Raw genomic sequence first — 119,846 nt, forward strand, 5'->3', positions numbered from 1 at the left:
GTCAGGACCGCGGAGAGGCTGCCCTGGGTGAAAGGATGTGACGTACACGTCCAGACTGCCTGCTTCTTTTCTTTTCAATGTTTTTTTTTTTAATTGATTTCAGACTGGAAGGGAGAGAGAGATAGAAACATCAATGATGAGAATCATTGATCGGCTGCCTCCTGCACGCCCTTCAATGGGAATCGAGCCTGCAACCTGGGCATGTGCCCTGACCAGGAATTGAACCATGACCTCCTGGTTCATAGGTCGATGCTCAACCCCTGAGCTATGCAGGCCAGGCCAGATTGGCTTGTTTCCCTTCTCTCTCTTTCCTTGGCCTTCTTTTTTTTTTTTTTTTTTAACCTGGATTTTTTTTCCTGCCTCTACTAGTAAGATATGAGCTCGGTTTCAGACTAACCAGGGAAGGAGCTGCAATGGCTGGATGCCACCTCAAAGGAGGTGCAAAACCCAGGAGCGAGTGAGGTTCGGGATCCTGGTCTAAGCGAGAGGCCAGCTGTGCAGACTCAGAGTCAGAGGACCTGGGAGAGGAGTGGAAGGCCCCTGGGTGGGGGAGTCCCTGTTCTATCCAGGAGAGGCAGGAAGTGAGTCTGGCAGAAAGAACAGCCAGATTTAAGCCAAAGTAAGAGCCCCAAATGGGCATTATGAGCCCATAAAATTTAAGCAAAATGCCCCTCCTCCAGGCAGCTCCTCCCCTAAATCCTAGGACTGGGACGAGCTGAAGCCAGCTGTGGGGAGGTTACCCAGTCACAAGCCTTAGGGAAAAGACTGGCTTTCAGACTTTAGCCAAGGACATTAGAAGTTAGGGATTTATTAGATGCTTTTAACATGAACTGGGAAAACAGGATCCTCCATATCAGAATCAGGGAAAGCAATAGTTGGGTGGACAGAGACTTTCAAAGCTCTTATTGAGTCTCAACTTTAAAGTATGCGTGGGGAACAGGTCCCTGGAACCTCCCAGGCTCTCCAGCTGTGCCTTCCTGACCGCCCTGCTGTGCTGTCAGATCCCAGGGCGGCCCTGGCCGCGGCCTATGAATAGAAGCCCAGCGGGTGAGCAGAACCCAGAGCAACCGCACAGGCATCCCCACCGCGTACAGCGCAGCCGGGACACGACCTGCTGCTCCCACCCAGCTGTGTCCGTACAAATCTGCCCGCGTTGCCTGCTGCGGCTGAAACTAGTCGCTTAGATCTGGACCTCTCCGTTCTCCCCCGGGTCCTGGGGGGACGGGTGAGAAGCCGCTGGGGATCTGCCTGAATAAAAAGGAGATACCGGGAAGGGCAGGGGTCTGTTCCCTCGAACCGTGGCAGTGACAGTGACCTGGTCTCCAAGCCCGCGGGGACCGCAGTCCTAAGACGGAGGTCTGCTGCCCCCCAGCGGCCGAGCCCCCGCCCCGCCCCGCCCCGCCCCGCGGGGCCGGCAGGAGGCGCCGCAGAGACACAGGTGCCCTGCTTCCGGGCGACGCGAGCGCCCCCGGCCGCGGAAGGGTAGCGGCCTCCCAGGATTTCTAGTCAGCGCACAGCCCCGGCGCCCCGGTGACGACGCGGGCGGCGCCCAGCGCTCTGCGACCTTCCCTTGCGGCGGGTCGCGGGGCGGCGGTTGCTGGGCGACGCGGGGAGAGAGGCGCCCGCGGGAGGCTGGGGACCCTGGGATCCCGTAGCGGGCCGGCCTCTCTCGCCGGCCATGGCGGTGGCGCCCCCGGGCGGGGCGGAGGGCTCGCGCTGGACCTGGCGGCCGGTGGCCCGGGACGCGCTTCTGGCGCGTGCCTTCCACTCGTGCACCGAACTGCGGGGCCGGCTCTACCTGGTGGGGGGCCTGCTGGCTGGGGGCGCGGCCGAGCCGAGCGCCGACACGGTGGTCCTGGACCCGGCAGGGGGCCCGGCCGTGCGGGTGGGGGCGCGGGGCGGCCCGAGGCGTAGCCACCACGACGCGGCGGCGCTGGGCGGGCGCTGGCTCTGCGCCGTGGGCGGCTGGGACGGGGCGCGCCGCCTGGCCGCAGTGGCCGCCCTGGATGCCGAGCGCGGAGAGTGGGAGGCGTGGGCCGCGGCCCCCGGCAGCTGCCCTCCTGCCGGCCTCAGCAGTCACACCTGCACCCGCCTCTCGGACCGAGAGCTGCGGGTGGCAGGCCGGGAAGGAGGGACCCGCACTCAGCGTCGCTATGGAAGCATCTACACGTTAAGGCTGGACCCCGGCGCCCGCACCTATTGGTATGGCCCCCAGGCCCAATCCTGACCCTCCCTTCGTCCCGCTCTGCAAAAGCCGGGCTAGGCGGTGTCGCCAGCCGTCCATCCACACCCTCCCCTGGCAGCCTCCTCCCCAGGCCGCTAGGATGACCTAGCTCTGCCAACATTGCCCTCCGTCTCATCTGCCCCAGGCCCCCTTCTGACCCTTGGCAAAGGGGGTGGGGAAAAGGCAGGACAGCTCTTAGTTTCCGGAAACCCCACTCGGCTGGCCGACCTTGTGCGCATCCTCAGCTACAGGGAAGAAGGCTACCGCTCAGCCTCCCGCTCGGGGCACTGCGCTGCCCTGCTCCCCACTCCTGGGCCCCGCCCAGGTCACCAGCTGCTGCTCTTTGGAGGTTGCGACTCAGCTGAACCGGAAGTAGCCGGGCACTGGCGCCGTGGGGAGATCCGGGTATTACTCACGCCTTGTTTAGGGTGGGAGGCAGTTACAACTGTGACCCTCAAACCCCTCCAGACAGTCCCTTCTTTCTCCCCAAGGAGGAACCGCCTGTTGCCCCCCGTTTGACGGAACAGCTATCAAAGCTCGTGAGCAGTGGGCAGGGGTCCCGGCAGGGGCCTCGGGGCCTCCGGCATCATTCATGCTCTGTGGTCGGGCCCTTTGCTGTGCTGTTTGGTGGAGAAACTCTGACCAGAGCTAGAGACACCATCTGCAATGACCTCTACATCTACGATACCCGTGAGAGCACATTTAATGACTGGTTGAGGGGAAAGGTCGGAAGATAGAACCTGATGAGCATAGAAAGGGGTAGAGTGACGGAGGAGGGAGAAGGAAGAATTAGTTGACAAGTTAAAGGAACACAGAATATTAAATTTTGAAGAGGCCCAATAATCAAGTGAGGAGGAAAAAAAGGGCGAGCCTTTGGTAGCCCCTGGGTGACCAACTGCTACCGCCCCAATAACCGCCACCTCTGCCTCACCCCACAGGCACGGCTCCTTCCCTGTGGTTCCACTTCCCCTGTGCAGACCGAGCACTGAAACGCGTGGGCCATCGGACCTGCCTTTGGAATGACCAGCTGTACCTGGTTGGGGGTTTTGGGGAGGACGGCAGGACAGCCAGTCCGCAAGTGTGCACCCTGGACCTCTTTCTCTAAAGAACGGTGCCAAGACACACTGCCACGTCGCTTTTATTGTAAACTCTTAAAGCGTTATCACCAGAGCTACCTGCCTCATGTCAAATGCTTATTAAATTTTCATCTAACAGCCAACATTTGTCTCTGTATCTTTTGGGGTGAGGGCAGTAAGTAGACACATCTGTCCTGGCCAGTGTTCTCAGTGGTTACAGTATTGGCCCTGCACACAAAAGGGTTGATTCCCGATCTGGGGCACATACTTGGGTTACAGTTTCGGTCCCCAGCCCCCGTTGGGTCAAGTTAGGGAGGCAACCAATCGATGTCTCTACCCGCCCCCTCCCCTCCCCTTCCACTCTCTAAAAATATCAATGGGAAAAAATACCCTTAGGTGAGAATTAACAAAAAACAAAAAAGGTAGAGACATCTGTGTATGCAAGGCAAAGGATAAAGCATGGGCCCTCTGATACTGTGGGCCATTAACCTGTTGGGACCAAAAGCCACAATCACATGCTCCTCCCTGCCCCATGCACATTCCATCCCCCACAGTGGAAAGAAAGCTTCAGGCTAGAGATAAGCATTCTGACTAAAACATTTAATTAACAAAAAATATTATAACAGCAGAGAAAATAATAACAATAATGAGAAATTGGAAGTAGGAGTCAGGTAGGAAAAAATGCAAAAGCCTTGGTCCCTAGGAGACCAACACTCCGGCTGAGCTGGCCTTAGCCCCAGCTCCTTCTGAGTTTTCCTTGGCTGGCTTCTCATCCTCGCCCATGAGTCGAATATTGTGCTTTTCCCGGAATTCATTTAATTCTTTCCCCTTTGCCTGAAGCTGCTGTGTCAGTGTCTCAATGATCTTCTGTATCTAGAAGGCAAGGGACAGACATTACACAAGGATTTCCATTCCCACCCTGGTATGGGGTAGGGAGTGAAGAAGACATGACCCCTCCAACCTCACCTTTAACCAGGTGGTAAAGTAGAGCCAGACACTAAAATTATTGCTTCTCACACACGAGGTTTCATAAACGCTAGTAGACACAAGAATCCCATGGACTGCTTTTTTTTTCCCCCTAATATATTTCTATTGATTTCCGAGAGGAATGGAGAGGAAGAGAGAGAAACATCAATGATGACAGGGAATCCTTGATCGGCTGCCTCTTGCAAGCCCCCCACTGGGGACCAAGCCCGAAACCCAGGCATGTGCCCTTGACCGGAATCGAACCCAGGACCCTTCAGTCGCAGGCCGACGCTCTATCCACTGAGCCAAACCAGCCAGGGCTTATTTTTAAAATGCCACTTCATGGGCCCCAGCTCCAAAGGTTCTGAACCAGGACAGGGTCTAGGAAGCTGCATTTCAAATTAGTCCTCCAGGTGATTTGGACACAGGTATCCATGGAAACACTACTATCACCTCTTCTCCCCAAATCAGCCAGGTACAGAGGCATACAGCTTCTTGTCTGGGAGTTGGACCTAGTGTAGCACGAAGAGCAGAGGCTAAGAGGCTACTCAGACTTCCTGCCACCGATCCCCTCAATCCCTGCCCTCCTCTTCCCTACCCCTTGGTTGCCCAGAGCTCTCCTTAGAGACTAGCTCACCTGCTCCTTGTTGTTCTCCAAGGCAGGCAGCACCTCTTTGACAGTGCGCTCCACCAGCACCCCTCCAACCATGCGGAAGCACTTGCGGGTTTCATCTACCTCCTTCAGTGTATCAATCACTAGGCTGGGGCAGGACAACAGACAGGGTCTCAGAATGCAGGCCCTGCTACTGCAGCCCTCCCTACAGAAACGTGCCCCCAGCCTCCCAGCTGCCTCACCTGTGCTCATTCAACTCCATCTCCAGCTCGGCTGCCTTGGATGCTAGGCCCCGCTGTTCCTGCCGAAGGCGGTTGAAGCCAGCAATCACCTAAGGTGAGAGACATAGAAAGTTAGAGAGGAGGCAGTGGAAATGGCACAGGGTCAAGACACAACATACTATCACAGGCATTACAAAGACGCAGTGGGGGACACCTACCTTGGAAAAGGAGAGGACACACGTTTGCAGTTGCTAACTTAGGTCGGCCTAGAATTCCATTCACCCAGCACTTACTGAGTGCCTACGTGTGTGACACCTGCTGGTCCACCTTGTAGTAACAGCTGGTGAGGCATTGCAACTGTAATCTAGGGTGGGGTGCAAAGCTACTGGAACACCTACAGAGGAGCGTAGACTTGCAGGTAAAGGGGAGTCAGGAAAGGCTTTGTAATGACTAGGTCCTGCCTGGGTCTGCCCAGCACCCCTCCTATTGGGGAACTGCCTCTCCTTAACACAGTGGGGTTCTTGGGGGGGGGCGGGGCTACTAATCACAGGGCCTTGCTCCCTGACCACAGGGCAGTGACCTGTTCTGTGCTAGTTTCTCCACCGGAATTAGGTTTTGGGTAGAGATGAGCAGATACAGAAGTCAGTTAGAGCTAAGACACCTTGTTGTCCTTTGTGTGAACTAGTTATCTGACCTTTCTCATACTGATGTTTCTCTCTCTCCCCCCTCTCTAAAATCAATAAAAATATACCCTTGGGTGAGGACAAATATGTGAAATACACATTTCTTCCCTTTCTGTCTACACACACATACACAAAACCATTAAGGAGGGGAAAGACCTCTCAAAGAAATACTCCAAAAGATTAAGAATAGCAAGATCATGGGTAATTTATTATTTTGTATTTTTTCTGTGTTTTCTACATTTTCAATAGAATAATATATCCTGTGATTCCCTTACTGTTTATATTAAAAAGTCCCAAATTGCCCTGGTCGGTGTGGCTCAGTGGTTGAGCACTGACCCATGAACCAAGAGGTCACAGTTCAATTCCTGGTCAGGGCACACGCCCGGGTTGTAGGCTTGATCCCCAATATCAGATGTGCAGGGGCAGCTGATCAATGTTGTTCTCTCACCGGTGTGTTTCTATCTCTCACTCCCTCTCCCTTCCTGTCTCTGAAAGCAATAAAAAAATATATATAATTTTTTAAACTCCCCAAAAATTTGCCATGAAGAGATTCAAGTTACTTTCAGGATATCTCCTAAATTATACTTCATGATTTAATTAAACTAACAGCCTGTGCACTTCCTGTAGATCTATGCTTTCCCTCTCCCCTTTTCCTACCCTATTTCCATTGCGCCCCACCCCCCCTTTTCAAGTCTAGCCAGTCCTCAGGGTCAGCTCAAATATCTGATATGATCATGGTATAAGTGAAGAAAGTAAAGTCTGTCTGATTCTCAAGTCCCTCAACTAAAAGCCCTGCTCTTCAAGTCACTGACTTTGGGTACGTTAACCAAAGCTTCTGAAACTCGATTGCCCTTACCCATAAAGAACAACACAGCTCACTGCAAATGGCAGTGATTCACAGAGGATAGAGGAAGTGCTTGCTTCCATCTTGTTTGCAAGGGACACATGTGGCTCAAAGTTGCAGCAACGACAGAGCCTGTATTTTTCACCCAGTGTTCTCTCTGGAACACGAAGCCTAGAGAGTGTTAAGCAAGAACAGCCAAAAATTCAGCGATCACAGCCCCTCAGTTACTTCCAAGGGACTCTTTTTCCCCACCACCGTTTGCTTCTTTGTTCACGTTCTGTACAAACCTCAGATTATTTCATGGCTTTGTCTACCAGCCATGAGCTCATAATTCTCTAACCTATAGCTCCAACTCAGATTTCTTTCTGTAACTCAAGATTTATAGATCTAACCACCTACGAACGTTTCTACTGGGATGTCTCACAAGAAACTCAAACCTAAAATTCTAAAATAAACTTATTTTCTCCCCATAGACTTGTCCCAATGGCACCAGCATCCATCAAAGACAGAAACACCCTAGATTGCTCTATCCCTTTCCCTCCACACCACACCCTGTAGTCCATTCCAGAACTTAGGTCTATCTGCACCCCAAGCATGTCAGGCAGTCTCATGCTTTTGTACTTTTTTTTTTAATTGGGGCGACATTAGTCAACATGAACATACAGGTTTCATGTGTGGATTACTAATTTACAAAACCTGCATATAGGACCATGTGCCCACCACCCAAAGCCAAATCTTCTCCTGTCCCCTCATATTAGGACCCCTTTTTCCCCCCACTCCCCTCCCTCCGGCAACCACCACACTGCTGTTTGTGTTCATAAGTTTCAGTTTTACTGTATATTCCACATGAGTTAAATCATATTGTTCTTAGCTTTCTCTGTTAGACTTATTTCACTTCGCATAATGTTCTCAAGGTCCATCCATGTTGTTGTAAATGACGGTATTTCATCTTTCCTTATGGCCATGTGCCTTTGTACTTTTAAATACACTGCTCACTCTACCTAGAAAACCCTCCACTCCCTTCTTTGCTTGACTAACTTCTCTCATCTTTCAGAATTGAGCTGAAGGATTATCTCTTCTAGAAAACAAAATAACTAGTCTTTATTAAGCACACACTAGATTCCAGTCACTGTGCAAAACACTTTGCATGCATTGTCTTGCCTAATAATCAACATACAGTGAGGAGGTAGGTACCATTATGCTTTTACAGGAGGGAAAGGCCAAGAGTAGTAACTCATGGGTGGTCATAGATAGTAACTAGTATGAATATGTTTCATGCACAAACATGTCCGACTCTAGTGCACTTCCTGTGGTCTTAGCCACCCTATTATACCACAGCTTCCCCTTCCCACCTCCTCCTGCCCCAATCCCATGCTTCTCTACCTGCCATAAGAAGAGCTGTGTGGAACATTGTAAATTTTTTTTTCTTTATTGATTAAGGTATTACATATGGGTCCTTATCCCCCTCTTGCCGCCCCCCCAACCCCCCACCCCCCACCCCGTCTTATTGCTTGGTTTGTCTTTTCTCAAATGAGTCTGTGAGCTAACTTGACAACAAGGTCTATTTTATTTATGTTTCCTGCTACCCAGCAGAGTGTCTGGCACATGGTAGACCCTCAAAAAGTAGTTAGGGCCCTAGCCGGCTTGGCTCAGTGGATAGACTTAGAGCATCTGCCTGCAGACTGAAGTGTTGCAGGTTCGATTCTGGTCAAGGGCACATGCCTGGGTTGCAGGCTCGGTTCCCAGTGGGAGGCGTGCAGGAGGCAGCCGATCAATGATTCTCCCTCATCATTGATGTTTCTATCTCTCTCTCCCTCTCCCTTCCTCTCTGAAATCAATAAAAATATTTTTAAAAATATTAGGATCCTCTCTCTTCCATTCCCCCCGCTACATCTGAAATTCTCTTCCTCCCTCCTCAAACCTTACAGCACTTGATACCTCTTCTGCCTCATGTTACCATTTTGTATACCTTATGACTAGCACTCTTTGATGGCAAGGGACATTTAAAAAGTCCTCAGGCAGATACCTATGCCTGAGTAATTGTTCAACAAATAGCTGGTAAATGAATCTGTAATTAAAAGAGCTATTGTTTAGCTATGTTTTCCTTTCTCTTATGTAGATTTCTTCCCATCTCTGTTAAACACTAGCCATGGTTAGCAAACCATGGTGTCCAAGCCACAAAGGGCTTTCTGATTAATTTATAAAATGTTTCCCCATGTTAGGCACTGGGGGGAAATGCAAACTCGGATTAGGAAAGTGTTTCTGGTCTCTAAAGCAATTCAATCTAACAGTGACCCCCGAATCAAAATACTAGGGAACCCCAGAGTGATCAAGTGTGTGCGTCACGTGGCTCTGCAGTGACTGCTACTGTCAACTTAATTTCTGGGCCAGGCAGTCGCACACCACCAGCCCAGACAATCACCCGGGTTCGCTGCGAGCTCAGCCACGGCCCGTTTGGGGTGCGGAGAAGTAGGGAGTGAGGACCCGTCTCCCGTCAGACCTGGGCAAACCCCAGGCCCTGCAACTCAGAGCACCCCAGGGGCGTGGCTTTCACCTTCCAACCGCCCACTCGGCCCTCGGGGCTCCCCCGGCGGCTCCAGGACCCTCCCCTGCCCGGGGGCCGCGATGCGGGCCTGGGGGGAAGCCGGCCGCGGGCCCGCTGCTCGCGCCTTCTCTGGGCCCGCGGGCCCTCCTGCGCCCTCGGCGCTCCTCACCTGATCGGCCGACACCGCCCCCTTCCCCGTGCCGCTCCCGCTGCCTTTGCCAAGGCGACCGCTGCTCTCCGCCATCTTCGCCGCCTGCGGGGCTTCCGGCGCGCAGTGCAGCGCCGAGCGTCACTTCCGGCCGCGGGTTCCGCCCACTCGCCGTGGCGCCTCCGCCTCCAGGCCGCTCTCCAGTGTGGATCCTGCGAATGATCCTGGCGGAACCTACATGTAGGACCTGCTCCCTGCGCCGCCGGTCGCGGTGAATTCCACCTGCGGTGCTTCCATTTGCACCAGAGCTGCCACCATGGGGAGACGGGAGGACGGCTGAGTGAAGAGGGCGCGGGGTGCGGTCGGGGGTGGGACCCCCCTCAGAGTTTCCGGGTGCGGATAAAGCTGAGCAGGTGCACAGTCGAGAAGGGAGGGGGAAGCAAGGAAGTTTCTGGGAGGTGACTTTTGAGCTACGGAAGCGCTTGGCAGAGGACAGGGCCTCAGGTAACGCGAGGTTGCGGAAAGTGGAGGTTTCCTCCGTTTTCTCCCCTTAGGATCGCTCCCTGTCGCCCATAATTAAAGAGTGTTTGAAGACTTGGGGGTTTTCACCGGCAGGGCCCTCATTCAGCCTCACAGTGTGACGAGAAGGCAGAGAATCCTGGAAGTGTATTGCCTTAGGGAAGGGCTGGACCATTTCTCATCTTCCTCAGGCTCGGCATCGTGGTCAGGCCTCACCACCTCCTGCCCCTGCTGTTCCCTGGACTGCGGATACCTCGACTCTCAGTACTTTGTGCTCAGCCCAGGTAACATGTTTTGTATCCTCTGTGCCTGACACCTAGTAGATGCTCAATAAATGTTTGTGAAATGAATGGTGGTGGAACAGTGGGGTACCACCCATCCACCACCATTTGATGGGTAGGTCATGGTGCCTGTGAGACCAGAAGCAAAGGGAAGCCCAGCCTTCCTGCCTCCCCATTGGAACCCCTTCTCCTTGAACTTGGGTTTCCCCATGCTGGGAACTCTGAGTTCTGCCTGCACCATTCACAGGCCCAGGGCCATGGCTGTCTCCTCTTCCTCCTGGGAACTGCCCCTGGTGGCTGTGTGCCAGGTGACATCGACGCCAGACAAGCAGCAGAACTTTAAAGCTTGTGCTGAACTGGTTCGAGAGGCTGCCAGACTGGGTGCTTGCCTGGCCTTCCTGCCTGAGGCTTTTGACTTCATTGCCCGGGACACTGCAGAGACTCTGCGCCTGTCTGAGCCACTGGACGGGGACCTTTTGGGAGAATATGCCCAACTTGCCAGGTATCAGGAAATTGTGGGGGGGGGGTCACTGCTTTGCTGGGCATTGTCTCTGGATTGCCAGATGTGAGGGTGGAGCCTTGGAAAGAGTGCCAGAGTCCACTCCCCACAGGGAATGTGGACTCTGGCTGTCCTTGGGTGGTTTCCATGAACGTGGCCAAGACTGGGAGCAGACTCAGAAAATCTACAATTGTCATGTGCTTCTGAACAACAAGGGTGAGACTTCACAACTCTTTAGCTTGCCTCTTCCCAGGCTCTTCTACCTAAACCAAGATTCTCCAGAATTGGGTCTTCTCAACTGTTTCCTTGGCCAAGGGCTCCTCCTTGGGAGGAGGAGCTAAGGTGGGCTTCTGGACTGCCAGCACCAAATATTCCTTCTCCCTCCTACCCTAGGGTCAGTAGTGACCACTTACAGGAAGACACATCTGTGTGACGTGGAGATTCCAGGGCAGGGGCCTATGCATGAAAGTAACTCTACCATGCCTGGGCCCAGTCTCAAGTCACCTGTCAGCACACCAGCAGGCAAGGTGGGAGCTGTGAAAGGGGGGAGGGGGAGGAATATGAGGGAGGGAACAGGAATACTGAGACATAGTAGTAGATAGAAAGCCCTAAGTAGGCTAACCAGTTTGGCTCAGTGGATAGAGCGTCGGCCTGAGGACTGAAGGGTCCCAGGTTCAATTCTGGTCAAGGGCATATACCTTGTTTGCAGGCATATCCCCAGTAGGGGGTGTGCAGGAGGCAGCTGATCGATGTTTCTCTCATCGATGTTTCTGACTCTCTTTCCCTCTCCCTTCCTCTCTGTAAAAAATCAATAAAATATATATTTTTTAAAAAAAAAACCCTAAGTAGGGTAGGGGTGTGACTAGATGCTGTGACAAACAGGACACTCATTTTATCCCAGGTTGGTCTGGCTATCTGCTATGACATGCGGTTCCCTGAACTCTCTCTGGCACTGGCTCAGGCTGGAGCAGAAATACTTACGTACCCTTCGGCTTTTGGAACTGTAACAGGCCCAGCGCACTGGGAGGTAAGAGCACCTCTTCAGAACATGCAGGCTTTCCTCTAACTTCATTCTCTTCCCTCGGCCCTGCCCGTTAGATTTTCTCCCCCTTCCCACCCAGTGAGGAAATTCATTCCCCGAATTATTGCCTATCTCGTATGTTAAGGAATAGTTAACATCCTAAATCATTTCTAGCCAATTACAGAATGGTCACAATGGGTCGGCTGGCCTGCTGCTTCCCCCCCGCCAGCTGCCACACTTCTCCTCCCCAGGTGCTGCTGCGGGCCCGCGCCATTGAGACCCAGTGCTATGTAGTAGCTGCAGCCCAGTGCGGATGCCACCACGAGAAGAGAGCGAGTTATGGCCACAGCATGGTGGTGGATCCCTGGGGAACAGTGGTGGCCCGCTGCTCTGAGGGACCAGGCCTCTGCCTTGCCCGGATTGACCTCAGTTACCTGCGACAGCTGCGCCAACATCTGCCTGTGTTCCAGCACCGCAGGCCTGACCTCTATGGCAACCTGGGTCACCCACTGTCTTAGGACTTTGGACTTCTGTGAGTTGAGACCCACTGTGAGCTGGTGTTGCTGTTACTTTGAGGCAGGACCCAGGTGCACCTTCCCCTCACTTGGGGAACCTTGAATATTGAAGGATCATATGCTTAGCTTCTTGAGAAAGAAGAAACTCACCTGAGCTCAGATTTCAGTTTCAAAAATGGGGAATTTCATATACTGTTTATTTCATGAAAACTAAAATAACGCTGAGGGCTGAGCAGCACTGGCATTGAGAAAAATGTCATCGTCATAAAGCGTGTCTGGACATCTCCTTTGGGAGCTGAAAGGGGAGGTGGTGGCTGGCTGCGGTGAATTCCACCTGCGGTGCTTTCCTCCACAGATATACCCCTCCCTTTTCCTGGCCCAGCTGGACTCAGCTCCGGTTCTAAGCCTCCTGGCTCATCCAACAAGCTCCTACCCAAATAAAAGTGCAACACTCAGTGCATGTCCCAGCCCCGTGCTCCCAAGGGAGGGGTGGAGGGCAGGGAAGGACCTACAATGCCCTTTGCCCAAGCCAGAAGCAAGCAAAGGGGAAGGGCTGCAGGGCATCTTATTTCCACTCACTAGTACACATGGAAGGCAATTGTCACCGGCCCCGTGCGTGTGCACACACCACAGCTCGGAGGGCTGATGGGACTGATCTAGTCCTCTCCCCTATTTTCCCTTGAAGAGGGACAGACCCCCAGTGGGGATCGAGGGGGGGGGGGGGCCATACCACGCAGAAGTTTCAGCAATGAAATGGAAGAAACGAGGCAAAGAGGAACAGCACCAGAGGCCAGGATAGAGTTGAAAGGGCCAGTTTCTTTTTAAAAAGTCTATAATTTGGGAGAGGGTGGTGATTAATTTCCAAAATACACTTCAGAGTCTCGCCTTCCACACAACACAGCTCCCTTACTCACAGCCCTTTGGTTTTTCAGACAAAATGTAAGAGCCCCATAAAGCCAGAAGCACTGACAGCCCCTCAACGCACCCGGACGCAGTGTTCACTTCAGTCCCTCACAGACTGTCCTACAGACTTTACTTCTCCCTACACACCTGTCTCACGGCTCAGTAGTAAAGGTGGCTGCAGACACATAGGGGGTGAGTGGAAAGGGAAACGGGGAAGCCCAGGCACATGGGTGTAGGGAGGGGTGGGAAACACCACTTCCATTTTCCTTTGTCTTTTCCTTAAAAAAAAAAAAAAAAAAAGAAGGCAGGGGTGTGATTGGTTGGAAGGGGAGAGAAAAAACCCCAGGACAGTATGTACGCTCCAGAGGTGAGTGATGGGACCAGTCCCAGGAGGGAAGGTCAGGGCAAGGCCTGCAGCATCAAGTTCCTCAGGAGTTTCTGTCGGCCCAGCTCGTAGTCCTCCTCGTCCACGTTCACCAGCAGCTTGATGGCTTCGTGGCCCACAGCCTGCTTGAGGGAGTCTGTGATGAAGACGCCTTTCAGTGCCTCTAGGAGCGAGCCGTTGATGTAGTCGCGCCAGAATGCGTCGAGGTAGGTGAGCTCAGAGAACTTGATGTCACAGATGATGGAGCCCAAGTCCCGGGACTTGAGGATGGTGTTGGCCTGGTTAAAGCGCTCAAATTGGCGCTCAAGTGGGTCCTGCTTGTTGGAGAAGACATTGCCCTGCAGAGCAGTCTCATGCTGGCAGTATTCAGCCCGAACCCGCAGCCTGATGTCTGCAGGAAAGAGAAGAGAAGCAGAAGAGGTTGCCATGAGGGATGAGTTTATGAGAAAGATGAAAAGAACAGCAGAGTAGCAGAGTGGGAACATCACCTGACAGGTTCCCCCGCTCTTCTCTAGGACTACTTTTCTAGGTACCTCTATACCTCCCTGAATGCAGGAGGTTCCCTTAAATAGGCCATGCCCAGGTCACATTAGCCCACCAGTCAAGTAGCACCTTGTTTCTGGGAGATATTTTCCTGGTTAACAGGCAGTCATTTTCACACGCTGCCATGATATGGTTCCTCCTACAGTACGGAGGTCACGACCCCTCCCTCTGATCTGGTGTTAACTAAAAGAGTTGACAAGTGCTCTGCCACCAAGACAGAGGAAATCTCCCCCAGGGCCACCACTCAAACCCCACTCGGCAACAGCACCAATGGGAGCCTGGCACTGCCGAGTGTCCCTCTGGGACCCTTGAACTTCTCACCACACGTCTGCTTTTCCTTAGGATCTGGTGTCACTGACTTTCGGCGTTTTCGCTGGCTCCCAAGTGTGGCTCTCCCTCGAGCTGGCCTCTTGCTACACATCTGAGGGCCTGAAGTGGGGCAGCACACCACAGGATAGTGAGGAGGCACTGACCAGGAGAGAGGGGAGGAGACAGTAGGGTAAATGCTCAGACACTTCTCTTGGAAAGAATCATACAGACTTAGCAGGAAACGCAGTATCCACAATGTGACCTAGAAGGACACATGTGGCAACAATCACAGGACCCAGGGGACACGACAATGCCTCACCTCATTTTTTTAAAAATATATTTTTATTGATTTCAGAGAGGAAGGGAGAGGGATAGAGAGACAGAAACATCAATGAGAGAGAATCATTGATTGGCTACCTCCTGCACGCCCTCCACAGGGGGGGGCATTGAGCCCGCATTCCAGCCCTTGGTTGGAATCAAACCCAGGACCCTTCAGTCCGCAAGCCAATGCTCTATCCACTGAGCCACACCAGCCAGGGCTGCCTCACCTCATTTTTATGGGGTCATGGAGGGGGACAGGGTCCTTTCACTTAAGGTGTGACTATGAGTGGTTTCATGTTCTCTCTCTTGATAATGGACATTAGGGGAATTTAATACCCACTCACCTGTTTTAGTAGATTGGGGAGGCCTTGGTTCTGGATCACTGAGGGCTCTGGGGGTCACATAGCGAATTGATGTCTCCTCCAGATACTTGTCTACAAGGTCAGGGCACACTGTAGGGGGAGAGGGAGTCATTTGGGAAGACGTACCCCTCCCTTCTCCTGATCCAACCCTCTGACAGGCCTCATAACAGTCCTGGACACCCCCAGAGCCAGTGCCGCCTCCCGCTGGGACTCCAGCCCAATACCTAAGTCCCCAGCCCTGTGCCCCTCACCAGCCCGCCTCCTCTTGAGGGTGACGTAGGGCAGCAGGTCGTGGCGAGTAATGATGCGCAACAACTGCAGCACTTGGCGGAAGTTAGTCTCATCACAGCGGCCCTGGCGCTCAAGCGCCAATAAGAAGTCACGTCCATTTCGGATGAGGCCACGCTCATGGTCATCAATGACATCAACAAAGAGGAAGGAAAGAACGCGCACATCTCTGTGTGTCAGGTGGGTGCCCACGATGTCAAACATGCGGTGCAGGCTGTATAGCCCATGCTCCTGCTCACCACGCTCTTCCGGCCACACCTGGCTCGCCCGTCGCTTCAGCCCCGCCATGCTGGGGGCTCAGGTGCGCAGTGCTTCCCAGAATCCCTGCTTGGCAGCTGTGATCTCCACTACACTGTAAGGACACCCAAAGAACCTGTGAGCCCATCAGTGGCAAAAACTGGTCCTATTCATCCCTGCATTCCCAGCGTTAACACAATGCCTGGCACAGGGTAGTGCTTAGTGTTTATTTAAAAACTAGACGCCCAGCACACAAAAATTCGAACACTGGGGCGGGGCGGAGGGGGGTGGTCCCTCAGCCCGGCCTGCCCCCTCTCACAGTCCAGGAGCCCTCAGGGGATGTACTTCTGAAGGCTTAGGCCCGCTCCCCTCTGCGGCTGCCCGGCTGCCTTCTCTCAGCCCTCGCAGCCACCGCGGCTTTGTTGAGAAGGACATCTAAAAGGACGTTCGGCTCTCCGGTCTAATTAGCATATTGTGCTTTTATTATTATAGATAAAGCCTAGAGCTCTCCACATACAACAGATGGTGCCCTAAGTCCAAGATTCTATTGGAGAACTAGAGTCACTTCACCTAGGTGAGAATGTTGTATGCCATCTTGGTGCTACACAGCAGGAGTTGCTATTAGCTATTACCCTAATTGTTGATTCCACTCCCGCCTCCAAAATACTGCTCTTGGTTTTTTGTGCTCCCCCCTAATCAGTTCATCTCTTAAATGTAGGCAAAATTGAGCAGAAGTAGAGAATTCACTCTTTAATAAGGAAACTGTAGCAGATGAACTTAGGGACAGTAGGAAACTGAAAACCTTTAGGGTGAGAACTAGTTTCAATTCTGCCTACTACTCGGACTTGTTAAGAATCCAATGAGATAATACAACTGAAATAACTTTGTAAATCGTTGTGAAAGAGATTCAAAGAAATAAGCATCCTCGCCCCTCCAGCATAGCTCAGTGCTGGAACGTAGACCTATGAACTAGGAGGTCACAGTTCGATTCCCGGTCAGGGCACATGCCTGGGGTTGCAGGCTCAATCCCTAGTGTGGGGCATACAGGAGGCAGCTGATCCATGATTCTCTCTCATCATTGATGTATGTATCTTGCTCTCCCTATCCCTTCCTCTCTGAAATCAATATAAATACATTTTTTAAAAAAAGAAACAAGCATCCTAGACCAGACTCATCCTTCCATAAATGTATCTATAGGTTTCCTATAATCCAACCAAGCCCAGAAGCATAACTGCTTGAAAGGTTAATGAATAATATTCACCAAAATTCATGGATTTAAACCCAGAAACATCACTAAGCTCCCATGTGGAGCACCCTTGTAATTCTCCTATTCCACCTGTACCCCCTTGATGTTCAGGTGCCATTTGGATATGCTGTCTTCCAACCTGGCTGTCATTTACCACTCCCCTGTGACTGACCAATGACAGCCCTACATTCTTTCTATAATTTGGCATTTGACTCAGAAAGTTCCTCCATCATCCTGGGTAATGTCAAGGACTCAGCCAATAACCAGACTTCAGGTCAAACAACGTTCACCTCCACTCTAGTTGCTCATACTTACTGCCCCCTTCTGACCAAAACCTCCAATCACCCAATCATTATACACTCCTGTTGATGCTACTTCTAAGTATGTCTTAAATCTGCCTAACCTTTCCACTTCCACTGCCCTGGTTCAGGCCCCAATAACCTCTCACCTGGACTCCTGCAACAGCCTCTTTTATTTTAAATATATTTTTACTGATTTCAGAGAGGAATGGAGAGGGAGAGAGACAGAAATAAGAGAAAATCATTGACTGGTTGCCTCCTGCACACCCCTTACTGGAAACCTAGCCCACAACCCAGGCATGTGCTGTAGAAGCTCAACCACTGAGGCACACTGGCCAGGCCGCAGAACCCACTTTTCATTCTCTAACAATATCAGTTTGTTTATAGTTTACATACAATCATATACTTCACTTCTCTGTACCTTCCTTCCTATTCCACTCCCCCATCACCGACCTTTCTCATATGGCTAACTCCTACTCACCCTTTAAGAGTCAACTCAAAAGCCGAAACTGGTTTGGCTCAGTGGATAGAGCGTCGGCCTGCGGACTGCAGGGTCCCAGGTTCGATTCCAGTCAAGGGCATGTACCTGGGTTGCGGGCACATCCCCAGTAGGGGGCGTGCAGGAGGCAGCTGATCAATGTCTCTCTCTCTCATCGATGTTTCTAACTTTCTATCCCTCTCTCTTCCTCTCTGTAAAAAATCAATAAAATATATTATAAAAAAAAAAAAAGTCGCCAAAACCGGTTTGGCTCAGTGGATAGAGCATCAGCCTGTGGACTGAAAGGTCCCAGGTTCGATTCCGGTCAAGGGCACGTAACTTGGTTGCGGGCACATCCCCAGTAGGGGGTGTGCAAGAGGCAGCTGATCGATGTTTCTCTCTCATCGATGTTTCTAACTCTCTATCCCTCTTCCTTCCTCTCTGTAAAAAATCAATAAAATATATATATTAAAAAAAAAAAAAAAAAAGTCAACTCAAAAGAAAAGAAAAAAAAAGAGTCAGCTCAGATGCCATCTTTAAATTTAGTCCCTACACCTTATGCTGGGATAAGTAGTCCTCTTCTGTGCTCCCTGGAACACTGACTATTCCTGTAAGCCATTTATCAAAGTGTACTAAGATTATCTGTGCACTTATTATCCCACTAGAGACCCAGTACATGAAATTCATGAATGGGTAGGGTCCCTAGGCCTAGCCAGCAATCAAGGCCAATCTGTGGGGCGACTGGCGGGGCAATTGGCGGGGGGGGGGGGGGGGGGGGGCCGGGGCGGCCTGGCACCCACCTTGACTGGCCTGGGGCCTGTGGGCAGCACCTGCGTTGTCTGCCCCCTGGTGGTCAGTGCGCATCATAGCGACTGGTTGTTTCCTCCAATCAGTCGATTTGCATATTAGGCTTTTATTATATAGGATTAGATCTTCAGCAACTCATGTAGAGGGACTAAGTTATATTCATCTTTATATCCCCAATGCCTAGCAATGGATAGAGTCTGACACACAGTCTAAACTTAATCTCCAAGAGATTATCACAAGCAATACCCATTAAGAAATGAACTCAAAAAGAAAAAAAAGGAAACGAACTCAAATAAGTCCAAGAGTGAGAGGACCTCACTAAAAATAGATACATGCAACTCAGTTACCATGCCCGTACTCTAGCTAGCTATAGCCTCCCTACACTGCAGAACTACCCAATCCACAGCACTCTGCAAGATAGGTGGGTCTGTCGATTCCATACAGCGAGAAACTGAGTCTAGGTTAAGAAACAGAGTAAGTCCTAGCTGGTGTGGCTCAGTGGATAAAGCGTTGGCCTGCAGACTGAAGGGTCCCAGGTTCGATTCCAGTCAAAGGCACATGCCTGAGTTGTGGGCTCAATCCCCAGTAGGGGGCATGCAGGAGGCAGCCGATCAATGATTCTTTTTCATCATTGATGTTTCTCTCTTCCTCTCCAAAATAAATAAAAAATTTTAAGATATATCTATAATAATAAAAGCATAATATGCTAATTAGACCAGATGTCCCTCCAGATGACCTTCCAGACAAAGCCGGGGCTGCGAGGGAAGCCCAGGTCCTGGGTGCCTGCCGGCAGCCAGAGGGAAGCCCAGGTCCCCGGTGCCAGAAGGAAGCCGGTGCCGGCAGCTGGGGGGAGGAAAGCCTACTCTTGCACGAATTTCGTGCATCAGGCCTCTAGTATTTAAAAAAAAAAAAAAAGAATAAAATAAACTACTTCAGAACAGCCAAACTGATGGGATCTCAGAAGACTAAAGAGCAAGTAGAACCTGGCCATCTCTGCCTCAGTAATTCTAAACTAGAAGCACAGAGACTCACCCACTTAAGAAAAGGGAAGTCCATGCTGAAATCACTTACCCCAAACCATGGGTTCTGATATGTGGACAGGAAACATAGCCCATATCTACTTAGGAGATAACCCACCTGAAGCATGGGAAACAGCTGGGAAAATAGCTATTCAACTACAGACTACATTTCCATGTCTCTTCCTCTCGTTTCACCTGATGCAGTCTCTAGGTACAGGAGGAGACAGGATGAAAATACCTTCTTGCTTATACCAGGCAACATGGAAAAACCAAGCCTCCTCAAAGCCCCTACAACTTCTTGTTCTCTATCCCACCTGGTCTCTTTGGCCACCTGCTGATTATGATGATCCCAGAAAAGCAGATGGACAGGTTTCACATTCAACCAATCAAAAGGCCAGGTTGCTCCAGAGCTCCCTAACTCAAAGTGTCCTGACTTAAACCTTTGGAAATGAAGAAATATTGTCCTACATAACAGGCTACTGGAATATTAGGCAGGATATAGGAAAGCACTGTGGTTCTAATTATTCATCAATGGATATAATTCTATAATAGGCCTCAATGATCTGAGGGTTAACTCCTTACATTTGAGGGGAAAAACAGCCACTTTTCAGTTCTATATTCCAAGATCATTTAAGGACCTTAAAATTATCAGAGTTTCAAGGTCAGTGGTTCTAAATCAGGGGCGATTTTGCCCCCGTGGGGGCATTCAGAAATATTTGGAGACATTTTAGATTGTCATATGGTGGAATAAGGGAGGGTGTTACTGGCAAGCAGTGAATAGAGGTCATGGATGCTGTTAAGCAACTACAATGCACAGGAGAGTCCCCCATTACAAAGAATTATCTGGCCCAAAATGTCAACAGTGCTGAGAATGAGATCCTACTCTACATGGAGCGTGATAAAGGGTCTGAAAGAATAGGGACAGCAGGTCACTTTCCACCCTAGATCTGGAGAAGAAAGCCACTGGTCCCTCTGACCCAAACCCATTAAACAGTATTCCAGAAGAAAAGAAAGGCCAGGCAGGCAGACTCATTTAATTCCTAAGTCCAACTGGCACTCAAGAGTTCTATCTCACTCCAACCTCGATCTCTACCACCTGCTGTTGCCATTCAGGTGAACAGCAGGTGGGAGGGCTATACTCCCTCTGCCCCATCGGAGAGGTCTCATTTTGACCTAGTTCAATCCAGACCTCTGTGAAGATAAGAGAAATTCCATCCTGTGCAAGACAGACACAAAAGACCCCGCACTTAACCCCCATAGCCATCCTTAAAGTCCTAAAAGGCTGCTGATCAGACTCATTTAATGAAGCAAAATAGAGAAGAGGCCTAAGTTTCCCATGGTCATGTTCTTGGGAGAAATGTCAGGAGGCTGGGTAATAGGCAGCTCTCCCCACTTACTGATCGTCTAGGATGGTGAGTTCCCTCACTCAGCAATCCAACAGGAGTTCCAAGAATCTACCTAACTTCAGCATTAAAAGATCATGGCCAACTTCCTCTTAATCCAAAACACACTCAGCCTTCTGTGGCAATGAAGCAAGGGAACTCAGCTTAAGTTACAGAGAACCTAGATGAAGGTACCGGAGTAGTGAGGAGAAGGTACCCCTTCTGAACAGAAGGTGAGCAAGAACTCCTGAGCCTTGGTGTCTGAAATAACGCTAGATACCACATTTGAGATCCTAACATATGAGTTCCCCCCTACAGTTTCCCCAAAGAAATACTTGGTTCTTAATACTTGAATTGCTGCATTTCTTAGAGTTGTAGTTTGTTCTCTTTAGGGAGGTCCAAGCCAGCCAAGGACCAACTGGATTTCCTCTTGATTGGTTGTTCCCTATGAGGTTTCTACTTCCAAGCAAAGTCAAGCCTCATCCCAACAAAGGATGATAACTGTATTTTCACAAAACTGAAGGTATGTGACTCTCTCAGAAGCCCTCAGGAAGCAACGTTATGTGGAAGAACTAAAAAAGTGATGTCCTGCACAACTAGAAGGAAGAGTAAGCATGGAAGCAACCTTCCGAAGGGCACCATTGAGTAGACATGGTACTTAGTGCACTGTTCCACGTGATTAAAAAAAAGTTTCTCTCAGAGCTAACCAGAAGACTAGATAAAAACAAAGCTGGGGACTTGCCCCAACACACCTAATTTCTCCTTTCTCTCCTATTTATATCCATTACCAAAACAGACCATATGCACTCAGTGTGGTAGGTGAGAACTCATTTTACCTGCCCTCTACCCCACCACCGAGCTCAAGCCGATGCAGTTCTCATGCCATCTCCATTCCCTTCCAACGTCTGAACGCAATAAAAAAGTCCAGGCTTACCTCTGCCGGAGACTTCGTTTCCCAGGGGTCTCCCTAGCAGAAGGTCAAAGCCAGCAACAAAACAAAAACAAATATGGGGGAGAGTCAATTTTCAAGCTTTATTTTGAAACCTCAAAGACTCAAGGCGTTAGTTATAAAAATACATAGACAAGCCTACAGCCATTTCGGTGGAAATGACCCCCTTCAAGCTAAATAAGAAAACTCACCCAACAAAGTCACCAAGCTTCACTAACTCTCCACCAGCCAATTCACATACAAAAATAACTCCAAACATTTCCAGACTCAATGGCTTATGGCAAGAAAGGTCCCAAATTCAACAACTTGAAGGAAAGCCAATTATCCTTTGACACATTCTCACCTGAATCCCCAAATCCCACGAGGCTCACCTAATTTTGATACAATATTAACGTTAACTTACATCTTTAGAGAGAACTGGGGAAAGTGCTACAGCCAAAGAAGGCACTCTGCATCGGTCACTTCACTTACCCGACCAGCACGACCTCCCAGCCGCTCCCGCACACAGCGAAGTACCCACTGGGGCAGCATCCACTCAGGCGCCTACATCTCACCAGGGACATTTTCTCTCTAAATACTGACCCTCCCTCCTGGCGCCCAAACAGCAAAAGGAAGGTCTGGAAGCCAAGGCAGTCACTGAAGAAGCCTGGTTTCCAGCCGCCATCCTGGGTTCCGTTCCCTTTCTCAGACTCCCAGAGCCTGCAGCTCAGCACACGGGCTGCACCGCGCACGCCGGCTCCCTCTCCTCGCACCGCTAACAGAGCTCCTGACGCCACCGCTCCCGCGACACCAGCTTCCCCATCTTCCCTTCTGGTCAGAACCAGGAAAAACGGAGAAAGTAAGCCAGGGAAACTTTGAGACAAAACCCTGCTGAACCCTCAGCCAACTCCAATTCTCCCAACCACCTGAGCACCCGCAGGCTCCCCACTGTATCCCAAGCTCCAGGCCTGGCAACCAGAACTGCCCGCAACTGGTGCTGCCCAACTCCGCCGCCTCCTTTCCACACGGAGGTAACCCCAACCTTCGTTACCACGCAGCCCCGCTGCCCGGTCTCCAGCCCGCTCCCCTCCTTCCCAAACTTTCTTCATTACCTCGGCACACCGACAGGCTCTCCACTCCCCAAACCTCCATTCTCGCCTATTCACCCAAATTCGGCCTTAGGCCCTTCCCCCTCCCACCTCCCATTTAACACTTTCAAACCCTCCCCAGAACGTCCTAAGTCTGATCCTCCCTTTCCCACGTCTCACAGCACCCCTCACAGGAATCCCGCCCTCCTTCCGACCACACGCCGCAGACCTTCCTTCGCCCCCCGCCCGGCCTCCCTCCGCCCCCACCCCGCGGCCGGCGGGACCGCACCCCGCTCCGCCCGGCCCCCCGCCCCGCGGACGCCTCGCCCCCGCCCCGCCGGCCCCCCGCACGCCCCTCGGCCGCACCCCTCCCCCACCTGGCCGCGGCGTCCCCTCCCTCCCGGCCCCGGGCCGGACGTCGCCACCGCCTCCCTCACTTTCCTTCCCCCAGCCCTTCGCGGCCCCGCCCGGCCCCGCCCGGCCAGCTCGAGCCCCCTCCCCATTCCGGCCGCCCGGCCGCCTCACCCCAGGCTCAGGCTCGGCGCCGCCATGTTGGATCCATCCGCGCCGCTCCCCGCGCCGTCTCCCGGCGCCGCATCCGGGCTCCTGCCGCCGCCGCGGGCGTGGGACCGGGGGAGGGGAGCGGAGCAGCAAGGCGGGCGGGGCTGGGGAGAGGCTGCGTCCGGAGCGGCGCCTCCGGAACCTGGCCGGCTGCGGGCCGGCTCGCGGCGGCGTCAGGCCCGCGGTTGGGCGCGAGCTGAGTGGCCATGCCAGGTGAGGGCAGCCTGGCGCGGCCTCCGCGGGCGGCGCGGCTTCACGGCGCGGGGCGCGGGGCGGGCGGCCATCTTGCTATGGGGCAGCCGGGCCGCGGCGGTTCCTGAGCGACGCGGCCTCAGGGCTGCCGCGGGGAGGAGAGGGGGCCGCGCTCCTGCGTGGGGGGCGCCCCGAAGGGGTCGGCTCAAAGACCCGCTGAAAGACTGGCTGGCTGGCGGCCATGACGCATTAAGGCGGAATAGGAGGGCGGTTGTCGCTAGCGGGGGAAGGGTCACGACCTGGACTTGACCTTTGCTCTGAGCTTCCTGTTAACCCGGACGTTGGGGGAACCTGGGCCCGCTGCACCGGGCGCTGCTCAGATGCGCTTCCGGATTTCTTTCTGAACATTTATCTTTTTGAGCACCTGCTCCCGAAGGAAGTGTCGCCCGAGCTGAGTCCTGAATTGTTGGGAAGTAGGAGGTGACCTGGTGGGCCTGGTGTGGTCTGTGAGATTGGGGGCCCGACTACAAAGGCCTTGAAAATTGGTTGATTTTATCCTCAGAGCACGGGATAGGCTTTGAAGAGTGCGAGCAGAGGTGTAAACAGTTACATTGGGGACAAACAGTGCAATGGGGACAATGGGTTGCGGGGACATTTGCAAGCTGTTGTCTGTCCTGGAGAAGGGAGCATGCGGATGGGAAAAAAGAGATGGGAAATGGCTCTGCGGCAGAGGGAGGACTGCAAGATATTGTCCAATGTTCTGGCTTGGGCATTTAGGGAATAATGATGCCATTTGTTGTTTTGGAGGAGAGAAGGAATTTTAGGTACCTGTGAGATATCTATTAGACAATGGGATATGAGATTATGTGGGCCTGGAACCCAGCAGAAAGATTGGATGGGTGTGTGCGTGAATCAAGATGGTTGCTGAAGCCATGGAAGCCAATAAGAGGGCTTAGAGAGGAATACCTGCACGTCAGGGATGAGATAAGGAAGCCGAAAAGAGCATCCTGAGAATGGGCAAGGACAAGAAAGAAGGAAACCAGGACTGAAGTATCAAGGAAGCTGGTCAAAGGGTTAAACATAAAATCAGGTAAGATGCCACTAAAATATGTCCACTAGATTTTGCAACAAGGAAGGCCTTTAGTAATTTTGGAGAAATCTGTTTCAGAGACAAGGTGGGTTAGAAACCAGATAGAAGTGAATTGAGTGAATGGGAAGCCACAAGGTACAGGGTGGGACAAAAGTAGGTTTACAGTGTCTATAGAAAAATCTGTATATACTAGTGGACGGGAGGATGGATTCCTGCACATTGAAAGGAAATCAGGAACTTGTGCCCATGTGCCCGGGGAGCTTCCGCATCCCCGTGAGCCGCCAGGAAGTCAGGTGAGGAGTCTCCTCCCTGGAGCTTCCTGAAAAAAATATTTCCAAATGTCTCTTCTGCAGCTAGGGTTCTGCCTTGCTGCTGGGAGGTCCCCAGTAGACACCTTGGGCTGTGCTGGAAGCTTTCCACTGCTTGGAGAAACTCCTAGGTGAACAATAGAAAGTTGGGAATCTTGGAAGGCTGGGGTGCTCTCTTGCCCCCCCACCACCACTCTTCAGATTCATCTCTCTGACTTTTACCCCAATAGTCAGTCGCCACCTTGTGGCCACTTTTATATTGCTGCCTTCCTCTGTAGCTCATCGCAATTGGTAAGGGATGAAATTTGATCTCCTTGCCTGAGGCAGAGTTCCAGGAGCCCAGCAGCTATATCAGGCTCATCCTAGTTACTACCCTGTTTTCCCGAAAATAAGACAGTGTCTTATATTAATTTTTGCCCCCAAAGACACGCTAGGTCTTATTTTCAGGGGATGTCTTATTTTTCCATGAAGAATACAGTACACATTTATTGTTAAATGAAAATAAAGGAAATTTATTACCTGTATACGGTACGGTAGTACGGTAGTTGTCAACACAAACCAGACAAACTGTGAATCCTACAGTATCAAGAATTTACTCATTTATTCAATGACAATCATGTCATCATCTCCTGGAACATCATCATAACAATCCAATTCCTGAATTTCCTGGTGAATTTCTTGTGACTCCATTTCTTTCAGAATCAGTGGACCAAATCTCTCATGTTTAGCAACAGCACTGTCTTTAAATGAGTACTTCTTGTCAAGGTAGCCTGCTCGCAGTGCATTTGCAATGCAACTGTCAGTGATTTTCTCCCATGCGTTCTTCACCCAAGTCACAACTTCTTGCAGTTTAGGTTTCACAAAGTTTCCACGCTGATTTCTCCATTCTATTTTCAATGTAGTCATTAATTTCCATGCGCAAATTGTCTTTGAATGGCTTGTTTATTGCAATATCAAGAGTCTGGAGATAGGCCATCATTCCTGCGGGAATCATTATCTGATCTATTTTTCTTTTGTGAAGAAATGTCTTCATGTCTTTAGCACGGTGAGTGCTGGCTGCATCCCAGACTAGCAGACCTCTTTGGCTCCCTCGCATAACAAGCGGCAGCATTAAATCGACCCACTTCCTTATAACTGCTTGTGTGGCCCAGGCTTTTTCAGTTTCAGGAATAAAAATGCCCAAAACACGTTCAATCTTCTTCTTGCCCTTAGAAATGATTAAAGGTGGGATTTTAGTGCCATCCAGACGAATTGCCAAAATACAGGAAACACGTGCACTTTCATAAGCAGTGGAGGGAATGTACGCTAAGGAGGCAACCCACTGTTCAATTGTTGTTTGAGATGATTGGCCCATAAACACTGCAGTTTCTTTTTTTTTTTTTTTAATATATTTTATTGATATTTTACAGAGAGGAAGGGAGAGGGATAGAGAGCTAGAAACATCGATCAGCTGCCTCCTGCACACCCCCACGGGGAATGTGCCCACAACCAAGGTACATGCCCTTGACCGGAATCGAACCCGGGACCCTTCAGTCTGCAGGCCAACGGTCTATCCACTGAGCCAAACCGGTTTCGGCTAAGCACTGCAGTTTCATCCATAGCAATCATGTTGGAAAGATTGTATTTGGAGAAGTCAGCATCATCAATAAAGGACTTGAATGCAAGTGCTCGCTTAATAACTTGAGTATCTTCCAACCTAAACAATGTTGTAGATCTTCTTAAAGACAGTTCACTTCGCTGAAGGAAATTATCCAGCCAGTGTTGTGATGCTTTGAAGTCTTCGGGGGCTATGTCAAACAGTGGTGCCATTGCAAGGGCAAATTCTTGAATCTGAGCCCTATTCACAACCAAAGCCTTTGCTCTCCTGTCAACAACCCATTCACAGATCAGGTCTTCCAACTCGGAAAATGATGGTTGCCGACCTGATCCACACTTGTGCTTTTTAGCATTTCCCTTGTCCACTTGTTCAATGAGGTTACCATACTCTGCTCACCATTTTCGGACCAATCGGATACTCAGCATCTTCTCTTTGCAGAAAGCAGTAAGATTTTGGCCCCAAGAGTCTTCCACGATTCCTTTCTTGTACTCCACGGAGTAGCTTTTTCTTTTTGCGCTCATTTCTAGGGGTAAAAAAAAAAGGAATTGGGGTATCAAGGTGGGGGGAGGGGGATCACTCAAAATGACACGGGGGAATCAAAATGGCACAGTAGAATCAGAGGGGGGATTACAATTTTAGTCACCCCTTTTGATCCTCCTGTGTCATTTTGATTGCCCCCTCTGATCCTCCTGTGTCATTTTAAGTGATCCCCCTCCCCCCACCCCTGTGCCACTGAACACCTTCACCAGACACTCCCCCTACCCCTTTATCAGACATTTACCCCCTGGGGACTGTCACTGGGTTTGCTGGGGCCTGGATCTGGGCTGGAGCAGGGTCTGCCACTGACTGAGAACCTTCAGTCATCATGAAGGTGGCCGCGAGCATCAGGTAGTGTCACCAGAGACAGACCAGCACTCACCACCTTCGCCGCGTCCCGTCCGCTCTAATCCTCCTGTTCTACATGCATCTGCGAAAGTCTCCTCCTCTCTCCCGCCCCGCGCTCACCGCTCACTCCGACCTCCGCTCCGCCTCCACACAGCAGTGACGTCAGGACTCCCCGTAACTTCACTGGTTGCTAGACGCCAGTCGGGGCAGCCCTAGCGACCAGTTTACGATAAATTAATTTTCATTCTGAGACAGAGCCTGGCGGCCTTATTTTCGGGGATGTCTTATATTTCACTCAGAAGGAAACCTGTAAGTAGGTCTTATTTTCAGAGGATGTTTTATTTTTGGGGAAACACGGGCATGAGTGTTAACACTGCATCTGTTCCCCGGAGAGCGTCCCTGTAGGCTAATGGGGATGTGCCTCGTGGCAAGTTCTGGCTGAGCTGTGGGCATCCTCGGCACCAGGTACCAGCACCGCAGGGGGAACGTGGGAGCCTGGATGCTGGCCAGGCCTGGGAACAGCACGATGGGCCCGGCCACTGACACACATAGGAGACCTGCTCATAGGATTGGGATTTCCTCACTTTTTCTGGGACTCTCTCCAGAAGTGGGGACCGGTCCAGCTTGGAAATGGCAGCTGGGGGTGGTAGGAAGGAAGGAGGGAGAAGCCAATCACATCCTGGGTAAGGCGAGTTCTTAGTATTTCAGTTCCGCATCCAAAGGAACACGGCAATAGCTAAGGGGTGGAAGGTGGCCCTGATGTCCAAGGGAGAGTTCCAGGGGGCTGGCGTTGGTATAAAGGTCATCCCGGTCATGTGCGAATGTTCCATGCTGCTTTCGTTCGCGGTAGATTGTATCTGCAGGGTCTAGGGGGGTGATTTTTCCACGCAACTCCCGGCCCAAGTGTGGGGCTGCCTGAATTGAAAAGGTCAGGCCAGCACCTGCTGGTGCCCCTCCATCCACTGGAGCTGACCAGCTCTCTGCAAGGTCCAGGAGCGGGTATTCAGTGCCAGGACGCCGACCTTTGCAGAAGATGGGGTCGGGGCTGGGTAGTAGGTGGAAGTTGGGAAGGGCTCAACCGTGGACACGTGGGTGTCGATCACTGGGCTGGACTTCACCGGTGCTCGCTCTCCAGATGGGGGCTGGCCCAAGCAGTATGTGTGTGAAACGCCTCTGTGGGTTTTTCCCCTAGCCCGCATATGGAGACTCAGAGGGCAATAGGTAAGGGGTGCAGTGCAACCACAGGGTCCAAAGGGAGAGTTCCAGGAGCCTCGGTGGCTGATCCATGGTCATTCCGGCTACACCCCCACCACCTGGTGTAGGGATTGCAGTCTGTTTGCTGGAGATTGCGCCTGTTGGAGGTGGGAGAAGCTCGAGTGCTACAGCTGCATTCGCCATCAGTGAGCCCAGCTTCTAGCTGAGTGGCGCTCCCACTATGGGAGCACAATGACCAGCAGGAGGCAGCACCTGCATTGAACATCTGCCCCCTGATGGTCAGTGCATATCATAGCGACTGGTTGTTCTGCCATAACGGTCGCTGAGCTTTTATATCTAGAATAATAACAGCGTAATATGCAAATTGACCGAATGGCTAAACAGCAGAACGACCTTCCAGATGACCATGCTATGACACCCACTGGCACGAGGCCAGCCAAGGTGGGTGCGATGCAATTGGTCGGGGGCCCAGCCATCGCCCCGTGATCGCCCTGCAAGGGAGGCCCAATGCCACTGACCATCAGGCTGTGGCAGGTGGGTAGGACCTCCCTCTGTGGGCATGATCTATCGCATGATCGCCCTGCAGAGGGAGGCCCAGGCCACTGGCTGGCGGGGCAATCAATCAATCAGGTTCTCCATGATTGCCCCAAAGAGGGAGGCCCAGGCCACCAATCCAAGGATGTGCCCTTGACCAGAATCTAACCCGGGACCCTTCAGCCCGCAGGCCAACACTATCCACTGAACCAAACTGACTAGCGCAAAAATTGAATATATTTTTTAAATCTTGAGAGTTTTAATAACCACTCATAACTAAGTAAAGACACTGGGAGTTAGCTAAAACGTAAGGGTACAAAGAGATTGGAATTGAAAGAATGGAAAAAGATATATTATGTAAACATAAGCCAAATGAAAATTATATCACACGAAGGTGCAAAGCATTACTATAAATAAAGAGCACTTTTATATCAAAAAGTTCAATTTGCCATTGAGTTAAATTTGTATGCATAACAAAAATACAAGAAAAAATAGACAAATTCATCATTTTCATGGGAGGTTTAACACACTTTTATTCCATGACAGAGCATACATCTCAGAACCAGTAGATCCTGCCCCCCACCAAAAAATCAGTAAAGATATAAAAAAAATAAGTAACATGAGCAGCAAATTGGATTCAGCAAGCATATATACTCCACTATACTCAACTACTGCAAACTAGAAATTATTTTCAAGCACACTTGGAACATTTTTTAAATTGGCCATATTGAGCTATAAAGCAAGTTTCAACAAATTTCAAAAGACTGAAATTATACAGTGTATTTCTTGCCCTCATTGCAGTTAATCTACAAATCAGTAACAAAAGGTAACTCAAAAGTCTTTATATTTTTTATTGATATTTTACAGAGAGGAAGGGAGAGGGATAGAGAGCTAGAAACATGGATGAGAGAGAAACATCGATCAGCTGCTTCCTGCACACCTCCCACCGGGGATGTGCCCGCAACCAAGGTACATGCCCTTGACCGGAATCGAACCCGGGACCCTTCAGTCCGCAGGCCGACGCTCTATCCACTGAGCCAAACCGGTTTTGGCAAAAGTCTTTATATTTAGAGTTTATGAAATACGCTTCTAAATAACCCTCCCTCAAAGAAATCACAATGGATTTTAAAAATAATTAGAACTAAAAAAAAAGAACCTCAAAAAAAATAATTAGAACTGAATGATACTAAAAATATTACGTACTGAAACTTATGGGGAAATGTATAGTTTTTTGTGTGTGTTTTTCAAATGACAAGGACAGTTGATTAAAAATGGTGACAGAGTAAGTGGGTGCTGCACGGACATGCTCCCAGGAACAAACTGGTGTTACAACTAAAATACAGGAAAAACGTCCTGAATAACCCAACGGAAAACTCAGGAGAGACCCTGACACCCGAGGACCAAAAGTGGGGACCTCATAGAGACTGGTAGGAGTGGCAGAGGTGCAAAAGGGCTGGCCAGGCTCCAACAGAAGTCCTGGAGAGAGATCTCAACTAAGGGGGTTGCCACAGAGAACTCCAGGATCTAATCCCCAAGATAGGCCCCCCAGCAGAGAGCACCAAAAACAAGAGGGTACTCAACATAACATCTGGCTACGAAAACCAGCAGGGTGCTGTCTGCCAGAGAGTAACAGCTAAAAATGCAGGCACTCTCTTAAAGGGCCAATGCACGAAATTCCCTGTGGAACCACCCACCTTGTGCTCTGGCAGAGGGAGGGTGAAGTGGACTGGAGCTGTGAGAGCAGGAGCCAGTACTGGGGACTCGAGGGATAGAGCTCAGCAGGCAGACACCCTAAGTTTCCTGGGCTAAGTCATTCCCTCATGCAGTGGAGGACATCTTTCCCAGATAGACATTTGCCTTGCCTGGTGGGCGGGGGGGAAGACAGTTGACACACCCTATTGGAAAACACCTTACCCTGAGGCCACTTAAGAGATTAAAAATAACAGCCTCCAGGCAGAAGCAACTGCCCAATATTGTTGAAAAAAACTATTAACACCTGAGGAAAATTGCCTGGGGTGGGGCGGGGGTAGCCATTCAAGTTGGAATTTTATCAGCCTGTAAGCAGAGGTGGACTCTGGAGGCTTTGAGTCTTTGCCTGATCTAATTAGAAACAGCATTTGATACTGTCCTGCACTAGAGATTGAGAGATGTAGAGGATCTACCTAATGCACAGTCACAAACCCAAACACAAAGCCAAAATGAGACAACCCCCAAATAAAAGAAAGAGAATTTTCCAGGTGCCCTAACCGGTTTGGCTCAGTGAATAGAACATCCCCCTGCAGACTAACGGGTCATGGTCATGTACCTTGGTTGCCGACATATCCCCAGTGGGGGAAGTGCAGGAGGCAGCTGATGTTTCTCTCTCATTGATGTTTCTAACTCTCCCTCTCTGTAAAAAAATCAATAAAATATATATTTTTAAAAAGTTTCCCATTCTTGGGGGGCTTTTATTAAAAAAAAAAAGGAATTCTCCAGAATAAGACATAAATGAAGCAGAGATTAGAAATTTATCTGAAATAGAGTTCAGAGTAATGATGGTAAAGATGCTCAACAGCATGGAAAAAGATACAGTAACTATGAAAAAGAACAGTCTGAGATAAAGAATGACATAACACATTGGAAGGAATACAAAGAAGATTAGGGGGGAGATGAGGATTGAATCAGTGAATTAGAAGACAGGGATGAAAATCTCAATCAGAAAACTAATTTAATAACAGGAGGACAGCCCTGACCTGTTTGGCTCAGTGGATAGGGTGTCAGCCTGCTGCCTGAAGGGTCCCAGGTTCGATTCCGGTCAAGGGCATGTACTTGGGTTGCAGGCACATCCCCAGTGGGAGTTGTGCATGCAGGAGGCAGCTGATTGATGTTTCTCATCAATGTTTCTATCTATCCTCCCTCTCTGTAAAAAAATCAATAATATATGTATATATATATATATACATACACACACACACACAAAACAGGAGGACAGCTTAAGGGAGCTGTGGGACAACTTGAAACGTAACAATATTAGAATAGCAAGTGTCCCAGAAGAGGCTGAAAGGGAGACCGGCATAGAGAAGATATTTGAAGAAATAATGGCAGAGCCGAAACCGGTTTGGCTCAGTGGATAGAGCGTCGGCCTGCGGACTGAAGGGTCCCGGGTTCGATTCCGGTCAAGGGCATGTACCTTGGCTGTGGGCACATCCCCAGTGGGGGGTGTGCAGGAGGCAGCTGATCGATGTTTCTCTCTCATCGATGTTTCTAGCTTTCTATCCCTCTCCCTTCCTCTCTGTAAAAATATCAATAAAATATATTTAAAAAAATAATGGCAGAAAACTTCCCTAATCTGGTAAAGAAAAAAGTCACAAGTTAGTGGTAAGAACCCAAATAAGTCCATGCTCAGACACATCATAATTAAAAGGGGAAAAATTGAAGAGAGAATCTTAAAGGCAGCAAGAGAAAAAAAAAAACGGTTACCTGTCGGGCCTGACCAGCAGACCCTGAGTGGTTGATTAACGATTACTCTGACATGTTTCTGTGAAAGAGTGGGTTAAGGGACTGCATGGTTAAAAGAACCAGACAGCCCTGTTTGCCTGCCTCTTAGGCTTTTAGTGTAACAACAGCTTGAACTAAAATTAACTATTAGATAGTATCAGCAGGGTAAGTATCCTTGAGAAAACACATGCATCTGTATTGTCCTTTAAGCAAGGTAACCTAAAGTCTAAACATAAAAGATTTCCAGTAAAACACCTGGGGGCTCAGACTTCTTTGCAAAAGTCAAGGCAGGATCTGCCGCCTTCAGCAAGGTCCCCCTAGAGGCCTTCAAACTTTCAGAGATTCCTCCTTACAGATTTTCCAAGTAAGTCCTGTGCTTCCCCGCAGTTACAAAGGAGCTCCCATAAGGCTGACACCTGATTTCTCATCAGAAACTCTACAGGCCAGAAGGGAATGGCCTGAAGTACTCAAGGTAATGGGAAGCAAGGATCTGAGACCAAGATTACTATATCCAGCAAGGCTGTCATTTGAAATAGATGGTCAAACAAAGAGCTTACCAGACCAAAAAAAAAAAATTCTAAGGAGTATATCACCACCAAGTAAGCATTACAAGAAATGCTAAAGGGATTCCTGTAATGAGAAGAAGAAATAGAGAGAAACCTAGGTATACAGAATTAAAATGGCAATAAATAACTTGCCAATCAGTGATAACCATAAATGTAAATGGACTAAATGCTCCAATCAACATGTGTGGGTAGCTGAATGGATACAAAAACATGACCCAACTATATATGCTATCTGCAAGAGACCTACCTCAAAACAAACAGACAAGATGAGAGTGAAGAGGTGGAAAAAATTTTTTCTTGCAAATGGAAAAGAAAAAAAAAGCTGGAGTAGCAATACTCATCCTATCTAATAAAAGAGTAATATGCAAATTAACCCTCACTCCGCTACACCCACAAACCATGCCCACCAGCCACGCCCACCAGCCAATCAGAGTGAATATGCAAATAAACCCAACCAAGATGGCTATGGCCACAGAGAGCAGGAGGGAGGCTTGGGTTTCCCTGGCAATGGATGAAGCCAAGCTTTCCACCTGCCCTTGCTGGCCTAGGCCTCCACTCCAGGCTACAAAGTTTCAATGATAGAAGATACATAAACCCAAACAAAAATGGCCCCAGCCACGGAGCTGGAAAGAGCAGGAGGCTAGGGTTGCCCCTGGTGATGGAGGAAGCCAAGCTTTCCGCACACCCTTGCCGGCCCAGGCCTCACTTAAGGCTACAAAGTTTCAATTATAGAAGATACATAAATCCCAATAGAAATGGCTGCCGCCACGGAGCAAGCAGAAGGCTTGGCTCTGCTCCAGGCTACAAAGTTTCAATTGTAGAAGATAAATATAACCCAGATACCAGGGCCTCTGATTGGGTTGCCAGGGGGCGTGGCCGGCCTGCAAACCACCACAGGCCCCTCGCCCAGGCCGCCCCACACCCCAAGGGAACCCCCACCCTGATCTGGGACACTCTTCAGGGCAAACCAGCTGGCCCCCCACCTGTGCACCAGGCCTCTATCCTATCTAATAAAAGAGTAATATGCAGATTGACCATCACTCCAACACACAAGATGGCTGCCCCCATGTGGTCAAAGATCCTGCCCCCATGTGGACACAAGATGGCCAGCAAGGGAGGGTAGTTGGGAGGGACCAGGCCTTAAAGGGAGGGCAGTTGTGGGCAATCATGGCAGCAGGGGAGGGCAGTTGGGAGGAACCAGGCCTGCAGGGGAGAGCAGTTAGGGGTGACCAGGCCTGCACGGGAGGGCAGTTAGGGGTGACCAGGCCTGCACGGGAGGGCAGTTAGGGGTGACCAGGCCTGAGGGGAGGGCAGTTAGGGGAAAACAGGCTGGCAGGGGAGCAGTTGGGCATCAAGCAGGCTGTCAGGGGAGTGGTTAGGGGGTGATCAGGCTGGCAGGCAGAAGCGGCTATGGGCAATCAGGAAGGCAGGCAGGCGAGCAGTTGGGAGCCAGCAGTCCTGGATTATGAGAAGGATGTCCGACTGCCCATTTAGGCCCGATCCTGGTGGGATTGGGCCTAAACGGGCAGTCAGACATCCCTCGAGGGGTCCCAGATTGGAGAGGGTGCAGGCTGGACTGAGGGACACACACACCCGTGCATGAATTTTGTGCACCGGGCCTCTAGTTTCTGATAAAATAGACTTTAAAATGAAGGCCATCACAAGACACAACAAAGATCACTACATTAAAAAAAAAAAGTCACTACATAATACCAAAGGGAAACATATAGGCACCCAATATAGGAGCACCTATTTAAATACACTGAGTGGCCAGATTATTATGATCTCTGAATGCATAGTAATCTGACCACTCTATACTCCTATCTAATAAAAGAGTGATAGGCAAATTGACCGTACCTCCGCTACACCCACCAGCCAATCGAGCGAGTATGCAAATTAACCCAGCCAAGATGGCTGTGGCCACAGAGCGAGCAGTAGGCTTGGGTTTCCCCGGCAATGGAGGAAGCCAAGCTTCCTGCACACCCTGGCCGGCCATGGACTCCACTCAAGGCTACAAAGTTTCAAATTATAGAAGATAAATAAATCCCAGCTAAAATGGTGGCAACCACGGAGCTGGAGAGAGCAGGAGGCTTGGGTTTCCCTGGTGATGGAGGAAGCCAAGCTTTCCGCCCACCCTGGCCTGCCTTGGCCTCCGCTCAAGGGTACAAAGTTTCAATTATAGAAGATAAATGTCATAAAGCGACCATTGCCCCCACTAGCAGAGAGGTGTGGCAAGGAACCCGGAAGGCTGGTTAACCTTGGAAGCTCTGAAAGGTCAGAGCCACCCACTCACTATCTAGTTGAGACAGTGGTAGCTGAAGCAACTTCCACCTGTCAGTCTTATGTAAATACTTGCTGATTGGCTATTACTGGAATTGCCTGCCTCTATGGGTGGATCCCCAACCTTAATAAAAGGGGTAGCAAGGCCTGAGCGGGGTGTAGTCCTCCCCCTAATGGTGGGCTCCCGCCTGACCCCCAATATCGCCAAATTAATACTTTTCTCTTTCATTTGTGTGCAGACTCCTCCAGAACCCCAACCCTGAACCTGAACCCTGAACCACGTAGGACGTGAAAGGGGTTCCCGCAATTGGCAACCTGACCTGGGGCTACTTGAACCCTGGAAGTACCAACATCAATGGCAGACATCTAGAGGGGATGATATTTTCGCCTAGAGCGAAGGAAGGAAAAACACCGAGAAAAGGTGTGGAAAAGATCACCAAAAAAGGTGAGGGAAATTCACTGCACGCAAAGCCCAGGACCAGCTGCAGAGTCGCAATCTGTAAGCAGGGTGGGAACGTCTTTTTCAGCCAGGCTAATGGGGAAGAATTAGGTTATAAAATAATGTGGTTTCTTGTTCAAATTAAAATCTTAGTTTGTATTTGGAATCTAAAATCTGTAATAAGAAATGAAACTCCACTGCTGAAACCGCCTCTGGTGCGGAGAAATTCAAAGGTGGCGGAGAGGGCAGGGCTATCTGCTCTCCCGAAATGAGATTACTCAATGCTTTGTTTAAAAATTATAGAAGAACTCGAAGGGAAATGCAAATCTTGGCCAAATTGGGTGTTAGTTATTACTTTGGAAAGGGAAAAAAGAAAGAAAAAATTTAAGATCTGTCTTTATCTATTAAGCATGAAAAGAAACGCAGCCAGATCTGTTACTGATGCTTCCCCCAGAGCAAGCAAGATCGGGGGAAGGGAGACAATCCAATATGGAAGGCCACTCTCCCAGTATGCTAATTTAAAGTTTCCTTTCCTGCCATGAAAAAGTTTTAAAAATTTAGAAATGTGTCTGGAATTTCTGTACTTGTGGGGAGAGAAGCCCAGCTTAAAAACAAATGCGCGCATGGTCCAATTTAGGTAGGGTTTTAAGCTGGAATCTCTCTACAAGGGCTGCAGAAAGGAAAAACCCAAAAATGGCTTTTTTCCTAAGAAAAATGGTGAAGTTGACCCAGGGAAAGAAATTCAAGCTAGTTCCAGCTGTAGCAAGATTGGCATTTCCATAATAAAGACTAGTTTTCAAAATGCTAATGAACCTCCGTCAAAGATAACTTTTAAGGCCTTCAAGAAAATAAGTAAATTTTTCTCTGTTATAGAATTTATCCAAAGTAAATGCTTTAAAATAACTAGAATTGACTCTAGAGTCTCAAAGAAATTGTTGAAAGATAGATAAATAATGTATTAATTATAAAAATCTAAATAGCCCAGGTAAAGGTTGGCTACGTCCTTTGTTAATGGAGTAAGAAGGCTGGTCGCCCTTCCCCAAAAAAGTCAAGCGGCTAAACCAAAAAACCTGTTTTGCTAGCCTAAAAGTCCCCCCCCCCCAAGCGGCAAACTCTTAAAGAACCTTTGAAATCAGTTTCCTGCCAGCAGCCCTCTTTAAAGAATATTAATTTGCATTTGAATGGCTACAGGTTTGCTTCCCCCAGCAGAACAAGCAGACAGGTAGACCAGTTTTCTGCCAGGAGCCATCTTTGAAAAATGTGGTAATTTACATTCGAAAAGACCAAACCTGGTTTTCCAGAGACACTGGCAAATAAAAAGTAAAGTTTAAATTTGCCTCATGAGAAAAACCTAGAGGACAGAATTGAAGCTATTAATTGATTATGTCTTGTATTTTTCTTAGAAATGTAAAGTGTTATTAATCTAGGAAATGCTAAATATATTTGACCTGCCAGCTTTAAAAGTTCAAAGTGCAAATTAAACTGGGAAAAAATGTGGTTGTGGTAATTAAATGCCTAAAGTATAAAAACTTATTTTTGAGAAAATAAAATGTTGTGTTTTCTCTAATAATTAGGAATTCAAAATATGTTGTTTAGCCCTAACCAGTTTTGCTCAGTGAGTAGAGCGTCGGCCTGCAGACTGAAGGGTCCCAGGTTCGATTCCGGTCAAAGGCATGTACCTTGGTTGCAGGCACATCCCCAGTGAGGGGTGTGCAGGAGGCAGCTGATCGATGTTTCTCTCATCGGAATGTTTCTAACTCTCTATCCCTCTCCCTTCCTCTCTGTAAAAAATGAATAAAATATATTTTTTAAAAAAAAGAAATTGACAGCCAGTTTGAAATTGAATTGCCATGATCTATCCTTACATACATGATATTATTCTACAATGTCATTATAATTTTTCCCAGATTTGTGTTACCCCCATTACCTATAACAGTACCTCGCACCCTTGGGAATCAATAAAAAAATCATCTTCTTGGAGCTTGGAGACAAAGGTAATACAACTCTTCTTTTTTTTTTTTTTTAAATATATTTTATTGATTTTTTTACAGAGAGGAAGGGAGAGGGATAGAGAGCTAGAAACATCGATGAGAGAGTAACATCCATCAGCTGCCTCCTGCACACCCCCCACTGAGGATGTGCCCGCAACCAAGGTACATGCCCTTGACCGGAATCGAACCCTGGACCCTTCAGTCCGCAGGCCGACTCTCTATCCACTGAGCCAAACCGGTTTCGGCGGTAACACAACTCTTGATATTTTAGAAATACAACAGCATATTGTACAATTATCCCAAACAAACTTACAAACTAATTCATTGAATGTATGGCAGCAATTTAAAAAGGACATGAAAGGATTTAATCCCTTCCACTGTGTAGAGGGCCCCCTGGGAAGGCACATGAGCATTCTATCTTGGCCCCTCTTGCCCTTTTGGCCAAGAGGGACCCTCTTCTCACAATCCAATTGCCCACAGCTGTTGCCTGAGCTTTCTGTTCATGCTGAGGTTGAAGTCTCATGGTGATTGGTACCATGGATCTGTCTCTGGCCCAATGGTGTGAGCTGGGCCCTCCCTGGAGAAGAAACCTGGGTTCCCCAAGATATGTGATCAGTGCTGGGGTCCCGCCAGCAAGCGAGGGGATCCCGAGGCAGGTGCTGGGCGTGGAGGCCACGGGGGCATAGGTCACCAAGGAGACAGAACTGAACCTCTTGCAGGGGCGGCGCTACCCCTCCCTCATTCGCACACCTCACATCACCCTGCTTGGCCCCGGAGGATGGCTGGTTAGCCAGAGACGGGTAAGATTCCTCAGGGAAGGAACAACCTAAGACAGGCACAGTTGCAGAGGGGCCATCAGGAGAGAAATTGGGGGTCAACAGAGGTGGGGCACAGACCCTCACACCCCCCAACTTTGTAGGGGCCTGAACCCTCACCCCTTCTGAGGGAGGTCTCCTGCCCCCATGGCTGCCTCGCTTCCCACGCCCAGCTCAGATCTGGACCCAGGTAACAGAGACTTGGCCGACAGCAGCTGCCTTGTATCTAAATCCAGCCTAGCACCAGGAATGCTCAGGGCCTATTCAAGAATGCAAATAATCTTTTCCACTAATATTTACAGGGTAAACTAAGATTGTTGTTAGAATATTAAAAAAATTTTTAGAATATTAAATTTGACAGTAAAATAGTAATCAAGTTTTCAGATTAATTTAAATTGCCTAATTGAAATAAGTGAATATTCAAGAAAAATTAATTGTACTGGACAAAAAACTGTTCCTAAAGTATTAACTAAAATTTCTATTGGTAGTTCATCTCATGGTAAAATTGCTTAACATGCAATGAATTTAAAGCAGTCATATTTTTGTTCAAAAAATTAAAATTTAGCCGAAACCGGTTTGGCTCAGTGGATAGAGCGTCGGCCTGCGGACTGAAGGGTCCCGGGTTCGATTCCGGTCAAGGGCATGTACCTTGGTTGCGGGCACGTCCCCAGTGGGGGGTGTGCAGGAGGCAGCTGATCGATGTTTCTCTCTCATCGATGTTTCTAGCTCTCTATCCCTCTCCCTTCCTCTCTGTAAAAAATCAATAAAATATATTTTTAAAAAAAATTAAAATTTAAAGTTATCAAGACCGCATTATAAAATTTCCAAAAGCCTCCATTAATCAAAAAAAAAGGGGTGGATAGTGGAAAAATATCATGTAAGGAAAAATATCCTGTAAGTAAATTACATCTAGAAAATTTTACTTTAGAAAATTAATTTTCATTTGTAATACTAACAGCACGACACCCATGAAAAACACACATGGTGTCAAAATAAGCCAAAGGAAAATTGTTTGGGCAAAAATAAAAAGGATCCCAAGTGAAATTTATAGAAAAGATTCCTTTATTAACTTTTGGTCGAGAATATGTTTGTATATTTTCAGAAAACAACTCCAAGACCATGTGGATTCCTGCAACAGAGAGGAATTGACAGGACTGCTCCAGCCATGAAGATAAGAGGAGAAACAGTCCAGAGATGGAAGACGCTGACGATGCCTTGCCATACTAGCAGTCAGCAGCTGTGCATCACTGCAGGTTGCCCACGACCAAACCAGAGAGGGTTGGACCTGCATTGCCACCATTTGTCCACCATCCAGATATCATTGCTGACATGTACACATAAGGAACTGTTTGACATTGAAACTGGGACTCAAAACTGTTGGACATTGAAATTGGGAATCAAAGAACTGTTGGCCCAGAAAGAAACTCACTACAGACTGATTCATTTGTCTCTCAGCATAATCATTATTGCTTGTCTCATTTTTGTTCTTATATGTTTATTTCTAGTCTGCAGATGCAAGATTTTTTTAAAGAAAAGAAATGGGGGAGATATCGGAAACAGACCATTTCTCCCACTAGCAGAGAGGTGTGGACAAGGAACACAGAAGGCTGGTTAACCTTGGAAGCTCTGAAAAGTCAGAGCCACCCACTCACTAGTTGAGACAGTGGTAGCTGAAGCAACTTCCACCTGTCAATCTTATGTAAATACTTGCTGATTGGCTATTACTGGAATTGCCTGCCTCTATGGGTGGATCCCAAACCTTAATAAAAGGGGTAGCAAGGCCGGAGCAGGGCGTAGTCCTCCCCCTAGAGGTGGACTCCTGCCTGGCCCCCAATATCGCCAAATTAATACTTTTCTATTCTCTTTCATTTGTGTGCAGCCTCCTCCAGAACCTGAACCCTGAACCATGCAGGACGTGAAAGGGGTTCCCGCAGATAAATAAATCCCAACAAAAATGGATGTGGCCACTGAGCAAGCAGGAGTCTTGGGTTTCCCTGGCGATGGAGGAAGCCAAGCTTTCCTCCTGTTCTGGCCTGCCTTGGCCTCTGCTCAAGGCTACAAAGTTTCAATTATAGAAGATAAATAAATCCCAGATACCAGGGCCTCTGCTTGGTTAGCCGGGGGACATGGCCGGCCTGCAAACCACCACAGGCCCCTCGCCTAGGCCACCCCACGCCCCAAGGGAACTCCCACCCTGATCCGGGACACCCTTCAGGGCAAACCAGCCGGTCCCCACCGGTGCACCAGGCCTCTATCCTATCTAATAAAAGGGTAACATGCAAATTGACCATCACTCCAACCCAAGATGGCTGCCCCCATGTGGGCACAAGATGGCCGCCACAAGATGGCCAGCAGAGGAGGGACCAGGTCTGCAAGGAAGGGTAGTTATGGGCAATCAAGCCTGCAGGGGAGGGCAGTTAGGGGTGACCAGGCTGGCAGAGGAGGGAAGTTGGGGGCGACCGGGCCTGCAGGGAAGGGCAGTTGGGGGGACCCAGGCCCACAGGGGAGGCAGTTAGCCATCAATCAGGCTGACAGGGGAGTGGTTAGGAGGTGATCAGGCTGGATAGGGCAATCAGGAAGGCAGGCAGGTGAGCAGTTGGGAGCCAGCAGTCCTGGATTGTGAGAGGGATGTCCGACTACCCGTTTAGGCCCGATCCTACTGAGATCAGGCCTAAACAGGCAGTCGGACATCCCTCGAGGGGTCCCAGATTGGAGAGGGTGCAGACTGGGCTGAGGGACACACAACCCCCCCACGTGCATGAATTTGTGTATGGGTGGGATCCAGCCAGCCTGCTGGTCAAACTCCTGGTCGAGGGGACAATTTGCATATTAGCCTTTTATTATATAGGATATACACTGAGTGGCCAGATTATTATGTGTTCAGAGATCATAATAATCTGGCCACTAAGTGTATATAAAAAAACCTCTAGAGGACTTTAAGGGAGAGATTGACAACAATACAGTCAGAGAAAGGGACTTTAACACCCCACTGACTTCACTGGATAGATCTTCCAGACAAAAACTTAACAAGGAAACAGACTCAAAGACACACTGGATCAGATGGATTTGATTGACATTTATAGAACATTTCACCCCAACACAGTAGAATATACATTCTTCTCAAGGGCACTTGGATCATTCACAAAGATAGACCACATGTTAGGACACAAAACAAGGCTCTATAAGTTCAAGATTGAAGTCATATCGAGCATCTTCTCAGATCACAGTGGGATGAATTAGAAATCAACTACAGTAAAAACTCCCCAAAACATTCAAACACATGGAGGCTAAATAGCATGTTATTAAACAATGAATGGGTTACCAATGAGATCAAGAAAGGAATCAAAAAGTTTCTAGAAACAAATGAAGATGAACACACAAAAACCCCAAATCTTTGGGACACAGCAAAAGCAGTCCTGAGAGGGAAGTTCATAGCACTACTGGCATACCTCAAAAAACAAGGGATATGAGCAATAAACTATTTAACCTACAATGTAAAGAACTAGAAAGAGAACAACAAGAAAAGCCCAGAGTAAGTAGAAGGAAGGTAATATTAGAGCAGAAATAAGTAACATAGAGACTTAAAAAAAAAAATCAATGAAACCAAGAGCAGATCCTTTGAAAGGATAACAAAATTGATAAACCATTAGCCAGACTCATCAAGAAACAAGAGAGAGGAACCAAATAAAATGAGAAATGAAAGTGGAGGAGTAACCACTGACACCACAGAAATACAAAGGATTGTAAGAAAATATCGTGAACAACTATATGCCAATAAACTGGACAATAGACAAATTCCTAGAAAAATACAATCTCCCAAAACTGAATCAGGAAGAATCAGAAAACCTGAATATGCCAATAACAACTGATGAAATAGAAGCAGTAATCAAAAATCTCTCAACAAACAAAAACCCAGGTCTGGAAGGGTTCACAGGGGAGTTTTACCAAACATTCAAAGAACTAACACCTATATTCCTCAAACTATTTCAGAAAATCCAAGAAGAAGGAACACTTCCAAACTTTTTATGAGGCCATCATTATCCTAATTCTAAAACCAGATAAAGACACTATCAAAAAAAAAAAAAAAATTACAGGCCCTTATCCCTGATGAGCATACCTAGATGCTAATATCCTCAACGAAATATTACCAAATTGCATTCGCAATATATTAAAAAGATCATACACCATGATCAAGCGGGATTTATTCCAGGGATGCAAGGCTGGTACAATATTTGCAAATCAATAAACATATATCACATAAACAAACTGAAAGACAAAAATCACATGGTCATATCAATAGACATAGAAAAAACATTTGACAGCCGAAACCGGTTTGGCTCAGTGGATAGAGCATCGGCCTGCGGACTGAAGGGTCCCGGGTTCGATTCCGGTCAAGGGCATGTACCTTGGTTGTGGGCACATCCCCAGTGGGAGGTGTGCAGGAGGCAGCTGATCGATGTTTCTCTCTCATCGATGTTTCTAACTCTCTATCCTTCTCCCTTCCTCTCTGTAAAATGTCAATAAAATATATTTAAAAAAAAAAAAAGAAGAAGAAAAAACATTTGACAAAATCCAACACCCATTTTTGATAAAAAAAAAAACAACTCTCAGCAAAGTGAGAATAGAGGAGGCATATCTCAACATGATAAAGGCCATATATAACAAACCTACAGCCAACATCATACTAAATGGGAAAAACTAAAACCATTTCCCTTGACAACAGGAAAAAGACAGGGATGCCCACTTTCACCACTCCTCTTTGGAATAGTACTGGAAGTGCTAGCCATAGAGATCAGACAAGAGGAAGAAATAAAAGGCATCCAAATTGGACAAGAAAAAGTAAAACTGTCAGTATTTGCAGATGACATGATACTGTACATAGAAACCCCAAAGACTCCATCAGAAAACCACTAGACTTAATAAATGAATTCAGCAATGTAGCAGGATACAAAGTTAACACTCAGAAATCTATGGTTCTTTTATACACCAATAATGAACTCACAGAAAGAGAAACTAAAAATAAAACAGTCCCATTTACCATTGAAACAAAGAAATTAAGATACCTAGGAATACACTTAAGGAGATAAAAGACTTGTATTCAGAAAACTGTAAGATGTTGAAAAAAGAGATAGAGGAAGACATAAACAAATGTAAGAATATACTGTGTTCATGGATTGCTAGAATCAACATCATTAAAATGTCCATACTTCCCAAAGCAATCTATTTATTCAATGTAATCCCCATTAAGATACCAATGGAATATTTCACAGACATAGAACAAACTCTCCAAAAATTCATATGGAATAAATAAAAGACCCTGATAGCTGCAGCAATCCTGAGAAAGAACAATGTTGGAGGGATCACAATACCAGATATCAAGCTATATTACAAATCCACTGTTTTCAAAACTGCCTGGCACAAGAACAGACATATAGATCAATGGAAGAGAACAGAGAACCTAGAAATCTACCCAAGCCACTATGCTCAATTAATAGGAGACAAAGGAGGCAAGAGCATACAATGGAGTCAAGGCAGGCTCTTCAATAAATGGTGTTGGGAACATTGGACGAATACATGGAAAAAAATGAAACTAGATCATCAACTTACACCATACACAAAAATAAACTCAAAACATATAAAGGACTTAAACATAAGATTGGAAACCATAAAAATCTTAGAAAAATCCATAGGCAGCAAAATATCAGACATATGTCGTAGAAATATCTCCACCGGTACAGCTCCTAAGAAGAAAACAAACAAATGGGATTACATCAGAATAAAAAGCTTCTTCACAACAAAAGAAACCATCAACGTCCTGGCAGGTTTGGCTCAGTGGATGGAGCATCAGCCTGTGGACTGAGGGGTCCCAAGTTCAATTCTGGCCAGGGGCACATATTCAGGTTGCAGGCTTGATCCCCAGTGGGGGTGTGCAGGAGGCAGCCAGTTAATGATTCTCTCTCATCATTGATGTTTCTGTCTCTCCCTCTCCCTTCCTCTCTGAAATATATATATTGATATTGATATTGATATATATATTGATATATATATATATTGATATATATTGATATTATTGAATATATATATATCAACAAGAAGAAAGCCCACTGCATGGGAGAACATATTTGCCAATGTTATCACTGATAAGGGTTTAATCTCCAACATTTACAGGGAACTCATACAACTTAACAAAAGGAAGATAAAAAATCCAATGAAAAAATGGGCAAAGGACCTAAATAGACACTTTTCAAAAGAGGACATACAGAAGGCCAAGAGACATATGAAAACATGCTCAAAGTCACTAATCATCCAAGAGACACAAATCAAAATGACATCAACAAATCAAGAAGTGCAGAGGATGCAGAGAAAAAGGAACCCCCTGCACTGCTGGTAGGAATGCAGACTGTGCAACCACTCTGGAGAACTGTATGGAGTTTCCCAAAAAAATTAAAAATGGAACTCCCATTTGACCCAGTAATCCCACTTCTAGGAATATATCCTAAGGAATCAGAAACACCAATCAGAAAGGATATATGCACCCCTATGTTCATAGCAGCACAATTTACAATAGCGAAGATTTGGAAGCAGCCTAAGTGCCCATCAGCAGATAAGTGGATTAAAAAACAGTAGTACAGCCCTGACTGGTTTGGCTCAGTGGATAGAGCGTCGGCCTGCGGACTGAAGGGTCCCAGGTTCGATTCCGGTCAAGGGCATGTACCTTGGTTGCGGGCGCATCCCCCGTGGGAGGTGTGCAGGAGGCAGCTGATCGATGTTTCTCATCGATGTTTCTAGCTCTCTATCCCTCTCCCTTCCTCTCTGTAAAATATCAATAAAATATATTAAAAAAAAAAAAACAACAACGGTGGTACACCTATGCAATGAAATACTATGCTGCTGTAAAAAAGAAGGAACTCTTACCATTTGCAATAGCATGGATGGACCTGGAGAGCATGATGCTAAGCAAAGTAAGCCAGTTGGAGAAAGATAAATATCACTTGATCTCACTCATTTGTGGAATATAATGAATACCTAACAGAAACTCAGACTCAGAGGAAAAGAATATTTTAGAATATAATAGGTAATACTGTTATTTGCAGATTTTTAATATTTCCTACAACTTTTGTGATATACTGTTAGTACAGTTTCAGTAATATTCTATTTTAAATCTTTTTTCTTGAAATATTAATGTTTATTGCATGTAAGTGGCTAATTATTTTGTATCTGCAATCTGGTAATAGATTTATTTCCTATATTTTAAAAAATCTAATAAAATGAAAAAATATATATATATATATAAAAAATTATAAGGAACGTTTAGCCCAGCATGCATGGCCCAGTGGTTGAGCGTTGACCTATGAACCAGGAGGTCATGGTTTTATTCCTGGTCAGGGCACATACCCAGTTTGTTTTCAGGCTTGATTCCCAGTATAGGTGTTCAGGAGGTAGCTGATCAATGATTCATAACTGATGTTTCTCTCTTTCTCCCTTTCCCTTCCTCTCTGAAATCAGTAAACATATATATATATGTGTGTGTATTTATATATATATAAATACACATACATATATATATCCTATCTAATAAAAGAGTAATATGCAAATAGACCATACCTCCGCTACACCCACAAGCCACGCCCACCAGCCAATCAGGAGTGAGTATGCAAAGTAACCCAACCAAGATGGTTGCGGCCATGGAGAGAGCAGGAGGCTTGGATTTTCCCAGCAATAGAGGAAGCCAAGCTTTCTGCTTGCCCTGGCTGGCCCAGGCCTCCACTCAAGGCTACAAAGTTTCAATTATAGAAGATAAAGAAATCCCAACAAAAATGGTGGCAGCCACAGAGCTGGAGAGAGCAGGAGGCTTGAGTTGCCCCCGGCGATGGAGGAAGCCAAGTTCCTGCAGCCCTGGCCTGCCTTGGCCTCCACTCAAGGCTACAAAGTTTCAATTATAGAAGATAAATAAATCCCAACAAAAATGGCTGTGGCCATGGAGCAAGCAGGAGGCTGGGCTCCGCTCAAGGCTACAAAGTTTCAATTATAGAAGATAAATAAATCCCAGCGACCAGGGCCTCCGCTTGGGTCACCGGGGGGCGTGGCCGACCTGCAAACCACCACAGGCCCCTCGCCCAGGTCACCCCATGCCCCAACGGAACCCCCACCCTGATCTGGGACACCCTTCAGGGCAAACCAGCCGGCCCCCACCCATGCACCAGGCCTCTATCCTAGCTAATAAAAGAGTAATATGTAAATTGACCATCACTCCAACACACAAGATGGCTGCCCCCATGTGGTCAAAGATGGCTGCCCCCATGTGGACACAAGATAGCCGCCACAAGATGGCCAGCAGGGGAGGGCAGTTGGGAGGGATCAGGCCTGCAAGGGAGGGCAGTTAGGGGTGACCAGGCCGGCAGAGGAGGGAAGTTGTGAGTGACTGGGCCAGCAGGGAAGGGCAGTTGGGGGGGACCCAGGCCTGCAGGGGAGGGCAGTTAGTGGGGACCAGGCTTCAGGGGAGGGCAGTTAGGGGCAAACAGGCTGGCAGGGGAGTGGTTAGGGGGTGATCAGGCTGGAAGGCAGAAGCAGTTAGGGGCAATTAGGAAGGCAGGCAGGTGAGCAGTTGGGAGCCAGCTACGCCCCCCAGTGACTCAAGCGGAGGCCCTGATAGCTGTGATTTATTTATCTTCTATAATTGAAACTTTGTAGCCTTGAGCAGAGCCCAGCCTCTTGCTTGTTCCATGGCCACAGCCATTTTTGTTGGGATTTATTTATCTTCTATAATTGAAACTTTGTAGCCTTGAGTGGAGGCCTAGGCCAGCCAGGGCAGGCGGAAAGCTTGGCTTCCTCCATCACTGGGGGCAACTCAAGCCTCCTGCTCTCTCCAGCTCCGTGGCTGCCACTATTTTTGCTGGGATTTATTTATCTTCTATAATTGAAACTTCGTAGCCTTGAGTAGAGGCCTGGACCCACCAGGGTGTGCAGAAAGCTTGGCTTCCTCCATTGCCAGGGAAACCCAAGCCTCCTGCTCCCTGCGTGGCCGCAGCCATCTTGGTTGGGTTAAATTCCATACTTGCTCCTGTTTGGCTGGTGTGTGTGGCTTGTGGGTGTAGCAGAGTGATGATTAATTTGCATATTACTCTTTTATTAGATAGGATTGTACTGGAGTTTTCAGCCATTAGAAATTAATATATAACATAAAGTATGGAGGCATGGAACAGATTGACATGATTTGATGTGGGGGTGAGGGGATGAGGAGAGATAAACCAAAGAACTTATAGACTTATATGCATAGCCCATGGACAGGGACATAGAGTGGTGAAAATATGGGGGGGGGGGAGATGGTTGGGGCTGGGTGGAGGGGGGAAAAAGGAGCATTGGGACACATCTGTAATACTGTCAACAATAAAAAATATATATCTTAAAAAGAAATTAATAGCCCTAGTTGGTTTGGCTCAGTGGATAGAGCAGTCAACCTGCGGACTGAAGGGTCCTGGGTTTGGTTACAGCCAAGGGCACATGCCTGGGTTGTGGGCGTGGTCCCCAGGAGGGAGTGTGCAGGAGGCAGCGGAACAATGATCCTCTCTCATCATTGATGTTTCTCTCTTCCCTCTCCCTTCCTCTCTGAAATCAATTAAAGTATATATTTTAAAAATTAACATATAGTATGCTTATCACATTTGTCGATTGACTACAGAATTTGATGATGAATAGAATCTGATCCCAGCCCTTTGGGTGTTGCTTAGTGGTTGAGCTTAGACTCAATCATTGATCAGCTGCCTCCTGTACATACCCTACTGGGGATCTGTTCCAGGTCACATATCCCTAGTAGGGGATGTACAGGAGGCAGCCGATCAATGATCCTCATCATTTATGTTTCTCTCTCCCCCTCTCCCTTCCTCTCTCTGAAACCAATAAAAAATATATCTTAAAAAATAAAAAAATAATGATTCCAAATTATTGCTACAAGCTGGAACAATTAACGGAGTAAACAGTAAATTAAAGCCAAAATTAATGAGTTTAGGTTTAAAACCAACTGGAAGATTCAAAATTCTGCAAAAGGATTACTGGATACCTACTGTGTGCCTCGCACTAGAGATAGAGACATGATTCTTTCTTAGATGGGACAATTCCAGACCTCCCCCCCCCCAAAAAAAAATGTCTATGCTAGACTAAACACGTCTTCCTGTTACCTCTCAACTCCTTAGCACTTACTCTAATTCCCTAGTCCAGTTGTGTTGATTCTTTGGGCAGAGACCACATACCATACTTTGCGTCTCTAAGGTTTGCAATAATTACCAGGAGTTCAGTACCCTCCTCTTGGATGACCTCTTTGGCCCTGCATCCTCAGGCCGATCACTTGGAAGCTAAGGAAGCTATTGGACGCGAAAACTCGTGAAGCGGGAGTGTTAGGAAGAAAGCGCGCGGGACTGAGCCTCGAACGGACTGAAATTCCCACAACTCTCCAAGCTCGGGGAGGTGCCCGGAAGCGTTTCTGAGATTGCTTCTCTGAGCATGAGCGGAAGTCAGGCTTTGAGCAGTCTGAAGGGTTGGGGGTGTTTTTTAACTGATTGGCTCCATATTCAGCACAGAACAATCCGTTTCCATCTGTTCTTCCCGTAGTACTCTCCAGCTACTAGAAAATAAAGATCGCATTCAAGGAAGCGTTGAGGCCGCCCGATTCCCCATCTTCCCGTAGTAAAGATGGCGACGCCCTGAAAGTAAACGACAGGTCAAACCACTTCCGCGTTTCTCCTGCACCCTTGTTCAAGATGGCGGACGAGGCCACCCGGCGTGTCGTGTCTGAGATCCCAGTGCTGAAGACTAACGCCGGACCTCGAGATCGGGAGTTGTGGGTACAGCGCCTCAAGGAGGAATATCAGTCTCTTATCCGGGTGAGTTGTGCTACTGCGGCCGCCTGCGTCGCCAAAGCGCTGTGGTAATCCTGTGTGCTCAGGAATAGGCTCCGTGTGGAAGCCATTTCCGGTCCTAAAGTTGAACCCCCAAATTCATAGAAACTGGAGAAATGCGGGGTTAGGCGGGGGGCGGGGAATGGGGGAGCAGGCAGAAGAGCCTCGCGTTGGGAGCCACTGCCGGGCCAGACTTCCTGGCTGAAAGCGGCGCTTCCTGCGGGGATGCACCCCGGAAGGTGACGTGTCGCTCGGGCTCCAGGGGCTTGCTCTCCTTGTTGTGAGGAGCGGGCCAAGTCGCCGCGATCCTTCTGCCCCGCTTCACTGCTGAGAGAGGAGCACACGTTAGGGCCGAAGAGTCAGAGTGGCCGTTGCAGAACCGCGGAGCTGAGCTCGGCGTCAGCATCCAGCCTGCTGCAGCTCACCCCTCTTCTCTGAGAAGAAAGCTTGAGTGGCCAGTGGTCTGTTTCCTGCCGCGGGCTGTTAGTCACTAAAAGCCATTGTACACCTGTACCTGGGAGGGGGCTCCAAAGCCGAGGAAGGCGGGCCGTGCTGAGGTAGGCGGACACGGGTTATTAAGACACATTAGCCCTGGCCGGTTGGGCTCAGTGGATAGAGCGTCGGCCTGCGGACTGAAGGGTCCAGGTTCCACTCCGGTCAAGGGCACTTGCCCGGGTTGGGGCTGATCCCCAGTGGGGGGCGTGCAGGAGGCAGCCAATCAGTGATTCTCTCTCATCATTGATGTTTCTCTCCCTTCCTCTCTGAGATCAATAAAGACACATTAAGTGGAGAAAGGGAGAGGGAGGCCGAGAAACTGCTAGAATGTTCTGAAGCAGGTGAGGTAGCTAATCCAATGTGGGTCTGGTCAGGGCAAGCTCCCTGGAAGAGGCGGTGCTTGAACTGAGACTTAACGGGTAAACATAAGTCAGCCGGATACAACGCGGGGGTGGGAGGAGGACATTCATGGCAAAAGGGGCAGAAGAAACAGGCATAGACGCTAGAAACGCCGTGATGTGTATGAAGAAACACAACTAGTTCAGAGTTGCTGCAGCATCAAATGTGTAGCAAGGAGTGGTGGGCAAGGCTTGAGAGATAGGTCCGAGCACTCGGTTTTTATCTTGGAGGCATTGGGATTCCTTTAAAAGATTTTCACTAAAGAATATTCTGGCCGAAACCGGTGTGGCTCAGTGGATAGAGCGTCGGCCTGCGGATTGAAGGGTCCAGGGTTCGATTCCGGTCAAGGGCATGTACCTTGGTTGCGGGCACATCCCCAGTGGGAGGTATGCAGGAGGCAGCTGATTGATGTTTCTCTCTCATCGATGTTTCTAGCTCTCTATCCCTCTCCCTTCCTCTCTGTAAAATATCAATAAAATATATTTAAGAAAAAAAAAAGAATATTCTGGTCAGATTTGAGTTTAGATCAATCACCGTAGCAATAGAGATGAAAATGGAATTGACAGGAATAAGATTGAAGGTAGGAGACAAGTTAGGAGTCTGTGATTAATCCAGGCAAAAGAAAGTCTAAACTCTGCAGTTGGTTATAGTGAGAATAGAGAGGAGAGGTAGATTTGAAGAACATTCTGAAGGTAAAACCAGCAGGACATATGAAGGGTTTCTGAACTAGAGTGAAGGAGAGGAAGAGTCAAGAATTATTCCAGCCCAGCCGGTGCGGCTCAGTGGGTGAGCATGGACCTATGAACCAGGAGGTCATGGTTCCATTCCTGGTCAGGGCATATGCCCAGGTTTCAGGCTTGATCCCCAGTGGGGGGCATGCAGAAGGCAGCTAATTGATGATTCTCTCTCATGATTGATGTTTCTATCTCTCTCTCTCCCTCTCCCTTCTCTGAAATCAATAAAAAATATATATATATATTTTTAAAAAAGGACAATTCCATGTTTCTAGCCTAAGTGACAGTGAATGCTGATGTGGGGAGACAGGTCAGAAGGAACAAAAGCAAAAGCTGAGCTTGAGGTACCTGGGAAACAAAGGTAGAAATATATAGTTGGATACTGGAGTCTGAAGCTGGAGAAAACATCTGGATTAAAGATAAAGATTTGGAAGTCCATCAGCATGTGGGTGCTAATCAAAACCAGGACCATGTAATGTCCTCCAGGGAGGGAATACCTCATTACACGAGTTGTGGGCTGAGGCCAGAAACTGTCAGAAGTGAGAAGAGAACTCAGGTGGTGTCATCAAATCTTTTGTGCTAAAGTGAATGGATCCCCAGCATTCTCTGCTCTGGGCAATAGCTAGTCCCCAGCTCACCAGTGTGACTTTGTCTTTGTTTTTGCTTATGTCAGGAAAATTGGGCAAATGTACTAAGAAAGAAAGTAGTCACATAATTTTCTTTTGAGGGAAGGGGGACTGCCCTTGGCCTCAACTTCCGCCTCAAAGACCTAATTCTCTGCTTTTAGTATGTGGAGAACAACAAGAATGCAGACACTGATTGGTTCCGACTGGAGTCCAACAAGGAAGGGACTCGGTAGGCAGACCCTCTTGGGGGGTATTGGGGTGGGAATCTTACATGGTTTTAGCATTTTAGTATCTCAAAGCTCACTGCCAGGCCATCCCTGCTTCATATTGGCTGTGCCCACTCCCACAGCTCCATAGTTTCCCAATTCCTATCCCATGAGTCTCCCAGGCTAGTCACCTAAGCCAAGAAGATGTCACTTGAGTATGAGAAGAATGGTCAAATTGGACTGAGGTTTGGTCTTTGTTATAGGTGGTTTGGAAAATGCTGGTACATCCATGATCTCCTCAAATATGAGTTTGACATCGAGTTTGAAGTGAGTATGATGGTGTGGGAAATACAGAGGTTAACAAGCTAACATTTCTTGAAAGGACGAAAGGAAATTTCCAATGGGAGGGAAAAACTGAGATTTGAAGCAAGCATAGGTTAGTTACTCATCTCCAAGTCCAGAATTCTGGTTTGCACGTGCTGCTTGGGGAGTTTGCCAAACATTTCAGTTCAACTGAGAAATGTATGTCAGGTTACATTAGTTCCTTTATATCCTGATTCTCTTTTATAATTCCCCCAGATTCCTATCACATATCCTACTACTGCTCCAGAAATTGCAGTCCCTGAATTGGATGGAAAAACTGCCAAGATGTACAGGTAGGACTGAATAGGAGATGGGAAAGGGTCAAAAACGGGCTTAGGGAAGAACTTGGGGAGGCAGGAATTTTCCCAGAGCCTGCTGGCCTAGAGGGGCTCTAGGCCTCCCTCTACCAAGCCTGCACACTGCACTTAGCTGACCTTGTTCTCAATTTGGATCACTAGTAGCCTTGTGCTCGCAAGAGGCTGCTATGTTTCATGGTAAACCTTGCATGTCAACTCCTTCTTCCCTCTTATCCCTCTCATAGGGGTGGCAAAATATGTCTGACTGATCACTTTAAGCCTTTGTGGGCCAGGAACGTGCCCAAGTTTGGACTAGCTCATCTTATGGCTTTGGGGGTAAGTTTGGGTTATTTGCTTCTCCCTCCCTCTCCCGTCCCCTCTCTTTCTCTCTCCAAAAAATCAATAGAAATATAAAAAGGCCCTAACCGGTTTGGCTCAGTGGATAGAGCGTCGGCCTGCGACAGAAGGGTCCCGGGTTCGATTCCGGTCAAGGGCATGTACCTTGGTTGCGGGCACATCCCCAGTGGGGGGTGTGCAGGAGGCAGCTGATCGATGTTTCTCTCTCATCGATGTTCCTAACTCTCTATCCCTCTCCCTTCCTCTCTGTGAAAAAGCAATAAAATATATTTAAAAAAAAAAGAAATATAAAAAGGAAAAATAACTGAGAATAAACAAGAAATAACAATATTTTCCCTTGGGTGTGCTCCCCTAGAATCTCTCTAGGAAGGAGCTTATGATAGAACAAGATGCATTTGCCTCAGTGGTAGTAACCTCACAGGTCTTCCTTGTATTACAGCTGGGTCCTTGGCTGGCAGTGGAAATCCCCGATCTGATTCAGAAAGGCGTTATTCAGCATAAGGAGAAGTGCATCTGAAGGATCAATCCACTGAGGCTGGACAGGGGACCTTTGAGAGGCTCAGTTCCTTTTTCCTGTGTGTCCCTTACTTATCCAATGCTTCCCTCACACTCTTTCACCCACAACTGTTATTAAGTAGCTGCAGCAGGCATTGCTGAAAAAAACAACAAACAGTATTGCTATGAATGTCTAAGGCTGCACAGGGAGGGGAAAGCCTGGGGCTTTGGAAAACCAAAAGGCCACTTATGTCCCCTCCCCAGGTGGAGCAATGTGAGGTTCTGGAGGGACAGCAGGTGACAGAAAGTGGGTACATGGTCTTTTGGTTTCCGGAGATAACTCATCAATAAAAGCTGCTTCCTCTGGTGGCCTGTTGTTCTCATTGGTGGCTGCTCACAGCGGCCAGCCTTCCCCGCCCTGCAGAGATCTTCCCATCCCTGCAGCTGAACCCACCCCTGCACCTCTCTGGGAAGCATCTGTGCTGCAAACCTGGGGGCCACGCTCCAGTTGTCAAATCCACATGCCTGTGGGCCACAGAATGAGGTGAGGGGACCCTATACTTCAGGGACATGGATCGCAGTAACGGGGTAAAGACAATTCTGGGCAAGGCTGGGAACTGGCTCCTAAAGTTGGCTGCGTTGCCATGGTGTCGGGGGGCGGGGTCGCGCAAGCGCTGAGGAAGCAGGCGCTGGGTCCGAGTGCGGCTGCGCAGGCGCCGTGAGCAACGCCGAAGCCGGTGGCGGCGGGACCAACAAAGATGGCGGCGGCCCCGGCGACGGGAGCGACCTGGGCGGCAGCTGCGCCTGAAGTTGCAGCTGGGCCTGCGGGGGTGCTGCACAGGGGTCGGGGGGGGCAGCCCTGAGCTGGGGCCTGGCCCCGGCTGGGTTCCCCCGCCGCACCCCGGGGGACAGGTACGGGCCGCGGCGTTACGGCCGGTGTGGGGGGGATGCCCCAGACATGGGAGGACGCCCTCCACCACAGCAGAGGCGCAGGGGACGGGCGGGCCTGGGAGAACGTGGCTGCAGGGACCGCGTCCGGGGGCCGTGGGGAATACAGCGCCGGGCTCCGGAGCCAATCAGCGGCCTCGGCCTTTCTGCCCTCAAGGGGGGCGGACCCGTGAAGCCCTTGCCGCCGGGCGAGCGGGGCGACCCGGGGTCAGGGAGGTCCGCCCGCCCGCCTTCCGTCACGACCCCTGAGCCTAACACCACGTTGGAGCTCGAGAGTGGGGGAGGGAGGGCGTCGCAAGTCACCCATTTAGCTGGGAGGAGCAGGGGTTGAAGATGGGATGCTGTTTTCCGGGCTGTTGTCCTTGCATCCACCCCCATTGACCAGAGCGCCCAAGGGGCTCGGTACCTCCCGCTTGACTTCCCAGGTGTGAGGCTTGTCACGACCGTATAGATGATCCACACACAGAGAGAGGGCTGTCATAGGCCTCTCAGGAAAGCTGTTTTCTGCAGGAAGGTGGTGAAAAATGGAGTCAAAGCCATGGGCTGCTATCACCCATTCATTTATACTCAATGAATACAGCCACACTCACTTCTCCAGCGTCTCCCATCTCGAACAGTTCGGTTCTCAACCAAGTTGTCACAGAAAAAAGTCTCGGTTGTCGACCAAAAACTTCAGTTTTGGACCTGACAACCCTTTCATACTGATACCTCTACCTGACAAAAAGCATCTCTCAGGCAGCAAAGTAAAGAATGCTTTTGTGATTAGCACATTTTTAAAACAGAAAGTGCTAATGTTGCTAAGAGTGTGAAAGTGCTCATAAAATAACAATCACAGGCAATTGAATAGGTAGAAAAATTTGTATAAAAGAAAAGCAGTTAGCCAGTGGTAGCACTTTAGAGGCAGTGATATATGAAAAATTTGTTTAAGGCTAATAGAGGGTGTTTCGATAAATTTAAGAAAAGAAGTGCTTATTTGTAGATTAGACATGTACTGTATATACTAGTAAGAAAGGTTAAAACAGAATCATTTGGGGGTCTGGAACAGATTAATTCAATTTACATTCTTTCTGATGGGAACAAATGATTCGGTTTTCTAACAAATCCCTTCGCCAACAGCTTTCCAGAGGAATTAAGTTCAAGAACTGAGGTTCCAGTATGCTACGTATTTACTTTGTGTCAAACCTTGTGCTAGGCACTGAGATACAATGACTGATAGGACAGCTGGGTTCCTGCCCTCAGCGCACCTAGAAGCTCGCATGGTAGCTTAGGTTCCCCATCCGTCCATATTCATATGCTGACCCTCTCTTCTCCCAGGTCCTGCCTGTGGTGACCACAATGCCCCAGGCCTCTGAGCACCGCCTGGGCCGGACCCAAGAGCCACCTGTCAATGTCCAGCCCCGAGTGGGATCCAAACTACCATTTGCCCCCCGGGCTCGCAGTAAGGAGCGTCGAAACCCAGTCCCTGGGCCGAACCCCATGTTACGGCCTCTGCCTCCCCGGCCAGGTCCACCTGAGGAACGGCTCAAGAAACTGGAGCTGGGACGGACACGGACCTCAGGCCCTCGTCCCAGAGGTCCCCTTCGGGCAGATCATGGAGTTCCCCTTCCTGGCTCACCACCCCCAGCTGTGGCTCTGCCTCTCCCAACCAGGACCAACCTAGCCCGGTCCAAGTCTGTGAGCAGTGGGGACTTGCGTCCAATGGGGATTGCCTTGGGAGGGCATCGAGGCGCTGGAGAGCTAGGGGCTGCATTGAGCCGCTTGGCGCTCCGGCCTGAGCCACCCACTTTGAGACGCAGCACCTCTCTCCGCCGCCTCGGGGGCTTTCCTGGGCCCCCCACCTTGCTCAGCATACGGACAGAGCCCCCTACTTCCCATGGCACTTTCCGCGTGATATCTGCCCGGCCCTCCAAGCCTTTCTGCTCCGATGACAAGATGGTGAGGACTGGTCAGCACATGTGGCCTTCCATGTTCCTCCAGCTTTCTTGCCGTCATAGTCATATGGCTTTCCTTCCCCCAGCCCCAGTTCCTTTCTTAGCCCCAGTGCAGCATTTGGACTCTGATCTCCCTTCCTTATCCTTTCGGGGTTGTCTGTCACTCCCCCACATGGTGCACAACTTCAGTCCCCAGGGATTTAACCCAGCCATTTGGAATTCTCCTTTGGGTCCCCCAGGCCCTTACTCTCCCTTACCTTCTCTCCTAGGACACTGCCTAGGCCTAATTAATCTCTGGAGGTGAGGAGGGGCGGGCTCAGAAAATCTGAGCTAGTGTGGTCGCCCATTTCTTGAGCAAGTGAGCTAGGCTGATTGCATTTGGAGCCATCAGGAGAGGGTGCAGGAAGGGCCACGGGGGCAGGAGGGGACCTTGGACACAACAAGGTGGGGGTGGGGAGCAACTGGGCAGCCATGCCAGTGCTTGGGCAGTTGCCCTGGGAGCTGCTTTGCCGGCTAGCTGGGCAGACGAACAGTGGAGAACAAGTGGGACCGGCATGGCTGAGTCTGGTGCACTCAGCTGTGATGGGCTCACTGCTCATGGCCAGTGAGGTAGGGAGACCCTAGTCCCCAGTGAGGGAAAGAGGGTAGAGTTTGGGGTGAAGTATGGGGGGGTGGGTAAAGCAATGGGCAGCATGCTGTTGAAAGGTTAAAGGGTCACATGGGCTATATGGGAACCTGCTGACTGCACTCTGACCTTCCAGGCTCATCACACACTGCTTCTGGGCTCTGGTCATGTTGGCCTTCGAAATCTGGGGAACACGGTGAGAGCCATTCTCCTGCCCTTCCTAATAGGAATGGGGAGCAGTGCTGGGCGGGAACTTGCTGGCTGGGGGAGGGGCGCTGCAGCTCTCTAGGCTCCCTGGGCCTGGTCTGGAGAGATAATGGCAGTGTCTCTGCTGCTCCCTAGTGCTTCCTGAACGCCGTGCTGCAGTGTTTGAGCAGCACTCGGCCTCTCCGGGACTTCTGCCTGCGAAGGGACTTCCGGCAAGAGGTGCCTGGAGGGGGCCGAGCCCAAGAGCTCACTGAAGGTGGGGCAGCAACTCCTGTCCCCCCTGCCTTTCAGATCCTCTTCTCCCCAACCCCTTGCAGGTCCAACTGCCAATGCCGCCCCAGCCTCCAGTCTGGCAGTTGTATCTTTTCCTGGTACCCCTGTGTAAAGGCTGTTCCGCCTCTGAGCCTCCTGCTTGTCTCTTCCAGGACTAACCTGTGTCTCCCTTCCCCACTTGCCCCCAATAGCCTTTGCAGATGTGATTGGGGCCCTGTGGCACCCTGACTCTTGTGAAGCGGTAAATCCTACTCGATTCCGAGCTGTCTTCCAGAAATACGTGCCCTCCTTCTCTGGATACAGGTGGGAGAGCTGGAGGGTCTGGGATTTCTCTCTGGCCATGTCTGGGGATAGGACCAAGCAGGGGTCCTGGCAGCATTATTCTGAGCCTTGAGGTGTTCTTAATCCAGGAAGTGGGGACCAGTGTCTGGCAGGGGACAGTGTCTGTGGACTAGGGGATCAGTTGCCCATACTCTTTGGCTGTAGCCAGCAGGATGCCCAGGAGTTCCTGAAGCTCCTCATGGAGCGGCTACACCTTGAAATCAACCGACGAGGCCGCCGGGCCCCCCCAATCCTGGCCAGTAGTCCAGCCCCCTCTCCACCCCACTGTGGAGGGACTCTGCTAGAAGAACCTGACTTAAGGTAGGATTGCTCCCACGCCCTTTTCTCCCCAGCAGTTTGCCACAGCATTTTTCCTTCCCAGAGCAGCTAGTCAGGCTGAGGTGTAGGGCCCAGGACAATGCATGGCCTAGAAACGGGTTGAGGAGCAGTGCAGGGCGGGAGCTGGAGCAGATGGAGGCAGGGGCAGTGCTGGGATGTCCCCAGGTTGAAGGAGGAGGGAGAGTTAATTTACAACAAGGCGCTGAAGGGCCTGAAGCCGGTGGAGGAAGACAGCATGTTCTTCCTTGTCTACATCCCTTTCCTCTCATCTTGGCTTTCCCCGGAAAGTCCTCTGAAGCCTTACTCCTCCTCTTCCTTGAAATTTAGAGGAGCGGAGGTCTGGGTGGGGTACAGGGCTCTGGATCATTTCAGTGGTGTCTGGGTGCCCACTTTTCCTGCTCTCAGGGGTGCTTCCCATCTCCCTTCTGTGGTAGTGACAATGACCGGGCCAACCTAATGTGGAAGCGTTACCTGGAGCGAGAGGACAGCAAGATCGTGGGTATGGAACAGGGCACAGCAACAGGGAAATAAATCGGCGAGGGCGTGGGGGACCTGGGGGCTGGGAGTGAATGCCTGGGAGAAAGGAAATGATACTATCTAGGAATGTGGGAACAAGCTGGGTGATAAAAATATGGGAAAGGTGTGAGGGGCTTGTTAGGAGTGTTGGTGATGGGAAGGAAGGTCAGGCAAAGGGATGGGAAGAGAGGAATCCTAGCAAGCATCTTGGCCTCTCACAATGACTTTCTCCTGCCCTCTGCTTTTGTCTAGACCTGTTTGTGGGCCAGTTGAAAAGTTGTCTCAAGTGCCAGGCCTGTGGGTATCGCTCCACGACCTTCGAGGTTTTTTGTGACCTGTCCCTGCCCATCCCTAAGGTGGGATTCCAGAGGATTCCAGGGGGATGGGACATGGGTTTGGAGACCCAACCCTAGCTGCCCCCAGAGTGTGGGGGGGAACCCTTTGATTCTGTGGAGGAGACATGAAGCCTGGTTTGATTAAGAAGAGTTGGAGCCCTAACCAGTTTGGCTCAGTGCATAGAGCATTGGCCTAGGGACTACAGGGTCCCAGGTTCGATCTGGTCAAGGGCATGTACCTTGGTTGCAGGCACATCCCCAGTTGGGGCTGTGCAGGAGGCAGCTGATTGATGTTTCTAACTCTCTATCCCTCTCCCTTCCTCTCTGTAAAAAATCAATAAAATATATTAAAAAAAAAAAAAAGAAGAAGAAGAAGAGTTGGAAAAGGAAATGCAGAACATGCTGACCCTTCATTCCCCTTTCCCTCCAGAAAGGATTTGCTGGGGGCAAAGTGTCTCTGCGGGACTGCTTCAACCTTTTCACCAAGGAAGAAGAGCTAGAGTCGGAAAATGCCCCAGTATGTGGGGTTCAAACGGGATGTAGTAACATTGGGGACTCTGGGGGGGGGCTCCATATGGGATAAAGGGGTTGCATGATGCCTTACTATGGGGAATAATATGTGTATGTCTGGGTTTCTGTTGGTCTCAGGTAAGTCCTAGTACTCTTGGGGCAAAGGGGGCCCAGAGGATACAGAATTAATGGGGAGCAATAAATTGTATGTGGCCAGGGTGTCGGAAAAGCCATTCGAGGTGAGGAGCACAATAATCTAACATTATTTGATATTTATTCAGGTGTGTGACCGATGTCAGCAGAAAACCCGAAGTACCAAAAAGTTGACAGTACAAAGATTCCCCCGAATCCTCGTACTCCGTATCCTAATCTTCAAGTTCTATCTCTTCCATCCATTCTTTTTCTCATTCCCCATGTTTGCAGAGGCTGGATACTTGGCAATTGAATTTCCTTAGGAAAACACCTTGCCTGCCATGCTCCCGGTATTCCTTGGGGGAGGGGAGTGGACAGCATTCAAGACCTCAGTCCCCTCGGAGCCCCCCCCCCACCCCCTCTCACTGCTCCTTAACCAGAGCTTAGATCTGAATCGGTTTTCCGCCTCCCGAGGCTCCATCAAGAAAAGCTCCGTGGGTGTGGACTTCCCGCTGCAGCGCCTGAGCCTGGGGGACTTTGCCAGCGACCAAGCCGGTGAGTCTGGTGGGAAGGCCCTGGGAACGCCAGAAGGGGAGGCGGGCGCGGGCCAGGGACGAGCGGCTCCCACGGCCTCTGCCTCCGCAGGAAGCCCCGTCTATCAGCTGTACGCCCTGTGCAACCACTCGGGCAGCGTCCACTACGGCCACTACACGGCCCTGTGCCGCTGCCAGACGGGCTGGCACGTCTACAACGACTCTCGGTGAGACAGCCTCCTGGTCACCTCCTGGCTGGTTCCCTCCCCAGGCTGAGGGTGACCCTGTGGCCAGAAGGACGTGCGGGAATGAGCACGCCCTCCCGCCTCCCTTCCCCCAGGGTCTCCCCGGTCAGTGAGAACCAGGTGGCGTCCAGCGAGGGCTACGTGCTCTTCTACCAGCTGACGCAGGAGCCGCCCCGCTGCCTGTGAAGCCCTGTCACCCCGAAGCCCAGGCTCCCCCTTTACCTCACAGACGTCTATTTTTGTGTCTTTTTTCATTGGGGAGGCGGAGGGTGACTGTAGCTCCTTTTTTTTTTTATTAAAAAGTACCCTTCCACCTGGAGGTCCCCTTGTGTCCCAGCCCCATGTACAGAGCTCCCCAGGCCCCGCCCGTGTACAGCCCCGGACTACAATCTCACTTTTTGTGAATAAATTTATTAAGATAAACGGATGTCCTTGTTTGTACTTATGCGGGGCAGGGGTGGGGTGGGAGGCTGAATTGGATCTTCCTGGGCGCTGGGGCGAAAGGCGGGAAGGCAAACCTGAGACTTGTACCGGCGAAGGGGCAGCCCCTTGAGCCCCAGCCCCCCGGACCCGGGGTGACAAACGCTGGGTGCGTTGCCCGGGGCCCTCGCTCCCGCAGGCCCGGCTGCTGCTACCGTCAGGAGCTGTTTACCGAGCTGCGTCCCCCGGACCGGCCCCCGCGCCCTCAGCCACTTCCCGCAGCGCAGGTGCGCGGGGCCGCCCTCCAGGCACTCCTGTGCGGGACATTGCGCTCCCTCCAGCCGCACCGCACAGGGAAACGGGCCGCCGTCCCTCTGCCGGCGCTGCCCATCGGGGTTTTCATTGGCGAGCGTCACCGGCCTCCGGGGGGCCACCAATGGGAAGCGGGCTGCTGCGCAGGCGCGACCTCCAGAGCGCTGGGACGGGGAAGAGGCCGTGGGGGCGGGGCGGGGGCGCTAGGGGGGGGCCGTGCCTGGGAGGGCCGTGCCTGGGAGGGCCGTGCCGGGTGCGACCCCCGCCGCGCGCGCAGATAGCTCGGGTGTGGCCCGTATCTGCCCTTGGAGCGCGGGCGGGAAGCCTGCGGACCTGCACATACCGGCTCCTCCCTCACTTTCTCTCGTCCGTCTCGTGGGTGAGTCCTGTGCTCCAAACGGGGGCCTCGCGCTTCCACCACCGCGTCCGCGGGCTCTGCCTCAGTTTCCCGCAAGGCAGTGGCCGGGGCGGAGGGCTCGGGTCCGACGCTGCAGAGAGGGAGCCGGTCAGCCCTCCGTGCCGCCCTTCACCCCAGGCTCCCGATGGGCCGGACCGTGGTCGTGCTGGGCGGAGGCATCAGCGGCTTGGCCGCCAGTTACCACCTGAGTCGGATCCCCAGGGCCCCCAAGGTGAGCGCCCCGCGCGGAGGGAGCCTCCTTATCCTCTGGTCCCGTGTCCAGCCGAGGGTGTGCGCCGCCCCCCGTCGAGCCCCTTCCCCCGGCGTCGGAGGCCCCGGGCCACAGTCCCACCCCCGCCCGCTCCAGGTGGTGCTGGTGGAGGGCAGCGAGCGCCTGGGAGGCTGGATCCGCTCCGTGCGAGGGCCCGGCGGCGCTGTCTTCGAACTCGGGCCCCGAGGAATTCGGCCCGCGGGGGCGCGGGGAGCCCGGACTCTGCTCCTGGTGAGGCTGTGGGGTGTCCGGAGAGGAGGGGTCCTCGAGAGGGTGGGGGGGGGATGCGTATTTGGTGGTCGGTTCTTCCTTTCTCCTCCTCCCGGGGACGTTTGGGGAGCAGGTGTCTGAGCTTGGCTTGGACTCAGAAGTGTTACCTGTCCGAGGAGACCACCCGGCTGCCCGCAACAGGTTCCTGTACGTGGGCGGTGCCCTGCATGCGCTGCCCGCCGGCCTCAGGTGACTACCGGCCCCGCAGTACATCCTGCCGCGCGCCCGCCCGCCCGCCCGCCCGCCCGCCCGCCGCGCGCCCCTGCCCGTCCCAGCGCCCGGCTGCCCGCCTCCCTAGCGAAGCGGCCGAGTGGATGGACCCCAAGCGCCCCCTCACCTCACTGTGCCTTCTCCGTGCAGGGGGCTGCTCCGCCCTTCGCCTCCCTTCTCCAAGCCTCTGCTTTGGGCTGGGCTGAGGGACCTGACCGCCCCGCAGGGCAGAGACCCTGACGAGACTGTGCACAGCTTTGCCGAGCGCCGCCTTGGACCGGAGGTGACGCTGCCCTGGAGGCTTCCCCACTCCCCCCCCCCGCCCCCCCCCCCGCTCTTCTATGTCCCTGGGGAGTGTCTCTTTGTCATTTCATACCCAGAAGTCTCCAAAACTCAACTTTGGAGGGCGGGTGCCTCCAGGACCCACTCCCCCTTCTGATGGTGGGCTGCTTCGGAGGCCAAACCCGGCTGCCCCCTCACCTGTCCCGACGAGCAGGGCAGTGAAAACCAGGGCGCCGACCCCTTGGCCTCTCAGTCCCGTCTCACCCGCAGGTGGCGGCTCTGGCCGCGGACAGTCTCTGCCGCGGAGTGTTCGCAGGCAGCAGCCGGGAGCTCAGCGTGCGGTCCTGCTTTCCCAGCCTCTTTCAAGCCGAGCAAGCACATCGCTCCGTGTTACTGGGACTGCTGCTGGGGATAGGTGAGGGGCGAGGCTCGCGTGGCTGGAGGCCGGGAGGGCTATCATGCTGCTTCTCTACTTCCTCTCCTTGGCAGGGCAGAGCTCACAGCCAGACTCGGCACTCATTCGCCAGGCCCGAGCTGAACGCTGGAGCCAGTGGTCACTCCGAGGAGGGCTGGAGATGTTGCCCCAGGCACTTACCACCCACCTGACCAGGAGGGGGGTCACTGTTCTCAGAGGCCACCCAGTCTGTGGGCTCAGCCTCCAGGCAGGACGCTGGAAGGTAGGAGTGCCCCGTGGAGTGCAATGAACCTGTGTGTTAGTTTCCATCTTTGCCTAAATGTTCTGTTGTGTTTCTTAAACTTACTTTCATTTATTGATTTTTGAGGAGGGGAGAGAAATATCGATTAGTTGTTCCTCTTATTTATGCATTCGTTGGTTGATTCTTGTATGTGCTGTGACCCAGGATGGAGCCCACAACTTGACATACGGGGACGATGCTCGAACCAAAAGAGCTACCTGCCAGGGCGTGCCTAAGTGTTTTAGCCAAGCCCGGGCTGGCAGACTGGAGTTGCTTGTTTCCTGCCCTAGAAGCTGTTTAAATGTGGGCCTTCCTCCAAGACCCTTGATCCAAGTCTGTGGGTAGAAACAGTGCTATCAGTGGCTGAGAGCCCAGCTCCACTGAACAGCTCAGCGTGGACACACTGGCTGTCTGGCCCCCTTCCTGGAGTAAGGGGGTGATTTCTGTGCTAACTACCAGGCTCTCCTGCCACGTGTGTGCCCAGGAAGCTGAGGCAAAATTCCCATGACCTGTTTCAAATGTGCTCCTACTCAGGTGTCGCTGGGGGGCAGCTGCCTGGAGGCCGACCATGTTATTAGTGCTCTTCCAGCTTCAGGTAATGGGTAGCCATCTCCCTTCCCCACCCAGGGTGAGGCAGGCTGTGGTTTCTGGGCCAGTAGGACCATACCATGTGCCGAATTGCGCATGCTGTGGAAGGCTAATCCCAAGAAGGGTGGGTGGAATTGTGGGGGAAAGGCCTCCTGAGCAGCCTCTGCCGGCTCCCCCAGTGCTCAGCAAGCTGCTCCCCGCCGAGGCCGCACCTCTGGCGCGCATCCTGGGCACCATCGGTGCCGTGTCTGTGGCCGTGGTGAACCTGCAGTACCAAGGAGCCCAGCTGCCAGTCCAGGTGTGACACAGGAAGGGGAGGCAAGGGCCCCAATGGAGTCCTTCCCCTGACCATCTCCTTTTCTTAGGGATTTGGACATCTGGTGCCATCCTCAGAAGATCCATGCGTCCTGGGAATTGTGTATGACTCGGTTGCTTTTCCTGAGCAGGACGGGAGCCCCCCTGGCCTCAGAGTGACTGTGAGGAGGCAGCTTTGCTTAGTTGGGGTTTCCAAAGGGCTCCTGTGTGCCCACTGTAGGTCAGGGCCATCTTCTCTCCCTAGGTGATGCTGGGAGGTTCCTGGTTACAGGCGCTGGAAGCCAAGGGCTGTGCCTTTTCTCAGGAGATGTTCCAACAGCAGGCACAGGAAGCAGCTGCCACACAGTTAGGACTGAAAGAGCCACCGAGTCACTGTTTGGTCCATCTACACAAGGTGAGCTGGACAGGTGCCCTCAGCTCCCACTGTAGGCATCAAAGGCAGGACCTGGTATTTTTGTCAATGTCCATCAAGGCTTGTGACATCAGAAATAAATTTTTATCTCCTCCTTTCCACAGCACTGCATCCCCCAGTATACACTCGGCCACTGGAGAAAACTGGGTGAGTTGGGGACCAGCTGGGCTGAGGAGAGCCAGGAGCTCCAGCCCGCTGATGCTCCTTGTCCTCTGCAGAGTCAGCTGCCCACTTCCTGGCTGTTCACAGGCTGCCCCTGACCCTGGCCGGAGCCTCCTATGAGGGAGTGGCTGTCAATGACTGTATAGAGAGTGGGCGCCAGGCAGCAGCCCGGGCCCTGGGCTTAGAACTTGACAGATGATCACACCTCACGTTGCTGCCCCTGCCGGCTGGGACTCTCACCATGAAAATAAAAGTTGTGGGAGATTGGCTCAGTCTGGCTGTCCTATCATGGGCATGGGGAAGAAGGAGGTGCAGAGACAGGCAAAGAGTGCCTGAGGTGCAGAAAGCAGGAGCAAAGGCGAGACTGAGTCCTTTATTAGAAAATATATCAAAATCCAGTCCCCTGAGCCAGAGCCAGAAGAGGGGGCTGCTCCAGCCCTGGCAGAAAGTGTCCAGGGATGGGCTCACTTCACCTTTCACATCCTGGGGACCATAAATAGAATAAATATTCACAGAGGTCCCGGGAGAAGCTAGGTCACTCTTCTCTCCATGGGAAAGGAAGGGACTTGGGGTCCAGCCCTGCTCCCACTGCAGGGGCAGCGCTCCCAGGAGTCACCACATACAATCATGACATCAGAGATTCACAGTCATAATCCTGGCAGGTGCCCCTAGAAAGAGGGCCCCCAGGTCTAGAGGAGCCCAACTCCAGTCCAGCAGTGAGAGGCCCCGGCCCCAGCACAGCGTAAGTGGCTCCCCCAGTCCCTCTAAGAGCAGTGGGGAGCTGAGGGAGGGAGAACAGAACCCCTCTGGATCAGTTTCATGACTAAAGGTAGGCAGGAAGGAGGCGTCAGTGTGGACCACGTGGGGCTGTGTGGTTGGCAGTAGGCAGAGGGCCCAGCCTGGCTGGCGGCCTGCGCTGCAGCATCTCTTGGCGGAATGCCTGGGAGGAGCCAGGTGGGTAACGGGGGCCAGAGGGAATCCGGGGACCCCGGGGGTCAGTTCCAATGTCTGCTGTGACATTGGTATAGAGAGGGCCCAACTCTCGAGCCAGCAATCGGTATGTCAGTGAGTTCATCCCATCTTGTGTCCAGGAATTCTGGGTACGGATCAGGAGGTCAAATCTGAGGGTTAGAGGTTAGAGACTAAGACCAGGAAGGAACAGCCAGGAATCGAGGGGCCTGTAGGGGTTTTCTGACTGGAATACAGAACCGGAGGGTCCAGTCCCACTGCCCAGCAACCCTCTCTGCCTACCTGTGCGGGTTTTCCTCGTTGCCCTTGTCTCCTCGGTGCTTCACCATCTTATAGTGCCCCACAGATGTGGGGGGGCGAGAGATCTTCATGCCGGCCAGCCGCACCCTGTGGGAAAAGTGAGGGATCTTGGTGGGAACGGCTGGGAATGCACAAGGAGAGCCGAGGCCAGCCAGGAAGGGAACACTACTGTAGTCAGGCAGAGAAGTGGACTGCTTCTCGTTAGTGCCAGACCGGCAGGGAGAGAGTCAAACGGGAAGAGGAAGTGGCTGAAGAGAACATAGAAGCTGAGGCACCAAGCCCTGAGGGCCTTGCACCAGGTGCCCTGGGCCTTTCAGCAACTGGCCGCTCGGTTTGCACCTCCCCCCTTGCTCCCTCATGGTCCCAGGAGCTGCTCCATCTGGAAGGGCACGCTGAGGAGCCTTTATGTCTAAAGTGCAGGACAAGTCGGGAGTTGCAGGTCAAGCTCAGCAATTCTTCCTTAGAAGACAGGTTGAGCTGCTCGGCCTCCTTTGCCCTGCCCCCTCTAGCATGCAGGGTGGACCCAGGACCTGAACAGAAACCAGCCCCCACCTCTAACATACAGAAGTGGAGGTGGCCTGGGAAGCGTACATTTAGAAACTGCTGGGCGCTTCACACTTAACAAGAATTCAGAGATGCCATTCAGGACTCAAGGGAGAGGAGGCAATGGATCCGGTATATCAAAGGCCAAATACTCAAACCACAGATAGGAAATTGGGTCAGCTGAGTCTGAAAGTCAAATGTTCCACATGCTGAACATGAGCTGGCCTCATGCCAATGGCAGAGGCTTTGAAAAAAAGTGATTCTTGGTCCTATGAGTGCCTCCTCCACCGGCCACATAGGAAGTGGTCTGGATGCAACTCTAGCAGAGTACTAAGCTGTCTATAGGCCCCTTTCCGCTCTGGGGTCCCAGAGTACTGTAGCCTATTGATCTAGGAGGCTGAGGGTGACAGTGGGGTAAGGGAGGGCAGAAGACAGAGGCATGGCACAGTGCAGGTCCTGTGTGCGAAGGTTCGAGCTAAAGGGCTACAACCAGGGGTGGCCTCAGGACGGGGATTCAGGCTGGGGAAAGGGAGGGAGTGGGGTCAGGATGTCTGACCTGGTAGCAATGTCATCATCCTCACCACCCCAGCCCCAGTATTCATTAGGGAAGCCGTTCATCTTCAGGTACTGGTCGGGAGTGAGCGCTGAGACCCCTCCAAAGTATTGGGGGTATGGGAGGCTGGGGAGAGAAAAATCCTTGGGTTCCACAGGTCTTCTGGTATACATCCCTACCCAAAATCCCCTCAGTTCGCCTGCTTCCCAGCATCCTTTAATGCCTTCTACCTGTATCCAAACTTGTTCATGGCGACAGCCACATGCCGGGGCCCCCGGGGGTCGCACACGTACAGATTGTGGTCGTTCTCTGGCAGGAGGTCCACGTCGTGCAGGAAGAGGCAGTCCCACTCTTCGTCACGCAGGGCCTCTCGGACCCCCACGTTCAACAGCTTTGCCCGGTTAAAAGTTCCATTTCCAGCCTGAAAGAGAGCGGGGGAGGGCCTGACTGTCGGCATGGAGAGGGGCTGAAGCATAAAAGTAAAAAGAGGGCCCTAGCTGGTTTGGATGGAGTGTCGGCCTGCGGACTGAAGGGTCCCGGTTCGATTCCGGTCAAGGGCACATGCCTGGGTTGTAGGCTCCTTCCCCAGTAGGGGGCATGGAGGAGGCAGCTGGTCAATGATTCTCATTATTGAGGTTTCTCTCTTTCCCTCTCCCTTTCTGAAATCAATAAAAATATATATCTTTTTAAAAGTAAAAAGAGAGAAATCAAAGTGGGACGGGGGGGGGCAAAGAGAATAAGAGAATGAAGAGAAAGATGATCTAAAAGTTTCACTCAACAAAAAATATTTTGAGCAACAATGTGTGCCTGATACTTACATGCTGCTGTTTAGCATTAAATCCTGACAACCAGCAACTATGTGAATAGGTGTCTTATCAGTCACCCCTCGTTGCCTCATTGTAGGAGGTTAAGTATCTTGCTTAGGGTCACATATGGAACAAATGGCAGAACTAAAATTTTAGCCCAAATCTGTCCAATTCCAAATTGGCACAATTCAAAATTTAACAAAGGAAAAATCCTGGAAGTGTGTAGGACCAGGAATACCCTGCATCGAACAAGGAGAAGTATGGGACTGACCATGATGCAGCAGAGCCAGGGATTTCCCCACATTCAACAGCCAAACCCTCTTAAAGTTCTTCAGGGACCTCATATGAGAATGAAGTGGCACTGACTCGAGGCTTCCTTTCCAGAAAGGTCCGAGTGGGAGGGTACCTGGTGGATGACATAGATGCCGTAAGCAAGCTGCTGGCGCTGCAGGAAGGGGTGCAGGTGGTAGAGCAGCAGGCGCAGGTGGTGCTCCCGGCCCCGGTGTGGCACAATGACGGCTGTCCGGGAGCGGGGTTCACACCCTGCAGGGCGGTACCGGCCCCCCGCTTCCACCCGGGGGTTCCTCTCCACAATCTCTGCCAGCGATGGCACTGGGCTAAAGGACACAGACACAGGACCCACTGTTGGAGGAAATGACAAGTCACGGGTTAGAGGATCAGAGGGGCAAAGGACCGCCAGAGATCAGGACCACCTCTGCCCCTGGCACTCCTGGTCTGTGGCTCCGCAACCCCCAAGGACTCAGAACTCTCACAAGCCTTGAGCTCCCCATCACTGGGACAGCTTCGCCAAGCCTGGAAGGAGCAGGCTCCTGACCTAGCCTACCTTCTTATTTTAGGTTTCATAACTCCTTTACAGGGTTGGAAGCTACCGTTAGGGGATGGAGAGAACAGATGGACTTCCAACTAACGACCTATATCAGGACTCATCCACAAAGGAAGCACTTCCTAACCGGAGGCAGGAAGAAGCCTGTACGAGGGCAGGCGATAGAAAGCTCTGACTCAACCCCAGAGCCCAATCCAAATTCAAATCCACTCCATCTCAACCTCAGCCCACTTTCCAATGACATCAGCCTCCTGTTCTAAGTCCCATTCTTGTCCCCCAAACCCTCTTGGCCTTCCCTTCACCTTCACCTTCCTTCTGCACTCACCTAAGAAAGGAGACCGTTCTGGACAGTACGGCAGACCTTGAGGAGCCAGAGGGCCACCCGGGGCAACTGCAGGGGCCCCTGACAGGTGGCTGAGGTTACTGTAGACATCGTGGGGATGAGAATAGTCAAATGTGGGCCCCTGCTCTCGGCCAAATAGGGCACTGAGGCTTCGGAAGCCCCCCAGTGACAGGTACATCATGACGGCCAGCTGGGAGCCCACTAGCAGGGCCAGCGTGCAGGGCCGCTCCAGCAGCCGCCGCAACATCCTGGGCTGAGGTCTGTGAGGAGAGAGGAGAGCTCTGGGCAGGCAGGGGCAGCACAGCAGCGGAGAGCATCGTGTAGGGATGGCGGTGGGGTGAAGAGGGAAAACACAGAGGAGCTGGTCACGCGAGGGAGCACACGGGTGTGCAGTCCTCAAGGGGAAGAGACAGGCTGTTGCCACCAGCAGCCCCACCACCTTTCCCAGCCCAGGTCTCACTCTCCTCCAACCCTCCCACTCCGCTCCTGCACTGCTCTCAGTCCTCACCCTCAAGTCCGTTGCAGAGGAGTCTCTGGAGAACCTCCCTTCCAGTTTAGAGGAAGAGAGACTCACCTAGGTTCAAGCTGTCTTCTTCCAGATCATGGGGGCCCTGGGGGTCCCGGGGGAGCAGAGATGTGATGCATTATCTAAAACTGGAAATGTCGCAGAGGGCAGCAGGCCAACGGAGCTCCTGGGCCCAGCTGGAGCAAAAGGGGGCAAGGATTAACTGGCCGCCCACGGAGAGGCGCAGAGGGCCGGAAGCGGGTTTCCAGCAGGGGAAGTGAGGGAAGATGCTGGCTTCTCCCACTGGAGACCCTGGAGTGTCAACTCCATGCTCACCCATCCCCCACCCCAACAGGACCAACCTGTTCGGGGAGTAGGGACAGGGCCGCTAATGGAGACAGTATGTCCGCCTGGGAGTGAAGCAGCCGGGACAGGACTGTGGAGTGGTCTCAAGAGAACAGGGCGGAACAGGAAACGGGCTACTTTCCACTCTTCACGTGCCTGGGAACTAGGTCCGCAGGTGCAGGGAGCGTGACCACCTGGGAGCTGCAAGCACACGCCCCAGGCGCGGGGGGGGGGGGGAGGGGGCGGCGTCCCTGTCGCCTTTCCTCGGCTCCGGCGGGCGGGGAGAGGAAACGCAGGGCAGCACCGGTCGGGCACTTGGACTAGCTTCCCTGGAGGGTGTGGTTACCACCCTGTGCTTCCAGCGCGTCACGACCCAGTGCCTTTGGGGCACCCCTCCCACCCCGAACTCCTGCATGCGCCCTACCTTACTGGTGCGCCCACCCGGCCCGGTCCACACTCCGCCCGGGACCAGCTCCACTCGAGTTTGTCTGCAGCCTTTGCTCCAAACTTCTCATCCTCGGATCGCCCGCACGTTTATGGGGGCCTCTCATCCCTCCATCCGTGGCCCGTACCTGCTCTGTGGCTTCCCTTGGTCACCGCCGGCCTGACAGCCGGGAAGGCGCCTCTGCCGCCATCTTGGATGCTGGCGGGGGCAGGGCCGCGCTCGGGGGCGGGGCCGCGCTCGGGGGGCGGGGCCCCCAGTGGGGCCGCGGGGCGGGCGGGATGCGGGTTGACTGCGCCGCGCGGAATTCCGTTCCGCATCCCTTAGCCTTGGAAACTGACAGCCAGGCCGGCCTTTCCTGGCGCAGGCCTGTGACCGACCCAGAGGCCGAGCCCTGCGGGGTGTCTCAGTGGCGCCCCTGCTCCCTGGTGCCACTTAGTAGCAACAGTGATCCTCGCTCGGGGGACAGTGTTGCTGGTGCTCCGGCGCACTTTGTATCCGCCAGGTATCCCACGGGCCTCGGAATAGAAACTGTTGTTATAAAAGAAGGAAGCAGTGTGGACGGAGGGCTGTGAAATGGTCTCCCGGACGTTAGAGTGAAAGGGTCGCTCCGTTGATAAGCAGTATGTTTAGTGACCTCCACTGCCCGCTTGGCACCTCGTTGCTCAGGAGCAGAGGTTCACGCTGAGGACCTGCCTCGCACGGCTCACGTCGGAGCAGCGGCGGCTCCCTCCCGCTGGAGAGCGCAGGAGGGCTTCCCCGGCGAAGTGATGGCGAATGGGAACCGGAAGGACTTGTCCACAGCACATCCATCTGCTTTTAAGTCTGTTTCTGTGGAACTATTTTACAACTCTGTGCGCAACTGATCGACAGGCAAATTCTGCCCTCTCTGCTGGAGGTTCAAATAACCCAGGACTCCCCACATTGTAGAAAAACGCAGTTTTTGCCTCCATTTTCATATTCATTTCTGTATACCTGACCTGTAAATGTGTCTGCTCTTTAGATTTCCTTTTGAATCAGTTGTAACATCTTCCTATTCCTCAATGAGTTAAATAAAACCTTTAACACATGTTCATTTTTATATGTGTACTGACAAGAACGTGCCCAAACTTTAGGCTTGGGTCCCCCACTTGTCTGAACCGTCTTTTCAAATAGGCCTCATTCGCGGGCGTCTAGCCACTTTCCAAGAATCCTGCCAACATTGATATCTGGTCAGCCTGGCCTGCCTTTAGCAAAAATCTTATGTCTGTTTAGCAAGACTCTCCCTACCCTCAATGTAATTTTCTACTCGCTGATCCTCTGGTTCTGCTCATTGAGTATACATACCCACTTGTCCATACTATACTCAGAATTGAGCCCAATCTCTCTCAGATTGCAATAATCCTGAACAAAGTCTCCTTTCGTGTCAGAATAATTTTTTCTTTAACCGTGTGTGAGTCAGAATTTTACCTTTTTCTGAAAAGTATCTTCTAACAGATGAATAGTCTTCTGGGCAGAGGAAACCATAAGGGCAAAAGCCTGGAAATGGGGGAGAAATTAAGGAATTGGGGAAATTAAAAATGGATCAGTAAAGCTGGACTATAGAGTGAAGAGAATAGTGAGATACGGGACTGGCTGGTAAATAGATACTAGATAACGAAAGACTTCATAAACCACGTTACAGGAGTTGGGTTTATGCTGAGGGCAGGAGGAAGGCATTAAAGTGCTGGGACCGGCAGCCCAAAGGTCAGAGCTTTAGGAAGCTTGCTCGGCTGGAGCATTAATTGGAAGCAGAAACCCCACTTAGGAGGTTCCTGTAGAAAACTAAGTGAGATGAAGCGTATGCAACGTAAGGTGTTATTAGTGAGACCAGAGGGAAGAGGTGCTAAATTACTAGTCAGGTAGACTGAGGCATGAGGAAATGACTCTACTCTCGTTCTAACTAGCCTGTGTCTGAATTTCCAGTCCTGCAAAAATGCCTGTTTATACATCAAACCTGCAGGTAACCCTCTGGTTATCCCCTGAAGGACTAAAGAAAGAATGCTCATGTTTGCTTATCCGAGCTACCTGACCCTATCGTTCCAAACACTGGTCATGCAGAGGACGGCCATCCGGAGTAGTGCAGAGGCTGAGCCTGGGGCTGATTCTTCTCAAGAGTGTACTTTTCACTATAAGAACTCTGAACTTTTCTCTCTACTTTGCAAACTCTAATACTATACCCTTAGATAAGTCTTTGTCATTTATTTCTAGCCAAAGCCTTCTGTTTTATTTGGGGGGGTTGTTTGTTTTTAAATCTGAAATAGGTCTTGGAGATACAGGACCACCTTTTCTTAACTTTGCTTTATGTTTTTGTTTTTTTTATATATTTTATTGATTTTTTACAGAGAGGAAGAGATAGGGATAGAGAGTTAGAAACATCAATGAGAGAGAAACATCGATCAGCCGCCTCCTGCACACCTCCTATTGGGGATGTGCCCGCAACCAAGGTACATGCCCTTGACCGGAATCGAACCTGGTAACTTTCAGTCCGCAGGCCGACGCTCTGTCCATTGAGCCAAACCAGTTAGGGCAACTTTATGTTTTTTTAATATATTTTTATTCATTTCAGAGAGGAGAGAAGGAGAGAGAGAAAAACATCAGTGATGAGAGAGAATCATTGATTGGCTGCCTCCTGCACACACCCTACTGGCGATCGAGCCCACAACCCAGGCATGTGCCCTTGACTGGAATCAAACCTGGGACCGTTCAGTCCACAGGCCTATGCTTTGTCCACCTGAGCCACACCAGCAAGGGCAAAGCCCTGGTTCTAAGGAGCCCCCTGTGTCGTGGAAAGGATGATGTAGATCATTGCTCCTCCGTGGTGCTCTGTTCCTATAAAACTGCCTGTCACCTTCGGTCCTCCCTCTCTACCTGCCACCTGCCAACAACTGCCCTACATCCTGTTTCCAAGAACTTGCATCTCCACTCCATTTCACCCTGGCCACACCCAGGTTTTGCTCCATTTTTGAAAATTTATATTCTAATATTCTGGTTTCCACCACAACCTCCTGCCTTTCTATATTCTGAATAAATCCCAGGCCCCCAGTGACCCCTCATGACAGACGCCAACGCAGTAGAAGAAACCCAGCCTTGTAGTAACAAACTAATTCAAAATAAGGGGGGGAGGGGTGTGATGGCATGTGCCAGGGGATAGGGGAGGCCGGGGGAAGGTCAATGGGGAAAAAAAGGAGACATATGTACTACTATTTGTAATACTTTAAACAATAAAATTAAATTTAAAAAAAGAAAATGAATAACAATCCTAAAATAAGTTAAATCTCTATTCCGTTTCTCAAGGAAAATCAGTGGCGGGGGGATGGAGCAGGAGCACGTGTGGATGTACACTTCAAAGTCTAAAACTCTGTCTCCCCATCAACATCTCCCGCTCAGATGGGACCTGCTCAGCGCCTTTAGTTCACCTCCAGCTTTGCGCCTGCTCTCATGTCATGCTGGTTTTGTGTGACAAAGAAAAACTAGGAGCTGAGCCAGTGGAACTGCTTTCTTCCTCCAGCTCCCCTCCTCTCCAGTAGCCCAGTGCCAGCATCACTCCGGAAGTGGAGGCGACACCTCAGCAGGAGCTCTGTGTCCCCTCTGTGTGTGTGTCCGGGGAGGAGGGAGCTCTATCAGGCACTCACCACACAGGTCACCTAACTCCGCTCCCCGACTGTGAACTCAGGACAGGGACCAGGTCTTCCCCTGAATAGAACCCAGACCTTTGGACACACATTCTACAAAATAGCCATCTTGCTAGTAGTTCCGACCTGAGGGCTGGTATAATTGTTGTTCCTTATGCTAATACAGGAGTGGGCGGGGCCAAGGAAGAAGAGATTGGAGGGGAAGGGAATCCCAAGGTAGGACACTTCCTGGAAGCCAAACACAGGGCCAGGCATTCACATCATATATTCTTAAGTCTGACCTCTCCATATGCAGGCAACAGACCCATTTCACAGTGAAGAAACAGGCTCACCGAGATGGGGCAATTTAAGATCACATCAAAGCTTGCATTCAGTCTGACTCCAAAAACCTGTACCCTTTCCAGATGCTGTGACAGTGTGATTTGACTTCACTCTGTAACCCAATGGCTTATTTGTTGAACAAATAAATGGGATAAACAGTCCATTCTAATTAGGAAATTATGTCAATAAATATATTTTTCTCAGACCCACTTTCAGGCCAAAATTCTCATATTTCCTGCTTCTCAAAGCTTATTTTCATCTATGTTATCAAGAGAATGTGCTAGTGTATCTGTATGTAGTTGGACATGTGTGTGTCATGTGTGTTGTATTTTACAGGGTTTGTAGGGCCTGTTGCTGGCCATCCAGGCTGCGGGAGACCAGAAATCTACCTCCCGCCCTGCCTTTCCCTCCAAAGGCTGCATCCTAGGCCTTCCCCATGGAAGGCCCTGTCTGGGGAAGTTGTTCACAAGGTGGGCCTCCTCCCTCCCCTTTCTGAGGTTTTGAGAACTGGTGACTTCCCTTGCTGTCAGCTGGCAAGGCTTTGGGCAGTGACTAGCTTCCCCCAGCAACAGTCAATGGGAGACGGATTTGATTGGTTCAGAAGCATCCTCTTAACCAATAAAGTGTCAATACGTTGAATTCTACTTTCTTTCCCCCTCAAGCCCTGGACAATGAGATGCTGGTTTTGTCACTTACTGTTGATCTTGTGTTTTAGAAAACAAAATACTGTGATACTATATGGAGATTGAGAAATGGGGCTGAGATGGGGTGGGTGTGGAATGAGTAGCCCGTCCCACAGCACCCCCAGAAACTGACTCCCCATTCCCCACAGAGGTAGTGGTTGGACAAATGCCCAAACTCCTCTCTTCGAACCACAGAAGCAGAGACTCTCAGGGGCAGAAAGAGCGTCAGGAACGGGCCCAGTTATTGCTTCAACCTCAAGCACAGGACGCACTCGCCTCCCATACGTGCTTGTCTGAACTCACGTGGACTTCTCCCCGCACAGGCCCTCCCTGCTCAGCAGCCCCCGTCTTCCTCTCCAGCCATCCTGTCTCTTTTCCCTCTAAAACCCCATGCTTGTCTCACCGCCTCTGGGCCTCCTGCTCTCCCTGTTGGCCTCCAGCTCGGCCCAGGAAGGCAATGTGGGGAGCCTGGGGAGATAAGCTTGCTTGGCTCTTGTAGGCAGGCAAGCACTCCCCACCCCTAGCAAGACGGAGCTGGACCCTGACTTCAGGGCACGAGGCTGAGTCCATAGCCTGGGTCTGGGAAGGGAGGTGGGGGTGAGCCCTCCAGGAGGGTCAGGCCTTCCTGGGAATGAGGGCCAGCTGCCCATTGCGTCTCCTCTCTCCTCCCACCAATCACAGAAGTAGCCAGGGCTCAGGCCCTTTCTGGGAAAAACTTCTTTGTGCCAGTCAGAGCCCTACTTCCTGGTAAAGTCACACAGGACGGTCATTTCCAAAGTGAATGGCCCTGCGTGGGAAGGGCCGTCAGGGTTCCCGGTGCTCAGGGCCGGGCCTGACTCACCCCCCCACCGCCCAGCAAGCTGGCTCCTCTGCACGCTCCTCACCATCCAGCTCTGTGCCGGCTCCTGGCTCCTCCTCATGGAGCTTAATCCACAGCCTCCTGGAAGCAGAGAGCTCCGCAGTCATGACTCAGGTCCTGGGGGTCTGGACTGGTGGTCTAGCCTCGCTAACTAGATGGAACAGCTGAGGTCCTGCTGGCCTTGGCCCACTGCAGGGAAGGGGCGCCAAGCACCACAGTGGGATCCTGTGTACTGGAAGGAAGAGGGGGGCGTGCCCTGTTCCCATGGCTGCTGAGGACACAGGGGACACGGAGGTGGCCGAAAGCACAGGCACTGAGGCACAGCCTGGAACACACCGGGTCAGCCCTGCCCCGCCCTGGGGAGCGCAGCACACACAGCCACCCCCCAACACCCGCCACAGCCTGCCAGAGCCAGCTCCCCAGCTGCTATGGGCTTACCTCTGCCACCCCCACCTCAGGGACTCCTCCCACCTCCACACGAGTCCCTTCCCCCTCGCTAGCAGTGCCGCAACTGCCAGGCAAGATTCCAAATTCTTGCAGGGTCCACCCTCACCCTTTCCCAACCTGTTCCTGCACAACACACTGGAGCGCAAGTCGCCTGCTCAGAAGCACCCTCTGCCCTTGGAGGGAGTGTTGCCTCAGGCCCCTCCCCTGCCTTCCACCAAACCGCACTCCATTCTTATTAAATTCCATGCTGGCCTGATGTCTTCAAAGAGGCTGGGCTTACACTGGTTGATTCTGTGGAACCGTCACTCAACAGTCATAACTGTAACCTCTCGCCTGGGTATAGCCTTCACTATTCTGAAAAACTGTCACACTGGTTCCCAGAACACCCGTGGGAACTGTATAACGAGCTCCCTCGCACACATGAGCAACCTGAGGCTCAGCATCGGGAGTTCCCCGACTCTAATAAGATGAACCTGCGCTCAAAGTCAGACTCCCCCAACTCCTGCTCCAGAGCACTTTCTGCCCCCAACGAGCCCCACTGCTGAGGGCTTGTTTTGTCCAAGTCGCTGTTCTTGGGATCTTTGCACCTTCACGTAGCTACTTATTGTGCTGGGAGCCAAGTGTTTATTTTCTCCTGTGATGGGGACCTGCAGAGACCGGGGCAGAGCGCTCAGAATCAGGACGGGGTTCCCCCGAGCAGAGGCTCTGAGCTGGGCAGGGCGGGCTCCTCTGGGCTGGGTGGCTTGTTGCCACCTTCAAGTGCGTGGCAGGCCCCTGGGCGGGGACAGGCAGGTGAGTCGCAGTGGAGCTGCGTCCCCGGGCAGAGGCCGGTTGTTTATTCGTGTCACTCCCACCCCCACCACAGCCCTCCGGGAGGGGTTATGACTGGCAATTGGGGAAACATGTTCAGCGATGTGGAGCCAGGGTGCAGCCTGCATCTGTCTGACTCCAAAGGGGGCACATAAATAACAGAATTCAATTTACATGTAAAAACATGACAACCCCTGATTCCCTGAGGACCTGCCTGCCCCCGCGTCTTCCTTTCCCAGAAAATAGCTCTCGGGAGAGGAGGGCAGGGCAGGCTGCACCTCATGCACAGACACACGCACATCTTCACACACACACACACACACACACACACACACACACACAATGTGCACGCGCGCCATTGGGCTCATCACCCCACCCCGGATTTCCTGGCCAGAGTGAGGCCATGAGGGGCAGAGGGGCAGTTTCCACAGAGCCCCTTCCTTGGTGCTAAATAAAAGTGAATAAATACTAAATAAATACAACAGGCACCCTGCCTCCCGTCCTGGGACCAGCAGGGCGGAGGGGCAGTGTAGACTGGGACTGTCTCCCAGCCCTCGCACCCAGGTGCCTGCCTCCAGGGCAGGAGCAGGCAGGGCCGGCCTGCGCATCCTTGTTGGGGGGCGCGCCCTCCTCACTGTGTCCAGCACGAGGCTCCTTCCAAGCCCCTCCTCCCAGCTCAGTCTGGCGGCGCCAGGGCGCCGGGAGGTGAGGCTATTTCTTGCCGGTCCAGGGGCGCCGCCGCAGCACCTCCAGGATCTGAGCCTTTCGGTGCAGCCAGTCCTGGGGAGCAGACTGCGGTGGAGGGGCCGGCAGGGGCACGAAGAAACTGTACCGGACGCGGGCATTGTGGGGGTCGCCGGCCACCAGGACCTGCAGCGTTAAAGGCTGGGCCAGGGGCCCGTGGCCGGCCAGCGTCTCGGCGGCTGCTGTGGCCCCGCTGTAGCGCAGGCTGACGGCCCCTGCCAGCACCACGTCGGTGGAGGAGGGCGTCAGTGTGTATTCACCATTGAGGGCATAGGAGCCATTGGGGAGTCTCAGGGCCAGGTAGAGGCTCCGCACACCTGGGGCCTCCTGCTGCCGCACCAGGATGTGGGTGGCCCCCGCTGGTATAGTGACCACGCTGTTGTAGCCGTACCTGTGTGGAAGGAGCAAAGGTGAGCTCAGCATCTTCCTGAACCCCTCAGCCTTCTGAGCTGTGTGTGTGTGTGTGCATCTCTGTGTGTGCCTGACATGTGTGTGTATGTATACAGGTGTGAGAGCACATGTGTTGACACTTGCATCTATGTGCATGTACATGTGCATACGCAGTACATGTGTACGTACATGCAAGTGTGATGTGTGTGTATCTGTATTAGTGTGTTTGTGTACATGTGTGTGCATGTATTCAGTATGGGTGTACATGAGTGTATGTGTGTGTGTAGAGGGCTGTCTTCCTAGACATATGTGAGGTGTCCAGCCTGGATCTCAGTACCTGCGAACATGTCTCCACCCTCTGACCTCTGGACTTTCCACTGGCTGTCCCCTCACTGAGCTGAGGTGCCCTTTGAAGTCTGACCTCCTTGGTGCCTGTTCAGTTCCTACTGTCCCTCCAGGAGGGAGGCCGCCCCCTGGGGAGCCTGTTGAACAGGTGGGACACTGCGACCTGCTTGCTTATCCGTCTCCTTCACTAGACTCTCAGAGAAGAGAGTGCTGAGCTCACCTCTTATCCCCAGGCCCAGAGGAGTGTCCAGGAAAGTGGAAGGAGGAAATAAATAGTGGATGAACCTGAACTTTCTGAAGGATCCAGACTGCTTGCTGCAGCCAGAACCGTCCCCGCCGCACATCATGCATTTGTCAAATTTCTTTTTGGAGCCAATGACGCGGTCACAGCCGGCATGGATGCAGCGGCCTTGAACACAGACCGAGGTGCTATCTGGGGAACAGGGGGTCCCGTCTACCACCTGAGGAGAAAAGGAGGAATGCAAAGGGTCCCTCCCACGTCCAGGGGCGCTGGTAACCAAAAGAGACCCACATCCCGTGAGGGAAGGGCTGTGGCTGGAGTGGGGAGGGGCCCAGAATGACCGCCTCAGAGCACCTCTCTGAACCAGGTTCTGCGCTAAGTGCTTATGAACATATCTATTGGAGGGTTCTGGGCTGGAACACTGAGGCTCAAGATTAGGAACTTGGCCAAAGGCTACGTGCTGGCAGCCGGAGAGAACCGCGGTGGGAAATGCATGACTAGGTCCCAACACCAAGCCCTAAACCTTGAGGGCACCGTCCCAGACAGCCGCTAGAGGGCAGCCAACCTGTAGGAATTCTCCTGACGCAGGGCAGAGAGCACTCTGGGGGCGTTTTCCTTCCCCCCTCAGCCTCCAGCCCCTGCCCTAACACAGAGCCAGTGCAGGCGCCACTGTCTCCTGCCGGCCTGGCCGCCTAAGAGCTGACGGAGCGCCACTGGGCTTTGGCGGAGGAGCCCATGGGAAGGGTCAGAGCCTTGCCGCGAAGGCCACATCCTCGCCTTCTTCCTACCCGGAGCAAGGGAAGGGGGCGGGCAGGCTGCACTGCCTATGGGCCCGCTGTCCTGTCCGGAGCGGGGTTTGTTTTCCAAATACCATGAGCAGACAGGCCCCAGGGGACCCGGCTGCTGGCCTGGCCGCGGGACAGCAGGGGGGACTGCGCCTTCAGAAAGCAGAGGGACGGTCGGAGTGCGGGCACAGACAGGCCCGGCGTCCCGGCTCACCCGCGGCGCCAGCACATAGTAGTAGCCCAGGGCCTGGGCCTGGCAGGTGAGTTTGCACTGGTCCCGGGCAGCCACACCCGCGTAGCGAGGGACCCAGTCCATGGGCGCCGGGAAGCTCTTGAAGAGGTCGGGGCGATGGTTGTAGGCAGCACACTGCTCTTCACGGAAGGTCAGTGCTGTAAGGGCGACAGGCACAGTCAGGGCCTTGCCCCTCACCCCCCACCAGCCCTGCCCCTGGCCCCTCAGATCCCCCAGCTGGCACCTCTCTGCCCCAGGAGAGGGCAGGTCCTGAAGGGTAAACATTGCCCCCCCCTGCAGGGACATCAGCACTTCCTTGGTTCCCGAAGTGCTCCCCACCCCCACCTGGTCCTTCCGGGTCCTCACCTGAGCCCGCGGGGCAGTCCTGGGTGCTGCAGGAGCGGAAGCGGGTGCGGCGGCCCTCACAGTACTTGCCACCGTTCCGGGGGACGGGGTGCGTGCAGTCCCGGGAGGAGAACTGGACGCCGCCCCCACAGCTCCGAGAGCAGCCGCCCCAGGACCCCCAAGGACCCCAGCCACCGGCCTGTGGGACCTGCAGCCGCACAGAAGGGAAGGGTGGTGACCATGCTCCCTCCTGGGCACCAGGCCACCCTTGCCCAGGCCTCTGCCCCCTGCCTGCTGTCGCACCTTGAAGTCCTGGAGTTGGTCCACATGGAGGCAGCGGCCACCCATACAGGCCTGTGTGGGCCCACACGGGGTGCCGTCGGCCCAGGGCGAATGCTTGGTCTGGCACATGGCATGACCATTGAGATGGCCAGAGCACCAGAGGGCAGCACAGGGCGGTGGCAGCTGTGGACAGTGGTGTGAGTCAGGCCCGAAGGTCAGCTGGCACTGGCGGTCAGCGTCATAGTCTTTGCCAGGGAAAGTCACAGGCAGGTGCAGGGGAGCCTCCGGCTTGTCTAAGAGACAGTGCCCTGGGAGGGCAGGACCGCGGGCTCAGGCCCTCGAGATCGCCACCGAGGGCTTGGGCTCTGGGCCCCACATCCCAGACCTGCACGAAGCGTTAAGTAGCTGGCTGCTTACTGCGAGGGGAGCACCGGCTCACTGCTTGTCCAACCACCTCATTCCATCCCTGCCAACACCTACGAGCACTTGCCATCACCAGGCCTGTCTCACAGGTCAGCACAGAGGCCACATAACTTTCAGCACACATCCCACATCTAAAGAACAGACGCGGGACACCGCCCGCCACTCTGCCTCCCTCCCTGACCAGCCACAGAGCCGCTGAGTCTGCATCCCACCAACAGTCCTGCCACGGCGCTCACCCTGCTGGGCTGGCACAGCTCAGTGACAGGCAGCCGCCTTCACGCAGCCCGCCCCACGCCGTCTGATTCTGTTGAAGATGCCCGCCCCTGGCAGCCCTGCCAGCCCCGCCCCGTGCTGCAGGGGGAGCCACTCAGCCCACACGGAAGGAGGCAGAAGGGGAACAGCGCGAGGCCTGCCTACCATAGCCGTTGTCTAGGAAGTCCGTGATGAAGCGGGCGCTGCAGGGGGACCAGGGCTCCTCAGGATCCACGTGAGCCATCACAGGAGCCATGACATGGCGGGAGGTGCTCCCAGGCCCGTTCAGGCCGATGCATGGCTTTGAGTTGTCATGGAGCATGTTGAAGACGTGGCCTGTGAGAGCAGAGGCCTGCTGGGACCAGGGGTTCCCTCCATGGCAGCCTCACCAAGTTGGCTGCAGCTGTGGATGGTCCTGCCTGGTCCCACCCCCCTCTGATGCTCTGAGGGCTTCTCAGTATGTAGCCCCCCCAGAGCTCTGCTTCCCCTTCCCCCCAAAATGTGCTCAGGGTCCTTCCTTACCTACTTTCCCTTGTAGCCAACATTCCCAACCCTGTCCCACCATTCCATCCCCAGCTCTCCTGAATAATACCTCTTTCAATACTGTGCTATCCCCGCCCCACACATGCACACACTCACTCACACCCCCACACATACCTGTCTTATGCCACATCCATACACATATTCACATATACACACAGTAATAGTAGGTTTCCACATACACTACCCACTCACACACATGCATACATATACATACTCTCACACACATACATACACACTCTCACATACATGCACATACACACATACACGTGCATACACTCACACATGCATATGTGCATGCACACACTCACATGTGCATGCACACATGCATACATACACGTGCATATACACATACTCACATGAATACACACACACACACAGTTACAGTGGCTTCCACACGCTAGCTCAATTAATAGAAAACCTAAGTGTCTGTCTACACCCAGAGAGAGAAGGAGGATGGCCCTGGACCTAGGCCCGGAGGGAGGAAGAAACACCTTGACCCCATCTGCACCCTGTGAGCTCATTGTCCCCGCGCCTCACCCCTGCCGCCTCTCTCACCCATCCCAGACACCACAGCCCCCCACCCCGTACCCAGTACCCAGTTCGTGAGCAGCAGTGAAGGCCGACTGGAGCCCGTCATCCTCCACAATAGCACAGCTCCGAGCCGGGTCACACACAGTGCCCACGTCGGCCATGCCCAGGGTGTCACAGGTGGAGACCCCACACAGGTCCTGTGGAGGGGTCGCAGAAGATGCATGAGGACTCAGCACCGGGGTCCCCTGAGCTGCCACCCGGACTAAGGGGCTCAGGCAGGTGCCGTTCACAGGGTGCTGACTGGCCTACCTGACGGGTAAACAGAATGGCTGTGTCAAAGTGATCCGGGTCCGAGTCCTCTGGGGTGTTAAGCCCTCGCTGCCAAGCACAGAAGTGGTGCAGGGTCTGGGCGGCACTGGGCTCCACCGGGGGCCCTTCCCGGCCCGGCCCCAGCACCACCAGCCGTGTCACCACCAGGCTGACGGGGTTGCGGATGCTTGGGTGCTTGAAGGCCTTGGCTGCAGCGGCCATGACCGTGAGCAGGTAGCGCTTCAGCCCTGCGCCGTGAAATGCTGCCATCGTGTCGTCCGCCACCACCAGGGTCTCCACAAATCTACTCAGGGAAGCAAAGCGCTGGGAGAGAGAGAAGAGGAGGGCCTGGAATAGCCGCCCAGCCACAGGCCAGACCGCTTTCCCTCCAGCGCTTCCTGGTCTGGAACTGGGCAGAGCAGGCTGGGTCCCACACACCACACCACCAGGTTCCTCCTCCAGCCCCAAATCCCAGAGCTTTGGTGCTAACTCTGAGAAATCAGCTGTCGGTTAGGAGATGGAGAGGAGGGGTGCCGGGCCCCGGGGCTGCCTGGTCCCCAGTGGTGAAAAGCAGCTGGGACTGCTTCTGGGAGGGGCTTTGGGGGGCCCCCAGGCCTGACTGTGGCCAGGCCTGCAGTGCTGAGCTGCAACGTGTCTGCCCTGAGTGGTTAGAGGAACAATTCAGTCAGCAGCCAGGGCTGGGGCCAGATCTCAGCGTGGCGAGTGTGGAGGGAGCGTCTGGTCTGGATTAAAGCTGGAGAGAGAAGGAGGAGGGAGGAAGGGGAGCCTAGAGTGGGAGGGAGGGAAGGAGGGAGCCTGCAGCCTTGCAGTCAGGCCAGTGTGGGAAGGGGCCTGGCCAGGACGCGGTGGGAGTGCCTCTCCTCCGTCCACTCCTGCCCGTTTGCAGTTTGCCAGGACAGTTTGGAAGGCAGTATCAGAGCCAGAAGCCAATCCCTCGGGCCTCAACTCTCACTCCTTTAGCGTGTGTGTGTGTGTGTGTGTGTGTGTGTGTGTGTGCGCGCGGTGGTGGGGGGTGGATTTGGGGCACAGGAAACAGTCAAGGCCAAGAGACTGAGGAGAGACTTCACCTGGGCCCGAGCAGCAGGACACCAGGCCGGCTGGGTGGGGAGAGGAGGGCCACTCCCAGCACAGAGCCTCCCACTCACCTCTTGGGACCCTGCTGGGAGGAGGGTGAGGCAGGGAGCAGCCAGCACCTGCCGAGAAGGCTCATGGGAAGAGAGGGAAGCAGCAGAATGACCAGAAGTGGACGTGGACGGGGCGCAGGGACATGGGTCAGTGGGGCAGGTAAGGCGGGAGGGGCTGCAGGGTGCTCTAGGGGGGCCTACCTTGGCTCTTCGGGGGCTGGGCTTGGGGTTCCTGGGAGGTGCCTTGACGCTGCACATGGGGCCCTGGCTGCTGGCAGGGCTCTTCCGGCGTAGGACATGAGCCTCAGGCCCCCCAGCAGAATTAGGGACCCCTCCTTCCAGGGGCTGGATGTGGAGTTCGGTCCCCCGATACTGCAGCACCCCTAACAGAGCTCCCTCGTCCCAGTGCAGAGATGCCACCGACTCAGGATCTCCATTGATGGTGCCGGTGAGGTACGTGCCCGGCTCCGCCCCACCCAGCAGCTCGGGCGCCAGGCCTAGGTACTGCACCGTCAGCCCCTCCACCCGCACGCCCGGGTCTTGCTCCAGCTCTAACAGCAGCATCTCCCCAAAGGCGGGCAAGCGGTACCACAGCCTGGCAGGGGTGCCCAAGCCAGGCAGGGCGCTGCCGTTGAGCTTCTCTGGAAACACGATCTCCTCCTCCTGGGGGAGGGGGCTCGCCAGCCTGGCTGAGGGCAGGAGGGAGGCCAGCAGCAGCAGGAGCAGGGTGGGGAGCCGACGGGATGGGGCTCCCCACAGCCAGCAGCCTGCCCAGCCCCTCCTGGAGTGCGGGTCCATCGGGGACATGGTGGGTGCTGAAGCTGGGAGGACTGACGCCGGCGGCCCGTGCCCTTCACGCCCCAGCCTGTGGAAAGAAGCTCCTAGCGGCAGCCTTGGCTTGGACTAGCGCCAGGGTCAGAGGCAGCGTTTCAGGGGGCTGGGGACCTTCCGGCGAGATGGAGAAAACGTGGCCCTTGGCTTGAGAAAGGTGCCTCGTGGCCAGCTCCTGCAAACCCTCCTCTCCTGGGTCCTGCCTCTCCCGGCCTCTGGCTGCCCCAGACCCTGCTTCCCGCGTGCCTCGGTCTGTCTCCCGAGTCTCTGTCCTGTGGGTCTCCCTGAGGTTCCTAGCAGACTCTCCCCGCCAGCTCTTTTAAGTATCCCCAGTCTCTGTGATTGGCTGAGCTGTAAGCCATTCAGCCAGCAGCTCTGATGGTGGGACTCAGATGGTGTCTCATTCTTTCCCAAAAACCCTAGTTTTTGTTTTCCTTTAAAGAAAAATGGGACTTGCCCAGGGGAGGGGGATCCCTAGCAGCCGGATGGGGGATGGGTCACAGGCCCTGGGCCAGCTGATGACATCGTCTTTCCCCAAACCCAACAGCCAGCTCTCAGCTGTCTCTTCCCTATTTGGTGGACAGAGCCCCAAGAGGCTGGAAGTCAGGGGAAGGCCTGGCTGACGCACAGCAAGGGCCTAGGTCCCAGGAGGGTTCTGCTCCCTTTTCTCAGGGCTCCCCCAGCTGCCCTCTGCCCCTAGATCCGGTTTCCAGGGCTGAGCAGCCTGAGGGAACTGCCCAGAAAGAGGGTGGGGAACAGGGAAGGAAGCATCAAGGGGAGAGCAGAGAGCAGGTGGCCTGACATTGTCAGGACAGGACCAAGCGGCTGGAGTACAGAAGGCAGGGAGATGGGCCGCTGACTGCCCAAAGGTAGGGCGAGTCTGCTTAGAATGGCACCTGGACGGGGAGAGGGCAAGGCAGCAAGGTTACCACTTTTCCTTTTACAGAAGGGGGGCCCAGGATGGCACCTTCTCTTTTCTGACGTCCCTTCTCTCCTCCAGGCTCTCCCTTCCGGAGTTACCACTTCCCACCCCCTGCAAGGCTGGGAACAGCCATTCCGCCTCCAGTCCCCTCAGGTTCCCCTCCCCACTTCCTGACTCCCCCTTCCCTGGCCTGGCTCCCAGTAGCTTTCCCCAGGCTTCTGGCCTCACCCCTACCCACTCCCAACTGCCCTCAACTCCCCCAGCCCCCAGGCAGCCACCCAGCATGGGAGACCGGCCCTCTCAGGACACAGGCAGTGGTGCCGGCCCATCTGCGGGAACCTTCGCCCGGCTCCCTCTCCTGGCCCCACCTTGTCGAGCACCCAATGGGTCCTGGAACATCCAGTCATCTTTTATTTTATTTATTTATTTGTTCATCCTCACTGAGGATATTTTTTCCATTGGTTTTTTATTTTATTTATTTTTAATATATTTTTATTGATTTCAGAGAGGAAGGAAGAGGGAGAGAGAGAAACATCCATGGTGAGAGAGAATCATGGATCAAGCCCACAACCCGGGCGTGTCCGGAGTCGAACCTGGGACCTTTCAGTTTGCAGGCCAATGCTCTATCCACTGAGCCAAACCGGCTAGGGTTCCATTGATTTTTTAGAGAGAGTGGGAGGGAGGGGGCGAGACAGAAACATCGATGTGAGACATCCATTGTTGACTCCCACACAGAATCAAACCAGGACCCTTCAGTCCATTGAGCCAAACCCGGTAGGGCTTTTATTTTATTTTTAAAATATTTTTTACTGATTTTCTACAGAGAGGAAGGGAGAGGGAGAGAGAGCCAGAAACATCAATGAGAGAGAAGCATCAATCAGCTGCCTCCTGCACACCTCCTACTGGGGATGTGCCCGCAACCAAGGTACATGCCCTTGACCGGAATCGAACCTGGGACCCTTGAGTCAGCAGGTGGATGGTCTATCCACTGAGCCACACCGGTCAGGGATAGAGCTTTTATTTTTATTTTTTTTAATATATTTTATTGATTTTTTTACAGAGAGGAAGGGAGAGAGATAGAGAGTTAGAAACATCGATGAAAGAGAAACATCGATCAGCTGCCTTCTGCACACCTCCCACTGGGGATGTGCCCGCAACCAAGATACATGCCCTTGACTGGAATCGAACCTGGGACCCTTCAGTCCGCAGGCTGACACTCTATCCACTGAGCCAAACCAGTTTCGGCAGGGCTTTTATTTTTTAAAGTTAAAAAATATATATTTCTATTGATTTCAGAGACGAAGGGAGAAAGAGAGATAGAAACATCGATGATGAGAATCATCTGTGGGATCAGGTGCCTCCTGCATGCCCCCCACTGGGGTTTGAGCCTGCAACCCACGGGCCTGGCAACATGCCGTCATCTTTTATTTCTTGTTCCTGTGGGACGGGGCGAGTGGAGGCAGCTGAGTTACAGGGTCACCCACAGGAGCCCAGGCTTGAGGCGGGGAGAGGTCCGCGGGCAGGTCTCGGTAGGGGCCCCAAGGCAGGGGGAAGGGTTCAGACGCAGGGCTCACCCCTTGCTGCGGCCCTCGTTTCCCCAGGATTTCCCCAGGAAGCAGGGTGCAGTCCCGTCCCTTCCCTTCCCCAGAGAAGGGCCACCTCCCCCACTTGTCCATTCCCTCTCTGCCTCGTCACCTCCTGTCCCCCACACATCCTCGCCCTCCCTTCCTGTTCAGGTGGCGAATACCTGCCCTGGTGCCATTGCTTCCGTTTGGTCCACCCCGGACCCACCCCAGGCCCCGACCCTAAGCGGAGGGAGCTGGGGCTGGGGAGTCCAAGGCTGGGAGAGGGCCGGGGCCGGACGCGCCATCACCAGAGGACCGCACTGCCCTTGCCACCCCCATTCTGAGACGAGGACAAAGGGGGTGACTAAGCGGTGAGACAAAGGGCCTTAGAGTCTCCGCAGCAGTGTGGGGGCGCAGCAGGAGAGGCACAAAAGATGCAGTGTCCTTGGGGCCCCGCAGCCCTCACCGTCCCAGCTCAAGTCGTCCCCCGCAGCCTGTCCGCGCTCTCCTCCCGGGACGGAGCAGGGCACATCAATGCACCCTCAGCACTCGCGGTCCCAACCGGGAGGGAAGGCGGGGGGCAGGCCTCCGCCTGGCCGTGGGGCTGTCGGCCCGGCCAGGATCCCGGCGGTTCCTGCGGTCAGGAAGATGCCCCACCCTCGCTCGGTTCCCATCAGACCCCTCCCTGGCGGGAAGCCGGCCCCCATTCTCCGCGGCTGAGTTTCCGGTCCTTGCCCTCCTCCGGTGGCTGTGACCAGGGCCCCGGGGGCCTTGTGTAGCCTGCGCTCAGGCTCAGGGGGCCCCGTACTCGGGCCGGCGGCCCCGCCCCGCTCAGGGGTCGCTTTTCTGTGGCTCCGCCAGGACGGAGCCTCGTGTCCGCAAGACCCGAGGGGGCAACAATGACGCAGGTGGAGGCGGGTGAGAGGCGTCCCTAGGCGCCCGCTAGGTCTGCCACTCTGGGGGCCGTCCCTCCATCACCGCGGGGCTCCCCGCCGGGGGCCTGGTGTCGGGATCGCCCGCCCCGCGGGCCACTTCTCTCTGAGCTACTGCGACAATGGACGCGGGCTGGCTTTCGGGTGGGACCACCCCAGGCGGGAGACGCGAGGCCCCAGGGCTCCCGCCCAGAAAGGCCGACAGTAACGGAGGGAACAGCCTCCTCAGTCCCCATTTAAGCCTCCGCGAGGCTGAGGCGCGGACCCGGAAGTCGTCAAGTTCGGGTGGGCGACCCCGCCAGCTTCCAAGATGGCGGTCGCATTGTGCCGAAGGGCGCACGGCCCTCCCGAGGTGCGCAGGAGGGACTTCCGGGGGTGCGCAGGCGGGACATCCGCCCGGCCTCCTCCGCCGTGTGCAGCGGCGACATGGCGGCGCTGAGGGCTGTGCGCGGCCTCGGGGGCGCTGCGGCCCAGCTGCTGCGGCCCGGCGCTGGGGGCCGGCTGCCAGGGCAGCCCAGCAGGTGAGACCCGGGCATCCACCCGACGCGCTATCCCCGTGACTGGGAACTCCACGGCCACTGGGGCCCCCTAGGAAAGGGTGACCTGGACCGTGACCCCCAGCCCAGGCCCGCTGTCTCGGACCCCAGGGGCCGCGGCGCCCGCCCTGGCCGAGGAAAGGAGTCTCGAGCTCGTTCGGCCAGCGGTGAAATGAGGTGGAGGGAGACCCTGCCCCTCGACGTTGACATAGTGCCCCCTTCCCCTTATCTCTGCTGCCTCTCCTGAACCCCGTCACGGGTGGAATGCCAGCGGTGACACGTGGGAAAAGAGTAAAGGAGGAGCACAAATGGCGACCCCGGGTTGGCCGGGTGCATCGCTCTGCTCACACCTGAGCCGAGCCAAGGAGGCAGCAGGCGCCCTCTGTCTCCCCAGCTGACCTTGAATGACGCGGACGGGAGGAGCTGGGATGCCAGGCTTCGTGCGCAGGGTGGGGGATGAAGTGGTTCTGGAATAAGCTGTTAGGGGGATAGGACGGCTAGGGGTCCCGCTGATTCTGCCAAAGCTGCGGTAGCCCGTGTCAGGCACTTGGCATTGAAGGATCCAGGCCTCCTTCCGGGGTCTGCCCCCCGAGGGTGGATGGGAACAGGAACCAAGCACTGTTCAGCCTGTGCCTTGAACTCCATAGAGGTGCCCGGCAGTGGCAGCCAGATGTGGAGTGGGCAGAGCAGTTTGGGGGAGCGGTCATGTACCCCACCAAGGAAACAGCCCACTGGAAACCTCCACCTTGGAATGGTGAGTGCCAGGGCCCCTGCCCACCTGACTTATACTGCTGAGCGCTGTTTTAGGAGGCGTAGCCCTCACCCTTCGGCTTCTTTCTCCATGCAAGTCAACAAACAGTAACAGTGCTGGTAGCAGGTGTTTGTCAAGTAGAGAAGGAACAGAAGAACATTCCAGGAGAAAAGAAATAGTAGGTCCCTACCAAGGATTTTTGTAAAGATGACATTAAATTTATTTATATGTGTGTGTGTATATATATATATATATATATATATATACACACATATATATGTGTGTGTATATATATATATATACACACACATACACACACACATATATATATATATATATATATATATATATATATATATATATATATATATAAATCGATTTCGGAGAGGAAGGGAGAGGGTAAGAGAGAAACATCAATGATGAGAGACAATCATTGATCGGCTGCCTCCTTCATGCCCCACACTGGGGATCGAGCCTGCAACCTGGGCAAGTGTCCTTACCAGGAATTGAACCGGGACCTCCTGGTTCATGGGTCAACACTCAACCGCTGAGCCATGTGGCGGACTCTACCAAATTTATATCTTTAGCTTCAACTTTTCCAAGAGGTTCATTATGTTTCCATCTCCCTGGCTGGACACAAAGGAAACCTTCCTGAATACAAACATTTTTTCCTCGCCGAAACCGGTTTGGCTCAGTGGCTAGAGCGTCGGCCTGCGGACTGAAAGGTCCCAGGTTCGATTCCGGTCAGGGGCATGTACCTTGGTTGCGGGCACAACCCCAGTGGGAGGTGTGCGGGAGGCAGCTGATCGATGTTTCTCTCTCATCGATGTTTCTGACTCTCTGTCCCTCTCCCTTCCTCTCTGTAAAAAATCAATAAAATATATTAAAAAAAAATTTAAAAAACAAAACAAAACATTTTTTCCTCCATCAAAACCAGTCTTTCCACTTTGACTTTTTGATTCAGATCAGTGGCACTGCCTTTTTCCTAATCTCTCAGAATTGACACTTTTTAGTCACCTTGGCTCAGTCTTCTCTTGCCTTCCGTCTGTGCCCAGTAAGTCACCAAGCCCTACAGCTCTTTCCTCATGTGCATCAGGGCACATCACCCCTTTGTGTCCAGATGTATTTTGTGTCAGACCTTGGTTGTTTCAGGAGTCTCTTCACTGGGCTCCTGCCCTGATCTGCTATCCTAATCCAGTGTCATTGCCTTCATTGTCCCCAAAGATCCATTTACCATGTCAATCATTCGCATGCTCAAAAACCTTTAAAGGCACTTCTAGTTACTTTTTCTTTTTAAAAAAATATATTTTATTGATTTCACAGAGGAAGGGAAAAAGAGAGAGAGAAACATCAATGATGAGAGAGAATCATCGATCAGCTGCCTCCTGCACGCCCCGTACTGGGATTGAGCCCACAACCCAGGCACATGCCCTTGACCAGAATCGAATCTGGGACCCTTCAGTCCACAAGTTGATGCTCTATCCACTGAGCCAAACCAGCTAGGGCTCCAGTTCGATTCCAGTCAAGGGCACATGCCCGGGTTGTGGGCTTGATACCCAGTGGGGGGCTTGCAGGAGGCAGCCAATCAAAGATTCTCTGTCATCGATGTTCCCATCTCTCCCTCCTCCTCTCTGAAATCAATAAAAATATATTTTTAAAAAATAGTAGCACTGCCTGCCAATACTGATCTGCCTTGGGGCAGGTAAGAGTTCCAGAAACACTTTACGCTAAGATTTGACCCGTGTGGATTCACACCCGGAAGATCTCTTCTCTCTGCCTCTGAATCATTTGAACTTAAGAGCCAGCTCAGGTCTTCACAGTGCTTTTCCCTCCCTTTAAATACTTAATGGCTGAGCCACTGAATTGGTAACTTGTCAGTTTGGCCTGTTTTACTAGTTTCTCACAGGTACTTATTTCCCAAATTAAATTGTAACTTTTTTTTTTTTTTAATATATTTTATTGATTTTTTTACAGAGAGGAAGGGAGAGGGATAGAGAGTGAGAAACATTGATGGGAGAGAAACATCGATCAGCTGCCTCCTGCGCACCTCCCACTGGGGATGTGCCTGCAACCAAGGTACATGCCCTTGACCGGAATCGAACCTGGGACCCTTCAGTCCGCAGGCCGATGCTCTATCCACTGAGCCAAACCAGTTAGGGCTGTAACTTTTTTTTTTTAAGTACTTTTAAAAATTGATTTCAGAGAGGAAGGGAGAGGGAGAGAGAGATAGAAATGTCAGTGATGAGAGAGAACCATTGATCAGCTGCCTCCTGCACACCTCCAACTGGGGATTGAGCCCACAACCTGGGCATGTGCCCTTGACCGGAATCAAACCCAGGACCCTTCAGTCCACAGGCTGACACTATTCATTGAGCCACAAGAGCTAGGGCTTAATTGTAACATTCTTGAGAGTCAGTCCTGGCTGGTGTGGCTCAGTTGGTTGGGTGTTGTCCTGTGCACCGAAAGTTGCCAGGTTGATTCCTGGTCAGGGCACATGCCTGCGTTGTGGGCTCGATCCCCGACAGGGGCATGCAGGAGGCAGCCGATCCATGATTCTCTCTCATCATTGATGTTTCTCTCTCCCATTTCCTGGTGGGCCATCATGAGAAGCATTTGGAGAGCAGTGCATCCTAGTGGTTAAGAGTGTGGACCTTGAAATAAACAAAAAAAAAAAAAAAAGAAAAAGAGTGTGGACCTTGGAGCTGAACAGGCTGAGTCTAGTACAGGCTCTGTGAAGTCATTTATCCTTTCTGGCCTCAGTTTTGCCAGTAAAATGGGGATAACAAAAGTACCTGGTACTCATAGGAGAATTAATTAAGTAAAATGGTTAGAGTAGTGCAGGGCATATAATAAGGGCCATATAGGTGTTAGCCATTATTATTATTATTATTATTTATTATTACAAGGGTAATCTGGGTGATGTGGGGAGTGGTTTTGTCATCCCTCTCAAAAAGCTTTTCCCACTCAGTGGTCCTCCTGGAGATGAGGAAACCAGCAGTGTGGAGGGCAGGGAAAGGGTAACCCCTGCTGCCTCCTGTGGGCTCCCAAGGGAGTTGCCATTTGGCTCTGAACTCTTTCCCCCTTCTCAGATGTGGACCCTCCAAAGGACACAATGGTGTCAAACCTGACCCTGAACTTTGGGCCCCAGCACCCAGCAGCCCATGGTGTGCTACGCCTAGTGATGGAGCTGAGTGGGGAGATGGTGCGGAAGTGTGACCCTCACATCGGGCTGCTGCACCGAGGCACCGAGAAGCTCATTGAACACAAGACTTACTTGCAGGTGTGGGCACACAGAGGCCTGTGCACGGGACCTGGGGCATTGCCAGCTGGCTGTCCCCAAAACTCCAGGGGTGGAGGGTTGTGAGGGACTAGCCTGTGGAGGTTGTGAGGACAGTGTTGGTTGGGAGGAGGAAGGGTTGTGGCAGGGGACGCAGGACTTGAACCACCTGGACTTGGTTTACCCAGTAGGAATGCTTTGTAGCTAGAGCTGCACTCACAGCTTTTCTCGGGCTGGCTTTGGGCTGCCCCGTGTCCTTCCTGTAGTGCCTCAGCTTCCCTGCTCTTCTATTGCACTCAGTGTCAAAGCCAGGCTTCCTGGGGCAGGGACAGAGGAGAGAGACCCAGCTCCCAGGATTAACAGCTGAAGATTGTATCTTCCAGCTGTGTGCTTGCTTTCGAAATACTCAGTGAGTCAGAGTGACCAGGAGGGAGTCAGTGACAGAGTTTGACATTTTTAAGAGAACTATGTGACCCAGGTGTGAGGGTCAGAGTTAAAGGAACCGGATCTGGGGTAGGAACCTGAAAGTTTTTTTCACTGTCACGAAGAAAGGTCTTGATGAGAGGGTGATGGGTTCGGATGAAGAGCCAGCCAGCCAGATTGCACTTTCCCCTGGAGATTTCAGGCAGTGGTGGCTTCTGGTCCCAGAGTCCGTGGTGTTAACCCTGAGCACTGCCCCACGTCACAGTGACATCAGTACAAGAACTGGCTGTCCCAAAGAGGAGTGTCTCAGCTCCGCCCCTTCCTGGAAACTAAGCTGGGACTTAGAGTCTGGTGTTCTGGGAAGGAGTCCTTCCTACCAGAAACAATTCCCACCTTCCTTCTGTCCAAACTCCGGGGATGGGGACTCCTAAGACTGATGACCTAGAGGACGGTTGGCAGTGGGGTGCTGGGCCCCGGTCATCCTGCGTCAGACCTGTGCTCAGTCGTGTGTGGGAGCTGGAAATGGTTCCTGGTCAGAGTGTTTTCACTGAGGAGACTGGCAAACACGATTCAGGGTCCCCTGCCCAGCACACTGTTGGGATTAGGTATCCTTGAGGGCTCCTGGCCCTGAGGGGGGACCTGGTTCCTCCCTCTTTCCAGGCCCTTCCATACTTTGACCGGCTGGACTATGTGTCCATGATGTGCAATGAGCAGGCTTACTCGCTAGCTGTGGAGAAATTGCTGAACATCCAGCCTCCTCCTCGGGCACAGTGGATCCGAGGTACGCCCAGCCCTCTCCCGGGCCCAGCTTAGTGTGCAGACCCCGGGCTCTGCCAGGCCTGCTGTCAGCCTGGACCTTTGGCCCCTTTCTTGTCCTCCCCTTTCTGCAGTGCTGTTTGGGGAAATCACACGGCTGTTGAACCACATCATGGCTGTGACCACACATGCCTTGGACATTGGGGCCATGACCCCTTTCTTCTGGATGTTTGAAGAAAGGGAGAAGGTAGGAGAAGGAAGGAAGAATAGGAATGGGGAAGGAGATGAGGAAGTGGAGAAGGTATGAAGGTGTAACGAGAGAGGACGCAGGGGGAACACTTAGGGGAGGAGGTTTACTTAACCTGGGTTATATTCTTTTAGGGGCCAGTTATATTCTTCAGGGATTCTGTTGTGAGGGGCAGGGGAGTGCACCACCATGTGGTCAGACTTAGGGGTCCAGGATTTTGTCCCCAATTCCCTGTGTCCCATCCAGATGTTTGAGTTCTACGAGCGAGTGTCGGGGGCTCGGATGCATGCTGCTTACATCCGCCCAGGAGGGGTGCACCAGGTGAGCAGCCCCCAGCTTCCGTCCATGCTTGAGTCCTTTGTGACCACTGGAGGGCAGCACTGGCTGATGGAAAAGCCACCGTGTGGCCCTGGCCGGAGGCTCTGCTGTGCTCACTGTCACTCTCCATCTGGCTTCTAGGACCTACCCCTTGGGCTTATGGATGACATTTATCAGTTTTCTAAAAACTTCTCTCTTCGGATTGATGAGGTGGAGGAGGTGAGATAGGAGTCAGTGGGGGGAAATCCCTCTTTTCTCCTCAAGCAGGATTTGTGGGGTTTTGGTCCCCAGTGCTAAAAGACACAGAGGTGTTGGACATTTGAAAGGTGTTTTCTTGGCCAACAGATGCTGACCAACAATAGGATCTGGCGAAATCGGACAGTTGACATTGGGGTTGTAACTGCCGAAGACGCACTGAACTACGGCTTTAGGTAAAAGACCAGGCTTCTCCCCTGGGGGTGGGGGTTCTGGACTGAGAACACGGCTTCCTGGACCTTCCTGGTTACACTCTGAATTTGTGTGCTGCCCAGAGCAGGGGGTGTGGCGGGGGCAGGAAGATTAAGGGAGGGAGGGTGCCTTTCTTGGTGTGTGGAGAGCAGCCCTTGTTGCTGTCTGGTCTCTGCAGTGGGGTGATGCTGCGGGGCTCAGGCATCCAGTGGGACCTGCGGAAGACCCAGCCCTATGACGTTTATGACCAGGTGGACTTTGATGTTCCAATTGGCTCCCGAGGGGACTGCTATGACAGGTGAGGCCCAGGTCCTCCTTTAGCTCACGGTCCAGCTGGTGTCCCTTAACTTTCCCCTCAGCTACTTTCCTGTGTGTGTGAGTGCTTTTCAAAGCACTTTCATGTGACACCTTGTTTTACCCTGACGGTGTCCTTCTGCCTTCGAACTAGTGTGGCTGCATTTGATCGCTGAGGAAGTGGAGGCATGAAGGTCAGAGAAGAGCCCAGGATTATTCCGCTAGAGTTGAGACTTAGACTCCCGACCCAGGTTCTTCCCACCAGATCCTCAGCTTTGAATCTCGTTCCTGTGTACTGACCCTGAATGAGATTTCCTGTTGCTTTTTGAGTCTGTCTGACTCTCACCCATTCTGTACTCCAGAAAGTGTTTAAGATGGTGATCAAAGAGGGAAATGTTACTGGACAGGGTCTGAGAACATTAGGAGAAGACTTGGGGACAGGCCCAGTACCAGAATCGAAGACTGCAGGCTTGCTGTGGTGGCCAGGCCACGCCCAGGTGCTCGGCGAGGAGGAATGAGGGAATCGCAGCGCTTTTCAGGTCGGAGCCTGTGCTCCGGGCTCTCTCGTCTCCCTCAGGTACCTGTGCCGGGTGGAGGAGATGCGCCAGTCCCTTCGAATCATCTCTCAGTGTCTGAACAAGATGCCTCCTGGGGAGATCAAGGTTGATGATGCCAAAGTGTCTCCGCCCAAGCGAGCCGAGATGAAGGTAGCTGCAGGGCGAGGAGGGGAGGTCCCGCAGGGCAAGTGAGAGGATCCTGGCATTCAGTCCATTTGCGGAGAACTCACTCGATGAGAGTCTCCAGCTCCTGGGGCCTCCTCTTCCTCTGTCTTCTCTGCTCACTTCTAAGTCTCCCTGAGGGGAGAGACTGTTTCCTGTGCCGGAGTGGCGAGGAGACTGTGGATCTGAGTTATTGATGCTCCCCTTTCCCTCCAGACGTCTATGGAGTCCCTGATCCATCACTTTAAGTTGTACACTGAGGGCTACCAGGTTCCTCCGGGGGCCACATACACGGCCATTGAGGCTCCTAAGGTGAGAGGAGGGGAAGGAGTGGGCGGCTGGAGACATGTTGGTGAGGGTGTGGGTGACAAGAGGGTCAAATGGCGAGGAGCAGCTACTTCCTGCTGATGGCAGCCGTCTCCTTCCTCCTTGGGCAGGGAGAGTTTGGGGTGTACCTGGTGTCTGATGGCAGCAGCCGCCCTTATCGATGCAAGATCAAGGCTCCTGGCTTTGCCCACCTGGTAAGAACCAGTCCCGATGACTCTTGACTCCACTATGCTTGCCTTTGGTTGAGATGCCTGTGCACTTCCCTCCGTCTGCCCTGGTAGCCTTGCTAGCGCTGTCGCTCTCCCCATCTGCAGGCTGGTTTGGACAAGATGTCTAAGGGACACATGCTGGCGGACGTCGTTGCCATCATAGGTACGAGGCTGTTGTGTAGACAGAGGCACTGGGCCCCTATGTGGGGACAGAATCTGGACACTTCCTGTTCCGCAGAGACTCAGGGTGTGGACTCAGATCCTCAGTCTCAGGCACAGAGAGCTCTGGATCCTGGGTGACAGTACTTTGTCCTCCCCGGCCTCCTAGGCACCCAGGATATTGTGTTTGGCGAAGTCGACCGGTGAGCAGGACAGCAGCACTTCATCTCCCTGCCTCTCGACTTCTGTGCGGAGCCTGTCGTCGTTGGAAACGGGCTGTGTGTGTACACGGCATGCGCTGTCAGGCTTTCTGTGTGTGTTCTAGAAAAGAAAGAGTAATAAATTAGCCGCCTCTGGTCCCTATGCCAAAGCTTCTGGTATGTCTTAGTATCGCACTGTCTTTCATTTTCATGGGAAACTTGGGTGTTTGTTAACCTTGTACTTCTCTGTTAGATTCCGTCTTAGCAGTTTTTCCTGTTCCTCTCCGCCCCTTCTCTGACTCTTGTCCTTTCCACTTCTCCATTCCCCGTTTCCTCTTTTCCCTCAGCGCCCCCCCCGCCCAGACTTTGGTGCCCACACAGACCAGTACCGCTCAAAGCAGGGCCAGGGGTCTTCCCGGCGGAAGGGAAAAGGCTCGCATGGGTCCTTGGGAGCCAGGTGGCCGTGCTCACAGGCGTGTGTCTGAGCAGGGCTGTGGGAAGGGGAGTCTTTCCCAGCATGGGAGTCCCCTCCTGTGGAGGCCGAGCCCCAGTCACTGGACGCCTGAGGCGGAAGGGCCCACACTGCTCTGCTCCCTTAGTTGGCCCTTCCGGGAGCCGCCTGGTTTCTAGCGCAGGAAGGGGAAGGGGCCAGAGCTGGGGGAGGCGTGGCAGGAAGGGGGGAACTCTGTGGTCAGGGAGCTGCTCACCAGCACAGCTGCGCCGGCCCTCAGCTCGTGCCGCCCCTCCGCCCGCCCAAGATGATTCCCGCGGCGCTCCTGCTCGTACTCCTTTCGGTTGAACAATCAGGTGAGGGACAGTGAACTAGACTCCCAGGTGGGAGTCAAGGGCATGTGGGGGGGTGAGGCAGGGACCCTGGGGGTGGGGGACAGCAGTGGGCAGCTGGGCACAGGGACTCCGGCTGGGTCTGTGTGGTTCCATCTGGGCACAAAAGTCAGTTTCCTCCTTCCTTGTCCCCATCTGAGGATTGATAGGCACCCCAGGCTCCAGCTGGCAGGGAGGGGAGTGTGTGACATAAAAAGCTGGTCTGGGAAAAGCTGCGTTTCCTGTGGGTGCCTTTGGTCTTGTCCAGGAGGAGCTGACCTCCAGCTGGTTAAGTACTATCTGTCGAGTGCCTGTGGGGAGCAGAGCCTGACCTTGTGCGAGGGAGTGAGGCCAGGCTAGCCACACAGCTGTGCTTGCTGCTTCCATGTCATGGCAAACATGCACCTCCCATCAGCCATTGCGCGGAGGGTGGGCAGTGTGAGCATCTAGAGACCTGAGCACCCTCGGGGAAACCGAGGCAGGATGGGAAAGGCAGCAGTCAGCTTATGAACTCTCACCTCTTGCTCCCAGGGCTGTCTTGTGTGAATGTTACAAGATGGATGGTTGTGGCTGCAGTTTGGCGGGGACAGGATTAGTGGAACTGGAGGGAATTGGGGGAAATTGAAAGATGGAAGGAAGGTTGCACCAACCCAGCTATGAAGGTGGAAGGGTCCGAGAGCAGCCGTGCGCTGGGAGCCCCGCTGAGGCCTGGGGAGAGCACGCGCGAGGGCAGGAAGCTCGGCTTTGCTTCCAGTGTCACTGACTGCCCTGAGGGAGCTGCTTCGCTTGCTTGAGCCTTGGTTTCGTCATCGGTAAGATGGCGACGTTTCCCAAACAGGCAGCTTTGAGATTTATCAACATGGAGTGTGAGAGACCTTCGTCGCAGAATAAAAAGTCACAGGCCCGGGAGCCATGTGACAGAGGCCAGGGTGATGGGCAGATAGGAGCTCAGACCCTATTTTACTTCTTTAAGTGCACAAACTTCCTCTCCGTGGCCCAGGGTGTGAGGAACAGGGTAGGGTCCCACAGACACCGCGTCCCCGAGACGGAATCTCAGCTGGGGGCCTTCCTGGAGGACTGTGCCGGGGTGTGGGCACCCCTGAGGCCGGGGAAGCAGGTGCCTTGTTTTACATGCCCCAGTGTCTGGTGGGCAGAGCGCCATGTGGCAGAGGCTAGATGACCAATAACAGAGTAATGGCCCTCCCGCCCTTCCCCAGCTCACATCCTTCCTGTCCAGCTCTCAGCCACAGGTCACAGGACTGAGCAGCCGCTCCTGTGGTTTCTTCGCTGACATTTGTCACTGCCTGCCCCTCGCCCTGCCCTCCGGGCTGAGGTTTTGGCTTTGCCTTGTGCACTTAGATGAGTCCCTTGAGGGCCATGAAGTGCTCAGCCGAGCCTGAGGAACCCCAGTGCTCACAGGAAAGGCCGGGGCTGAGGGAAGTCCTCGGGGCTTAGTGCACTGAGTTCCAGCCTCTCTCCGAGGCTGAGGAGAGGAATCCAGAGAAAGAGCAAGCTTCCCTGGAGAGCACCCTCAGGCCTGGCCTCCCTCCCAGAGTCCTCCCTTCCCTGATGTCTTCGCCCCATGGCCACCCTCTCTCCCCTCAGAGGCCCTGGGAGAGCCTCAGATCTGCTACATCCTGGATGCAATCCTGTTTCTGTACGGGATCATCCTAACCCTGCTCTACTGTCGTCTCAAGGTGAGGCTGGGCAGGTGGGTGGGGTCGAAAACGGGGACAGTGGTGGCAGCATGGCTTTAAGGAGAAACCCACCAAGTTTGGAGGGAAGGGGGATGGGCCACTAACATTGCTCTTGCTAACGACCTTCCTCTACTCCAGATCCAGGTGCGAAAGGCAGCTGTAGCCTATCAGGTATGGATGCCCCTCCCTACACCCAGGTGTCAACAGTTTTGCGGACTCAGCCCTCTGGGCTATAGCCTTGGGGCCTGCAGCCCTGGGAGGTGCTGACCTGCATATTCAGAGACCCCTTCCCACCTCACCCTACCCGCCCTGCCACCCAGCCAAGTCACAGGTGACAAGTCCCACCCCTTGCTGATATGTCCCTGGGTGTGGAAGAAGATGCTGGGGGGCCCTGGAGGATGTGTGGGTCTCTGAAAAGTTGCTCCTTTGCCTCCACAGAAGTCAGATGGCATTTACACGGTGAGTGAGCTGGCCCCGCCCACCCCCAATGCCAGGAAGTCCGCAGGAGAGGGTGGATTATGAGTGACCTTTGGAACAGCAGGATCTGTGGGGGTGAGTGGGAGCCATGGAGGGACGCAAGCTCCTGACTGTCCTCTGACCTTCACTTCCAGGGCCTGAGCCCCCGGAACCAGGAGACTTATGAGACCCTGAAGCATCAGAAACCGACAGAGTAACTTGCAGGACAGATGCCCTTGGTCACGTCCTCCTGCTCCCAGTTCCTGCCCAGCCCCATGGCTGACACCACATATGCCTCCCGCCATTAATGCCCAAGACCTCCCATGTAAAGACGTTATGCCCCCATGAATGGACCCATTGGTTCCTCTTCCCTGCCCAAGGCCTGTGCTCAGATCCTGCTCATTAATATGCTTATGCTAGTCTCCTCCGACCGCCCCCTCCTTCCCTGCACCCAGCTCCCCCACTGCCCCCCCTCCCTACTCCCAGTTCCCACCGGGCGATGGGAAGGGAACAGCACCAATAAAGCCGCCACAGATTGGGCTCCACTCCTTGTTTCCTTCCTTGTACACTGAGCCTCTGCAGGGCTCTGGCCGGGTACTGAAGTTGCCATTGGGAGGAAGAGAGTCCCACGCCTGACCTCACAGCTCAGTGTCAAACGCCAGGCTATTTTGCTCAATTGAAGGGCAAATGCTACTGTGAGGGGACAAATGAGACGCCTGGCCCCAGGCCTCTAGTTTGGAGCAGGAGCAGGTACTTGCATGTTGGGATTCTGGGCACATTCAGAGACATTCGAACCTAAGAAGAGACTTCTGGACTGTGGGAAAGCCTGGCTGCCCAGCCTCAAAGAGCGACCAATTCAATCACAGTGGGCGTCAGAGTCTCTAGGTCAGCTCACCGTGCCCGTGGCCGGCTGGCCCAAAAGCCCAGCATCAGGAGGGACGATGTGAGGAAGGCTCATGTGATGCCCTAAGGCAGTGGTCGGCAAACTCATTAGTCAACAGCACAACGATTGACATTTCTTCTGAGAGCCAAATTTTTTAAACTTAAACTTCTTCTAACGCCACTTCTTCAAAATAGACTCGCCCAGGCTGTGGTATTTTGTGGAAGAGCCACACTCAAGGGGCCAAAGAGTCGCATGTGGCTCACGAGCCGCAGTTTGCCGACCACGGCCCTAAGGAAAGGTTGCATGGGGACAGTGAGTTTTCAGCGGGTTCTGGGGCAAAAGGGCCCTTAGCGGAACAGGGAGGGATTGGATGTGGGCAAGACAAAGGGGACAAGTTGGGTCCTGAAGGGAGGGGAGCTCCTTGAGTGCATGGGTGGGCGGTGAAGGAACCCCTCCTCAGCGCCTGTCCTGTTTCCAGCATGAGGCGGGATTCCTGGGAAGCCTTCTGCATGTGCCCTGACCCCAGGGATCAAATCTGCAACCCAGGTACATGCCCTTGACTGAGAATTGAACCGGTGACCCTTTAGTGCGTGGGCCGATGCTCTAACCACTGAGAACACTGATCAGGGGTTCTTTCTTAGAGAGAGAAAGAGAGAGAGAGAGAAACATTGATCGGTTGCCCCTGGGTATGTGCCCTAAGAATCACACCCTCCACCTTCTAGCATATGGGATGATGCTCCAACCAACAGAGCCCACCGGCCAGGGCTGGAAGTCTTTGCATCCCATCTGCTGCGGCCCGTCCTGCCTCAGACCCAGCAGCCTCTCAGATGGGACTCTGGCCTGTGCCCAGGCCACCCAGGCTGGGCAGTTCTTTACTCTCACAGTGACTCACACTTGTCAACGCATTTTCCCAACTCCTGTACCATTTGCTCTGCTCACTAACCCTGTGAGTATTCAGGCTCTTCGTAGTTTAACCTGTCAAGTTAAACTAGGTTGTCCTACAAGGGACAGACTGAGGTCTGTCCCTGTACACTTTAGCACATGAGAAACCCACAGGTACTGGGAAAGAAGGGGAGGAAGATGGTCATGAGGGCTGAGGCTCATCAATATGCAGAAGAAATTGGAGCCTCATCTGAAGGCAATTTCAGATGAGACATGAGAAGTGTGTCAGGGAGGGAAGCAACTGTTTTAGAGGTAAAGCGGGAATAAGTTTCTGGCAATGCCTCCACTTCCCTCCGCCTTGCACAGCCACCCAGTCCACTTTCTGTTCTGCTTGATTTAATCCAGGCATCATGGCTTTCAGCATCTCTAGTCCCACATGTCCACCCAGCGGGAGCCTGCCAGGCCTGAACTGGTGTGGTGTCTGCCGGTTCCAGGCTCTCCAGTGGCAGCGGGGCCAGGGCTGACAGCACCAGGTAAGAATGGGGAGGGTGTGGAAAGGTGTCCCCAGATAGGGGTCCAGGTGAGAGCAGTTTGGGGAGAGTGAGCCACACCTTTTACTGTAGGCCGGGGCGTGGGAGAAAGCAGTGTTCCCTGGCTCGGAAGGGAAGAGAGGGCCTTGGGTGACATCTGTGGGTTCACGTTTTGGAAGCTTTCTTCTCTTCATAGGATGATGGAGAGGAGCTTCTGAGGGAGTCCTCGTTTCCTGTGATCTGCCCAAGGCCAAGAATCCAGCCTGAGTCTCATGCCTTTCTCAGCCCTGCATCCATGCAAAGGTTCTTTTTTATTTTTAACATATTTTTATTGATTTCAGAGAGGAAGGGAGGGGAGAGAGAGATAGAAACATTAATGATGAGAGAGAATCATGGATCAGCTGCCTCCTGCACGCCCCACACTGGGGATCGAGCCCACAATCCGGGCACGTGCCCTTGACCAGGAATCGTACCTGGGACCTTTCTGTCCGCAGGCCGACGCTCTATCCACTGAGCCAAACCAGCCAGGGCCATGCAGAGGCTCTTCATCTCCTCGGAGCCGTTCCGGGCCTGGAGGGGACTCCGTGGTGCCCACTCTGCCATTTCCCACACTTGTCTCCGGGACCCTTTCTCCACCCTTCACACCCAAGCAGCCTCCTCCTCCCGTCCTCAGAAAGCTCACCATGGACTCCTTCACTATTTACTGCAGAAGCAAGCGGTGGGGAGGGAGGGGGCTGGAGGCTGGCCAGACGTGTCCTAGGGGCCAGCTTGGGGTGGCTGGGTGTCCAGCAGTGATTGGAATACCACGAAGTAATTGAGGAAGCTCATCAGATCATTTCCAGCCTTCTTGACCAGCGGGTCAGCTGCTCACGTGTCTTCTCCAAGTAAATCCTGGATATATGAGGGTTAGAGGTCAGTGTAAGGAACCAAGGCACTGGCAGGGGCCTTGGTGGTATGGGAGGTGGGACCCAAGTCCCCCAGCTCAGTGCCTGGTCCATGCTGGCACGGCACAGGGCACAGCTCTAGGAGGAGAGGCAAGCCCTGGAGGAACACACCTGGAGACAGAAATCCACAACCCAGCTGCTGTGGCCCATCTGTCCACAAGGCCCATGGGCCTGGAGGGATGAGGCAACTGTTCTCTCCGTTTCGAAGCTCAATTTCCCCAATCTCCACCCTGAGCTCCGTCTCCTGTGGGCCCTGAATCCGCCCTTGCTGAGACGTACTTGGCCTGGGCCTGGACTTCTGGGCCCTTGACCTGCTCCACCAGGTCCTTGCCATAGTCGGTCACGGTTTGCAGGTGCAGAGAGAACAGGCTCTGCAGGCTCGTCTCCTCCGCCTGCCTCCGGACCAAGGCTCCTGGGCACACAGAAACACCCGCCCTTTTCAGCTGGTCCCCAATACTGAGTCCTGGCCTCCGGCGATGCCACTGCCAGTGCCCAGCCCAAACAGGCCTCCCACTCCAGGCCTTTGATGGGTTTTCTGGCTTTAGAGGGGGGATGGTCTTCGTTTTGAGCCCTGGAGTTGCCAGATCTGGGCACAGAACTGACAGACGGGCAGCCAGGACCCTTACTGCCTTCTCCTTGGGACTCCCCTCCACTCCCCACCCACCTTCGAGGCCAGAGATGGTGAGGAGCAGCACCGTCACTAAAAGCAGCTTCATGGTGGTGACGTGGGGAGGTGGCCTGGAACAGATGGAGGTGGGGCGGCACTGAAGCTGGGCGGCTTCAGCCCCTTCCCAGGGACCCTTCCTAGGTGCCCACTCCAACCGGGTCCCTTCTCTCCCCACAGTTAAAACTTGGTCCTCCTTGGATGCTCCCCACTGGCCAGCACCTCTGTCCTTGTGCCTGCGCCTGGCCTGGCTGGGGAGGCAGGGGCTACGTATCTGCTTGCTTCCCCACACCCGTCAGGTGACAAGGACTGTGGAGGGACATTGGGGTGGACCATGTTGGAATAAACAAGTTGGAGAGATGGGGGAGGAGAGGACAAGTGCATGGGGACGCCTGGTGCAGGCCTTCGTGGCGGCAAGGGGGTGTCCTTTAGGCCTACTGGAGGTTCACTCTGCTGGGGTCTGGGGTAGCAGTCCCTAGCTCTGAGTGCTGCAGGAAGTAAGAGTGCTTATGTTTCTCTGGAAGCTCTGACATATCAATCAACCCTCAGCTCTCAATAACTCTGTCCCATTAGGAGTAGATTTTGTCTCCCCAACTCTACCCCCCCCCCCCTTCACTGCAACTTGCAAGAGGTTTTGGGGAACAGAAGAAAGGAGAAAGGAGTTGAAATTAGGGGTAGGGATGAGGGTCAGAGGGCAGGTGATTCACTCTGGTCCCTTCCTCAGTTAATGTGTGATGAGACAGGGTTGAAAACATGTTGACCAATTATCACACCCTACTCCCAAAGTCAGAAAGCAGCCTCTGTCCTCCACCCCGTTGGAAGGCTCTGGTAGGAAAAGAGGGTCATGTTAAAGGGTAGAAGTTGAAGGTCCCTGGTCATTGGGCCACCTTATCAGGTCGAGGTGGTAGCCAGCAGAAGTGAGTCAGCAGGGGCCACAGCACCCCTCTGCCCAAATAGGGAGGGAGAGAGGGAGGGAGGGAGGGAGGTCCATTCCCCAGGCATCTGGGTGAAGTCAGCGGAATAGATATCAGAAGCATTTGCATCTTTCTCCTTGTTGCCGTCAAAGTGTAGCAGGACATTCCCGAGAGATGGGGGTGGAGATGCGAGGACCAGCGACGGCTCCCCCCTTATTTCCCTGTGGAGCCCCCAGTGCTGGAAGGCACTCCACTGACTCCCGCCTGGCCCTGGAGTGGAGCGCATTTGGGGGCGGGGCCCATATTCCGGGATTTTATTTGCCAGCTCTGCCTGGGGAATCAGGGAAGGAAGGATTGATTAATTACAGGGGCAGCTGTTTCAGGGGCCGGTTCTGCTAGAATTGAGGCTGCAGCCCCTGCTCCTCCACACCCCAAGCGCTCACACGCGGTCCCATTCCGAGAGGACCAGCAGAACTCTGAGAGGGAGTGCAGGAGCGCGTTCTAGGACGGCCGTGCTGACGAGCAGCTCGCATTTGCAGAGCGTCGTGGAGGCCTACGAGGAGGAGCCCAGGCGATCCTGGGGTGGGGGTGCCGAGGGGCGATTGAACCCGGGTTGAAAATGAGTCTTCCCCGTCGTTTCCTCTGCCCTCCTCTCCAAGGCAGGTCTCCACGCTGTATGATGGAGGGAGCTTCGACGGCCCAGGCTCCGAGATGCTCCCTCCAGAGTCCCGTGCGCTCCCACGTCGACCTTGGAGAAGCCGCGGACCAAGCCAATCATCTCCGAGTCAGTCTCGGGAGCTGCCCGCAAGCCCCGCCTCCGCAGCTCCAAGGCTGGAGCTCTCTGGACGCGGCGCCTGCCACTCCTCGGCCTCCTCCTCTCCCATTGGCCCCTGGGAGATCAAGGCCGCTTATTTTTAATAGATTGGGCGGGGCCCAGTCAAGGGAGGGTCGGGTCTTTAAAAGCTTTCTTTTGCCCGGTTCCAAGATGGTGCTCATGACCACGCTGAGACAGCAGCGTGAAGCCGCAGTCCTGCCATCACTCAAGATGGCTGCCCCCATCAAGATGACCGGGGTGTGCCGGGGGGGAAGGGGCAGCACGAAGGTCTGAGGCGGTAAGGCGACCGATACGTGGCGAACCTCGCCTTGCGGCCTCGGGATGGAGAGTAGAAAGACTAGGAAGCGGGGGGAGGCCGGTGAGGGGTTAGGGTTAGAGATGGGGGAAGGGACGGATGACAGGTGGGGCTGTGGGACCAAAGGTGGGACGGGACTGTGCCTGCGATTCAGTGCCCACACCGGTGCCCTCGCCCCCGCTCTTCTTGTTCCAGGCCTAGCGTCGGACCATGTGGAAGTTTCGGGGGCTGGGGAGCCGGATGATGGGGGGTGGGGCCCGTGGGGGGTAGAGGGAGGAATAGCATCCTTTCCAGGCTCACCCCGGCCCCTCCCTGTCCTCTGGACTGAAATGGGGAACACGTTGGGCCTGGCTCCGATGGGGGCTTTGCCCCGCCGCAGCCCCCGTCGAGAGGAACCTCTGCCCAACCCCGGGAGCTTCGATGAGCTGCACCGCCTGTGCAAAGGTGAGCGCTTGAACTCGGGTGGAAGGGGCCGAGGGGGGCTGTCTTGCATGCTGGCGTGCAGAGATGGGAGCAGGAAAGGGAGATCACGCCGGGCTTCCGGCCTCAGGGAGGACCAGGTGCCGCAATGGAGTGGAGCGTTTTGTTGCAGAACCGGAAAGGAGGTCAGTTCCTCCAAAGCGCTTGCTGTGACACGCACGGGGACTGCTTCTTGGGGTCGGGGCTCCTCTCTGTGCTTACTCCTTCCTTCCCTCCCTCCCCACCTTCAGATGTATTCCCAGGACAGATGGAGGGAGTGAAGCTCGTTGTCAACAAGGTTCTGAGCAGCCATTTCCAGGTGCTCCCACTTCTCTGGCCCCTCCTCACTGCGCCTCCTGCCCGGCCCCACCCTCTCCTTCCTCTGCTCCCTGCCCCGCCACGCTGCGGGAAGAGGGGGGAGGAGCCGGGCTCTAACTCCCTTGCTTGTGGGACTTGTTGCTTTTAGTCAGGTGACCCTCAGTATGTGCTGGATAGTTGGGATTCTTAAAAGGCCTGGATGGGGACGGGATGAAGGGTGAGATGGGGACTGATGCAGCAGGAATGCTCTCCTCCACTGGCTTCTCTTCCCGCAGGTGGCTCACACTGTCCACCTGAGTGCTCTGGGCCTGCCTGGCTATCACCTGCACGCGGCCTATGCAGGGGACTGGCAACTCAGCCCCACCGAGGTGAGGGCTCCACACGCCGGGCCATCTCTCTAAGAGCCCGCCAGTAGGAGGAGGAAATGTGTGTGTTACGGGGAGGGCACCTCTTGTTCCTTCGGGTTTCTTCTGAATGGGAGAGAGGAGGGACGCTGTGTGATTGAGTGGGAGTTTTTCTTTGTGACTCCACTAGGGGGCGCTGGGTGCTGTTAAAGCCCATCGTATTTGGGTTTCGGCTGAATGGAACCCTAGCCCAGCTTAGTCTGACTGTCTAGCTCTTCAACAGGTTTTCCCCACTGTGGTAGGTGATTGGGACAGCAGTGGCAGCCTCAACGCCCAGGTCCTGCTCCTCTTGGCAGAACGGCTCCGAGCCAAGGCTGTCTTCCAGGTGACCCATGGTTCCTGCCTCCATCCGAGGGTTTCTTTCCTCCATGAATGTCCTGCTCCGCGGCCCCAGGGGGAGGAGCAGAGGCGACCGTGATGGCAGAGAGGGAGGGAGATCTTACTTCTCGCGCTCCATCCCAGACGCAGCAGTCCAAGTTCCTGACCTGGCAGTTTGACAGCGAGTACCGGGGAGATGACTACACAGCGACTCTGACCCTAGGAAATCCTGACTTGATTGGGGAGTCCGGTGAGAACTGGGACAGGGTTCTTTTTATTTTGGCTGCCCACCTGCCGATGTTGGCGGTCCTCTTCATCATCTGCACAGCTCAGGGCTTAGAGAAGAACCCTATGGGCAGGCTGGGTGGGGTCCCTGCGGGGGAGGGCAGGCCGGCCTGTTGTCTCTAGGCCTGACTCTTGTCTCCCACTCCCAGTGATCGTGGTCGCTCACTTCCTGCAGAGCCTCACACATCGGCTGGTGTTGGGAGGAGAGTTAGTGTATCACCGGCGGCCAGGCGAAGAGGGGGCCATCTTGACGCTAGCGGGGAAGTACTCCGGTATGCTGCGAGGGCGTGATGGAGGGGAATGCTGGACTTGGCTGGGTTTCCTGGCCTGTGTCCACGGCAGTAATGCTCCTGTCCTCCGCCTTTGCTTTTCACAGCTGTACACTGGGTCGCTACATTGAATGTGGGATCAGGTGGGGCCCATGCAAGTTATTACCACAGGGCAAATGAGCAGGTGAGATGACTGACCCCGCCACCACCCGCATGTCACTCGTGCCCTTGTGCCCACCCTGGGCCTCCACAGGCCCTGCGGACTGGCTGTCTTCCGCCTGCGCTTCCCATACATTTCACGCGTGCCTCCTGCTGCCGGCCCATCAGGACCCTGCAGTCTCTACAGAGACAGACCCTCTCCCATCCTCAGGTTCAGGTTGGCGTGGAGTTTGAGGCAAACACCAGGCTACAAGACACCACCTTCTCCTTTGGTTACCACCTGACTCTGCCCCAGGCCAACATGGTGTTTAAAGGTGAGGATGATTGAGACCACACTCGGAGGTGTTGTGGGATGGGGGGCTGGTAGGGGGCGGGGACGCTCCCCCTTACTTCTGCCAACTCCTTTCTGCAAGCCCGGGTACCTAACCTGGCCCGCATCTCCTGCTGCAGGCGTGGTGGACAGTAACTGGTGTGTGGGCGCCGTGCTGGAGAAGAAGATGCCTCCGCTGCCCGTCACCCTCGCCCTGGGGGCCTTCCTCAACCACTGGCGCAACAGGTTCCACTGTGGCTTCAGCGTCACTGTGGGCTGAGGCGTCCGAGCCCCCACAGCAGCTGCAGCCTCTGAGTTAGGTACCCAAGGCCAGAGACTGGGCCTTCTCTGGAGCCCACCTGGCTGGGTGACCTCTGGGTCCCAGGAGCAGAGAGGGGCCGGGGCCGTGCCCTCACTGATGAGACGATGGTTTGAGGACCGCCCCTGCCCCCGCACATGCCGTCTGTCCCGCTGTGGCTCTGGCTAAGGGAGAAGGGGCAGGGCCTGTCTGGCTGAGTTGCCTCCTCGTGCTCCCCTTCTTCATTTCCCTGTGGACTGGATTAAAGCTCCTCACCTCTTCCTCTTCAGAGCAGGAATGTCTGCACGGGATTGCGCCGTCCGTTTGCCACCCCAGAGCCTCAGGCTGGGAAAGAACCGTGACCTCAGAAAGTGGGGCCACCCATTCCCAGAGGAGCTCCTCCTCCCTGTTTCCCGTGCTTCCAGAGAACAACTCCCACGTCACACCGCTGCGCCCCGACTGCACGAGGGGCAGCTAGTGCTGCAGGCTCTCACGGAAACCGTGGCGCCCTTTCCTCTGGGCCCAGCGCCGGCACTCTCCAGGCCAGTGTGTCAGGCCAGGCGGTGCTGGCCGCGGCAGACCCCGCACCAGAGGCATCCCGCAGCGCAGCCCACAGGTGCTGGCTTTGTTCGTGCGCGTTGTTAATGCTCCGGATCAGCCCGGAGCCCAGCAGCTTCGCATACAGAAGCCTTTGGAGGAGGAGGGCATGGGGCCTCGGGGAAAGGAGGGTAATGTGGCAGCTGAGCGTCCGAGGCCCCGAGCCCCAAACTGCCCACAGTGAGGCTTGCTGTGCACAGCAGAGACAGTGCCCTGGGGTAAAAGACCTTGCCAAGGTCCCAGGGTCCCCGGCGCCTCTGCCATTTCCCTTGAACCCCAAGCTCTGAGGGCCCTGAGTGAAGAAAGCCCCAGAATTGGCTAGAACTTGAACTGTGAGGAATCTGAGGGTCTGGCCTTCTCAGCAGTTCTAGAAGGTGGGTGTGTTCTGTGGTCAGGAGCATCCCAGGTCGGCTGGTGGAGTGAGCAGAACAGAAGGGGAGACACCTCAGAGCTGGGGACGGACTGTAGAGCCAGGGCTTTGCCAGGAAGCTGCATGTGAGCAAAACTTCTAGGGGAATGAAAATGGAAGGATGGGCCGGTGAGGAGGAGGGGAGAGGCCCAGGAAAGAGGGAGCACCACTCCCGACAGGCACTTTTGTCTGAGAAGTTGGGCAGGCAAAATGTGGATGGCACCAGTCTCAGGAATGCTGGTGCAGAGCCCGTGAGCAGCCGCTTTGCGTCTCCTGAACCAAAAAGCTGGGAAGAGTGATCCGAGAGCGGCAGGAGCCATGTGGGCACTACACTAGGGAGAGGGCGGGAGTGAGGCCCACGGGTGGGTCCCCAAGGAGGCCCGTGAGAAGCTCCCGCTGAGCCAGTTCCCTTCCTCCTTCCCTGGTGCAGCTGCCAAGTCCATCCCTGTGCCAGCCGGGCCCTGGCCGCTGGCCTGTGATGTAGCTCTGCAGAGCCCACTGTCTCCTGCAGTTGGTCAGTCTCCCTCTGGGAACCCTGGGCCGGTCTGTAAGAGGGAGCAGGAAGAATGAGGGGGCTGTATAGTGTCCAGGGGCCCCAGGTTGGGGGAGATGCATTCTGCAGATTGGAGGACCAACAGGCCCGGGAGGGACAGATTGGAGGAGCTGGGAGTTTGGCATAGGTGTTGGGAGGAAGCTTCTGGGTTTTGGGGGAGGCTCACCAGGCAGAAGGGGGCCAGGCAGCCGTGAGCACACTCAGGTTCCTGGAGCTGCGGCCGCCACAGTGCCCTATGGAAGTGAAAGCAGCTCTAAAAACTTTCTGGAACCCCACTGCGGGGGAGACCAGCATTCGGAGCCTTCGGTCCCCTGGCCTCGGCCATGCCACGAGGACGAAGACACGTGCCCTGTGCTGTCCTACAAGCAGGAGGTCCGTCTTCTCGGGTAGCAGAGGCCACAGAGGAATGTGTTTGGAGATGACAGATCTCGAAGCTCCCCCTGAGGAGGGAGGCCTGGCCCTCCACGGGCTGGGCCTGTGGGGAGTGGGACATGGGGCACTTCAGACTGGAGTCTGAACTGCGGAAGGAGCTCCCGCTTTTGACAGGCACAAACCAGGGGTGGGAATTCCAGACGTGGCGCTCGTGAAGGCCGGCGGTCAGTTTGCCAGTGGATTGTTGTGCTGTTCTCTTTGTTTTGTCGGTGGTGGTGCGGAGGGTCATTGACGGCAGTGCTTTCTTCCTGAGCGGCGGGGAGGCCACACTGGAGAGGGCAGGGCCTGGTGGCCTTGACGACTGGCTGTGCTGTGAACGTGTTGATGTCTGCAAGGTGCGTGTGCAGAGGCAGCGCAGGGAGTGGGTGGGCGTGCGCTGGGGGTGGGCAAACAGGGGAGCTGGAGGCTGCAGAGGTCAGAGCTGAGGGAGGCCCAGGGCCCAGCGCTCTCCTTCGGTCCCTCCAGCCTTAAAAGGTTCCAGGCTGAGGAGCCGGCCTCTTCGGGGGTCCTGGAGAAGTCCTGGCCTCTGAATTGGTACGCGGCACGCTGCCCCGCCCTCAGGCTGTCCTCCTTGGTTACCCTTTTGGTCACATTCCAGCCCAAGTCCTGTGAGTGCTCACCCTGAACCGCACAAATTGGTCTAACAGGTGGCAGGAGTGGGTCCCCAGGTGTGCCTGGATTAGCTTTTTCCTCTCCTTACTGTGCTCGGGTGCTTTCTGTGCCGGCGCTGGACCTGCTTTGCTCGCCGCAATGCCAGCCTGCAGACAGGATCACTGTGCCTGGCAAGAGATGCAACCAAGCTCTCGACATCAGCAGAGAGCACCTCCCTGCCGGCCGTGGTCTGGGGCCCGGCCACCCTGCACAGCAAAGGATGCGCGGGAGGGAGTCCAGAGGCCTGCTTGGCCTTGGCTGGAGTCCCGGAGGCTGAGGATGGTGGGTGTCCTATCCACCTTCTCCAGCCTGTGGGCACTGGCAGAGAGCAAGGCGCTGTGGTGGAGACAGGCTAGGCTTGGCTCCTAAGGGAAAGTTGAAGAGGGAGGGCTCTTGACACCTGAAGCATCGCCTTATGTCTGTACGGCATTATGATCTCAAAGGCTCTGCGGTCGCACCTGATGGGATGAAACAACCCTACGGGTAGACACAGGGTTTGTCACCCACAGGTGTTGTACCCATACTTTTCAGAAACGTAGACAGGCGGAGATTCAAGGTCACAGAATAGTTAAGTGATGTAGATTGAATTCAAATCAAGATTGTTTGACTTCTACAGTTCCCACTGCTCACATGGGAAAATAGTGCAACGCCATGGGAACCAAGAGTTTGGAAATCAGACAGGCAAGTCTGCATACTGCCTCCACAGCTTCTCAGCTGAGTGACCTTGGGCATGCTGACGGTGTGAGCCCCGTTACATTACGTGGGAGCGTAGCCTCATAGCGTGGACACAGAAAGGCATCGTGTGATTAACTCAACAATTACCAGCCACCCGCTGTGTGGCAGGCACTACACCGGGGAGAGAAGAGAAAGCAAGCCGAGGGCATCCCGTGAGCTTCTGGGGGAGGGATGGTCAGGCAAGCGCAGAGGTCCGAGGGGTGCCAGCGTGTCTGAGGGCGGCTCCCCCGCTGTGTGGCTGGGATGCATTGAGAAAGGGGGACAGCCATGAGGGTGGCCTGGGGAGCAAGGCCGTGAGGTCATGGACTGGAGGGAGGTGAGCAGGACAGTGACGTCATCTGCCTGGTCTTCAGTAGCTCTGCCTGCTGTAGCGAATGCTCCGCGGGAACAAGGAGCAGCAGAGCGAAGTCGGTGGGTTCCTGCGATGGGAGGGGCCAGCTCACTGTCCTTCCTGCCAGCATCCAGGCACTTGCGCAACCTGCAGGCCGGGCAGTGGTGCCTCTGGGCCTGTTGACCTTTTACAGGTCCCAGCAAAAAGGCAGGTGAGACCAGTGCCCACTCTTCATCTGTGAGAGACAGGTGACAGTGAATGGGTGGTTATGTGAGGAGCCGAGATGACACAGGTTACTCCACGCTGTGCCCACAGGTCTGTGAGGGAGGCTTGGGCACAGCACACCTCTCACATCTGCACGGAGGTACAGGGTCACCCTGGAAGCCTGGTGTTTTACAGGAGTGAGCACCATTAAGTGCTTTTGACTGAGGGGTTATATCCCTGGGACAAACGTTGCCCTTCCTCCGTGATGATGCCGCCTGTGGCGTGGAGCTCGGTGCCATGGAGCCAGCTGGCCACGGAGCGAGTGGCCGCACGGCTCGGCGCAGTTGGGGTTGTTTCTATTGGGAGGAGGCTCTTCCCTGAAGTAACCCTGCTGGCCTCGCAAGTCAGGGCAGGGTAACCGTTCTGCGGCCATCTCCCCCGGCCGTGACTCCTGGTGTTGCGGTGGCTGTCACAGTCCCCGATGTGGGGTGGCAGCTCTGGGCCGCCCTTGGCTCTTCCCCTTTCTGCAGAGCGTTTCCAGACGCCTCTGGGCCCAGCCCCTGCGGTGCCTGATTGTGTTGTTCGTTTCTGGCCCCAGAAGATGGCCTGCCTGCTCCTCGCAGGCAGCATGTTGCTTGCAGGCTACAGGATCCGGGCGGGGTACACCTCCCCAAACCCCCACCTCTTTCCCCTTGATCCCTGGAGCTGTCCAGGTCAGGGGTCATGTCCTCAGGGCCTTCTGTAGTGTGTGGCCTCCGGTTCTCAGAGACTTTGGACCTGGGCAAAGGCCTGGGGGTGGTTTTCCCAGCATGCCCGTGGCTCTGGTTGCTGGCACGTGGGGAGGGACCCTGGCAGGCGGGGACCTCGGGAGTCACTGGAAGCTGCTCCTAAACAGACCGAGGAGGTTTCCCGCCGCAGAGCTTCCCCGGCAGCAGCCTGTCTGTGGGTCCTGGGAACACCGCAGAGAGGTAGAGCAGAGAGCAAGCTTTTCTCCCGTAGAGCAGAGCGTTGTGGGCCAGCACCGTGCTCGCGAGGCCCCAGGAAGCTCCTAGGCTGCGGTCTAGTTCACCTGCTCAGAGCTAGAGGCCCTGCTTCCTAAGCAGGGAGGCCGCTCAGACCTGGAGGGGGCGGCATTAGCTCGGGACTCTTGTGCCGCAGCAGGCGTTGTGGGCGGAGAGCTTGCCCCGCTCTTGCCCCAGAAGGCTCTGGGCTCAGCTTGGTGCTCTGGTGTTGCTGCCTTGAAATTCTTAGTGATTCTTAGAAGGAGCTCTGCAGTTTTGTTTTTATGGGCCCGCAAACTATCTGGTCCTGTGTAATCAATAAGCTTAAGACTCAGAGGCAGGAGTCTTCACTGGGGTCCTGTGTTTCATTGACACTGAAGAATATTTTTGCAAGTGTAAGAAGTGTATACTCTCCCAACATCTATGAACAGACACAGTTATTTATTCATATATATTTAATTGATTTTAGAAAGGGAGGATGGGGAAAGAGAGAGAGAGAGAAACATTGATGTGAGAGAGATACAGTTGCCTCTCATACACGCCCTGACCTGGATCAAACCCACAATGTAGGTATGTGCCCTGACCGGTAATCAAACCCATAACCTTCTGGTGCATCGATTGATATTCCAACCAACTGAGCCACACCAGCCGGGGCTAGAAAAAGGGATTTCAGACACTGTTTGGGTGTCTGGGCATGGACACTATGTGGGGTATGTCTGCGTTAGGTAAGTCTGATCCTGTGCACACTGGATAGAGTCCAAGTCCCGGTATTTGAGTGTAAAGGCCAAGGCCCTGTCCCTGCCCCGGCACCGGCTATCTGTACCGACAGTTCCTCCCACTAGAAACAAGCTCTGTGCCTGCTGCTCTTCAGTTAAGAGTCACATTATAAGTAATGCTGCTCTGCAGGCGAGTTAAAAGCAGTGCAGGCTAGAGTCATAGCACAGAGAGAGGGAGAGACCGAGGGTGAAGGGGCCTTGCCTAGGCCCTGAGAATGAGCCCTTCCTCTGAAGTACAACATCCAATGAGCCACGCATAACTCACTGTGTTTGCAATAGGCAAGTGCAGGCGCTCCGATCTGGTCCTGGAAGAGGTGAGTGTATTTATGCAGATGCGTTTGTTGGTATCTTTGCTTGAGTGTGATTCTATTCGAATTCACGCTAATGCACTCAGTCAACAAATACTCGCTGAGAACCTGCTGTGTGAGACTTTCATCATTGATGATTCTCTCTCTCCCTCTCACTTCCTCTCTGAAATCAATAAATATTTTTTTAAAAAATAAAGATGCGTAGGGGCTCCTGCCCGTGTGCTTTTCCAGCGCGGAGTGGCCGATTACCTTGTGCGGGCACGATGGAGCTCGAGGCCATGAGCAGACACCCAGCCCAGTGGCCATCGGCACGCTCTTCACCGTTTGTGAGATTGCCTCCACCACGTACACTCGTGACATCTACAAAAGGCTTCTTTTTTTTCATTTTTTAAACAACTTTATTGAGATTTTATTGATACACAAAAAACTGCCTGTATTGAATGTGTACAGTGTGCATGATGGTGCGGGGGCAGGGGCAGTCTCATGGGCAGGCTGGGCCAGCCTCCTCACTCCTCACATTCCGCTGATAGGAACGCAGACGTGCGATGCCCTTTGCAGAGGGGGACTGGGAGACCCTCCATCACAAAGCAGGGCGCCAGCACATCTTGTATCACTCATTTCCACACCAGACAGCGGTCTCACACTTCAGAGGCCTTGAGAGACACATCAGAGCCAGGGCACGGGCACTGCTGGCAGTCTGAGCGGAGCTCCCTCCTTTCCCCCCGGGGGAGGCCAGGGAGGAGGCAGGGCCATGAGGTCCTAAAGGAAGCCCTAGTCCTGGGCCCCAGAGAGTTTCCAGAACTGTGACCACAGACCCAGGGCCGGATCAGGAAACCCCATCTCAGGGTCAGGTGCTCCGGCAGCCCCTCTGCTGCACATGGCACCTGTGTCTCTGCTCCTCTCCAGGAGGCACCCCACGGCCCCGCAGGCCTGGTCTCCACCAGCTCCATGTCCTGGGTCTGGTCCTCCCTGTCACGCTGCCAGGCCAGGGTGATGTCCGCAGGCTAGAAGCCCAGACCCCAGCACCTCAAGGTGACCTCCCGGTGGGGGGGGGGGTGGTGGTGGTGGTGGTGGTGGTGGTGTCACGAGTGTGGGGGAGGGGGATCTGCGCGGTGCAGCGTCTCCTTCCCCTTCTCCAGGTACCTGCGAAGCCACTCCACTTACTCCCTCTCCGGGTATGCCAGGTTGCGCTGCGGTCCAGGAGCGCAGGCCCTCGTTCAGGGGGTGCAGTCGGCCCATCGTGGGCGAACTGCTCAGAACCGCGGAGGAGGCGCCCGGCTGGTCCCAGTTCGCAGCCAGCAGGCCCCTGGGAGGTGTGGGGCCCGGACCCGCTCTGCTTGTAGCCAGGGCCGTCTGCGTCTGCGGGCTCACCGGGAAGTCTGGGCATGGCCCCTGCGATCTCGGTGCGCTTCCCAAATCTGCGCCCTCCTGCTGCGTGCACGCGCCGCGGCTCACCCTCTGAGTGGCTGTCCAACCGCCCGCAGGAACGGGATGTGGAGGCCTCCCCGCGGCCGGCGCGCCGGGACTCGCGCTGTGGAAATATCCCGGGGAGTGCGGGCCTGCCCAGGGTCGGTCAGGACCAGGGCCCCCCAGAGCAGCAGGAGGGGGTTCAGGGTCCCATGACCCAGATCCGGAGGGCCCGGGGAGAATGAGGTCCACTAGTTGGTGAGCTACAAAGAGCTTCTCTCTCCTGCTGCTCTGAGCTGGCGTCTGTGTGTGAGCTCCCAAGGGTTCCAGCCAGGCAGCGGCACGAACCTGCTGCTGGAGGTTAATTTTCGTCCTGTTGCTGGAATGTCCCGCCTGCTGCTCACGATAAAGGCAGGTGTGTGACCGTCAAAAAAAGAAAAGAAAAAAGAGTGAGATGCTCTCGGTCCTCATGGAGTTTAAACATGCTGGGGGGCGGGGGGAGGCAGAGCTTTAAGTAGATATAAAGAAATATAGGGGGGGGGGGCTAGTTGGTTTGGCTCAGTGGATAGAGCCTCCGCCTGCGGATTGAAGAGTCCTGGGTTCCATTCCGGTCAAGGGCACATGGCCGGGTTGCGGGCTCGATCCCCAGCAGGGGGGCGTGCAAGAGGCAGCCAATCAATGATTCTCTCTCATCATTGATGTTTCTGTCTCTCCCTCTCCCTTCCTCTCTGAGATCAATAAATATATTAGGAAAAAAAAAGAAATATGGGGAGGGGGGGGTCAATGATGCCCCGTGAACAGAGGGGCAAGGGGTCCCGAGGAGGAGGCAGGGAGGACGGCTTAGAGCAGTGACAGCTCAGCTGATGTTTATAAGGAAAAGGAGGACGTGGCCAGCTCAGGCAGAGGGTACCATCTGAGAAGTTCAAGAAGCCAGATACAGAAACGTGGACATGGCAGCGCCACAGACAGCCTCCTGCAGGGGTAACGTTTCTGGCAGGGAGCGGCGGGGGAAGTCTGGGGAGATGGGGCTGCGGCTGAGATGTAGACAGGCCTGCTTTCTGTCCCTCACCTCCACCCCCACCCTGTCATTCCCATCTCTGGACCTGCGTGTGCCCACTGCCTCTAGCTGAGTTCAGGCCCTCACCACACCTACTTATTTCTACAGTAGCCTATGCACGTTCTCCCCAACCAGCTCTCTCTCCTCCAACCCATCCTCCATGCTGTCGCTATTTCTAAATTGCAAATTTAATTGTGTTTTCACTACTTAAAATTCTTCATTTGCTTCCCATCACCTTCAGGATAAGATCTAATCGCTTTAGCACATCACTAAGTCTGTGTGACCTGGCCTCCTCTGGGCCAGCCCCCTCCCTGCCTGACCTAACCCGCCATACGCTGCTCCAACGTGCTTACACCTTTACCTCCCTTGAGTGCACTGTGCTCACTCATCTCCAAGCACCTGCCCTGTTACTCCCTCTGCTTGGAATCGCACCTGGCCCCTCCTCTGGTCCTCCTGATCCTCTTTTTTAAAAATATATATATATATATTTTATTGATTTCAGAGAGGAAGAGAGGACAGAGAGACAGAAACATCAATGATGAGAGAGAACCACTGATGGGATCGATCCCACAACCCAGGCATGTGCCCTAACTGGGAATCAGCTGTGACCTCCTGGTCCTGAGCCACTGCCCCAGGCCCTCCTGGTCCTGCACAGAGCATCACCTCTGGGAGCCTGGGGGCGAAAGCCAGCCTCTGCATGCAGCTGGTCCCAGCACCACCACACTGCCCAGCAATGCCAGTCCACTGGGAATGGTCGAAGGCTTTTATTTTGGATCATAGTCTTGCGTACTCCTGCCACATAGAACAAGTGTTTATGGAATTTATGAATTAAACCAGAGGCCGGGTGCACGAAAATTCGTGTACTGGGCGGGGGTGGGGGTGGGAGTGGGGGTTCCCTCAGGCCGGCCTGCGCCCTCTTGCAGTCTGGGACCCCTCGGGGGATGTCCAACTGACTCGGGGAGCGGGCCTAAGCCATTAGTCGGACATCCTTAGTGCTGCCGTGGAGGTGGGAGAGGCTACGCTGGCCAGCATGAGCCTGCTTCTGGCTGAGCAGCACTCCCCCTGTGGAAGCGCACTGACCACCAGGGGGCAGCTCCTGCACTGAGCGTCTGCCCCCCCCCACCCCTTCAGTGCCCGTCATAGCGACTGGTGGTTCCGCATTAGGGTCAGTTTGCATATTACCCTTTTATTATATAGGAGGATGGGTTATGATATGAATTAAGGTCTGATCCCAAAGTCATACTCTTTCCATGTGGCATGCTGCTAGTATCTGTGCTGCATGTATTCATTCGGCAAACGTTTGACAGGTGTCTGCTTGTGTCTTCAGGCTCCAGCGGTGAGGGCTCCCCCTCTCATCTGGATACAGTGTTCCTCCCTGTGGCTTTCCTTCCTGGCTGGTGGGCCTTGCTGTCCTGACTCTCTGAGCAGATACTCATCCGTCTTCTGGTCTGATTCTGATTCTTTCTGTCTTCTGAACCGTTGCTACCGGCCTTGTTTGCATTTGACATGTGGTGACCTCACTCAGGTGTCCACTGAGCCAAATTTCCAGTCTGAGACTGCCCTGTCCTATTTGGCCCGCCAGGTTCTGGCACAAACACTTGTTTGAAGTGTTCCAGCTACACCAGCCCCTTTCCTTTGCACCTTGTGATCTGGTTTCAATCTTCTCTCTGAATTCACCAGTGCTCCCGGGGCCTGTTGAATTCATTGGGCTTCCTCTTGGGTTTCTCCCACTCCAATTCTTTCTCACTAGCCTCCATGATGTTACGCATTCCTGGTTCTCCACCTTTATTTCTAACAGCTCTTTTCTCTTTTCCTTTTATTGGATTCCCCTTTTTTTCTAAGCCTATGGGTTACGAAAAATTATAGGCTTTTCTCTAAGGCTCAGTTTCAACCTCCCTACCTGTCTTCTATATTCCTAACAGTTCACCCATTCTCAAGGCTCTAGTAAAATGTAGACATAGCCAACATTTTACCATCACGGTTTACAGCCCACCTTTACATTCCTAGTTTCAGTTCTCTTCCTCAGTCTAGTACGTGAGTGTCTCCAAAATCTACAACCCCAGTTCCAGGTATCTTGCTATTCTTAGGAGTTTCTCCTGATGCCTGTTCAGGTTAAATCTCATTCTGTTCCTTTTTCTGGATGCCCAGGCACATCCTAGCCTTTCCCTGCAGCACATGGGACAGCACTGCTCTGTGCATTCACATGGGACAGCACTGCTCTGTGCATTCACATGGGACAGCACTGCTCTGTGCATTCACATGGGACAGCACTGCTCTGTGCATTCACATGGGACAGCACTGCATGGTGCATTCACATGGGACAGCACTGCTCTGTGCATTCACATGGGACAGGACTGCTCTGTGCATTCACATGGGACAGCAGTGCACGGTGCATTCACATGGGACAGCACTGCTCTGTGCATTCACATGGGACAGCAGTGCATGGTGCATTCACATGGGACAGCACTGCTCTGTGCATTCACATGGGACAGCAGTGCACGGTGCATTCACATGGGACAGCACTGCTCTGTGCATTCACATGGGACAGGACTGCTCTGTGCATTCACATGGGACAGCAGTGCACGGTGCATTCACATGGGACAGCACTGCTCTGTGCATTCACATGGGACAGCAGTGCATGGTGCATTCACATGGGACAGCACTGCTCTGTGCATTCACATGGGACAGCAGTGCATGGTGCATTCACATGGGACAGCACTGCTCTGTGCATTCACATGGGACAGCACTGCTCTGTGCATTCACATGGGACAGCACTGCTCTGTGCATTCACATGGGACAGCACTGCTCTGTGCATTCACATGGGACAGCACTGCTCTGTGCATTCACATGGGACAGCACTGCTCTGTGCATTCACATGGGACAGCACTGCTCTGTGCATTCACATGGGACAGCACTGCTCTGTGCATT

General features: G+C 53.3%; 14 protein-coding genes across 53 annotated transcripts; 8 read left to right on the plus strand and 6 right to left on the minus strand.

Annotated features, from left to right (window-relative positions):
* The first annotated feature begins 1,445 nt into the window (after positions 1-1,445).
* On the plus strand, positions 1,446-3,437 carry KLHDC9 (kelch domain containing 9). Its single transcript, XM_080648486.1, has 4 exons — positions 1,446-2,202; positions 2,470-2,629; positions 2,716-2,914; positions 3,163-3,437. The coding sequence occupies exons 1-4, from the start codon at positions 1,679-1,681 to the stop codon at positions 3,327-3,329; spliced, it is 1,050 nt and encodes a 349-aa protein (XP_080504612.1). The 5' UTR covers positions 1,446-1,678; the 3' UTR covers positions 3,330-3,437.
* A 442-nt stretch (positions 3,438-3,879) lies between these two features.
* PFDN2 (prefoldin subunit 2) lies at positions 3,880-9,489 on the minus strand. Its single transcript, XM_080648510.1, has 4 exons — positions 9,342-9,489; positions 5,122-5,210; positions 4,904-5,027; positions 3,880-4,173 (listed from the first exon to the last, which is right to left on the minus strand). Exons 1-4 carry the CDS (start codon positions 9,414-9,416, stop codon positions 4,000-4,002), a joined length of 462 nt encoding a protein of 153 aa, XP_080504636.1. The 5' UTR covers positions 9,417-9,489; the 3' UTR covers positions 3,880-3,999.
* Positions 9,480-12,613, plus strand: NIT1 (nitrilase 1). Of its 12 annotated transcripts, none has more exons than XM_080648491.1 (7): positions 9,480-9,560; positions 10,031-10,123; positions 10,368-10,622; positions 10,732-10,835; positions 11,013-11,146; positions 11,521-11,646; positions 11,892-12,612. In XM_080648491.1, coding segments are annotated over exons 1-7 (981 nt in total). In that variant the 5' UTR covers positions 9,480-9,558; the 3' UTR covers positions 12,159-12,612. The 12 variants fall into 12 exon arrangements, with proteins under 12 accessions (XP_080504617.1, XP_080504624.1, XP_080504613.1 ...); XM_080648498.1 differs by having other exon boundaries at positions 9,487-9,676; positions 9,936-10,123; XM_080648487.1 differs by having other exon boundaries at positions 9,493-9,591.
* On the minus strand, positions 12,320-23,705 carry DEDD (death effector domain containing). Of its 7 annotated transcripts, none has more exons than XM_080648499.1 (6): positions 23,276-23,696; positions 21,669-21,701; positions 15,230-15,618; positions 14,961-15,068; positions 14,308-14,454; positions 12,320-13,834 (listed from the first exon to the last, which is right to left on the minus strand). In XM_080648499.1, exons 3-6 carry the CDS (start codon positions 15,552-15,554, stop codon positions 13,458-13,460), a joined length of 957 nt encoding a protein of 318 aa, XP_080504625.1. In that variant the 5' UTR covers positions 15,555-15,618; positions 21,669-21,701; positions 23,276-23,696; the 3' UTR covers positions 12,320-13,457. The 7 variants fall into 7 exon arrangements, with proteins under 7 accessions (XP_080504625.1, XP_080504626.1, XP_080504627.1 ...); XM_080648501.1 differs by lacking the exon at positions 23,276-23,696 and adding an exon at positions 23,128-23,215 and having other exon boundaries at positions 12,321-13,834; XM_080648502.1 differs by lacking the exon at positions 23,276-23,696 and adding an exon at positions 22,775-22,842 and having other exon boundaries at positions 12,321-13,834.
* Positions 23,382-53,931, plus strand: UFC1 (ubiquitin-fold modifier conjugating enzyme 1). Of its 4 annotated transcripts, XM_080648507.1 has the most exons (9): positions 23,382-23,524; positions 32,997-33,081; positions 35,695-35,900; positions 49,306-49,577; positions 52,008-52,075; positions 52,316-52,379; positions 52,632-52,708; positions 52,957-53,047; positions 53,508-53,931. In XM_080648507.1, the coding sequence occupies exons 4-9, from the start codon at positions 49,455-49,457 to the stop codon at positions 53,583-53,585; spliced, it is 501 nt and encodes a 166-aa protein (XP_080504633.1). In that variant the 5' UTR covers positions 23,382-23,524; positions 32,997-33,081; positions 35,695-35,900; positions 49,306-49,454; the 3' UTR covers positions 53,586-53,931. The 4 variants fall into 4 exon arrangements, with proteins under 4 accessions (XP_080504633.1, XP_080504632.1, XP_080504634.1 ...); XM_080648506.1 differs by lacking the exon at positions 32,997-33,081; XM_080648508.1 differs by lacking the exons at positions 32,997-33,081; positions 52,008-52,075; positions 52,316-52,379.
* A 335-nt stretch (positions 53,932-54,266) lies between these two features.
* On the plus strand, positions 54,267-60,904 carry USP21 (ubiquitin specific peptidase 21). 2 transcript variants are annotated; one of them, XM_080648511.1, is made up of 13 exons: positions 54,267-54,475; positions 55,826-56,446; positions 57,204-57,263; positions 57,410-57,530; positions 57,739-57,850; positions 58,034-58,189; positions 58,642-58,706; positions 58,976-59,079; positions 59,489-59,575; positions 59,850-59,928; positions 60,148-60,255; positions 60,346-60,460; positions 60,574-60,904. In XM_080648511.1, exons 2-13 carry the CDS (start codon positions 55,847-55,849, stop codon positions 60,662-60,664), a joined length of 1,698 nt encoding a protein of 565 aa, XP_080504637.1. In that variant the 5' UTR covers positions 54,267-54,475; positions 55,826-55,846; the 3' UTR covers positions 60,665-60,904. The 2 variants fall into 2 exon arrangements, with proteins under 2 accessions (XP_080504637.1, XP_080504638.1); XM_080648512.1 differs by lacking the exon at positions 60,346-60,460.
* A 430-nt stretch (positions 60,905-61,334) lies between these two features.
* Positions 61,335-65,079, plus strand: PPOX (protoporphyrinogen oxidase; the record flags this gene model as incomplete). 2 transcript variants are annotated; one of them, XM_080648514.1, is made up of 13 exons in its annotated part: positions 61,335-61,589; positions 61,746-61,839; positions 61,975-62,109; positions 62,268-62,337; positions 62,509-62,641; positions 62,911-63,055; positions 63,130-63,317; positions 63,870-63,930; positions 64,103-64,221; positions 64,289-64,399; positions 64,483-64,632; positions 64,755-64,797; positions 64,869-65,079. In XM_080648514.1, the coding sequence occupies 13 exons, from the start codon at positions 61,335-61,337 to the stop codon at positions 65,009-65,011; spliced, it is 1,647 nt and encodes a 548-aa protein (XP_080504640.1). In that variant the 3' UTR covers positions 65,012-65,079. The 2 variants fall into 2 exon arrangements, with proteins under 2 accessions (XP_080504640.1, XP_080504639.1); XM_080648513.1 differs by having other exon boundaries at positions 61,408-61,589; positions 62,222-62,337.
* Positions 65,080-65,171: 92 nt separating this feature from the next.
* Positions 65,172-70,680, minus strand: B4GALT3 (beta-1,4-galactosyltransferase 3). Of its 15 annotated transcripts, none has more exons than XM_080648519.1 (9): positions 70,593-70,676; positions 70,038-70,183; positions 69,745-69,872; positions 69,153-69,430; positions 68,390-68,625; positions 67,408-67,598; positions 67,181-67,303; positions 66,064-66,168; positions 65,172-65,933 (listed from the first exon to the last, which is right to left on the minus strand). In XM_080648519.1, the coding sequence occupies exons 4-9, from the start codon at positions 69,415-69,417 to the stop codon at positions 65,660-65,662; spliced, it is 1,194 nt and encodes a 397-aa protein (XP_080504645.1). In that variant the 5' UTR covers positions 69,418-69,430; positions 69,745-69,872; positions 70,038-70,183; positions 70,593-70,676; the 3' UTR covers positions 65,172-65,659. The 15 variants fall into 15 exon arrangements, with proteins under 15 accessions (XP_080504645.1, XP_080504658.1, XP_080504654.1 ...); XM_080648532.1 differs by having other exon boundaries at positions 70,038-70,123; positions 70,445-70,674; XM_080648528.1 differs by having other exon boundaries at positions 69,153-69,451; positions 70,445-70,666.
* Positions 70,681-77,033: 6,353 nt separating this feature from the next.
* ADAMTS4 (ADAM metallopeptidase with thrombospondin type 1 motif 4) lies at positions 77,034-84,928 on the minus strand. Its single transcript, XM_080649421.1, has 9 exons — positions 84,004-84,928; positions 82,658-82,981; positions 82,413-82,545; positions 81,440-81,610; positions 80,621-80,907; positions 80,339-80,525; positions 79,955-80,130; positions 79,000-79,175; positions 77,034-78,370 (listed from the first exon to the last, which is right to left on the minus strand). The coding sequence occupies exons 1-9, from the start codon at positions 84,607-84,609 to the stop codon at positions 77,947-77,949; spliced, it is 2,484 nt and encodes an 827-aa protein (XP_080505547.1). The 5' UTR covers positions 84,610-84,928; the 3' UTR covers positions 77,034-77,946.
* Positions 84,929-86,852: 1,924 nt separating this feature from the next.
* On the plus strand, positions 86,853-96,878 carry NDUFS2 (NADH:ubiquinone oxidoreductase core subunit S2). 3 transcript variants are annotated; one of them, XM_080649422.1, is made up of 14 exons: positions 86,853-87,491; positions 89,236-89,342; positions 92,429-92,619; positions 93,700-93,820; positions 93,930-94,042; positions 94,289-94,363; positions 94,502-94,579; positions 94,706-94,791; positions 94,986-95,105; positions 95,679-95,808; positions 96,037-96,132; positions 96,258-96,341; positions 96,462-96,519; positions 96,685-96,878. In XM_080649422.1, exons 1-14 carry the CDS (start codon positions 86,884-86,886, stop codon positions 96,720-96,722), a joined length of 1,905 nt encoding a protein of 634 aa, XP_080505548.1. In that variant the 5' UTR covers positions 86,853-86,883; the 3' UTR covers positions 96,723-96,878. The 3 variants fall into 3 exon arrangements, with proteins under 3 accessions (XP_080505548.1, XP_080505549.1, XP_080505550.1); XM_080649423.1 differs by lacking the exon at positions 86,853-87,491 and adding an exon at positions 87,877-88,573; XM_080649424.1 differs by lacking the exons at positions 86,853-87,491; positions 89,236-89,342 and adding an exon at positions 88,451-88,573.
* A 184-nt stretch (positions 96,879-97,062) lies between these two features.
* Positions 97,063-100,235, plus strand: FCER1G (Fc epsilon receptor Ig). Its single transcript, XM_080649425.1, has 5 exons — positions 97,063-97,522; positions 99,143-99,234; positions 99,373-99,405; positions 99,673-99,693; positions 99,846-100,235. Exons 1-5 carry the CDS (start codon positions 97,474-97,476, stop codon positions 99,906-99,908), a joined length of 258 nt encoding a protein of 85 aa, XP_080505551.1. The 5' UTR covers positions 97,063-97,473; the 3' UTR covers positions 99,909-100,235.
* Positions 100,236-102,634: 2,399 nt separating this feature from the next.
* APOA2 (apolipoprotein A2) lies at positions 102,635-103,645 on the minus strand (the record flags this gene model as incomplete). The annotated part of the gene is given in 4 exon segments (XM_080647373.1): positions 102,635-102,845; positions 102,848-102,876; positions 103,209-103,341; positions 103,594-103,645. Coding segments are annotated over 4 exon segments (318 nt in total). The 3' UTR covers positions 102,635-102,741.
* Positions 103,646-104,849: 1,204 nt separating this feature from the next.
* TOMM40L (translocase of outer mitochondrial membrane 40 like) lies at positions 104,850-108,746 on the plus strand. Of its 2 annotated transcripts, XM_080647371.1 has the most exons (10): positions 104,850-105,619; positions 105,833-106,081; positions 106,348-106,415; positions 106,690-106,782; positions 107,042-107,143; positions 107,281-107,386; positions 107,571-107,693; positions 107,798-107,874; positions 108,061-108,163; positions 108,300-108,746. In XM_080647371.1, the coding sequence occupies exons 2-10, from the start codon at positions 105,967-105,969 to the stop codon at positions 108,437-108,439; spliced, it is 927 nt and encodes a 308-aa protein (XP_080503497.1). In that variant the 5' UTR covers positions 104,850-105,619; positions 105,833-105,966; the 3' UTR covers positions 108,440-108,746. The 2 variants fall into 2 exon arrangements, with proteins under 2 accessions (XP_080503497.1, XP_080503498.1); XM_080647372.1 differs by lacking the exon at positions 107,042-107,143 and having other exon boundaries at positions 105,515-105,619.
* A 1,091-nt stretch (positions 108,747-109,837) lies between these two features.
* On the minus strand, positions 109,838-112,431 carry NR1I3 (nuclear receptor subfamily 1 group I member 3; the record flags this gene model as incomplete). The annotated part of the gene is given in 4 exon segments (XM_080647772.1): positions 109,838-110,264; positions 110,266-110,280; positions 110,282-110,491; positions 111,950-112,431. Coding segments are annotated over 4 exon segments (993 nt in total), but the record flags the coding sequence as incomplete, so codon positions are not given.
* Positions 112,432-119,846: the final 7,415 nt, after the last annotated feature.

The sequence above is a fragment of the Plecotus auritus genome, assembly GCF_963455305.1.
Source record: "Plecotus auritus genome assembly, chromosome: 12".
NCBI lineage: Eukaryota > Metazoa > Chordata > Mammalia > Chiroptera > Vespertilionidae > Plecotus > Plecotus auritus.

Coding starts and splice junctions, on each gene's coding strand:
- NIT1 (XM_080648487.1), top strand. CDS start 9,539: ATGATCCTGGCGGAACCTACATGTAGGACCTGCTCCCTGCGCCGCCGG. Junction 10,623..10,731: donor GAATATGCCCAACTTGCCAG/GTATCAGGAAAT, acceptor CACTCCCCACAG/GGAATGTGGACTCTGGCTGT. Junction 11,647..11,891: donor CAGGCCCAGCGCACTGGGAG/GTAAGAGCACCT, acceptor TCTCCTCCCCAG/GTGCTGCTGCGGGCCCGCGC.
- USP21 (XM_080648511.1), top strand. CDS start 55,847: ATGCCCCAGGCCTCTGAGCACCGCCTGGGCCGGACCCAAGAGCCACCT. Junction 56,447..57,203: donor TCTGCTCCGATGACAAGATG/GTGAGGACTGGT, acceptor CTGACCTTCCAG/GCTCATCACACACTGCTTCT. Junction 59,576..59,849: donor TAGAGTCGGAAAATGCCCCA/GTATGTGGGGTT, acceptor ATATTTATTCAG/GTGTGTGACCGATGTCAGCA.
- DEDD (XM_080648500.1), bottom strand. CDS start 15,554: ATGGCGGGGCTGAAGCGACGGGCGAGCCAGGTGTGGCCGGAAGAGCGT. Junction 15,069..15,229: donor CCTCAAGAGGAGGCGGGCTG/GTGAGGGGCACA, acceptor CTCCCCCTACAG/TGTGCCCTGACCTTGTAGAC. Junction 13,835..14,307: donor TAAGGAAAAGCAGACGTGTG/GTGAGAAGTTCA, acceptor TCTTTCCTGCAG/ACATCAGGCTGCGGGTTCGG.
- TOMM40L (XM_080647371.1), top strand. CDS start 105,967: ATGGGGAACACGTTGGGCCTGGCTCCGATGGGGGCTTTGCCCCGCCGC. Junction 107,387..107,570: donor TGACTTGATTGGGGAGTCCG/GTGAGAACTGGG, acceptor TCCCACTCCCAG/TGATCGTGGTCGCTCACTTC. Junction 108,164..108,299: donor GGCCAACATGGTGTTTAAAG/GTGAGGATGATT, acceptor CTCCTGCTGCAG/GCGTGGTGGACAGTAACTGG.
- NDUFS2 (XM_080649422.1), top strand. CDS start 86,884: ATGATGAGAATCATCTGTGGGATCAGGTGCCTCCTGCATGCCCCCCAC. Junction 89,343..92,428: donor GAAACCTCCACCTTGGAATG/GTGAGTGCCAGG, acceptor CCCCCTTCTCAG/ATGTGGACCCTCCAAAGGAC. Junction 95,106..95,678: donor CGAGGGGACTGCTATGACAG/GTGAGGCCCAGG, acceptor CGTCTCCCTCAG/GTACCTGTGCCGGGTGGAGG.
- UFC1 (XM_080648507.1), top strand. CDS start 49,455: ATGGCGGACGAGGCCACCCGGCGTGTCGTGTCTGAGATCCCAGTGCTG. Junction 49,578..52,007: donor AATATCAGTCTCTTATCCGG/GTGAGTTGTGCT, acceptor CTCTGCTTTTAG/TATGTGGAGAACAACAAGAA. Junction 52,709..52,956: donor AAAACTGCCAAGATGTACAG/GTAGGACTGAAT, acceptor TCCCTCTCATAG/GGGTGGCAAAATATGTCTGA.
- FCER1G (XM_080649425.1), top strand. CDS start 97,474: ATGATTCCCGCGGCGCTCCTGCTCGTACTCCTTTCGGTTGAACAATCA. Junction 97,523..99,142: donor CCTTTCGGTTGAACAATCAG/GTGAGGGACAGT, acceptor CTCTCCCCTCAG/AGGCCCTGGGAGAGCCTCAG. Junction 99,694..99,845: donor AGTCAGATGGCATTTACACG/GTGAGTGAGCTG, acceptor CTTCACTTCCAG/GGCCTGAGCCCCCGGAACCA.
- PFDN2 (XM_080648510.1), bottom strand. CDS start 9,416: ATGGCGGAGAGCAGCGGTCGCCTTGGCAAAGGCAGCGGGAGCGGCACG. Junction 5,028..5,121: donor ATGGAGTTGAATGAGCACAG/GTGAGGCAGCTG, acceptor GTCCTGCCCCAG/CCTAGTGATTGATACACTGA. Junction 4,174..4,903: donor TGGAGAACAACAAGGAGCAG/GTGAGCTAGTCT, acceptor CTTGCCTTCTAG/ATACAGAAGATCATTGAGAC.
- B4GALT3 (XM_080648522.1), bottom strand. CDS start 69,417: ATGTTGCGGCGGCTGCTGGAGCGGCCCTGCACGCTGGCCCTGCTAGTG. Junction 67,304..67,407: donor ATGAACAAGTTTGGATACAG/GTAGAAGGCATT, acceptor TTCTCTCCCCAG/CCTCCCATACCCCCAATACT. Junction 65,934..66,063: donor AACGAGGAAAACCCGCACAG/GTAGGCAGAGAG, acceptor TCTAACCCTCAG/ATTTGACCTCCTGATCCGTA.
- ADAMTS4 (XM_080649421.1), bottom strand. CDS start 84,609: ATGTCCCCGATGGACCCGCACTCCAGGAGGGGCTGGGCAGGCTGCTGG. Junction 81,611..82,412: donor CACTGCTGCTCACGAACTGG/GTACTGGGTACG, acceptor CTGCTCTCACAG/GCCACGTCTTCAACATGCTC. Junction 80,908..81,439: donor CTTCCTAGACAACGGCTATG/GTAGGCAGGCCT, acceptor CTGCCCTCCCAG/GGCACTGTCTCTTAGACAAG.
- KLHDC9 (XM_080648486.1), top strand. CDS start 1,679: ATGGCGGTGGCGCCCCCGGGCGGGGCGGAGGGCTCGCGCTGGACCTGG. Junction 2,630..2,715: donor GGCGCCGTGGGGAGATCCGG/GTATTACTCACG, acceptor TTTCTCCCCAAG/GAGGAACCGCCTGTTGCCCC. Junction 2,915..3,162: donor CCTCTACATCTACGATACCC/GTGAGAGCACAT, acceptor CTCACCCCACAG/GCACGGCTCCTTCCCTGTGG.